At 40.1% G+C, this 144179-nt stretch overlaps 3 protein-coding genes across 6 annotated transcripts in view; 1 reads left to right on the top strand and 2 right to left on the bottom strand.

Annotated features, from left to right (window-relative positions):
• LOC309387761 (solute carrier family 22 member 2-like) overlaps window positions 1-10189 on the top strand; it is a gene marked incomplete at its 5' end in the record, with an annotated part of 21813 nt that extends 11624 nt beyond the window's left edge. For both annotated transcript variants that reach the window (XM_081944529.1, XM_081944528.1), the window contains 7 exons: window positions 1252-1366; window positions 2767-2873; window positions 3996-4210; window positions 6004-6112; window positions 7039-7151; window positions 8255-8354; window positions 9726-10189. In XM_081944529.1, the coding sequence (XP_081800655.1) occupies window positions 1252-1366; window positions 2767-2873; window positions 3996-4210; window positions 6004-6112; window positions 7039-7151; window positions 8255-8354; window positions 9726-9783 (817 nt within the window). In that variant the 3' untranslated portion in view covers window positions 9784-10189. The remainder of the gene's footprint in view (window positions 1-1251; window positions 1367-2766; window positions 2874-3995; window positions 4211-6003; window positions 6113-7038; window positions 7152-8254; window positions 8355-9725) is intronic.
• Window positions 10190-14776: 4587 nt separating this feature from the next.
• LOC309387763 (solute carrier family 22 member 2-like) lies at window positions 14777-45832 on the bottom strand. Of its 3 annotated transcripts, none has more exons than XM_081944532.1 (11): window positions 45617-45805; window positions 41110-41832; window positions 38394-38497; window positions 30983-31137; window positions 27809-27977; window positions 26435-26549; window positions 24645-24757; window positions 23614-23828; window positions 21605-21713; window positions 19838-19950; window positions 14777-15710 (listed from the first exon to the last, which is right to left on the bottom strand). In XM_081944532.1, exons 2-11 carry the CDS (start codon window positions 41521-41523, stop codon window positions 15586-15588), a joined length of 1632 nt encoding a protein of 543 aa, XP_081800658.1. In that variant the 5' UTR covers window positions 41524-41832; window positions 45617-45805; the 3' UTR covers window positions 14777-15585. The 3 variants fall into 3 exon arrangements, with proteins under 3 accessions (XP_081800658.1, XP_081800657.1, XP_081800659.1); XM_081944531.1 differs by having other exon boundaries at window positions 41110-41813; XM_081944533.1 differs by lacking the exons at window positions 14777-15710; window positions 19838-19950; window positions 21605-21713 and adding an exon at window positions 22783-22899 and having other exon boundaries at window positions 41110-41813; window positions 45617-45832.
• A 6562-nt stretch (window positions 45833-52394) lies between these two features.
• Window positions 52395-141302, bottom strand: IGF2R (insulin like growth factor 2 receptor). The gene is made up of 48 exons (XM_081941815.1): window positions 140984-141302; window positions 131993-132123; window positions 120053-120174; window positions 119273-119371; window positions 116597-116729; window positions 115386-115506; window positions 113961-114066; window positions 111350-111512; window positions 110150-110318; window positions 109754-109857; window positions 108926-109090; window positions 106959-107099; window positions 103949-104095; window positions 100518-100649; window positions 100158-100299; window positions 98999-99176; window positions 97827-97942; window positions 97187-97352; window positions 96786-96965; window positions 95147-95248; window positions 93931-94032; window positions 93220-93385; window positions 91774-91941; window positions 90940-91083; window positions 89212-89390; window positions 87105-87192; window positions 85273-85491; window positions 84389-84522; window positions 82646-82743; window positions 81564-81700; window positions 80145-80335; window positions 79438-79564; window positions 77213-77338; window positions 74158-74429; window positions 72352-72558; window positions 71320-71469; window positions 69298-69459; window positions 68323-68530; window positions 67520-67666; window positions 65922-66156; window positions 65160-65296; window positions 63290-63407; window positions 61807-61953; window positions 59511-59695; window positions 56952-57138; window positions 55591-55743; window positions 54697-54766; window positions 52395-54170 (listed from the first exon to the last, which is right to left on the bottom strand). Exons 1-48 carry the CDS (start codon window positions 141127-141129, stop codon window positions 53754-53756), a joined length of 7437 nt encoding a protein of 2478 aa, XP_081797941.1. The 5' UTR covers window positions 141130-141302; the 3' UTR covers window positions 52395-53753.
• Between the last annotated feature and the right edge of the window lie 2877 nt (window positions 141303-144179).

Below are 144179 nucleotides of genomic sequence, written 5' to 3'. Positions count from 1 at the left end.
TGGCTTTGAAATGGAAATGAGCAATGCCCCTAGAGTCAGGAACAACTAGCACATATGTGCGAGGGGAAACTTTACCTTTATCTTTATGTGATTGCTGGGCCATTTTTGTTATACTGATGTGTGCCACCTATTGTAGTGTCTTCTCATGCAACTATTAAACAACACCCAGATGAGCAGCAAATGATACTGCGTGAACATTACAAGAATCAAATAATATGTCAATCACATGGTAAGCAACAACACACAATTGCATAGCTCACCTAATCACATACAATCCTGGTAGGACAGACCACTATACATTTCCCAGCTAACCAATAAACGCCATTTCTCCAAAATGAGATATGTCAGGCTCCATGAACTGAGAATGACATGTAGTGATTCTTCTAAGCAGATAACTTTATTGTTCCGCACCTATAGACAGAATCTTACCAAACTAAATCAAACTACTCCATATATGAAGGATATACTTTGGGAACTATTGGGGAGGGGCTGTCTTCACCCTCTTTCTCTCACACAAACTAACTGAACTAAGTTGATGTTTACTCCTCTGAAATGCATTTCCACCAGGCTACATTCTATGAAAGATATGACCTTGGTGGGTGAAACCCAGACAACTCCTGGCATTCCAACCCTGAATAATATATAGGTAATCCTTGACTTATGACCATAATTGGGTCCAGAACTTCCATTGTTAAGTGAGACAGTTGTTGCATGAGTCATGGCTACTTTTACCATCATTTTGGGTTATGGGTTGTAAGCAAATCACCATAGTTGTTAAGTGCTACACCTGGTTGTCAAATAAATCCAACTTCATCTATTGGCTTTGTTTGTTGGAAGCCAGCTGGGAAGGACACAAATGGTGATCATGTGACCTGAGGACACTGCAGCCATTGTAAATGCGTGTCAGAAGGGTCCAAATTCTGATCACATGACCATGGGGACTCCCTGATATTTGTTAGTCACTTTTTTCATCACTTTGAACAGAGTTTAAACAGATAGTTATAACTTGAGGATTACTTGTGTATTCTCTATCATCACAAGATTCATCATGTTACAAAAAGGGAACTTGGACCAGATAGTTCAAAACGGAACTTGTGCAAAAGGGAACTTGGATCAGATACTGCCCACTTGCTACAAAGAAGCTGAATCATGTTTCCAAAGTAATGTTTCGGTCAACTCAAGACCAGTTCTATGTCATCCAGATTTTGTGTTACCATCAATGTTACACAGCTACTGTACACTGCTTTACAGGTGTCTTCCAGAATCCCCAAGATGGTTGATATCCCAGCAGGAAAATGACAAAGCCCTGAAAATTATTAAACGTATTGCCAAGGGGAACCAAAAGAAGCTGCCACCATCCATGGAGGTAATCAGACCTATATCTGGAATACTTTATTGTCATTGTACGTATATACACAGTATACCCATACAACGAAATTCACATAACACCCAGAGACTAGGCCCAGTTCACATGACAATCCCCACCCACACCCACCAAAATTTCCCCGCCCCTAAACCACCCAAGCATCTACAAAAACAGACCAAGTAATGCTGTTCAACAGGTCACTGATGATGGCCCTTTGTTGAGTGCAATTATAGCTCTGGGATTAAAAACTATTCAGAAGATGTGTGGTCTGAGTTTTAATTGTTCTGCATCTTCTGCCAGAAGGCAACAGTCCAAAAAGATTGTAAGCAGGATGGGAAGAGTCTCTGAGAATGTTATGCAACTTCCTCAAACAGCGAGATGCGAAGATGCCATCCAGGGCTGGTAGCTGGAGCCTGATGATATTCTGGGCAATTTTAATGATTCTCTGTAGAGTTTTTCATCTGCTGCAGAGCTGCTCCCATACCATGCAAGAATGCCGTATGTCAGGACACTCTCAATGGTGCTGCGACAGAAGTAGGTGCTGAGATAGATTTATTTTCCTGAGCATTCACAGGAAGTACAGCCTCTTCTGTGCCTTCTTCACAAGCATCTCCTTGCAAAGCTATCCCAGGAGTGGCATGCTGTGCAGATAATATTCCAAAATATGGATTTAGCATCTCACTTGGTAAGCCAAGATTCTGGACTGATCTTGTAATTTTCAAAGCACTCTTTGCCGACATGTTGCCTCAGTTCACCCTACTGTGTCTTGTGAGTAGATATTGCTGCATATTATTTAGAGCTTCTTGAATTGAGAATGCAATATACATATAATAGCAAATAAATAAGAAGCTCTATATTTTAGTAACTCCAAAGCAAAAGTTATCCCAACAGAATTGCTTCCATGTGGGCATCACCAGGAACAGCATGGAAAGAGCAAAATAATAACAACAACAAGAACCCTGGTTAAGTAAGACATTTGCACAAGGAAATGACTGTAGAAGGAGGCTGGTGAAAGATTATTTTCTTCCCTAGGTTTATAAGAAGTCTCTGATTTCTCCTACTCAGTTCAGTACAAATCTATTCGTGAGATCCAACGGCTTTTGGGAAATGCATTTTTGGACAAATTGGGCTGTTGTAGTTTGAAGGTGAGAAAGTCACCGCATTTATTGGAACATTGACTTTACTCTAATGGCTGTCAGTCAGGAAGTGAACATGGAGAACAGACACACATTTGAGTTACAAAATAGGACACATTTCCTTTCTTTATAGCTGACTACTGTGTTTCCATGTATTTCTTTTAACTTTAAAAAATCAAAAAGCTAAGTCCTCCCACCAGAATCTGATACCATTGTTTCAACTACCTCCAACATTGAAAAGTTGTGTTTTTGTTTTGATCCTAGAAACTTCAGCCTGAGGATGAAATAAGCGACAAGCCTAACCCTTCCTTTACAGACCTGGTGAGAACACCACAGATAAGGAAACATACATTAATCTTAATGTACACTTGGTAAGAAAAGTTCATTTTTAAAAAAAGGTCCAAAGACATCTCCATGTAACTGACTAGCTCAGGGGGAGGTTGCAGAAATAGTAAGAATGGCAATAGGAGACTGGAAGAGATAGCATTGAAATCAAGAATAGATTCAATCAGAAATGTCAGTGGTTTTCTTTTTTCATTAAACTTTAATTAGACAACTTGTTTAATTTAATTAACTGCTACTTGTTTACCTTTTGACTGTGGAATGGAAAAGGTTAGCCTTTATTACTTGAACAGAATGTCTCGACTCAATCTTTCTTCATGAAAGCAATCCATTTTCTCTCACATCTACAATTTTAGAGAGAAAATAGAGAGGAGCTCTTTAGTTACTTGATTGGATTTGCACCCTGGGGTAAGCCATTGTTTGGTTAGCTGCAAGTTCAGTGATTCATCTCAGTTAGCAAATTTAACATTCTAGGCCAGGGATGTCTAACTTTAGCAACTTTAAGACTTGTGAACTTCAACTCCCAGAATTTCCCAGCCAGCCAGCCACTCTCAATTCTGGGAGTTGAACTCCAAAAGTCTTAAAGTTGCCAAGGTTGGATAGCCCTGTTTTAGGTCACAAAATGTGTTTTACAAATCACAGTGCTTAGGCTCACCCAACAATATGCTAAGACAAAATGAAACAAATCACATTATGGCTAAAGAGGTGTAAAGCAAACCTGCTTTTATAGTGCAATGTGTCCTAGCATTAATATCGATAGCGCAGGTACACTTTGTTGTTGTTAGTTTCGAAGTCGTGCCCAACCCATCGCAACCCCATGGACAACGTTCCTCCAGATATTCCTGTCCTCTACCATCCTCTGGAATCCATTTAAGCTCACGCTCACTGCTTTGGTGACTCCATCTAGCCACCTCATTCTCTGTCGTCCCCTTCTTCTTTTGCCCTCAATCTTTCAGGTACACTTTATATGCATTAATTCTCAAGCACTTTGGCATTAAACTATACTCAGGTTTAATTTCAAACTATATTCCAGTTTTAGAAAATGTTGTGAGGCAATACAGTACAGGACTTTCTGGGTGAATAACTCTTTGCAAAAAAAAACCCAACCCAACAAGAACTCTGGCTTCATCTAATTCTACTTTTTTGCCTAGGTTTACCAGCGCTGTAGTGTATCAAGGCCTCATCATGCATTTGGGAATTGGCGGAGGCGACATTTACCTGGACTTTTTCTATTCTGCTCTTGTGGAATTCCCAGCTGCCATCATACTCATAGTCACAGTTGACCGCATAGGCCGCCGTTCTCCCTGGGCTGTGGCCAATTTTATGACAGGAATCGCCTGTCTCATTACTGCCTTAGTTCCTGAAGGTGAATGTTGTAGTGATACATTGTCTGTGCCCCTTTTCTCTCTAATCTACGAGTCAACAACAGTGACCTTCCAGTTGGGTTGAGTACTCACACACATGAGTCCCAGGCAGCATGACTAGTAGTGAGAAATGAAAGGAGAAGCAGTCCAAAGACAACTAAATGGTATTCTTTGCAACTTTTTTTCTACCAAAATATAATGTATAGAGCTTGTACCATTCTCCTTCCTCTCATGGATATTTCAAAGCTGAAGAGCCAGCGCTGTCCGAAGACGTCTCTATGATCATATGGCTGGCATGACTAAATGCCAAAGGCGCACGGAATGCTGTTACCTTCCCACCAAAGTGGTTCCTATTTTTCTACTTGCATTTTTACATGCTTTCGAACTGCTAGGTTGGCAGAAACTGGGACAAGTAACGGGAGCTCATGCCATTACGCGGCACTAAGGATTCGAACCGCTGAACTGCTGACCTTTCAGTTTCACAAGCTCAGCGTCTTAACCCCAGAGCCACTGAGCCCACATGTTACACGCAGGCAAAATTGTCCCCCCTCCCTACATGTGCTTTGCACAATGGCCATTGGGTAACCTTGACTCATGAAGCATGGACATATGTATAAATGCCGTGCATGCTCTGGATTCTTTAATTTATTTCGTGAATTTATAGGCTGCCACATTTCATCTGGGTAGCTCAGAGTTAAAACAGAATAAAAACAGTGGGGTGAAAAACCAACCAGAGTACAAATGCATCAAAAAGAAAAGCGACATAAAAATAGGAGCTGAGAAGAATTGCAAACATTCAAACAAGTCATTAAATAAGCTCCCCCATGCTATCAGACCCCCAGGCTTTCTGATAAAAGCCAGGTATTTAGTGTTCTGTGAAAGACTCATCTAATTTCATCATAGATCTTGATATTCTCAAGGGCAGGTTGGCAGAAAAGATCTTCCTTCTGGGTCCTGAGAGACAGCAGCCCTCTCTCACACAGACAGAAAGGTCTGGTCATCTGCCAGATCTCATAGACAAGTAGACACCACTGAGTACACAAAATACTATATGGTTTTTTAAAAATCTATTTGTATAATATATAAACATTCATTATCTAAGCATTTATTTAAAGAAATACAAAGAGAACAGCAGCTGCTTGGGTCATCTAGATTCTAGAACACACCAAATCCAGAATAGAAGGCAACTTATTTCTATGCAATTTGGAGGTTTTGTGCCTATATATTATCCCTTAATATAACAGGGATGCAGTGGCTCAGTGGCTAAGACGCTGAACTTGTCAATCAGAAAGATCAGCAGTTCCGCAGTTCAAATCCCTAGCGCTGTGTAATGGCATGAGCTCCCGTTACCTGTCCTGTAACTGCCAACCTAGCAGTTCGAAAGCATGTAAAAATGCAAGTAGAAAAAATAGGAACCACCTTTGGTGGGAAGGTAACAGCGTTCCATGCGCCTTCGGCATTTAGTCATGCTGGCCACCTGACCACAGATATGTTTTCGGAAAGCGCTGGCTCTTTGGCTTTGAAACGAAGATGAGCACAGCCCCCTAGAGCCAGGAACGACTATGTGTGAGGGGAACCTTTACCTTTACCTATTATCCCTTAATCCCTTATTCCCTGATGCATATCATGTTATTTGAGTTGTTATCACTTGTCGAACAAACTAGATTTCCTAATTAGGTATGAACTCCTCTATCACTTTTGCATCCCCCACTTATAAAAAAAGCATAAAACCAAAAACACCTTAAGAAGTGAAAAGACAACATTCAGTTGAAAATCTCATTCAATATTTTTTCAGATCTCTATTGGCTAAAAGTGACTGCAGCTTGCTTTGGCAGGCTGGGTATTACAATGTGCTATGAAATGGTTTGTTTAGTGAACGCAGAGCTCTACCCAACCTTCCTCAGGTGAGTGAATCCTCTTCCGTTATCCTGGGTTGGGATGACCTTTGTTGGACCTTTCTGGGTTGGATTGGACTGAACTAAGGAGGAATTTCCTGACAGACAGAGCAATTAATCAGTGGAATGACTGACAGTACCTCCAGAAGTTGTGGGTGATCCTTCATTGGAGGTTTTCAAGAAGAGACTGAATAGTCATTTGTCTAGAATGGTATAGGCCCATGATGGCGAACCTATGGCACACATGCCAGAAGTGGCACACACAGCCATCTCTGTGGGCATGCCGACCTCTGCCTGTTGCTCTTCCGGGTTCCAGCACGCATATGCACATCGACAAGCTGGTCTTTGCATGCGCGGGAGTGCTAGAAACTGGGAGACCAGGTGACTGGTGCATTCCAGAAACTAGAAACTCAACTTCCCGGTGTGCACATGCATCCTGGGGAAATGTTCTTCCGGTTTCTGGCACTCCAATGCGTGCATGCCAGGAAGTTGCTCTTCTGGTATCCGGCACTCCCCCACCCATGTGCATGCACACTCCCGTTTTGGCACTTCGGGCCAAAAAGGTTCGCCAACACTGGTGTTGGTGAACCTTGAGCAGGAGGTTGAACTAGAAGATACCCAAGATCCCTTCCAACTCTGTTATTCTGTTATTCTTCTCAAGAAGCTTTTGATATTCAAAGCCAACTTGTGATGCATGCACATTTCCATCCGGTCCTACCAAACTCATGTAAGTTTTTCTCAATTCTTTTGGTCTCAAAAGCTAAGGGGAATGGTGCTACCAAAGAAAGCTTAATTGGTTCTCCAGGCAAAATGAAAGAACTGGGTTTAGAAATATGGTTGATTTAAAAAAAATCATCACACTGTTTAGGGATCCTTTAAACATGCTACTGATAAAGCTAAGGGTTTTTTCTTGTGATTGTTTTTCTTTTTTAAAGGAATCTGGGGGTTCTTGTCTGCTCTTCCATGAGTGATATTGGAGGGATCATAACTCCGTTCATTGTCTATAGACTGGCAAATATTTGGCACGAACTTCCGCTTATTGTCTTTGGTAAGAATGACCTTTTGTTCTTTTGAGTGATTGAGAATAAGGGCACCATTGGTGCTTCTGTCATAGCAAGTTTCAGATTTTTTCCTATATCTCAGAAGTATCCTGGCAAAACAGCACAGCCTTGGGGGATTTCTGGTGAAGCTCTTTTTAAAAATCTCTAGATCTCAGTGTCAAGGCAATGGAATTATACCTTGTCCTATTAAGCAACTCAGTTTAATCAATGATTTACTGCATGACATTAGAGATATCTAGGGAGGAAGAATTACATGGACAGGAATTATAAGAAAAGGCAAGGAGGGGGGTTAGGAATGACCTAATACCCAGGGATGGGTTGCTGCTGGCATTACTGCCGGTTTGATGAGCATGCAATTTTGCGCACATGTGCACAGTTGCTCATAAATAGGTCTGCAAATACACAGAACATTTAAAAATGGAAAAAAACATGTTGTGCTGACCAGGGAACAGGTTCGGAGGCGTGGCAGGCTTGGGTCGCTGCCGGTTCCGTCAACCCAGGCTGGCAGACCACTACCAGTTCCACTGAACCGGTCTGAACCGGTAGGAACCCACTTCTGCTATCACCTCCTAGCTCTGAATTCTGGCATAATGACCAGCCACAACAGTGAAAAGACCAATTTTAAAACTAATTCCTCCCTTGCCCTTGTGAATCAGCCAATATGGCAAAGGAGTAGGGCAGCACTTGGTTATTCTTAAAAAAAAAACCACGATGTTATTGTTTAAGACACTCCATCAGTGGCCATACTAAATGCTCCCCATAGGTTTATTTTAAAAAGAGAAGAAGGCTGCCAAGATCTTTCTAATTGCAAAAAAGCCCGGATTATGGATACCTGTCTATCGAAGTTCCTGCTTTCTTTGTACTTGTCTGGAAATTCTTTCCTTCATATAATTTTGTGGTGATATTTAAAGGATACATTTGATCCATATTCTGATTGTTACTTTAAGGCTTGGGGGGAAGAGAGAAAAAATGAATGCATTTCAGGAGTGCATTTTTTACAAAGAAATGACTGAAAGGGCATGGTTGGTATGCCAGCTCCATGACAGGAGTCATTCATGGTTCCCTTTTTTCTTCTTCTCTGTTCCTGAAGCTGTCATTGGACTTGTGGGTGGTGGCCTGGTGTTGCTCTTACCTGAAACCAAAGGGAAAACTTTACCTGAGACTATTGATGATGCTGAGAATCTGCACAGGTATGGGCATGTGATATTTCTTAAAGAGGAATGTTTTCTGTTCAGAATCAGAGAACAAGGTTGCATGGTGATGCAGGCTGAATGTGCCTTTCACTCACCTTCCCTAACATCCCAAAAAACAGAGTTTGAGGAGATAAACTTTATGAAGACTCAACCATTGGTTTGGTTTTTATGATAAAACTGGCCAGCTTCCTAGGATAAAACATTCTGGTCATTTTAAAACCTGGATCATGCTCTCCCTAAAGTGGGCCAGAATGCAAAGAGCTTCACTTAATCAGGGAAATCTGTCGACCATTTCCCACAATTATCTATGAACAGCCCCAACTCTCCTCAAAATTTAAAACAGAATTTCCCAAGAGCTTCATGCTTCGCCTTTTTCTACCTCTGAAAAACTTTCAGCCTTATATAGGAAAAAATGCACTTAAGGGCTCTCATCCAGGTCCTTGAACTAGCTTCATGCTGCCTGACTGTCCTAGCAGATAATACCAGATGTCCGTAACATTGTTTTCATTAGCATCCTAAGGCACTCATACCAAACTGAAGCAGCATGGGGAAGTCTCGGGAAGTTTTCTTGGGGCAGATGTCCTATTGGGGTCCCAATCTGAGGCTCACATCTGGCCTCTTTGACAGGCTTACAGGCAAGTTACAGCTTACAGCAGCAAATCCATATTTCCTGTAGTGTTCTATGATCTGGCTGACACTGGGACAGCTTGGTAAATTTAAAATAGTCCTTCTTTTTTCAGTTATTAGTGTGACAGCCTGAAAAAAATCAGGGTCATGCAATTCATACAGGGTCTAAAGCAGGGGTAGGCTTAAAAAAATTCAGCAATGGGTTCTCTGCCCAGTTGCTGGATGGGCATGGCATAGTCAGCCTCCTGCACCATGGGGGGGGGGGCATTTTCACCTTCCCCAGGCTTTCCTCGAGTCTCTGGGAGGGTGAAAACTGACTCCCCTGGCCTCCAGAGGCCTTTTGGGAGGCCTGTTTTCCCCTCTCCCTGAGCCTCCATGCGGGCCTGCACTTACCTCATATTCAAAATGGGCTGTGTGGAGACTCCTGGGTGGGGTGAGGAGGGGTACGAGGGGCAGGGCGAGGTGGTTGGGGCCAGCCAGAGGTGAGATTTGGAGGTTCTCTGAACTGGCCATAACATTCTCCCAAACCCAGACCAACCCGTAGCAGCCCACCCCTGGTCTAAAGTATTTCTTCCAAATAATTTTCAGTAATGCAGAGCCGCTATTCTTTTTCTTTCAAGAATAAATTGGCCAAATAGGTCATTATAATATACTTAACAATCTGGATGAAATGTCTGTGTTTATCAGTTTGATTTACTGTATGTTATCTGTTCCCATTCATCTCTTGGTTCCTTTCCATAGACCAGGGAGGCCCAAAGAAAAAATGATTTATCTTCATGTGCAAAGCTCAGATGTGTAAATTTACTGAAGAACAACTGTGTTCCCCGCAAGTTTCCATGGATGCATGAGGAGAGAAAAGCAAAACCATGGATACAAACATACCATAACTCTTCATGGGGGCTCTGAAGTCTTTAAAAATTCGATATCAACTGTTTTTTGTATGCAGCTATGACTGTGTTACATTCCAGAGAATTCTGTGGTCCTGGCAAACATTTTAAAGTCTTCCCCAGGGTGGTGCCCTTTAGTTATGTAATCTGTCTTGAATTTCTCAGATTAGAGAAAACGGGCTAGAGACAGTGTCTAGTAGTAGGCCAAAATGTAACACGGTGTTACACACACTCCACTGATAAGCCATAAATAAAATTAAGGAGCCATTCGTGGAGATACCCCTCATTCAAATGAAGATACTTTTGTGTAATGTAACATAAAATATGACAAAGAAACTGACATTGCCCTGAAAGCTTGATTTCAATCTGTTCCTATTTTTTTCCCTTAAGTTTTGTTCTGTTTCATTTATTAGCTGATGTTTTCTGTTTCTCGCACACAACTGTATATGCATTTTCATGAACATTTCTTCAAATACACAATGCTGTTAACAGTGTTCCTAATATACAGATCGCTGTGAAAACTTTTCAGAAGGAACCAACATTCTGGGCCAGGGATCTCTCTTGGCTTAGGGGAGATGAATTAGAGGACACTAGCCAAATAGTAATGCATAGTCTCAAAACATCCACCAGAGTTTCATTTTATGCTGCTTACATATAGATAGTCTTTGTGTAGCAACCAAAATTGGGACTGGCGACTCAATCATTGAGCAAAACAATCACTAAGTAAAACTGCAGCAGTCCTTATGATCTTACTTCAAATTTCTTTTGCTTTACAAGATCATAAATGCAAGGATCAACCATAAAGTTGCTTTTTCATCACCATCAAATAGTTGTTCAACAAGGCAGTTGCTAAACAAGAAGTACTATCAGTTAATCATTTGATCCTCTGTCCATTAAACATTATCATTTGATAACAGTTTTTGGAAGCTTCCAGAGAAGGACAGCACTCAAGATTTCAGGAGCAATCTGGGGCTTAGGATCATTAACCTAAATCCATCCTTTGAGTAGATGGCAACCCAGAGACCTTTCTGACTATGGCTGGCATAACCAATTGTTTATAACCATTTTTGTGGGAGTGGCAACAAGGAAAAATGAGACTCTAGAAAAAGTGCAGAGAAGAGCAACCAAGATGATTAGGGGACTAGAAGCTAAACCATATGAAGAACTGGGTATGTCTAGTTTAATGAATAGAAGGACTAGGGGTGACATGATAGCAGTGTTCCAATATCTCAGGGGCTGCCATAAAAAATAGGGAGTTATACTATTCTCCAAAGCACCTGAGGATAGGAAAAGAAGCAATAGGTGGAAACTAATCAAGGAGAGAAGCAACTAAGAAGAAATTTCTTGACAGTAAGAACAATTAATCAATAGAACAACTTGCCTCCAGAAGTTTTGAATACTCCAACACTGGAAGTTTTTAAGAAGACATTGGATGATCATTTATCTGAAATGATATAGGGCAGTGATGGAGAACCTTTTTTGGCTCCTGTGCCAAAAGCGCGGGGGAGCGCAAGATGGTTGTGTGTGGGATGCCATATCCCTAATGCTATGCGCATGACACCCCCCTCTGAGCATGCATGCATGTGTGACCAGAAACCCCCTCCGCTTTTGGCATGGTTTTTTTGCCCTCCCCAGCTCCAGAGGCTTTCTAGGAGCCTGGGGAGGGCTAAAATAGCCCCCATCCCCCTGACGCCCTCCGGAAACCCCAAGAGCTTCCCTGAAGGCTCCAGAGGGCAAATTTTCAATTTCAATTTTATTTGATTTATAGACCGCCCCCTCTCCCCGAAGGGACTCGGGGCGGTGTACAGGCACCACATTAAAAACCATATACAAAGAATAAATACATTTAAAATCAAATTAAACCTTAAAGCTGTACAGGATGGTAAAAATTAAAAATCAACTTAAAACCAACCCTTAAAAATTTAAAAGTGCAGAATTGTTAGGCCAGGCCAGCTAAACTAAACAGGTGGGTTTTAAGCTTCTTACGGAAGGAGCGGAGATCGGTAGTTGTTCTGATGTCAGGGGGGAGGTCATTCCAGAGGGTCGGACCCATCACAGAGAAGGCCCTACTCCTGGGCGTCACCCGCTGGCACTGCCTTGTGGACGGCACCCGGAGGAGTCCCTCTCTGTGAGAGCGGATCGGCCAAAGGGATGTATGGGGCAGGATACGATCCCGCAAGTACCTAAGTCCTGTGCCATGGAGCGCTTTAAAGATGATAATCAAAACCTTGAAACACACCCGAAAAGCCACAGGTAGCCAGTGCAGCCCGCGCAGGAGAGGTGTTACGTGGGAGTACCTAGAGACTCCCACAATTGCCCGCGCGGCCGCATTCTGAACCAGCTGCAGTCTTCGGGCGCATCTCAAGGGGAGCCCCATGTAGAGAGCATTACAGTAGTCCAGCCGGGACGTCACAAGCGCATGGGTGACTGTGCGGAGGGCGTTCCGGTCCAATAGGGGATGCAATTGGCGCACCAGGCGAACCTGGTGAAACGCCCCCCTTGCCACGGCCATCACATGGTCATCCTACGGGGAACTCGGAAGTTCGGGAATGGTGACTTCCGGTTTGTCCATAGGGGTGGTTTTTCGTCCTCCCGAGGCTTCAAGGAAGCCTTTGGAGGGTGAAAAATGGCCTCAAAAGAAGGCTGAAGTCAGCTGGCCAGCACATGAATGCACACTGGCCAACTGACAGGGCAGCATCTCGCATGCTCTAAAAAATGGTTCTGCGTGCCATCTGTGGCACTCGTGCCATAGCTTTGCCATCACGGGTATAGAGTTTCCTGCCTAAGCAGATTAGATTAGAAGACCTCCAAAGTCCCTCCCAACTCTGTTATAGTGTTAAATTAGAGAAATAACATAAGACCTATCACCCCTCAGGTAAATAAATTGACCTTGACCAATTTGCCTCACTCTCCAACCAACTCTGATTCTTAAATTCTCTTCCCCAAGTGCCAAACACCTGTGCTTTAAAAAATTGCATTGATTCATTCTTTTCTTCCTAACGTTGGCTGCAAACAACCTGACAAAATTGAAAATTTTGAAGATTATGCAAAAAAAATCACATAAAACCTTTTCCTAGAGCCCAATTTCATATCTCTAGGTATGCTGATATCACTGCCTACCTGCACCTGTATGTGCAGTCTTCCATTCTTTTTATCTCCCACTTTTGGAGATGATTTAGGGGTTTTTCTCTCTCAATAAAACTGGACACTAGAAGTGTTACATAAATGAGATGCTGGGTGAGATGCACCAATTGCTTTCTCCTACTGTGAAGAAGATCTATAAACATATGCATGTTTATGTTGTGCAGAGAGCAGGTTATAGTGAACAGGGATTCTCTTACCTCTTTCCCAAGTACCCCTGAAACTAGCATTTTGCTCATGGTCTCCTATTGGAAGTAGGCAATTACAGGGACGGAGGATGAATGTTTTCTTTTTAAAAAGGCAGAAATCTCTTGGTTACCTCATATTAAAACTGAAGACCAGCATTTGAAACCCAGAAAATTTGCTGGATCACCAGAAAGGAAATGAATGATTCTGTGAAAGGGGAGAAGTGAATATGCATTGTATTGAAGGGGTAAATAAAGATTATTAAAACCCTGGGCTTATGAAGTAAAACCGGTTCCTGTTTTAACATAATTGCGAATCCTGAATCCAAGGAGTTGATTCCTCAAACTCACAGCAGAGATCCTACTAACAGTAATGCAGGTCCCATAATCAAGCTGCTGGTGAATCTTCTATCCATAAGGACAGTGGTGGGATTCAAATAATGTCATAACTGGTTCTCTGCCCTAATGATTTCTTCCAACAGCCAGTTCACCAAATTGCTCAGAAAGTTAACAACTGGTTCTCCCGAACTGGTGCAAACTGGCTGAATCCCACCACTGTGTAAGGAGATTCTAAGGGGAGATGTCCCACCTCCTGCCTAGGCTATCCAATAAGGAAAAAAAAATATCCAACCTCTTGAATAGACAAGAACAACTTTACTATTAGCAATAGAAAAGCAATAAGCATACAGATATACAGACAGTATCAAATAGGCACAGGACTAATTTATATAAAAATAAGGTACTGAGCTCAATGGGGTGATTTTTCATATGCCCCACAAAGGAGATTGTTCAGAGCCAACAGTTCCTACTCCATAGAGTACATATACTAAGCAATTGCCATCAATATGCAGCACATCAAAGGCACAGAGCATATTTAAACAATCTAACTCTCCCTCCTACCTCGTAAAATGCCCAAAGAGTTATGTCTGCAAAAATCTCATGCAGCAGTCCTCCCCCTATCTTCTGGGCTGTTTAATTCCCCCCTCCCCCCATTAATCAGTGGAACAGCTTGCCTTCAGAAGTTGTGAGTGCTCCATCACTGGGAGTTTTTAAAAAGAGATTTGTCCGGACGGTATAGGGACTCCTGGTTGAGCAGGGAGTTGGACTAGAAGACCTCCATGGTCCCTTCCAACTCTGTTTTTCTTAAATTTCTTCCTGCCTGGCCCATCTGAATCCTATCTGCTCTTTCTCTTGGTCCTCCAAGCTTCTATCCTCCCACAACTGATTGATTTGCTGTGCAGTTTCCCCCACCAGTGAAATAGTCAGCTGTCTCTGTCTATCTGCATTACCCAAGTGGATACTGTACTTGTGAATCTTTGCACCTTTGACATCTCTCTACCCTTGTTGGTTGCATGAGCGGAAACCTGCTAGACAAAAAACTACAGGGAGAGAAGTCTTGCTTCCTCTCTCCTTTAACTCTTATCTACTTGTGGATGGTTTTTTTTTTCTCACCTTGAGAAAAACGTAAGATATGGCTCATATTCCCTTTAGCTGTTTATGTTACCTTTTTCCTTAACTAATATTCTGTTTCTTTCTTTTTCTATCCTTGATTCACCCATTTTTGTGAATTAAGGATAAATTTCTATGTGCATCCAAGCTTTTGTTTTTCCCCTAATCCTTCTGAATTTTGTTTCTATCTCTCCATTCTTTGGGACAACCCCTCATTTCCTTCTAAACATCTCCCGTGTTGACTTCCTGATTCAAAGCTATCCAATGAGAAGCCTTTTACTGTTTCTCTTAATCTCTGTTTATTTCAGCATCTCCAAGGATGATAATTCCTCTACATCTGATTCCTTCCAGTTCTAGGCCTGCATAAACAGAACCAAAACACCCATATTAATTTCCTTACTTGTCCTGGCAAACTCTTGCCACTTTACACCAATTTTAACCCCTCTGCCTATTTTTCAATTGTGCTATATTATCCAATACTACCATTTATTTATGTATTGGTCTCGTTTACCTGCAAAAATATATTTACCTTGGTTCTGGGCACTACCAAGAATCCCCAAAAGATTTACAACATACAGATATGCATAGAAAACTAAATGAAGTAGCAAAAGTTAAAATAAAAAGAAGGAATAGTGTTTTAACAAATCTAGAGCCTCCAGTCATAACACAATGTTTAAATATCAGGTAAATGGTATTATTTTCACTGCCCTCTGCTTATTTTTACTGTTTACATACTGCGTTTGCTATATTGACAAACGTCCGTCAGTTTAACACAGCCACACCTGGAAGAAATTAACACTTTTGTGTGTGTATAAAATACCTGTCCAAATGAAAGACTGTACAATGTAATATTTTTATTAGGATAGTGATTAGATCTGGACTATTTATGGACCATAGCTGAGCACACACATTTCAAAAATAATTAAACTTGAATTTGCTTCAAGACTGATTCTTTAATGCAGGTTTGCGGAAGTTTTCTATGTCATCGATGGTCTCTGGCAAGGTGCTTCCTTTGGTCTCAGGCAAAAGCAGCACTGTTCCAACAGCTATTAACCCTATGACAGCTGCAAATAAAACATAACAAAAAAACATCAGAAACCAAATTATGACATATTGTCAAGATGGACACACAATCATTTTATTTTGGATGTTTTATTTCGGCTGCATCAAAATTATCTGTACAGGTAGTCCTCAACTTACAACAGTTCATTTAGTAACTGTTCAAAGTTGCCACGTGTCAGACTTTTCTTTAGATGCACAATAATACATGAAGTAATATATACAATACCAAGAGCGGTTCTTCCAACGTGGTAGAGACAAAAGATTGGTTTCAATTCTCAGAGCTTAGCACAGCTAAGCCACGCCCAGGCTCCTTACTGTCTCAGCTCCCATTGGCTGACCTTGTTACCATGTCTCTGCCAGTCATATCTTCTCTGACACAATGGCACTGAAAAAGTGACTTGTGACCATTTTTCACAGTTACAACCATTGCAGCAAGCCCAAGGTCATGTGATTTACATCTGAATGCTTGACAACTGACTCACATGTATGATAGTTGCAGTATCCTGGAGTCATGTGATCCCCTTTTGCGAACTCCTAACAAGCAAAGTCAATGGGGAAGCCAGATTCACTTAACAACTATGTTACCAATTTAATAACTGCAGTGATTCACTTAACAAACAAGAAAAGTCGTAAAATGGGACAAAACGCACTTAACACATTTCTCACTTAGCAACATACATAAATTCTGGGCTCAATTGTGGTCTTACGTTGAGGATTACCTGTCTTAAAAATTGGGATGCTTAACTTTTATCATGCCATGGGTCCCTTTGAAAGTCTAGTCACTTAGATTGAACGTCTGGTATTTCTTTTTTCACATACAGTTCTAATTTTGTGTTGAATGATCCTAAGAATTATTTCACTAGCATGTGAAATTAAGGATATCGTATGATTGTATGCACACACTATTAAGTCTTTTTTGGTAGTGGAATGTAGATTGACCTCTTCCAGGCTATTGGCCAATATGTTGCTCTCCAGATTTCCTGCATAGATTGGTTAGAACTTTTACTGATTTCATCTTCTGTTACTTGCCATATTTCATATATCACTTCCTAGAGCTTTCTGAATTGGTAGTGACCAGAATGCTGATCCCTAAGTTCATCTTCTAGAACTAGATATTTTTGTAAATAGGGAACATCTTTTAAGGGATCTTGGATATTGATATGTATACTGTACAGTGCTTCATATACTCCTTCCCTTTGTTTGATTGCATTTGAATTGCTTATATTACAATATGTCAGGAGTGTCAAACATAAGGCCAGTGGGGTGCTTAAATCTGGCCCGCGGGGCCGGCCTGGTGCATCTGGCAGCCAAAATGGGGCACAGGAGGCCCATGCACAGTCCCCCGATGCCCCGTTTTCAACCTAGACAGCCTCCTGTAGCACTCTGCTGGCCAAAATGGGGCATGTTTTGGCTGGCAAAGTGCTGCAGGAGACCATCCAGGCCGAAAACAGGGCATGCGGGGAGGGGGGAGAGACAGTGAACGCTTACTGCAATACCCTGCCAGCCAAAACACACTCTATTTTGGCCAGCAGAGTGCTGCATGAGGCTGTCCAAGTCAAAAATGGGGTGCGTGGGGTCCGCACATGCCTGCCCTCCATTCCTCATTTTGGCCAGCAGAGTGCTGCAGGAGGCATCTGTCCCATCTCCCACCACCTCCCCAGTCAGCCCATCAAGGAGAACTACAATGCTGATCTGGCCCTTGAAGAAATCCAGTTTGACATCCCGGCAATATGTCCTTTGGAGTAATTCATTCAATTCAAGGTCGGAACTATCTTTTTTCATGTCTGTTTCCATCCTTCTTCCATTCCATCCTGACTTGGTAATGATCAGAATACTGATCTAATATCACATTCTGGTACTTGAGGTTCTTGTAAGTAAGTAATATCTTCTAAGTTACCATGGATATTGGCATCTGTACCTGGGATGTTAATTAACAGCTCTCTGATGTAAGTTTATTAAGTTCCTTTCTGAGTCCCAAATATGTTTTTTTTTCCCAAGAGGCAACGGGACTTTCTGGTTTTTCTTTGAAGATATTTCACTTTTCATCCAAGAAGCTTCTTCGGTTTGGAAAACATCTTCAAAGAAAAACCAGAAAGTCCAACTGCCTCTTGAAAAAAAGTACACTTGGGACAACCATGACCAGGATCAGGGTGAAATTCAGCAGGTTCTGACACAGGTTCTGAAGTACCGTATTTATTCGAGTATAACGTGCACACGTGTATAACGCGCACCCCCTAATTTTCGATTAAAAATCGGTATAAAAGTTTGTTTCACACCAAGCATTGTAATAGTAATGACTATTGCCGCCGGCGGGGCGGGAAGGGGGCAGAGGCGCGCCAGCTTTTGCTCTAGTCAAGACAAAATAAGACCAAACTCGCGGGAGGCATTGTAATGAGTAGGCGATTGCTGTATAGAGAAGAGGAAGAGCAGGCTAAGTGTTCGGCGGCAGCAGCAGCGGCAATAGTTGCAACTCAGCTGCCTGCCACCTTTCCCCTCCTTTGTCTCCCAGCCAGGGCGGCCCGCCGCCGAGTTGCGACTATTGCCGCCACTGCTGCCGCCGAACGCTGGCAACAGGCGCACACACGTGCGGGGCTCGGCTGAAAGATGCATCCCGGAGCCGCCTCCGCCATCCGCCGGAGCGCCGCCTCATCTCTCCCAGGCGCCGCCTTTGACAACGCCTCGATGGCTGTCCACCAGGTGGACGAAGCTCCCCCCACTTCTTTTGGTGCCTTTTCGGGCTTTTCCTTTCCGCCTCCTTGCAAGGCTCTCCTCGGCATCAGGGCTGCCTTTTTCATCGCGACGAGCCCCGCTGCTTTCTGGGGGGTGAGGGGAGCTGTTGCCTTCCTTACTCCGAGGAAGCCTGCAGAGCCTCGCAAGGATCTCTTTCGGCTTCGCTTCTATGCTGGACCTTCTGTAGGTAGAACAAGCGATGATTCCTTGGTTTAAATGGTGGCAGCAGCGGCAGCAATAGTCGCAACTCGGCGGCGGGCCGCCCCGGCTGGGAGACAAAGGAGGGGAAAGGCGGCAGGCAGCTGAGTTGCGACTATTGAGCACGGCGCAGCGCTGCCTGAGGCCGGGATCGAGGCTGCAGTCCGGAAATTTACAATTTACAACTCGCCACTGCCACCCCACCCCAGCTCTCGTTTATAACGCGCACCCATACTTTGATTTCTTTTTTTGGTACAAAATTTTGCGCGTTATACTCAAATAAATACGGTACTGATAGGGGATATTTTAAGTAGTTCAGAGAACCTGAAAATACCACCTCTGGCTGGCCCCAGAGTGGGGTGGAATGGGGATTTCTCAATATCCTTCCCCTGCCATGCCCACCAAGCCATTGGTAGTAAAAAAAATTGAATTTCACCACTGACCAGGATGACTGAGAATCTCATTAGATTTTCCTTTCTGAGATTTCTCTCTTACTTGGCTTTGGTTTCTCTTCTTTTCTTGGCAATTATCATATCTTTTTTATTGAGTTTATTTTCTTCTCTTTCCTCATTTTTGGCAGTCTCTTAATGACTTCTTTAAGTTCATTCCACAATTCTTTTGGTTTTCTACTAATGAATTCAGGAGTTCAAAATGACTCCTGATGTTCTCCTTGAAAATGGTTGGTATATGTTCAAGATCATATCATGGAAACTGACTGCTTTTCTTCTTCTTTAGCTTAACTTGAAATTTACACAGGAGCAGTTTGTGATCTGTTCCACAGTCAGCACCTGGCCAAATCTTGATACCATAAATGAACTCATCCATTTCCTTTTAGTTAATCTGATTTATATATACTTCATCTGGTAGTGTCCACGAAGAAGACCTTCTGATTATTTGAAGACCGTGTTAGCTGTTTCTTTGGAGTGACAGAAATTGATAAAATGGTCTTCTGCTTCATTTTGGTTTCCTAAACCATGTAATCAAAATATATTTTCCTCTTTTGTGTTTCCAACTTTGGCATTCCAATCTGAAGTCACAAACAGTGCATCTTGTCTGCCAATTTGGCCAATTTGTTGTATGATACAGATCTACATAAATCTAAGTCCACTTAAGTTCAGTTGGACTGAATCCCTGGATGAATACAAAAGTGCATGATTGAGCATTAATGAACTGTAGCTGCCACAGATAGAATATCACTTACAGAAGACTACAAGAGGTAGTTCATGCCAGATCTCTGCCAATCTGTAGACTATAAATGGGGATATGATTCCACCAAAATCGCACATGGAAGAACATACCATCAAGCCAAGGTTTCTGAAAGAAAGACGGACAGACAGAAAGATCAGATTCAATGCTATACATACAGACATACAGACATATTAATAAAATAAATGAATAAATGAGAATTTGCCTCATTAGAAAGCCAAGAACCAAACCTTAATATCATTTTCATTCCCTAGAATACCTCTGACCTCCAGATAAGCCTAAGAGTTTGGTGGGTGGTTGCAACCCTGTCATTTGTCTGAAAAGACACTGAGCCCTTCAGATTCCTCTTTGTAAAGGGATCAGAAGAGGGTATCGATGGATTAAAGAGAAATGACTACAAGTTGAACAAATGCAGATTCTTCCCCACTGAATGTATATGTCCTGCAGTGGTGGGTTCCGGATCCCGATGCAACCAGTATGGTGCAATGGAGCCCGGCGTCCACCACATGAACACGTGCAGCGCACACATGCATACTTACCGTCTGCGATGCTCCGCAATGCCCCAGCTGCTCAGAGGAGCATCGCGCAGGCGCTGTACACTCCGTGCTCATGCGTGGAAGCACAGAAGAGCTCAAATACAGGTAAGGATGGTGGGCTGGTGGGCCCTCCGGAGCACCATACTGGAACGGTACCCGGTGCTTCCGGCAGGCACCGGTACATTCGTACCGGGGCGTACCGGTCGTAACCCACCACTGATATCCTGCAAAAGGACTGGGGGAGATCTGATTTTAAGATCACCCGATTCTCTGAATAATGAGAAGTCGACCGCAGAGGTAGGTTCATGAGGCATTATTTTTAAAAATTACAACTTTACCAATATTTTCCTTTTTTCCTTCTTTAGAGAAAAGTAAAGAGGTTCACATTTAAAGGAACTGAAAGTGGGGAAAAGGAAAACTAACACATTTGATTATTGCACGTCTTAGTTGCTTAACTCTTAAAGGCCTGAAGTTCAATTCCTGTTTATAGTCCTGAAATAAGGCCTTTCACAGCTCCATGACAAGCTATTTCTATGTGATCCCTTCCATGCTGGAAACAGCTGTCACTGATTGAGTCTATCTAGTGCATAAAAGTTAAAAACCCTTTTTGATTTATTTTTTACAAGAAATTAATGTTGTTCCTGACAGAATGGAAAGAAATATTACTAAAAATGAGCTATCAGAGAAAGCAAAAGGGAGAGACCACTCTAACTTGAGGTTTATGCTGATTTGTTTTTTTAATAGAAACATCCAGGACAACTACAGACCTCATGTCCTAGGCTTATTTACAAATATGGATACAAAGCAAGGAGGAACAGATTCATGAAGAAGACAGTCAGCTGATGTGCTTCAGCTTCTCCAAGCCATCCCATCGACTGACTGTTATACTCCCTTCTACGGCATTCCAGTTCAAAACTGCCACTATTTCTAGCTGCCACCTTGTTTATTTCCCTCTTGGTGAGACCAAGGTTCCTCCCTTAGATGTGCTGAAGGCCACCATCTCATCCCCTGTATTGAGCAAAGATTCCCTCAGTTGGCTTTTAAGCATGGAAAAAGATGCCATTGGCCTTGTCCTGCCTCATCTCCAAAGTTTCTCCACTTTGGCTTGCCATGCTAATTCTATTTCTGATGTTAATTCAGAGGGATAGTGCCTCAAAATTGGTGATAGTTGAGTAATCAAAGATACAGAGTTTCTACATTAAGACATTCTTTGAAGCAGCACCTACCTAAGAAATGTTGGGTACAATTCAGCATTGACAAAGCAGACCATTTCAAAAGCCATAGTAATTCCTAACCTGCCAAAGGAACCTGCAATAATCTTTAACCAATGCATATCTGAAAAGAAAGCATATGTACACAGTTTACCCAAAAGAATTTATTGCACAAAGATGATTAATACCGGTGATATAATAGGTAGTCCTCATTTTGCAACCACAACAGGAATTGGGACAACTGGGAAGTGGTCGCTCAGTGAAAAATCACACCACCACAATTGTGCTCAAAATTGTTTTACTTCAGCTTTCCTTTGTTTTACTGCATCAGAAGGATACAGCTCTAAATAGCCAGATGAAGCTAAATGGTGGGGTAGGTTCCTGGAACTCAATTCACAAGGAAGCTGGATAAATCTTATAATCCTTTTACCCAATTCTCCCACCCTTTGAAATGCTCACCTGGCACTGGAACAATTAGCAAGAAGAGAATTAATGTTTGTATTTACATTCATTGGACAGGAAGGATTACAAGAGAGTATGCAAGCAAGCAATGGGATATATAAAGGAATGGGACCTACAGTTGAAAGCAGAGAGCTTAGGAGGCAAACAAAAGACTTTAGCATGCAAGTGATTAGAGGCTTATCAGTTTCAGGCAGCAGTGCAAGCCATAGAAGAATTCTAATCAATTAAGGTCACAGGTGAGCTTGTTAATTTGCCTGAGCATTTTGGGGAGATTCACTCCACTGTAGAAAAAAGCAGCTCAGGAAGAGATAGCTTGTTTAGGCAATCTCTCTACTCTGGAGGTGAGGTGGAGAAAAACATATGACATATATGTGGGCATTGGTAGCAAAGTTCCTTTTTTCAGCACCATAATAAATGCAGATGGTCACTGTCCAAGGCAGTCACTAAGTAAGGACTACCTGTGCAATTTCCCAGAGAACTAGTGGTAAAGATAAGTCCCCCTAAGCAGGGATGTCAAACTCGATTTCATTGAGGGCTGCATCAGGGTTGTGTTTGACCTCCAGGTGGGCTAGGAGGGGGTGTGATCGGAGAAGGAATGGTGGAGGTGGCCAAGGTGGGGGTGGCCAGCTTGACGTCACTTGTGTTGGGGGCACCTTTGGTGGCCAAGTGCTAAGGCAGGACTTCCCTTAGACCCTCCCTTACTCTCATTATAATCTCCTTCCTTCCTTCCTTCCTTCCTCCTTCCTTCTTTCCTTCTCTTCTTTTTACTTCCTTGTTCATTCTCCTTTCTTTTTCCTTCCACTAGTTTAGTGCAATTAGTGAGAAAGGGATGTTCTCAACTTTTGGTTCTGTAAACAAGGGAAACAAAAGTCTGTTATCTGTTCATAACTAGAAGTGTCTTGAGTTTTGGAGAGATGATGCCCCTTAGAATCCTCCACTGTTGGGAGAATTACAGCAAATTGGATGGAAGGGGATTTAGGCAGGAATTAGAAAAGATACCCTTAGGACATATTAATAACACATAAGCAATAAATATAGTAGTGAAAGAATAAATGGCTTGTTTCTAATCATGTCCTTTATACATGTCACTATCCATCTCTGCATTCAACTACTTAGAAAATCCATTTAAATATGCCATTGTTAATTATTTAATGATATATGTAATATGCCTGTTTAAAATAAATTTCAAAAATCTATTTGATATTCTTTTGCACTGAAGGTAAGTGTGAAATCCACCAGATAGCTTCATTCTGACCACTATATTAGCTTTGGTGAAGTGGTTCAGTCCATTTATATCAGAGTTCAGAAAACTTGAATCCCTCAAACATCTTTATTCATCATCGTGATGACTAAGATCACCATCATTTTTATCCATATTGTGCATAGCTTGTTTTTTCTCTTTATCAAGTGACCCTCAAACGTCTTGGGTTTGCTCCTCTTGATGCCCCTGCAGAAAGGCTGCCTGTGGCCATCATTTTGCTAAAGTAAATTCTTGCAGCATTTTCCTCAGGCTGCCTTTGGTCAGGGCAATTATAAAAGATGGACAGATATTATGTACTTACCATCTGGACTGAAAGCTGTAACAAGGCAAGCAATTCCGGCCACCAGATTAGAAACTGCCCAGGGATAACGACGGCCCACCCGCTCTATGGTAATGATGAGGATGAAAGCAGCTGGAAATTCAATAAGGGTGGCATAGAAAAAATCCAGGTAAACATTTCCACCAGCAACTCCTATGTGCATAATAAGTCCTTGGTACATTATGGCACTTGTGAACCTAGGAAAAGAGGAGGAACAACCGTTAATTGGGGCTAGATTTATTGCCTAGCAATAGCACTTAGATTTATATACTGCTTCACAGTGCTTTATAAAAGTCTCTCTAAGCAGTTTATAGAACCACAAGCCTTGAAAAAAATCAGTGCTCCAGATTTGACATGTCAATCCCACATTATATTACCAATATAAGCAAGCTGGTTTATGATCAAGTTTTGTTAGTACGGTAGAAGCTTTTTTGTCTTCTGCGATGTTTACTGTTAAGAAGAGTTTGGTTCTACAAACTGTAATGTTTTCAGGGCGATACAATTCCAATGTATTCAGAACACTCAGTATGGAAAAAAAAGAACTGTCTGGAGCAAGGTTTAATGTTATAGAATGATGATGATGATGATGATGATGATGATGATGATGATGATGATGATGATATCTATTCAATCATGTTCAACACTTGGGCGATTCTATGAGCCAGTCAGTGTCTTCACATCTTCCAATCTTGCACTACTTCTTTTAGTTTTTGTATGTTGTAATTGGTGTCAGTTTTGATGGTATCCAGACACTGTGTTCTTTTGTGGCTTTGGTTTTTTATTTACCACTAATAATGTTCTAAGAATATGGACCCAATTTTTTAATGAGCAGAGGACTCTGAGCTTCAAGCAAAATATGAACTCTAACCAAGGGTTTACCTAACTCTCAGTTATACAAAAAATTGTAAATGTAACATATTAGGGTTATGTTGTGTACCAATAGAGCCAACATAGGTGGCATAGCTAAAGTAAACAAGGATTCAAAGAAATGCATGAAATAAATGGCCTCTTACCAGTTATACATCAAAATTAATGTGTATTTCCTCATCTGTGGTGTCCTCACAAGGTCCAGCAGTGAAGGGCTAAGCTTTGTGTCTTCTACCTGTTCTTCTTCAAGATTAATATTCTATAAGGTAACAATTGCAAAATAAATAAAAAGACAAGGAAGATAAATACATACATATCCATCACATTGTTTTTGTTCAGGATAAACGTTATGCTGAAAACAGAAATTGAGTAAGAAATGTAAGGCATGAGATAAGAAAAAGTTAACCTAAAAGAAAAAAGTTAAAGCTAATTAACATCAAGCCCAACATCTTCTCTCTTTGAGGATTACATTCATTCCAGTTAATCCTGCAAAATTGCAGGTGACCAGGCAATCAAAGTCCTTTTCTAGCATGTATCTAATGCATCACATGTAAAAGGGATAGAGCTTTCACACCCACCATTTTGACGTTAATCACAGCCTCTGCAGATGCACCTGACTCTTCATTTATATATTCATTTTGCAAATGTAACCCTCTTTCATTCTTTTTCTATGACCAACTCTACATTCATTCAAACTTTTCACTCACTTTCCTTCTCGATCTACATTCATTCATACTTTTACATCCTTGACCCTATAGCTTTTTCTCTTGCTGTACATATCTTTTAAATATCTCATCATGAGATTTTGTTTTCACATTGATAAAAAGTCTTATGGTCTGTTGTAAGACTATCAATAGATGCAAACACAAAGCCGCCTCCCTTTTACTCCAAAAACATGAGAAAATGACCCAGAACATTGCTGCTTATATTGCCTGAGTATAATTTTCCTATTTGAAAATAGAGTACAGGCTGGAATTCATGTGTTGTAACCTCACTTTGCATCTAATTAATATCATCAATCAGAACTTTGAGACCTTTGTTCTTTAGATTAATCATTTCCATTTTGGATAATTACAAGAGCTGTCTGATGCCAACTCCTACTATAGTCAACTTAGTTTTATCTTTTTTGCTGACATACTTTTATATCTGTTCCATCAGATGACCATCTCCCTTTTCTGATGTCTGATGTTGTTCTTTACCTTTGCTTTTAATTTCATATGCTGCTCAGAGAAGTCAAGAAGTTGGAGGGCTTTAGAAATGGAAATAAGTACATAAATACTAAACTCCCACTTCTCTATAATATAGTGGAGAGAAACAAGCTCTTGAATGCAACTTTTTAGCATTGTTCAAAATTCATTCCTGAGAACCAAAAACATGACATTCTACCAGTATTTGCATGTCTTAAAATATTTCCATGCATTTTCCGCCTTTAGTTAATATTTTTAACAAGAAAAGTAAATTCATCTACTTGTTCTAGTTTTTTTTGTCAAGTGTGTACATTTCATTCATCTTTATACTAGTGTTTCTCAAAGTGCGGTTCAAGGATCCTTCTCAGCAGTCCACAAAATCAATATTACTTGCCAGACTATGTTGAAAAACAATTGACTGTTTATGTACCATCAAGTCACTTTCAATTCCCAGCAATCACAGATTTTTTTCCCATGATGATCTATCCCTAATTTGTTCTTTCAGGTTTCCTAATGAAAAATAATACAATATTAAAATCCCATCAAGCCCCATCATTCATGGTAGATGCATCTTTCTGGCAGTGTAAATGTGTATCCATCTGTCTGGTCAAATCCACCACTGAAAGATTCAAATCCATCTAATGAAGCAGAGGAAGAAGAAGATCAGAAAAAGATCAATAGACTGCGACAACATCCTATGACAATAGCCTACCAATAATAAGTAGGCACCTGTAGTGTTTAAGACTTACCTCAAAAAAGGCTGGTACAACTTTTCCATTTTTTTTAGCAATTTCATCCACGAGTTTCATAGCTCGGGCATTCTGTCCTTGAGTGATCAGCCACCTGGGTGACTCAGGGATGCACCTACAAAAGAACTGGAATCATTGATCTGGTCCAGAAATGCTCATGGCAAAAAACAAGCTCATAGGATGGGACCAGACATCTACCTTCTTCTACATGCATTAATTAACATAGGCTTGTTGCACTTTAAAGATATAACCAATTTATGGTGGTGTAAACTGTCATGTGATATGAACATCATTATTCCATAAAAGGAATACATCCTTAGCTATGCTTATCGGGGCAGGTTAGACAGCAGTAACATAGTTCAGAAGGAAATGGAGATGTAGGAGAAGCAAGCAGTGAAAATTACCTATTGTACCTGGTTATTCACAAATCAATTGTTGGATGCCACACAAACATTATTTTATTCTTGTAGGATGATAAGGGGTGGATGGGTTTCTGTTTATTTCTTGAGAAATAGATGACTATGACTACATGTTCTTGGCTTCCTTCACTCCTTTACTCAAAGGTGGCTTGTTTGAGGTCACAGGCAGCACAACCTTTGAAGCTGGAGTGGCCTCTTATTGGTCACACACCCTTTTGCAGCCTTTGTTGGCTTCTGGCAATAAAAATAAAGCTTTGCAGGGGAGGCTGCTGATACTAGATAATCATTCTTTAAGGCCATGGTTCTCAACCTGTGGTCTGTGGACCCCTGGGGGCCACGATGTCATCATAGGGGGTCTGCAAAGGCTTGAAGAAATATTATGATTTAAATATTGAGTTAAGTCTTGGGGGGGTCATGTTCCATGGTCATGTTCCATGGCCACAAAAAGTATTTAAAGGGTGTCTATAGTGAAGAAAAGGTTGAGAACCACTGCTTTAAGGCAATCTCAGCATACATGCCTCTCAAAAAGGAGAATGTTTTTATTACAATAAACTCATCTCGAAGTCTATCCTTCACCACTCTAGTTCTTAGGATATCTGGTGGCAACCATGATTTTGGCTAGACTGGTTTAGTAATTTGTGGGAAACAGCCACTAAATAGAAATAATTCACTTATGTGCAGAAGAGAGGAAGATGAGTTACTGGGAACCAAGCTGACTCATTTATTAGAAATAAGCAAGTAATTATGGGCCTCGTGGTGTTGTTAAATTACAACTTCCACAATCCTTCACAATTGCCATGGAGGATATGGCTGCTTGATGTTGGAATCTAATATCACCAGGAGATTCTCCATCCCTATCCTAATTCCACTAGACCCAATCTTCCCTTGTTCCATAATAGAATCTATTCCTTGGATATTATAGGCAAATGACTGACTCTGAGCAAGACGTTCTTACCAGTAGTAGAGTAAGAGGAGGAACATTGGAAGAGTAACAGCAAGTTGAAGCCACCTCCAGTTGGGAATTGCATAAGCCAAAGCATTGAGGATGAGGAGGCCAAAACCATATGCCATTTGATAGAGAATGGCCACAGTCCTCCTGTAGCTTGGGCCAACAATTTCTGTGACTGGAAAATAAAATGAGGACTTTCCATATTAATTCTTAATTGACAAATAGCTTATTTGTAGGCTTTGATTAGAAAGAATGCTTGTAAGCAAAAGAAACGGTGGAAAGCACATTTGTTTCAAACAATAAAAAACTAATAAGGGAGATCATTTTTGAAACTGGGTGAAAATGATGGAAATGATACATAGTCTACCAATATCTATGATCTCTTTGGTCTCTCAGTTGCTTTTAGTAATATTAACCATGACATCCTCCTGGAACTCTGGGTCCAACTTAGGAGGTATAGTGCTTTAATGACTCTGCTTTTTATTTGCCTGTTTATTTAAATAATTATTTAATTTGTTCCCGCCCATCTTGCCATGATTTGTAAGGGATGTCTTAAAAATTAGTGCTGTAGGTTCTGTCTTATCCCTTGGTTTTGATTCATGAGGTGCCTCCGGATTCAATTTAATGCAACATTTGGATTAAATTGGTGGACAAAATCATCCAGAGATCTGGGCAGAAAAATTCAGAAGCAGCCTAAAAAACATGTTAAACTTACAAACGAACCAACTCTGTTCACTGCGTTAAATCCACATTGTTGCAACAAGAGGTATTTGTACCCTCTTTTAGCCTTTGTTCATCTGTGGCTAATTGCAATATAAATATAACCCACCAACATCTTCCTTGTTCCATGTCCTCATGCAGCTGCCATCATTTGATCCCTGGTTGTACCAAAGGTAGCTTTAACTCATATTTGGCTATTTTGGTTTTGAACGGCTGTTTTCTCCCTTTATTTCTCCAAAAACAGTTTTAATGTGAATATATTCTGGCATGCTTTACCAACTATTCTGTATCTTATGAGATCAGATTGACTCCCGGGAGCTAGGACCCAATCTCTTATTGGCCACTTCAGGCTGGTATGAGCACACACCCTCACTTATGATTTCTGGGAACTGTTATCTAGGGACATTCTTGTTTGGACACTAGAAAACTTTCAAGTTTGTTTTAATGAGTTGTCCATCTATGCCTGCCAAGTCTCCAAGAAAAAACTAGTCTAGTCATCCCACCTCCTCATGATTGATGTATGTTTTTCGCCCAGGTGATAATGTTTGGCAGGAGAGGAAAAGAGGGAAACAAGCCTGGGGAAATCCACCATTCCTTATTCCTAATGTGTCCTGTAGACATTCAATAGGAACAACACTGATTTTTGGCATTGGGACTGTGGCAGGAACAGAAGCTTCCATGCTGTTAGATCACCATGGATAAATTTAATTTAATCTGGTCATGAGAAGGAAGCCTATATTAATATATATTGTAGTAAAAGTATCACAAATTAATAAGGCTGCAAAAGGTTGGCAGTTTAAGACCTACGTACTACAGGGTGGTACTCCCGTTTTTGCCCCAGCTCCCGCCAACTTAGCCAACTAGCAGTTCAAAAGCATGCAAATACTTCTCGAATAGATAAATATTTCCTACTTTGATGGGAAGATAACAGAGTTCCATGTTCCTTGGCATATCGTCATGACCACGGAAGTCTTTGGAAAATGCTGGCTTCCCCAACTAAGAAACGGAGATGAGCACTGCTGCCCCTAGAATCAGACATGATTGGGCAGGGGAAATCTTTATCTTTTTTTTAATCTAATGTAAAATGATTTCTTAAAGCTTCAGAGACCATCTTTTTCCTGGAATTATTAAATGTATTCAAAATTTTAGTTTTGAGTTCCAAGAATAGGTTTGATTTATTAGAGTTAGACTTGACTCTTTATTAGAGTTAGACTTGACACTAATTTAGGAAACAGTGCTGTTAGATCACCATGGATAAATTTAATTTAATCTGGTCATGAGAAGGAAGCCTATATTAATATATATTGTAGTAAAAGTATCACAAATTAATAAGGCTGCAAAAGGTTGGCAGTTTAAGACCTACGTACTACAGGGTGGTACTCCCGTTTTTGCCCCAGCTCCCGCCAACTTAGCCAACTAGCAGTTCAAAAGCATGCAAATACTTCTCGAATAGATAAATATTTCCTACTTTGATGGGAAGATAACAGAGTTCCATGTTCCTTGGCATATCGTCATGACCACGGAAGTCTTTGGAAAATGCTGGCTTCCCCAACTAAGAAACGGAGATGAGCACTGCTGCCCCTAGAATCAGACATGATTGGGCAGGGGAAATCTTTATCTTTTTTTTAATCTAATGTAAAATGATTTCTTAAAGCTTCAGAGACCATCTTTTTCCTGGAATTATTAAATGTATTCAAAATTTTAGTTTTGAGTTCCAAGAATAGGTTTGATTTATTAGAGTTAGACTTGACTCTTTATTAGAGTTAGACTTGACACTAATTTAGGAAACAGTGCTGTTAGATCACCATGGATAAATTTAATTTAATCTGGTCATGAGAAGGAAGCCTATATTAATATATATTGTAGTAAAAGTATCACAAATTAATAAGGCTGCAAAAGGTTGGCAGTTTAAGACCTACGTACTACAGGGTGGTACTCCCGTTTTTGCCCCAGCTCCCGCCAACTTAGCCAACTAGCAGTTCAAAAGCATGCAAATACTTCTCGAATAGATAAATATTTCCTACTTTGATGGGAAGATAACAGAGTTCCATGTTCCTTGGCATATCGTCATGACCACGGAAGTCTTTGGAAAATGCTGGCTTCCCCAACTAAGAAACGGAGATGAGCACTGCTGCCCCTAGAATCAGACATGATTGGGCAGGGGAAATCTTTATCTTTTTTTTAATCTAATGTAAAATGATTTCTTAAAGCTTCAGAGACCATCTTTTTCCTGGAATTATTAAATGTATTCAAAATTTTAGTTTTGAGTTCCAAGAATAGGTTTGATTTATTAGAGTTAGACTTGACTCTTTATTAGAGTTAGACTTGACACTAATTTAGGAAACAGTGTTAAAGATTAACACTTTTTTAAAAATGTTTAAAAGAGTTAAATGGGTTCCACTAATATTTAAATTCTGTCTTCTCGCAGAATTCCAGTCTATAGGAAAGTGTCATACTTACGCAAACTGTAACCGGCCACCCAGCTGCCCTTGCTGAACAGGCCTTGGATGAAACGAAATATCACAGACCATAAGTAGTTTGGTGAGAAGGCAACAAGTACTCCAGAGATTGCAGTTACCAGGACAGAAATTAAAAGGCTTACTTTCCGTCCAAATCTGCATTAAGAAAAGCAATAGATACACATGCTCAGAAAGATGCAAGGAAAATCATATGCTGAAGCTCTACTTAAGCTGCCCTAGGGGTACAGGTTGTCCTCTACTGATGACCACAATTGAATTCCAAATTTATGTTGTTGAGTGAGAAATTTGTTAAGCGAGTTTTGAGCCACGTTATGACTTTGTTAAGTGAATCACTAGAGTTGTTAGTATCACAGTTGTTAAGTGAATTTGGCTTTCCCTTTGACTTTGCTTGCCGTAAGGTTTGAAAAGGTGATCAGATGACCCCGGGACGCTCCAACTGTCATAAACATGAGCCAATTGGAAAGCATCCAAATGTAAATCATGTGACCATGGGGCTACTGCAATGGTTGTAAGTGTGAAAAATGGTCACACGTCACTTTTTTCAGTGCTGTTGTAACTCTGAATGGTCACTAATCAAACGTAAGTCAAGGGCTACCTGTTCCGCCCTGAGTAGGAGATGGACTCAGTAAGTACCTTCCAACTGTCTCATTCTATCAAATTTGTTTAGCTCTTTCTAGGCTCAGCATTTCTGCCTCAGTTCACAGAACATTTGTTCTGCTCATATAAAATATTCTGCCCAAATAAATTAGGCTTCTGATGATTTAAAATTAATACATCCTGCTAAGATTATGACTGTCCTTCTACAACACACTGAATACCACACTTCCTAGGCCCATGCTAGATTAATGTAGTGTCCTAAACTAAAGTTTTGAGTTACTTTAAGGATTTTCTTGAACACCATGAATAAAAATAGATTATGGGGTATCCATCCCTGCCTCGGCTGAATAAACCACTAGCAGAGCAGCCTTGTCTAAACGAATAAATGTTTTCGTTCCACAATAGTAAGCAGCCTGCATCGTGGTGTCTGATTAACAGTACTGAATCTGAACACAAGGAGGCAATATTCACAACAATATAAAGCATTGTAGGTCCAATTTTCTATTATTCTTCTCTGATGAGACTTTGTACCTGCACTCTAATTTTATTTTATTTATTCACCAGTTTTAAGAATAGTACAACTTTACAAAGCCTGTAAGAGAAGGCAAAAAATATTTCAATAATCCTGATACCTATCAGTCAAAGGGACATAGTGTATATACATATGTGAATGTGCATGAATGTATGTTTGTTCCTCAAGTACATGTTCTTTTTTTAAAAGCTGTTAAGCAATGGTTTTAAAATACGGATTAATAAATGAGGCCCCAGCAGTATTTGGCACAAGGAGAGAAAAGTTTTGACTTAACCCTAAATCAAAATATATGTCGAAACAATTTCCATAGGTTTAATAAAGCAATAACCTAGACTTTTAAGTGTGGGAACAGAAGTAATTTACCCTTAAATCATTACCCACAAATGATTAAAATCCAGGAGATAATTAGGAACTGTTTCAGATTTGTGAGTAAAATGGGAAAAAATTGTCACCTTAATTACAATTCACAATTCCCACCTTATTTGGGGAGAGAGAAACAAACAATTGTAAAAAGTTAGCACCCACCCCACTAGAAAACTGAAATATTTTAGGAAATATTAAATAGGTAGAATATTTCATTTTCCCTGAAAGAGAAAGAGAAATCTTAAGGGAGACAGAAACTCAGAGCTTCAGCTCCCTGCTCTCAGCAAATATTTGGTGCCCATTGAGAAGGATTGGGCCAGCCTATCTACAAAACAAAATACCTTCAGCTCCAGAGTGATGGGATTAAGACATGACTCTCCAGGACATAATAGGATTATCTAGCAGCAGGGGACATCACCTGGGGACATTGCATCACCCTCCAGACTTCAACCACTTGACTTAGACAAACATGACCTCCACATGGCCCCATGGGAGTCTGACTAGAGCCAATAGAATACATTTCTTGCACAGGAACAGGACGCTCAAGGGCAAGGCTCAAGAGAGGATATAAATAACCCTCACTCTCCACTCCATGTAGTCAGCTGCACCAGGACCATGTGCTCGGTGGTTCTGTTTACCATTAAACCATCTTTTCCATCAGCCTTCATGTTTCCAGTTCTTTTTCCCTGCTTGGAACTGAACCAGATGGATATTTCTTCTAACAATATCATGACATTGAAATTCTACCATGTTGTTGCTAGATTGGTATTCATAAAGGCGATGGGCCATCTATTCCTGATTTTACAAGATGTTTGCCACAGACAGGAATACAGGGAGAGAACGAACTATGTTAAGCACTTTCTATTATGGTTTTTTTTTGTCACTACAAATCAGTGACGTGCAGTCAGGTGAGGCAAGTGAGGCACAGACTTGCCGCTCTCATCATGAAAAGAAAATGTAAAAGGAAAAAGCTGAGCTAGTTGCTGCCCCGTGGATGACTCTGCTTAACTGTTAAAAAAAGCCTCTAAAAAGCGCCCTCTACTATGAGGCAGGAGAACTGCATGCCTCATCTAGTCTGTCTTTAGGCGTTTTATGATCACTCGAGCAGAGTTAAGCAAGGGTGAAAAGCCTTAAAATTCCTGATGTAGGTGAGGCACGCAGTTCTCCTGCCTCATAGTAGAGGGCACTTTTTTAGAGGCTTTTTTTAAACAGTTAAGCAGAGTCACCCACGGAAGCCAAGCAAAGAGCCATGCTGTAGCACACACACTTTCCCCCAGCCTCTTTTTTTTGGAAGGCTCGGATCAGCTCCCCTCCGGCTTCTCTGCCTCTCTTCTCACCCCAGCCTGCCAGCAGGAGGTGAGTGGGTGGGCTTTATTGCATTCCAGGCATTTCCCACCCAGACAGCAGGCTGCATTTGCAATGGTGGAGGTGTTTGGAGAAGGCAGCAGGGGAATGGGGGGGTTGGCAGAGGAGCTGCTTTCAAGCCACTGGAAAAGATATCCAATCCAACTTTTGTGTATGTGTGTGTGTGTGTGTGTGTGTGTGTGTGTGTGTTTGTTTGAGAGTGAGCGAGAGAGGGAAGGGGGTAGGAGAGCTAGTCCAATCTACCTTGTGTGTGTGTGTGTGTGTGTGTGTGTGTGTGTGTTTGAGAGAGGGGGAGGAAGGGAGAGAGGGAGGAAGGAGGGGACGGGAGAAGAAAAAGAAAATGAAAAAAGGAAACTTATTTTGCAAAGAAAAACAAATGGTGTCGTTTTAAATTGGAACTGAGCATGCTTGGCTGTGGAATTCTGGGAGTTGAAGTCCACAACTCTAAAAATATTTGAAACCCACCACTGTGTCAGTGCCTCACCAGCCATAAACCTCACTGCTACAAATACAAATAATTCTTTCTGTTTCCAAAAAAACAACTGGACTTTATTGCTTTGTTCTTTGGAAATTGAAAATCCAGAAAAATCCAACATTGGAAATCCAAAAAGCTTCTTCAGTTCTGACTGACTTCTTTACAGTCATCTAGTTGTTAGTTCGTTGAGAGTCATTGAGGCTATTTGTGGGTTTTTCTGTGTCCTCAGGGTCACCTGAATCAGAGTGTAAATGGGTATGGGACCTTCTTGGGACTGCTGAAAAGACTCCATTGTAAACAGAAGATAGGTAGGGTTGTTTCCCTCACCTTCTTGGATAAGAAGTGAAACATTTTCAAAGAAAATTAGGTCCATTTGTCTTTTGGGGAAAAAAGCACCTTTGGGACAACCATGACTTGGATGATTGAGAATCTCCATAGATATTTTATTATTGCTTCTTACTCTTCTGCACTTTGCAAATAAATGCTTATCCTGAAAGCATGCTAGCATGAATGCATATATATTTATTTTTAAAAGTTGGATGAAAATTTGAGTATTAGGGTAAGAGTTTGAAGACGAGAGGGATTCTATAAAGTTTAAAAAAATGAAAACTAGGAGGATGGTGCAGCTTTGGCAGGAAATGTGAGAGAAGGAACTGGGAACGTTTTTAGCTTCTTAGGGCTAGGAATAGCGGAATCCCTGTTGCTTTCAGCTAAACTAACAAATCCCATTGAGAATCATACACTGGAAAACAACATCATATTCAAGAACAAAGCACCATGGAAAGAAAAATAAATAAAGCTTTATTTTATTTATCCTCTCTTCTCCTCATCCAGAGGAAAGTGTTTTTTTTTTAAACCACTGGTCTTTTTAACAAGCTTTAAACAAATTTTAAGAAACTTAACAAGGAAAAGGTCAAACAACAATGGTACTTGCAGATCAGTGGTGGGTTTCAAAATTTTTTAGAACCTCTTCTGTAGGTGTGGCCTGCTTTGTGGGAGTGGCTTGCTGGCCATGTGACTGGGTGGGAGTTGCTTGCTGGCCATGTGACTGGGTGGGCGTGGCCAACTTGTAAAATGTGGTGAAACTCACTTAACAACGCTCTTGCTTAGCAACCAAAATGTTGGCTCAGAAACTCTGGCATTTAAAGCACGCAAGTCTTAAAGCTGTCAAGTTATAAGACCCTTGCACCCCTAACCCTTTAGAAAAAGGATGCTCAAACTTGACAGCTTTTAGACTTGTGGACTTCAACTCCCAGAATTCCTCCTCTCGCTCTTCATATTGATGATGTGCGGACGGGCGGGGGGGGGGGAGCTGGAACCGGTTCTAAACGGCACTGTAGATTTGTGGAACCTCTTCTATAGAAGAGGTTAGAACTGGCAGGAACCCACCCCTGCTACAGGTACATAAAGCAAATAAAATAGTACAAGGTCATTGCAAGCCAAGATCTGAGTGCCAGATTTGTACATAAAGCAAATAAAATAGTACAAGGTCATTGCAAGCCAAGATCTGAGTGCCAGATTTTAATCTTTTATTCTTCCCATCAAAACCTCCCAAATATTGGAATTTTTTTTACAGATAATTCTTTGTAAGGTTATTTTCCTAAGTTGTGACAATTCAGTCCAATTCAGAATAGTTAGAAAATATGTAGGACATGAACTCTATATGCAGATGTATTCCAAACTTCATAAAGGTCTGTTCCTCTATATTACACTTCACCTGTAGTTGTATGTTAGTCCATTATTCTGTTCTTTTACAATACTTCTGAAATAGATACCATGTTTCCCCCAAAATAAGAGAGGCTCTTATTTTCTTTTGACCCCCGAAATAAGCGCTTGGTCTTATTTTCAGGGAGATGTTCTTATTTTTGAGGTGCAGGAGGCGGTGAGCTTGGTCACTTCATGGCTGCTGCTATGTTGTAATATTTTCAGGGAGGGATTATTTTTGGGGGAGGGCTTATTTAGCACATGCTGTCAAAAGCTCGATTGGGCTTATTATCCAGGGAGGTTTTATTTTCAGGGAAAAGGGGTATTATAGGTAGTCTTGAATTTACTATCACAATTGGGATTGGAACTTTTGCTACAAAGTGAGGTGGCTGTTAAGTAACTTAAGTGAGTTGTGCCCAACCTTTTTTTGCCATTGTCATTAAGTGAATCACTGCAGTTATTAAGTGAATCATGGCTTTTAAGTGAATTCATCAAAAATAGGAACCACCTTTGGTGGGAAGATAACAGTGTTCCATGTGCGCCTTTGGCATTTAGTCATGCTGGCCACATGACCACAGAGACGTCTTCGGACAGTGCTAGCTCTTGGCTTTGAAATGGAGATGAGCACCACCCCCTAGAGTCGGGAACGACTAGCACATATGTGTGAGGGGAACCTTTATCTTTACCTTTTTAAGCTTTGCTTAAACTCACTTAGATTATCAAATGTTCAATTCTTCAATTCAGTTAGAAATGTAAAGTATCCAGAAATGCCCATATACACTACCTATATGGGGAGTCTAAGTGTATGTATAATTTTATACAAATACCAACCAGAGATGAAGTTTCAAATTGAATGGCCAGGGTCTAGTTTTCTGACATCCTGATGTTTGCAGGCAGCTGTGGATGGGTATCTTCAAAATGAGCACAGCACCAGAAAACTAGACATGACTATTCAGCCCAAACCTCATCATTGGTTGATTGACACCAGCTGTAAAAACCAACATTATACAAGTTTGTATATGCATATGCAGATCTATTCTCATAAATTGCAAAAAGCTAGCACAAGTTGAACAGTGATGGGATTCAAAAAATTTTTACTACGGTTCTGTGGGTTTGGCTTGGTGGGCATGACATGGCTTGGTGGGCATGGCAGGGGAAGGATACTGTAAAATCTCCCTTTCCAATCCATTCCAGGAAAAGGTTACTGCAAAATCCCCATTTCCTCCCGATCAGCTGAGACTCGGGAGGCAGAGAATAGATAGGGGCGGGGCCAATCAGAGGTGGTATTTACCAGTTCTCCAAATTACTCACAATTTCTGCTATCGGTTCTCCAGAACTGGTCAGAACCTGTTGAATACCACGTCTGAGGTAGAACCTATTTCCCTTGTCAAATATAATTACTTTAGTCTTTGGTATGTTACTTTTCAGAACCGTCTGCTTTGTTTCATATTCAGGTCCCGACTGACAACAAAACAATATGTCTGAATCCATATCCTCTACCAATCCATCACCATCACAAATATTCCTTATGCTTTTATTCATAAAGACATTAAATAGAGAAGGATACTTATCTAACCTCCTGTGCATTTTATGTATTGTCACACATATTTTATTTAAATCATACACCGCATGTAGTTGCATTCATCAATCAAACTTCAATTCCATACTCTCACAAACATTCCATACTGGTAGGTCTCAGCTGACAAGAGTTCATTTAGTGACCGTTCAAAGTTACAGCAGTACTGAAAAAAGTGACTTATGGCCATTTTTCTTACAATCACTGTGGCATCCCTGTAGTCACATGATCAAAATCCATATATTTGGCAACTGAATCATATTTTTATGATGGTGGAGGTGCCTTGGGTTTATACGATCATCTTCTGTGACTTTCTGACAAGCAAAGTCAATTTTTAGGAGTAACATTTTTCAAACCAGCAGAAATAGGGGCAGGAATAAGTACACAAACACACCATCAGCTAACCACATCCATATTTCAATATTTCTTTGATGTATGATTTTTTTGCAGCCTTCCCAGCTTTCAGCATTTTCACAGCTTTTATAATTACCCATAAAGTTTTTTTTCTTAGTCAAAAATATTCTCAGCATTTGTTTCAACTTGATTCTTTGACGTAATCACTATTATTCTGGAACCAATCTCTAAAATATTCATTTCAGTATTGTCTCAATTCAGTTGCATCCCAAATCAATTGTTCCCTTATTTTTAAAAACTTCCACTTTAGTGGAGGCAGTTTAGTTTTCTTCACCCACTTTCAGAACAGATTTTTTTTTCATTTCACCAATCCTTACTTTCTGTTATTCGTATTTAGTTTTAACAAAATTGAATGATGAACCCACCTGTCCGCTAGGTAACCAGCAAATATAGATCCAACCAGAAACCCACCATTCACAGCTGACTGAAACACATCTAGTTTCCAGGAATCTCCACAAACCAAGTTAAACTGAGGAGACAAAGAATCAGAAGTAAAATTAGTTCTAATCATGAAGACAGTTAAGTTCAGAGATAAATCTACAAGTAAAGGGAAAGCAGATAAAATCAAAATAAACCAGATTCATCCCCACAACCCTCCCTGCCAACTGCTTTGCTCCAAATTTAGGAGAACAACTTCAAATTGTTGTTTTTGGTTGTATTCCACTAAATTATTGTTGAATAGGTCAGACCTTTAGTTTTCTGTTGGGATTCAAGCAATTAGGGAAGACAAAGGAATATACTCTTTGGCAAAATGTATGTATAGATGTATGTATGCATGCATGCATTAATTAATTTTTTCCCCCTTATCTCACTTGTGTTCTGCCAGAAATATATGACTTCTCCTCAAGAGCTGTGGTGACACAGTGGTTATAATGCCATACTGCAGGTTAACTCTATACACAGCCAGGGTTTCATCCTGACTATTTCAATATTGACTCTGCCTTTCATCCTTCCTAGGTCGATAAAATGAGGACCCAGATTGTTGGGGGCAACAGGCTGACTCTGTAAACTGCTTAGGGAATGCTGTAAAGCACTATGAAGCGGTATATAAGTCCAATTGCTTTTGCTATTGTTATAGCTACTGGGAAATTTCACTCTGCAAACGAAACAAAAAATGTTCATGTAAGCCTTGGGAAGGCCTCACATGGCTAGCAGCTACCTTGTGAAAGGCTGGACCAGGCATGCCTTGCCAACTGGGTGAAGAACATGGCAAAGGTCAGTTGGGGGCAGCAGGGATGGCAGAACGAGGGCAGTCAAAAGGGCAAAGATGGGGGGAGGTAGACATTTGAGAGGAATTGAAGCAGAAGTGAGAGCATCAGGGCAGGAGGAGCAAATCACCTAATGACAGCATGGTTCTGTTCTAACAACTGCGATGGAGACTACCAGAAATGCTGTCAGTACCTGATGTTTCGCTTAATACCTGCTTTGTTTAGTGACAGAAATTGGGACTGTCAGGGAAGAGGTTTCAGAAATGATATCTAAGAGCAGGGGTGAAATCCAGCAGGTTCTGATAGGTTCTGGAGAACCAGTAGCGCAGATTTTGAGTAGTTTGAACAACCGGCAAATGCCACCTCTGGCTGACCCAAAGTGGGGTGGGAATGGAGATTTTGCAATATCCTTCCCCCAAGAGTAGGGAGGGAATGGGAATTTTGCAGTATCCTTCCCCTGGAACCGGGTGAGAATGGAGATTTTGCAGTATCCTTCCCCTGGCATGCCCACCAAGCCATATCCACCAAGCCACACCCACAGAACCAGTAGTAAAAAAATTGAATTTCACCACTGCTAGGAGCCCTGATCAACGGTGGGTTGCTGACTGATTGTTCTGCAGAAAGGTTAGGCAAGACAAACAGTGCAGAACTAAACTGTAGCAATTGAAGGCCCTCCACTCTTATCTCCAGACGAGCAAGTCACGGTCCAGGAAATAACTAAGTTCAGAAAACATGGCAAAGGGATTTAAAAATGAGGAAATAACAATTCAGCATTTTTAAAAATAACAAGTTTGTTTCTTTATAACTATAGAGGATATAGATACCTTCCACAATATTAATGCTGGATTATATAACATGCATACACGTAGTCAACACATTATGGCTGTCTTTAATCGAGTTATTTATCCTGTGGATCCTTTAATGTCATAAACAGTAAATGCTTTCTCATCTTTGATTACCCTCCCTTATGGAATATGAGTTTTCAAGCAAGTATCAGAATAGACCAGAAATGTGTTATAACGGTATCTGTGAAGACATTGAAGATGGAAACAGACATGGAAAAAACATCTCTAAGCTAATTCCAACCTTGAATTCAGTGAATGACTGCAGTGAAGAGATTACAAATAATTTAAAAGCAATCAAACAAAAATTGAAAGAGTATGTTGAGGAGTACAGTAGAGACATCAACATCCAGAATGCCTGGAAAGATATTCCCTAGTTACAAAAACCTCTAGGACTAGAAGATAAAGTTAGGTCAGCATTCTGGTCATTATCAATTTGGAAGGCTATAGGAAGAGATGGAATACCCACTGAAATATAGCAAGCAAAAGAAGAAAAGTTCTAATCAAGCTATGCCAGCAAATTTGGAGAAAATTGTGGTCAACAGACTAAAAGAAATCAATATACAGCCCAATGCAAAACAACTCCGAATATACAAACTGTCATATAAAATTCTTAATTTCACATGCTAGCAAATAATGTTTGGCTTCACCCAACACAACCTAGAGCATCTTAAGGCCATATACTCCCTCTCAGCCTTAAGAAGCAAGCAGTAACAAAGCATTTCCAAATCTTGTCAACAAAACTGTAGGTATTAGTCCAGTCAATTGCTGGAAGTAAACATTGAGTACAGCACATGTGCATGCACAAAAATGGAGAGAGATAAATCAGTTTAGATTTGCACTTTATAATGTTTACAAAGTCTAACCACTGAGCATGCATATTCTAGAATTCTCTGTAGTAGCCATGGGAGAAATGCATTTACCTTCTTGCTGAATAAATCCAAGTGGAAAAACATGACGCATGGCATATATTTAAAAAAAACAAAATCTTATATTATATTTGAATATTTGAAACAACTGCAAGACCTTACCTCGGTCACAATGGACAAGACTGAAGCATCATAAAGCCAGCCATCTTGACAAGTGGTCACAAGGAGGCTCCTGTTCTCCAGACTGGTGAAGTCTTCCAGGGGATTTGTACAGCTCAGCCCACTTTCATTCCAGTTGACGTTGTATCTCATGCATTGAGGGGTGAAAGAATCCTCGTTGGATGTCCCTTTGGGAACGGTATGATTCAGTTCATCTTCAAGAGTCCAGCCACACCGGTTGCTTAATTCAACAACTCCTGGAGTCCGACAACGGTGCTCTGGTGTAAACCCTAGGAAAACAACTCCTACATAGACGGGGGCAAAGACAACTGAGAGAAAGCAAATGAAAAAAAAGACCCTTTTCTGGAAGAAGTCAAATTCCCCAATGTGTTCTAAAAGATCATCAAAGTCAGGCATTTTGGGTGAAGGCTGAGTCAATTGCAATCCAGTATTTAATTGTACTGAGAAGAGAAGTGCTTATACAACAAGGCATTTAGCCCGAAGATAAAGAGTTAATTTATGAATGATTAAGCCACCCATTGCAATTTTTATAGATGTTTCACCAGAGGGAAGATCATCTCAGTAAGCTTCAAGTATCTTTAGTGGCTTGTTTGACTTATTTAGCAAGCAACCAGGTTTGGTAATAAGCTTCTATGAAGTATTCCAGAAATCATGATTTCTCTGGCTTCTTGTGGGTGAAAAATCAACTGGAACCAAGTGAACAATCTGAATTTATTAATCAAGGCAAATATCAGTGTGAACACCAATAGTGCAATCAACAAACCTCTGGTGGAGAGTAAAGTCTCTTTCTCCTGCTTCCCAGAATATTTATCCAGTGTTGGACGCTCTTGTATAATCACGTACTCTGCATTCCATAGTACATTTCTTCAAATGCTGTCCCTAATTTACCCTGTAATGAATATTCTAGGAAAAATCCATCATGCAATAGACTGGCAATCTGGAGAGAGGTACTATGACTCTTACAATTTGACTTTCACAGAGCTATCAGCTACTTGTTAATACTCTAGATTAGTACAATTTTACAGTAATACTACTTTTTTATTATTTTTTAAAAGTCCAAACAACATATACACAAATCACATACATATTATATAATATGGACACTATGTGGGTGTGTATTTGTGTATACATAGGTAAAGGTTCCCCTCCCACATATGTGCTTGTCATTTCTGACTCTAGGGGGTGGTGCTCATCTCCGTTTCAAAGCCGAAGAGCCAGCGCTGTCCAAAGACGTCTCCATGGTCATGTGGCCGGCATGACTCAGGGACGTGCGGTCAGGGGAGGCAGGGGAGGCAGAGCCTCACCTCTCATCATGAAATAATATATAAAATAATAATATCCACGAGGGAGTTTCATATATATAAGAGGAAGAGGAGGGAGGAGGAGGAGCGCGCACGGGGCGGTGCCAGCTGGGCAACCGGCAGAGGCAGGAGGGTTCTCAGAAGCGCCAATAAACTTCCTGCCTCCGCTGTACTTTGCGCGCTCCTCGCGACTGCAATCGACGTGCAGAAGTGGCAGGGGCTTGATGACGTTGCCACAGCTGCTATGCGCGGACGGACGGAGGTAGCAGAGTGGCGCCAAGGCAGTCCGGCGGACGAGTGACCGAGGATCAGGCTGCCTGATCCTCCATCGCTCGCTTGCTCGCTCTTTCGTACGCCCGGACCCCTCGGCGCCACTCTGGTTACCTCCGTCCGGCTGCGCCCAGCAGCGACGTTGGCGACATCATCAATACGAAGTGGCTTGGAGGCGAAGTGCTTTTCAGTGCTTTTCTGTGCATCTGGCATTTAGGTAGATAGCTGGATGTCCTAAACGCTAGACGCACAGAAAAGCACTAAAAGCAGCTGCTGTTGGGGATCGCGGAGTGCGAGCTGGCGGAGCGCGCTCAGGAAGGCGGGAAATGGGATCACGTGTGCTGATCCATTCCCCGCCTTCCTGAGCGTGCTCCGCCGGCTCGCGCTCCGCGATCCCCAACAGCAGCTGCTTTTCAGTGCTTTTCTGTGCGTCTAGCGTTTAGGTAGATAGCTGGATATCCTAAACGCCAGACGCACAGAAAAGCACTGAAAGCAGCTGCTGTTGGGGATCGCGAAGCGCGAGCCGGCGGAGCGCGCTCAGGAAGGCGGGGAATGGGATCACGTGTGCTGGAGACTGAGGCAGCCTCAGCCTCCAGCACACGTGGTCCCATTCCCCGCCTTCCTGATGACGTCACCAGCCTCACCAGGCATAAACCTCACCGCACGTCATTGGCATGACTATACACCAAAGGTGCATGAAACACTGTTACCTTCCTACCAAAGGTGGTTCCTATTTTTCTACATGCATTTTTACGTGCTTTCGAACTGTTAGGTTGGCAGAAGCTGGGACAAGTAACGGGAGCTTTCTCTGTTATGCGGAACTAGGGGCTCGAACCGTCAAACTGCTGACCTTTCTGATCAACAAGCTCAGCGTCTCAGCCACTGAGCCACCATGTCCCTTCTGTGTATACATACACATACACATATTTCTTAATAAGGAAGTATGTTATCCAAATTGATCCAGGGATCTTCTAACTTCTGAAATACCTAAGTCAACAAAGACATAATGGATCTCCATTGCTTAATTTCCAACTTTTTTATTTAGCACCTGCTAACAAATCTAAGTAATACAATTTGAATTTCTACAATCAGAATCTTGCTACCACAGCAGTATTAATACTTTTTCCTAAAACGTATCTTCATTTTTCATTAACTATTGCATAATTGAGCACTCCTCTAAAAAAACCTCTCCTATTTCATTATATTCAATATTTCGTATTACATATATTTCAAAACAATGTTTTCCCACTAATAGCAGTTTAATATAATTTTACTAATTAGACAGAAATGTTTACGTTATTTTAAAAATGAATATATAGCTTAATGGTTTTTCCTTAACCGATTTTCATTTATGCCCATTTGTAGCCATGAATAATCGATACTGCAACTTTTTCACCCCAAATGCTGTTTTTCATGTAGACAATATCCAGATTGGCATATTTTGACATTAATTCCACAAAACGCACCATTTATTTGTTATTGCATTTGCATCCTGTCCTAACTGCCAAGATCCTCAGACATTTACAACCAAAATCCAGTGAAGTAAACAGTAAGTAAAGCAAAAGTAAAATCATCATCATCATCATCATGAATTGTACAGTGCCTTCATTAGATGGCATTTGCCCAAACTATATCAGCTCATTCAGACTGTTTAGGGGAATTGAACTGGTAGCTAAGAGCCCTGGGAAAGCAGATGGCTCCCATTTATGCCTTTTAAAACTTTCTCCCAAATTCTGAAAAACAGTCCCAATTTATGCTTTAGAGATTCACTGGCAAAATTGCTATATTTTGGTACTGTAATGTGGGGGAAGTTAAAAAAAAAGATTGGGACATGTTTTAGGTGCAGAAATGGGAATGATTGCTTTGTGAGGCTTCCTGACCTCATTTTATTTATTTATTTTTGAAAACAAAATAAGCTATTTTGCCATAATTTTCACATCTCAGGGTATTGAGGGGGCTGCACATAGGTTGTATACCCCTCATTCAATGTGTTAATTTTCACTTTATTCCCAGTAATGTCTTATTTTTAAAAATCTATTGTTTATCACTTGTTTTTTTTTATCATGAATGGTTGATAAACTCTTAATAGAATGTCACTGGAAGAGACATCCCTTAATCCTGTCTCCCCATAGCTGCCTTGCCTTTAAGACAAAGTTGCTCAGTTCTTTTAAACAATCGTCATAGGATTTTGTTTCCAAGTTCTTCACCCTTTCATCATTCTTCTTGCTTTTTCACTTTATGAAGTAAGAAAAAACAGAACCTCTAATTCTTTTTTTTCCTCCAATTAAAGCTGACAAGTGTATTTTTTCAGCTTTTGGTCTCAAAATCAAACCTCCAAGTAAAAATGCAGCACTTACTGACCAGATATCATTTCCTATCCATGTTGAAATATAGTTCTATTAGATTAAATTGCATTAAATTGCAATATTATACATATAAACCTCAAATTGATCACATGTAACATGTTTACTGGAACTGTTGTGTAAAATGTATAAATCAGAGATGGGTTGCTCTCGATTCAGCCCGGACCGGTAGTAAAAATAATAGAAACCCACTAGTAGTATAAATGTATAATATAGTGTATGCAAATATACACATCTGTGAGAAGCTGTTTTATGTATATAATTTTGTTGTATTTATTCTTTTTCTTTTTTTATTCCTTTCTCTTTATTATTTAGTTGCAATTTAGTTGTAAAAAATAATTTAACTTGCAAGTTAAATTTTATCTAAAACTTTATATTCTTACATTCAAAATTACTTACATGTAGAAAGAGAACTTTTAATAAAACAGACTTGGTTACTTAAATCTACCTTGAATCTATAAGAAAATCGACAATCTTTTGCTTCTTTTAGAGGAAAAACAAGGTTAAGCAGAAGAGACAGAGAGAAAGATTTGTGACCTCCTGTTAGATACTTACCTGTTTGAGCAGTTTCTGATGTTCGGTGGTATCAATTCCTTTCTTAAAGTGTAGATGATTTTCCCCCCCCCCCCTTCACTTACTTTACACAGATATTTTTCAACAAAGCAAAAACAATAATTTGAATTGCTTCCATTAGAAAGCGGACGGCCATAGATTTAAACCTACAGAAGTATTTACTTCTCAACCAAGTTCTACTGTTTGACTGATTCAGGGAGAGTTGCAAGGTTAAGGTACGAAGACAGCTGTAATCCAGCCTGTTTGTTCATGTGTGTGGGGTATGAGTGCTTATTTTCAAGAGAAGAGGGGTCTATTTTTAGTGGTGTGGAAGGCTCAGCAAGCAGCAGAGATTCCTACTGGTTAAGATTGAGGGACAATATATTTTTGCCAATTTCACAGTCTCTGCAGCAGATCCTCCCATGCTGGGTCAGAGAGTCTGTCATAAGCCTGGAGTACATTGGTAAGAGACCCAGAGATAATTAAAAAGGTAAATTGGGAAAATCATCTTCCTCCCAATCTGCAGGTAGGAAAATTTCATGATTATCATTGTTGTTGCTATCTTTTGGACACACTCAGTTCTGTCAATGTCCTTCCTAAAATTCAACTCCTTGGAATTGGATGCCATGTTTTAGACATTGCCTGACCAACCCAAAATAGAAAGCAGCTATATATCTCTTGATTTTGATCCTGTGTTTATGATGTTGTAGCTTAGAATTGCATCTTTCAAAAGAAAACCCTGAATATTATATTTAACTTTCAAGTTATTAAAATACCCAGAACCATTATTCATGTACTGCTGCCCATTATGGTTTTCTCCATTTCTGCCATCTGATTTTTCTTTCACACATGCATTTGTCCCTCTTCAAATACAGCTTGTTTTTTGCCCATTGTATGAGTTTGTCAAGGTCCTGCTGAATCTTGATATTATTCTGTGTTGTTGGCCATGCTACTTGGGTGTCATCTGCAAATTTGATAATTGTGTTTTCTAACCCTCGGCCAAATTATTTATGACTATGATAAGAGCCTAGGATAGAACTGAACTGGTGTTCAATTCAATTCTTACTTCTGAAGTTGAGTCATTGATGTACTAGATGATTGTTAAAGTAGTTTTATACCCAACTAATAGCAGTTTAGAGTCATTTTGGTGCAAAGGTTAAGGGACCATGCTAGAAATCAGGAGCCCATGATTTCTGGTCCTGCCGTGGACACAACGCCAGCTGGATGACTTTGGGTGAGTTACTCTCAGCCCTAGGAAGGAGACTATGGCAAGCCACTTCTGAAATTGTGTCAACAAAACTGCAGGAACTGGACCAGGCAGTTGCCAAAAATAAACACTAACTTGAAGACATACACACGAACACAATGGTAGCATTACCCAGTCCACGTTTTACTCTTATCCATAAGGGTTGCATGGGAAAATGGCAAATGCACTTTTGCCACCGCATTCTGTTGGTCAGCAAAACTGGACAATCTGTTGGAAAAGAGGTCAAGTTATTTTGCGTGGATTATCAGTAGTTGGATTATCAGGTTCACCGCAGAAATTCATTAAAGGCCCTTGACACTATTGCAAGTACTTTCTATTCTAAAAACTGTGTTTTAAAATATATAACTACTAAAGTGTAATAAGGGTACAACATAAATATAAACTGAAGATCAGTAAATAGCAGATTGGCTCATATAGCCATCAGATTCACAAGCAATTAGGTATTGTCTTTCATTTATCATTGTTCCTTATGTCATCTAGTCATACCCACAATTTTAGATTACTACCTTGTAGTGTACACTTCTGAGGGCTGTCTATTAGCTCTGTTTTCAATACTTTGGCCTATTGCTTGCAAATATTTAAAGCTATACATTATTTGCTAATTTTACATTTGGGTGAATGTATGACCTTTGTGATGTTACTGCCTCTAATCTTTCTTCAATTTTTCCCTTTTTTTCAGTAAAAATAAAAAAGAAGGAAGAAACAACAGTAAGATATGAAAAGGTTGTATGTGGACATTGACATCATCCAGATCTCTCACAAAATTATGTAAGGAATCATTATTGCATTTAAGAAATCCTCCATACTAATAATTTATAGCATCACCAATCATCCTTATGATGATATAACTCATAATAGACTTATAGAATGTAACAATTATATGGTACCTTAGTGATCTAAACAAATGTAGGAATTCACTACTGTATAACCACAATGACAACAAAGTTACCTCATAAATATGGGTACAGGATGTTCTACAGTAGCAAATCTTTTAACGTAGCCTTTCGACCTCAAAAGTCTCCAATGTACTAATAACACTGACCTTCCATTTCCTAGTTGATGACAGCCTCCCGTTTCTATTTTCCGCATCAAATCAAATATCAGAATAGAATTGGAAGGGACCTTGGAGATCTTCTAGTCCAGCTCCCTGCTCAAGCAGGAGATCCTATACCATTTCAGGCAAGTGACTGTCCAGTCTCTTCTTAAAAACCTCCAGTGATGAAGCATCCACAAGGTCAATCATTGGATGAACACACAGGAATTAATCAAGAAGGGTTTTTCAAATGGGAATTCTTTCAAGGGTTTTTGCAAAGGAACATGGAAAAGAAATGGGGAAATATCTATCTCATGACATAGGTCCCAAGATAATCCCTGTTGAAAATTGATACTTACCATTTTTCCCCAAAAATAAGATAGGGTCTTATTTTCTTCTGACTCCCGAAATAAGCACTTGGCCTTATTTTTGGGTAGGTCTTATTATTTTTGAGATGCAGGAGGCAGCGAGTGTGGTCACCTCATGGCTGCTGCTGTGTTGCAATATTTTCAGAGAGGGCTTATTTTTAGGGGGGCTTATTTTAGTGCATGAGCTCAAAAACCCGATTGGGCTTATTATCTGGGAGGGTCTTATCTTCAAGGAAACAGGATCCCTTCTATAAGGCCAGGCTACCAGCTTTTTCAGGTACCACTTTTTAAGTGGAAATTTATTCACTGATTTAGGATAGATCATGTGCTCTCCTAATTTCTTAAGTGGTGGGGAAGCTGGAGAGCCAATGCTGACTATTCTAGGTTTTCTTTGGCAGGGAGAACTTCTTGTGTTATGTTTTGCAATTGCAAGTTGCTATTGTTGTTTTATTTGAGATCAGTCTGTAAGAGGGAGGAGAGAGGAAGAAGCTCCCATTGCATAAGCTAAACACTACTCAGCTCCTAGCAAATTTAGTCCTATAGATTTCTTTTACTGTCCTCATAAGACTAGTAGAGACTTTGCCTCCATCACTGAGAACTATTCTCCTCTGACTAGAGTATTGTTGTGATAATGAATTTTACGAGCCAGGGTAGTATAATGAAGAAGGCTTTTTAATACAGGAAATCTTTTCATTTGCAATGAAATCCCTGCACAAACACTGTGCGAGGTACTTTATATGTAGACAACCAGTCAGTTTGAAAATATGCATTACACAACATAGGCCCAAGGGTGAGGCTCTTCTTTATGATTGCCAGAAAAAAAAATGCTGACATAGATTAGACAAGAGACTTAAAACAAATAGCATAAGCTTTAAAAAAGACTTAAAACAAATAGCATAAGCTTTAAAAAAGGCTTAAAACAAATAGCATAAACTTTAAAATAGACATACCTGGTTTTTAAGTTTTTTTAAAAAAAGAAGAGACTCCACCATCCCCCCCCCCAAAAAAAAACCTCCAAACCCCACCCCCCAAATATTTTGCTCAAAAGCACAAAGAAAAATATACATGCCTGATATAGTTCCCTCAATTTCTTGGTCATTGCTCCATCTCTTGAGCTTTCACCCATTTCCAAGATCAAGAAGAGGCACAGCCCATAAGGCATTGCCCAGCTCTGCTAAGGGAGGAGGATGCATTAGAACTGAGATACTGCAAAGTATCACATTTCTCAGGCTTTCTCTGAAGGAGAAAAGCTGATCAAAGAGGTAGCTTGGCCTAGTAAAAATGGCTTCAGCTTGCTGAAAAGAACTAGCTTGATGCAAAGCAACAGGTTATACAGTTTGATAAAGCAGAAGGGGAACACCTAAGTAAGAGTTGTGAGAACACTTATGGGCATTTTGTCTGCTATGATTAGATAGGACAAAGATGGCTCTGGGTGCCAAAGGAAAGGCGCTGTTGCAATGGGATATCATTATCTGACCAAGCTCTAAAAGTGGCTTCTCCTTCTTTGCCCAATGAGCAGAACGATGTGTTTTCCTTCTGTGCAGTTACAATAAATTTGGCTCGAAGCAATGAGTGGGGCCTCCACTCATTAAAAAGAGTAAGGGGCTTGTTCTTCCTCTTCATCTGCTAATGAGAAATGAGAACTGGAAGGTATATTGCCAGAGTGCTGTGGTTAAAAATTAAACCATTGTTTTTGCAAGGACACTGGGAAAGGGCAAGGGCAATCTCTCTTGTACGTAATCTACTGACATTTGCTACAGAGCTGCTTGGTTTTTCAAGCACCTCTTTTAAAGTAGAAATGTACTCACGGGTTTAAGAAAGATTGTTCGCTCTCCTAATTTTGTAAGTGGTGGTGAAGCTGGAGAGCCAATGCTGACAATTCTAGGTTTTCTTTGGCTGGAAGAATTGCTTGTATTATGTTTTCCATTTGCAAGTTGTTGTTCTATATGAGATCATATGGTGTCTGTGAAGTGGGGGGTGGAAGAAAGAAACTCACATTGGGTGAGCTGACTATTGCTCAGCTCCCAGCAGATTTGCCCCTATAGACCTCTTATTGTTCTCAGAAGGCCATTAAAAACTCCACCTCCCTCACTGAGAACTAGTGTCCTCTATTTGCCTTTTGTTGCAACAGTGATTTTTCCAAGCAAGGGTCAGCACTTATGTACTGTAATCACTTCAGACAAGCAAGCACTCAATGCAGCTATACTTAAATGTCCATAGAGGAGTATAGCAATAGTGTGGAAAAAGGAATGCAAGATCAGTTCCATAAACCTCAGCTTAACCCTGAGAGGGAGGATAGAGAGAGAAATCCAAGATTTCCCCGTCTAGATTCTCTTTGGTGTAATGGAGTGCGGGGTGGGGGGGATGAGAGTCTCCAAAAATAAAATATAATTCCACAAGTCCTTGCAGTGTTTTCTGGCCTGGTCTGCCTTGAAGTCGCACCATATTCCTAATTCCAAACCTGGTACCTTAGTGTAAATGATTGTTGTTTGAAATCAGCAGTCTTGATAGTATCACTGAGTATAGACATGGGCTGTGGTTATTAAATGCTACTTTTGTACTTAGTGTTGTTTTGTGAGGTTGGTTAGAAAAGATGTGGATTCACTTCAAAAATGAAGGCTTGGAACATGCAGAATATAGTATCCATTTGCAATTCCTTAAAAAGCAGCTAATTTTCCTCTCTCTGTGGGAACAATCCCACAAAAAAGATATACAGGTAATCCTTAACTTACGACCAGAATTGAGCCCAAAATTAATGTTGATAAGTGAGATATTTGTCTTATTTTATCACCTTTCTTGCCACAGTTAAGTGAATCACTGCAGTTGGTAAGTTAGTAACGCATTTGTTAAGTGAAACTAGCTTGCCCATTGACTTTGCATCTCAGGTCGCAAAAAGGTGACCTTGGGACACAGCAACCATCATAAATAGGAACCAGTTATCAAACTTCTGGATTTTGATCACGTGACCATGGGGATGCTGCAAAGGTCATAACTGTGACCTTTTCAGTATCGTTGTAATTTCGAATGGTCACTAAACGAAATGTTGTAAATCAAGGACTACCTGTGCGCTACATGCATACCCGCAACTCTCCCAAAGAAATTTCTGAAATTCAATATCTAATACTGCATGGTCCTACTGGTCAATCTGTAGTTCAGTGGATTTGGCAAACCAAGCAAGCTTGTGTGATTAAGTTTACAATTCGGTACGTAGGTTGTACGAACACAGTTAGGAGGAGTAAACCTAAGATAATGTGGTGCAACTATAACTTAGTCTAGAAAAAATAGGTACAATACACATTAAAATGGGGATCAATTGGTCTTTCTTGAGGCTTCCACCTACTCAAGCACTGCGCTTAAGGGTGGGGAGAGCTTAAGTGATGGCGTAGTGGTTAGAATGCAGTACTGCAGGTTATTTATGCTGACTGCCGGCTGTCTGCAATTTGGCAGCTCAAATCTCACTAGGCTCAAGGTTGACTCAGCCTTCCATCCTTCCCAGGTGGGTAAAATGAGGACCCAGATTGTTGGGAGCAATAAGCGGACTCTGTAAACCAGAGAGGGCTGTAAAGCACTGGGAAGCGGTGTATAAGTCTAAGTGCTATTGCTATTGCTATTCAATGCATGCCAGAAGCATGCCTTTTTTAACAATCCATTTCTGTATTAGACCTATGGCGACTCTAAACAGTACTTACAGTTAAAGGCAACTTTGCAGTTTTAAATGTAATAGTATGGTGAACATTGCACGACAGTATGCAGACCTGCAAGTTTCCAATTCTGTACTAGTTTCAGTAGCCCCTAATAATTGTAGTTCTGCCTTTGCAAGACTATTTTTTAAGATCTACCTTAGCGCCCTTCGTATAACTGGAAAAGTCAGCATTTTATTTACTAAAATTTTATGCTGACCACCTCCCAACAAATCTGCCATATCGGTATTTGAAATGAACCTTTTCATACCATCCCCCTTTCACCCATTTTAACATCATCATGGTTCATCACTATTTTGTAAGTTATTTGCATTCTGCAGTAAGGACTCTGCAAAGATTTGGCCCTTGCTTGGTTGAAAACTCAACATAATAGACATGCAGAGGCATGGGGGAAAAAAACGTACTACATAGATTCGTAGAGAAACATAATTTAATTTTTATTTATTTAAATTATTTAAACACTTTGTTACATCAAATCCAAGTACCAAGTGGAAGCCAATCTTAAGTATTCCAACGCGAACAGGACAAGATAGAAAGAAGGAAGGAAGGAAGAGCCTCTGGCCAGCCGAAATACTGGTGCAGTTCTTAGAAACACACGTGCTGGCTATGAGCCTCTTAAAAAGCACTAAGATGCTAAATACTGCAAGAACTTGTTCCATCTTTCCCTTAAGGTTAATTGTTGCAGCATATAACAATGATGGAGGAGTTCGGTGACAATATCCAAAGAGTTTTACCTTTCAAAGGAAATGCACCTAGTACCAAAACCTTTTGTCTGTCCCTGTTCTGCAAGCCTGTGTCTTTAAAGCAGCCATAAAAATGTGTAGGGCAATGAAGCGGATACTCTAGTTTGATCTGGAATTAGTTGGCAATTTCCCAAGAAGGAAAAAAAATATCATTTAAGCTTCTGAAGAGAAACAGCATTCGGAAAAAGGTACATATGTTTTTTCATCACAACAACAGTTGCAGAGGAAAAGCTACAAGCATTCGTATATCCAACCTGAAGGGGTCTTTGGGAAAGGGCATACTCCTATTAATTTTTTGCCCAGATAATGTTGAAGGATAGCAACAGTCTTGTAAACACTGATGAACGACGTTATATGACTGATACCCAAAAACAGACTTAACATGCAAAGGAGAGTCACTGCTCAAGGCTAAAGCTATAGGATTTATACCTTCCAGCTAAAATATTTTTCAAATCAAATCAAAATTATTTTAATTGAATAAGATTACAGAAATCAAATATACAGGCAAATTCAAGATACAGACCAGCTCCAAGATGTACACCAAAGAAACCCAACCTAATGAGATGGGTGAATCTACAGAAGAAAATACCCTGCCTGCAGGAAGAACACATTGCCTATCTTTCTTCCCCCCACCCCCACCCCCAGTGAACCTGAGTAGTGAGAGCAATAAATATAAAGAGTGTTAAAATGCAAGTCTCACAATGAAGCGGAAAGGGCTTCATTTAGATTTGAGCCCATCATTGCAAAATATGACAGAGTTTCTAAAACCTTCCCAAGGGATATGTGTGAGTGTTCTAGCTCAGGAGAATGACCTTTATTTCATTCATTGAATGCTAGAAACCCAGCCGTCACCAATCATTGTAAACAGCCAGGACTGACCCTTCCTCCCACTTCCCTTGAAATAATCCCTTGCTAAAGGCATCTGCAACTCAAGTCTTCATTTTTGGTTGGAAGTGTTTTGTTGTCCCACCTTAATATATTTAATATACATATACACATATGGAATTTTCATTAGGCACAAGTGCAGGTTAAACGTTCAACAAGTCCTCGTCGCTGTCATCATGGTATGATGCAATGTTCATGGAGTTCTGCATTTCTTCTTGATCAAAAGCGGGGCTGGTTTTGCTGTTCTTCCTTCCGTTAGGCAGAGCAGTTTTCCCACTGCCTGAAGGCTTATGAGCTTTGTTATGGTAAGGCCTTCTAGTGCTGCTCAAGCCTCTTGAATCCACATCTCTTGCTGAATGAATCTTCACGTCTGGTATTGTCAATACTTCATCCTCACTGTCCATGTCATCTACCGGAAGGGACATGAGGGTATCTGACATGACTGCCTTTCGTGCTACGTGGCCATTTATGTGAGTTTCGTTTCCTAAACTGTGATTTGGTGTAGCTACTTCTTCCATGAGCCATTCTGTTTCATTCTCATTTACCTCTTCAGTATTTATCTGTTAAGTCCAAGGACAGACAGTAAAAACATGATCATTTAGTTTACTGAAAAGCAAAGTATGTCTGATTTTGGAGAACTAAAATTTTACAGGTTCAATTCTTTTACTAGCAAGAATCAGGAATAAACAATGGAAAAATCTTTGCCTCTACACCTTTTCTTGCAAACATCTGGCTGCTCCTCCCTTTGGCCCTTATTCCTTTGAATTGATACACAACCATGGTTTCAATACTTCCCCCCAAGTTTTCAAACATGAAGCTCCGGAGGAATGGAAATATTTTTATACAGTTCTTCCAAATACTGAACAATAGCTGAAAATCCCAACTGAAAGCTATCAACAAATAATGCTTAGTGAATGTAGGGCAGATTATTATTATTTTCTTAGTTTGTAAAATTCATCCAGTTATTTATTCTTCATGCTTATGTATAATTAAGTAGCACTGATTTTAAACAGGATATAGCTCTGCATATAGTTATGACTACAATACAGAGCTATAAGCAGAATATTTGATGCACTTATATAATACCTTAGTATATTTATAAGAAACATTTGATGATCTCCGACAGCAGTTGACTATCTTCTGCTTCATAGATTCTCTACGAAATAAAAAAATTAATGTTACACACTTTATATTCTGAGGTAATGTATCTACAGGTTTGGGTGTCTTCTCAATAAAACAAGTCATTATCAAGTTGCAAATGAAAATGGGATGGGGGATGCCATGTTTGACAAAATAAAAAAGAAAGAAAGCCCACATGTCAAGAAATAGCACTGTGGGCTTTGAAGAGGACCCTGATGGCAGACTAGAGGCAGGAAGCAGTTTGGTTACAGTGGATGACAAAAGAAGGAATGAGATGCTACTAGTAGCAAAGTTTTGACATCAACACCAATTTCTAAAGATGCCTGTAGACATTAGCTCTTTCAAAAACATTTGTGCTTGATTTTAAAAACGAGGCGTGGTCTGATATCAGAATATTGACCAGTACTATTTGTTGTGTGCTACTACTAAAGCCGTGCTGTCATGGTGGTTAGAATGCAGTGTTGCAGACTAATTCTGCTCACTGCCAGCAGTTCGGCAGTTTGAATCTCACCGGCTCAAGGTCGACTCAGCCTTCCATCCTTCCAGGTTTTGTAAAATGAGGGCCCAGATTATTGGGGGCAATATACTGATTCTGTAAACCGCTTAGACAGGGCTGTAAAGCACTGTGAAGTGATATTTAATTCTAACTGCTATTGCTATTGCAACTATCCTATAAGAATAGTAATGTTTAATGAAGAAACAGTTCTAGCAGAGTTTTATGGGTGTTGGATGTGTTGTTTTCAATGATACTCCAAGCTTCCTGGTTTTAAAACATTTCCAAAGCATTATATTGGGGAGTTATTGCAAAAGCAAAAATCTGAGCATTCTCTTTTGTCCTACCTTCTTTCTTTTTTGTAAAGTAACAGGATCACAAGGCATGCTGTGAGAATCACAAGGAGTAAACTCAATAGTGCGCCAACAGCTTGGCTTCTTCCTGAAAGGCCTTTAGAAAAATCTTCCACATACTTTCCATCATTTGTTGTTTCAGAGCTACTGCAAATGATAACAGAAATGGGAATTTGAATTCAAAAGGTATCATCTATTCTGCAAAAGCAGCCCTCCACATATTACTTGTTCTCTCTATTCTGTTGCAGCTCTTCCTGCCCACTAGAATGGGTCTCTTTGACCCTTGGAAAGATTTGGTGCAGAGAAGAAGAGACAAGTTAGCCTCACTCTGAGTACATATTTCTATTGTATTTCCCTGGACACGGTTCATAAATGACCCTTGCAAACTTTTAATTAAATTCAATAATATCCAAAAACTTTGCTAAATTCTGAAACAAGAGGTGAAGGTTGTATTTCGAAATCATTAAGAACCACGTTCAAATACATTCCTGGAAATAGAATAAGCTATAATTATAAGTGCTTAAAAATAATTATTTTAATCCTCCCGTTTCAGAGCAGATTAATCAACTTCCAACCAAACAAGCAAAATTTCCCAGCACTGGTTTTCCCCCCAATATAGCTACAGTCCATTATCTATTCAATTCTCCAAGTCCAAAAGGGTGCTATGGTTATTGTCATATACATAACTCTTGAGTGAGTACTATTTGAATTCATGTTAGGTATGTTATATTTCACTTTATTCTTCATGATGGTCACATTTGGGTCAAACACCTGGAAAAGGCAACATCCATTACATCAATCCTTCAGGTTTAATAACGAAAAATAGAATTGATCTACTCAGCAATGGGTTTAGGATGAAAAAGCTGAAATTCAATTCAGGTAATACTGCGGTTTGGGGAAGGGGATTCAATCTCTTTTCATGGGATTGCATTTCTCTCAACATATTTGTAATGTAATCTCTGATCTAGACTAAATTTGTCCAGAAGAAGCTGTTCGCTTGAAGGTAAAATTTGGACAAATTTAATCTAATAAAGATGATTGATGGTCTGCTCAGATCCCACTAATACTTTTGTACTTTTTTACACTTTAAAACTCCTAAAACTAAAACTGTGATAGCTATATCATACACAGACATAATTTGAGAAGAGGAAATAAATTTCCTGGTTTAGCACGTTAGTTTTAAGAATCTAGTTTGAGACAGTATGCGCTGTATAGAACTTTCGCGATCTATTTATTTACTTAATTTTAGAGACTGCCAGACTCCAGAAAGACTTTGGGTAGCTTACAATTAAAAAACAGGAAAACAAACATGGAAATAAGAATTAACAAGAATTATTCTCATGAAATTTACTTACACTAACTGGCAAACTGCCGAGGTGTACCAGGTGAATAAGTACTGGCAGTCCATTGATTCATGAAGAAATTTTGGGATGCCTTCTCCAGCATCTTTATCACAGTGGAAGACAATAGTTGAGGAGGCAGATTTTTTGGAATCTCTGCCACATGTGGAGTCAGAGAAGAACACAAGATCCAAAACATCATCTACAAAGGAAGGAAGAAAAAGAAAAATTCACAATCAATTGTTGGTTGGGGATATTTTGTGGACATCTCAGAAGAGACATTCCCTAGTTTCTTGGGCTGTTAAGGTGACAGGGAAGAAAAGTACTTTCAGTCTTGCAGGTTTCCACACGATACAACAGCTGGTCTACTTCCCCACTGTTGTCTTCTTAGTGTGTTGTAAATCCTTCCTCTCCAATCTCTTTCTCTGCCAGAGACGGGAGTAAAAAATGGGGCCAAGCAAGCTGAGGAGCAATTGCCTGTTTTAAAAAATCACTTTTCCCCCCACAGAGCAGAGCAACTGGTGTGGGGGGAGGGGAGGAAAGCCAATCAATTTCTGTGGACAATCTCTCCTGTGCCTAGTATTTTTCAACAACTCCTCCCTTGTATTTCTATGTACATTCCCCATTGTGTGCCTTATTCCCTTCTTCTCCAAGTTCTCTGCTCTGCAAGCAGGAGGGGAGAAAGGTGAAGTGCAGAACAAGGCACACTAAAACTGTAAAGGCAATCGCATGACTGCGATTGTGAAGGTTGTAAATGTAGGCATTGTGAAGGTTGTAAATCAGGGGTGTCCAAACTTGGGAACTTTAAGACTTGTGGACTTCAACTCCCAGAATTCCCCAGCCAGCATGTTGAAGTCCACAAGTCTTAAAGTTCCCAAGTTTGGACACCCCTGTTGTAAATGAAGGCATTGGTCCTAAAGTTACCTTTTTCAGTGCCATCCTAACTGCCCTCTTAGCAGCTACTAAAAAAGGACTGCTTGTTCTTATTTATACAGAAAAAATGCTAAATTCTCGTTTGGTAAATAATGTTCTTACTTTAGTTTCCTTCTTGCCTCTCATGGAGGTGAGCTGGCAAGTTTACACATTAAGTTTCTATTCATGTAATGTCTGGAAGGAAAAGAGGTGAGCTTTCCCACGTTTGTTCTCTAGGTACCCAGTTTAGAAAAACGAAACATGGGATCTATATGTGTAAAAAAAGCAATCTTTTTTCAACCATTCTCCTTTCAGAAAGCAAAAGAATTATAATGTGTATCCAACAAATTACCCTTCACCCTGCTCTTCTGTTATTGAGTATTGCCGTTTCAGTTGTTCTTTAACTTGGAAAGGTAAAAGAGGTATGACAGAGGAGCAGGGGAAAATGTTCTACAAGGACCCACTTTATCTTCACTCCCTGGGACAGGAAAAGGTGGGAATCAAAATGCCAAATGTGCTTTTTCAAGAGTCAACTGGTTTTCTGGTTTCTCTTTGAAGACATTTCGCTTCTCATCCAAACTATCTTGAGAAACGAAATGTCTTCAAAGAAAAACTAGAAAGTCCAGTTGCCTCTTGAAAAAGCATTTTTGGGAAAAAGCATCCCCATGTCCAAACAATAGGACTTTTCACAAATTCTCAATGCCTCTCAATCTGCTGAAGCAGCCAAGAAAGGGCATATGCTAACATCTAGAGGGGATAAATTAATATCCTTGAGAGTTGGGAATGACCGAGAGTTATTAATAGCATTATTCAGTTCTGCTCACAGGAATGAAAATCAAGAAGGTAAATTTGGAGACATTAGGAAATAAAAAGGGAGAGAATAAAAAAAGAAAATACATTGTGAGGCATCAGTATAATTATAACAAATAAGTAGATGATGTGGATATGCAAAATTCTTTATTTATATACTATCTTTTATCAAATTTATATGGCTGCCCCTCACCCAAATGTTACTGGGTAGATTTATGCCCAAAGAATTCTAGCCATAAAACACAGCTACTGCTGGCTAGTTCTTTCCTCAATTACGTGAAATGAAATAGGATTATTTTTTTCCTACATATTGCAATATGTCCTCATGAATAGAATTGTTGGGAGGAGAAGGTGAGAATGGGGGGAAAAAACCTTCTCCCAAAATCAGAATTTAGGAGAGCCATAAAAACTTGGCTTTTTAAGAAAGCCCTAAAGGATCAGAGCACCAGCCTTGGATATGTTTGGATGACTAGGTAGAGCCCCCCCTTTTTTTTTACTTGAAGAAGGAAATACACTGGGAAGATTGAGGATGGGAATGCGGGTGAGATATCTGATTATGGGACCTGGTTACTTTCTGGGGATGATACCTCAGCAAACTTGGGGTCAGGTGGTAATGGTGGTGAAGAGACACAACATAGCAGACTTGCCCTACTTGCTCGGTAAAATCACTTTGGAATCACTCTGGATTACAACAGAAGATTAAGAAGAAATTAGGAATAAGCAAAAACATTCTAGATTTTATTTTTAGTGAACGCTGGAATAGTTCAACAAAACTTCCAGTGCAATTTGTTTAGTTTGGGTTTCTATTTTGCACATAGCCCAGGTCATCATCCCTAGCAAGTCATTACTTGCCTTGAATATAATAGTGAGCATTTTTTGATGATCCAACTCTACGAGTACGTGTATCTGATATTTTAACTTGACAGATGTTAGCTCCCATGCAGTTCGGATTCTTTGAGTCAGTGATAGAAGAAAGCTGAATCTCATAAATGTATCTGTCACCATTTGTTCTGAAATCTCCTGATGCATTGTATAATCTGAAACAAAAATTAAAATTAAAATACATAACTCACGCACATATACAGAGTAATGATACAGAAATAACCAGAGCTAAGACAAATCTTCTGATGAGCAAAATCAATGGGGAAGGCAGATTAACCTAACAAGGGTATTAGCTTAACAATTTCAGTAGTTCATTTAACAACTATGGCATGAAAGCTTGTAAAATGGGGCAAAACACACTTAACAACTGTCTTGTATAGCAATGGAAATTTTGGGCTCAATTGTGTTCGTAAATCGAGGATTACCTGTACCCATCTTCACTATTATTTATGAAAACCATAGGTATAATGTGCGAGAATATACGGTTGGGCTGGAGAAAATATTTTGCTCAAATGTCCATTTTAGAACTAGTTTTTACTTTTAATAATAGGCATAGGGATAAATTTAAATAATAAGGGTAAATTTGAAGTTATATATTTATCATAGCTTTATAATATATCTTCAATAAGTACTTTCCTAAAGATTGAAAAATCTACCATATATCTCTTGCATCAATCTACCACATATACACAAATTTGATACTGTGCCTGCTGGAGGAGAATTTACTTCTGTTCTATGGATTTACTCCCTAGTCTATGGATTTAGATTGCACCAAGAGAATTTTTTAAAAAATCCAACAGATTAAGATGAATCTGTCTCTGTGAGGAAACGGAGTTTGTTTTTCAATATACAATAATACAATAGGAGAGTTGGAAGGGACCTTGGAGGTCTTCTAGTCCAATCCCCTGCCTAGGCAGGAAACCCTATACCGTTTCAGACAAATGTCTATCCAACATCTTCTTAAAGACTTCCAGTGTTGGGGCATTCACAACTTCTGGAGGCAAGCTGTTCCATTGATTAATTGTTCTAACTGTCAGGAAGTTTCTCCTTAGTTTTAAGTTGCTTCTCTCCTTGATTAGTTTCCACCCATTGCTTCTTGTTCTACCCTCAGGTGCCTTGGAGAATAGTTTGACTCCCTCTTCTTTGTGGCAACCCCTGAGATATTGGAACACTGCTATCATGTCTCCCTAGTCCTTTTCATTAAACTAGACATACCCAGTTCCTGCAACCGTTCTTCATATGTTTTAGTCTCCAGTCCCCTAATCATCTTTGTTGCTCTTCTCTGCACTCTTTCTAGAGTCTCCACATCTTTTTTACATCGTGGCGACCAGAATTGAACGCAGTATTCCAAGTGTGGCCTTACCAAGGCATTATAAAGTGGTATAAATATGCACACACAGAAGTGGGATTCGGCTGGTTTGGGCAAATCAGTAACTCCGACTATCAGCTGGGAGTGAACCGGTTCACTCAGACTTTCAGCTCAGCTTGCCAGCTGTTTTGCACTGGGGCTGCAGAAGAAGGGAAGTTTTCAAATGGGCAATGCGTGTGCGCGAGCGAATCAAGAAAGCACATGCAGAGCACACGCTCAGTGAACCGGTTGTTACACCAGCTGAATCCCATACTATGCCCACGTAACTATGTAACATTATAATTACCTATTTAATGTACATAAATAAGCCATACATGCAAAATTAGTTAATTCCTTAAGAAATGTATTAATCCATACTCCATATACCAAACTCTAGTTCTTAAATGACCCTTCTTACACAGTTGTTAGTACATCCACCCAGATTTAAAAGTTATTGCATCGCTTAAAAGAAAAAATCCAGACTAATGGTTATGACCTGAAACTTCATATTTCTAGAAGTGTTATATAGACATTTTGCTCGGTTCAGTTCATCTACCAGTTTTTCACTAAACTAATTGGCAACTAAAAAGCAGATCATTAAGAGTCTTCTCCTGGTGTCTTGTAAGTATTTTAGTTTAGTTAGTTTAGTTTAGTTTATTAGACTTCTAGACCGCCCCCTCTCCCCGAAGGGACTCGGGGCCGTGTACAGGTACCAAATTAAAACCATACAATCAATAATAAATATAATTAAAATCGGATTAAATAGACCCCTGTACAAGTTTATAAAAATTAAAAACTTAACCTTAAAACCAAACCGTGAAATTTAAAAATACAAACTGAGGTGGGAGAGCTGGAATTAGGCCAGGCCGGCTAGATGAAACAGGTGGGTTTTGAGCTTCTGGCGGAAAAATAACTTACTTGTAATAAATATTACCCAAACTGAAATTCTTTCCTGTCTCTGGGTTTATAACGGTGCCATTCTCTATCTTTACTTCTTGAGGTTTCACAGCACAAGCAGCCCGAGTTTCCCAGGTAATATAATAGGCACAATTTTCTTCATCAATCCTAAGAGGAAGTATTTGGGAAATTAACACTTAACAGTAGAGGCAGAAATGGCATGACAGTAAAGACTTTAAGAGAAATAAAAGTTGCTATTTATCTTTACTATTGTGTGGATGTGATCATTGGATTTACACTTTTCACTGAATTTAAGTCAAGCACACATTTTCCCAAGTTCCATTATGGTCATTCTAGTTCATAATTTAATGTTCTTTGTGAACCTAGCCAATTGGGTTTATTCAATAAAGTTTAAACAAAAAAGCCTCCCTTTTCTGCTGTGTAAACCAGAATGCAATTATGTAAAGAGTTTTAGTTTTAAAGAATTACGTCAACACTTCTCTATAAGCCATAAGAGGCAAAGGTTTATAAATTACCCATTTGGAACAGATGGCTTTATTTAGTAATCCAATGTAAACCCTTAGAGAATTTGACCTTAAAATAGGCATGCTGTCAAGAAAAAGGGGGAAAACCCTATCTCTTTTATTTCTTCCACACTGCCTCTGAGCAGAATGGTTTAGAGCAGTGGGTATCAACCTTCCTAATGCCGCGACCCTTTAATACAGTTCCTCATGTTGTGGTGACCCCCAACCATAAAATTATTTTGTTTTCTTTTTTTCGAAGATATGTGTTTTCTGATGGTCTTAGGCGACCCCCTGTGAAAGGGTCGTTCGACCCCCAAAGGGGTCCCGACCCACAGGTTGAGAACCACTGGTTTAGAGTTTAAAACACAATTATACTTTGCATAAAGATATGTATGTGTGTTTATGCACATGTACATACAGTATGTTACATCAATCAGCTCAAGATCTGCAGCTGGTTTTCAGAAGATACAGACATTCATGCTCAAAAAATGGAAGAAGCAGAACCAAAACTAGACTGGTACATAGATTTTATTTTTATTGGTATTGTTAGCATAACAATTATTTTATTTCTACTATTTAATTTGGTGATTAGTGTAGATCACTCTTCCACACAACATATTGGTCTTTCCCAACATTCACTCATTCATTCATTTTATTGACTTTATTTGTATGGCCATATTGTGGCTGATTAGGAGTTACTGAAATATACAGAACACACTAGATCAGGGCTGTCAAACCCACGGCCTGCGAGCCAGATGCATCACGCGCTGGGCACGCCCATGCCTGGTTTAGCGAAGGGGGAAAAGTCATGAGACGTCACATAATGATGCCATGATGATGCGAGTTTAACACCCCTGCGCTAGATCAAAGAAAGCTTCCCTAAAGCCTAAATGATGCCATGTGCACAATAGATCCCTTGATAAAAGCTGAGGTGGCCTTTGTTATGACATAAAAAACAAATCATCCATGTACCTCCTTACCTGTTGAATCTTGGCAACCCAACAGTTTTTCCACATTTCAACTCTATGACTGTTGTTGCCTTTTTGTTCCTCTGTGGACATTCATGACCATTGGAGTAGCTGACAAGAACTTTGTCACCTGAAACAAAGCACCAGGTTTTATTCAAAACAAAATGAGATTCTGAATCTAAACAATGCTGTGAAACCCCTCCCCCCCAATGAATTTAACTACCGTATTTTTCAGAGTATAAGACGCACCAAGGTTTTGAAGAGACTTTTTTTTTTTAAAAAAAAGTAGGTAGGTAGATAGAGGGAGAGAGAAGGAGAGAGAGAGAAATACAGTAGGTAGGTAGGGAGAAAGAGAGAGAAAGTAGTAGGGGGAGAGAGAGAGAGAGAGAAATACAGTAGTAGGTAGGTAGGGAGAGAGAGTGAGTGAGTAGGTAGGTAGGTGGAGGGAGGGAGGGAGGGAGGGAGGGAGGGAGAAATATAGTAGGTAGGTAAGGAGAGAGAGAGAGAGAGTAGGTAGGTAGGTAGATGTTTCCAGGTGTATTTATCCATGGAAGGAGAAGGAAATCGCTGACAACCTGCAGCACCTAAGACTTGTTTCTGCTGGCACAGCACTTGATCAATGTAATTCTCATCAACCACTCTAACTAAAGAGCTTTCCGAAAGGGGGGAAAAAAGTTTTTGCACTCTGCAAACCTCCCAAAAACGGCCCGTTTTTCATGAAAACTGGTCCTGTTTTTTTTCAAATAAAAGGCATGAATAGCCTTATGGAGGCTTATAGAGTGCTGCGGGGGGGGGGGATGCTGTATTTGATGTATAAGACGCACCCAGATTTTCAGCCTTTTTGAGGAAAAAAAGGTGCCTCTTATACTCTGAAAAATACGGTAGGTGCTATTTGTGAGGGTTTTAAAAAAAATTAAAGTTATTTCTTTATTACTTGGCGTTAGTAATATTTCCCTCATCAAAAATGATTGGTTATATCCGCAAAGGCTAATATTTTATCGCTGTGACATACATGTCCATATTTTGATTTCATAGATTGATATCAATACTTTTGCAAAATTAAAAATATTTTGTTCCAACAACTGTTTGAATTTTAAAGAATAGCTGACCCAAATAAGCAACAAATACCAGGAGGTTTCTTTCTATTTCCACATCTACAGACTCTTTCTAGAAGAACATCACATTATTTAAGGGGGACTACATGGATGTAATGGATATTAGTTATTTGCATTAGGGTTTTTTCATGCATCTGTATGCAAATGAGCTCATGTAACCCTAATGAAATTAGAAAACAAAATTAAAACTAAGGACAACTCAAGAGTGGAACCCACTGTTGCAGATCAACTCATAGCTTGCAGCTGCCACCAACAGGCTTCCTGGCCCATTTTAAGTGCTGGTTATCACCATAAGACTATTCCAGGAGTGATCAGGTCACATTAGGGACCTCCTTACCCACTCATGATCTGCAAACATCTACAGACTTTCTGCTTAAGTTCCATTCCCTGCAAAGGATATGGACACAGGCTAGAAAACAGACTTTCTCTATGATTCTTTCCACTTGGTGAAACAAAAGTACACTCCAGCATCTTCATTCTGGCATCCTGGATGACACTAAAAACCTTAGCATTTTTAATGGAACATTTAGCTCCTAGCAAATGAACATTGGGACACTTTAATTTGCAAAGCTAACAATTCTGCTTTTAGTTATGTCTTAAGTATTTGTTAATAATGTAGGACCAACTTAATCGTTTTATCATGATTTTATCAGAGATCTGTTTGCATAGGAGTACAAAATTGTACAAGGCAAGTAATAAATAAATGTTAGCAAATTAAAGCTATTTTCACTTTCCATAAAATAGCAGGGGACACCAAAGAGATATACCTGTAACATTAAGTTTTTGTGTATGAACTAATCCCAGAACCTGGACAGCACCATTCTGATTTCGTCGGCAAACACTTGCCCTGTCAGGACAGCCTGAGGGTCCTTCATGAACTCTCTGACAAAGGTTCATGTAATAACTAAATCCAAGAAGGAAAAGACAATCATTTCAGCAGATGCTGTTAAATAATAATTATTTAAAGGATCGATATTCTACCTTTCACACAGTTTTTTTAAAAAACACAATCAATATAGGACCTCAATAAGGACCATCTTACTTTTTTTTAAATTTCCAAGAACATGAAATGGAACATTATCTATCTATGACAATCAATTTATGTAAGGTAACTCAACTGGAAGACTTTTCCAAAATGTTCTTCCATAAACTTCAAATATCTTTTTAGAATTTTTTACCATCTGGCAATTGCTTAACTGACAGTCAATCTAAACACAGTATTCCAATGATTCTAGGTTATTCAACAGAGCAAAGCTGATGATCAAATATTTCTAGTTAAGATGTATCCCCTTTTAATTAGTAACCACCCTGCATTTCTCTTTGATGTATATTTCCCTTCAATCAGTCCCTTGACTGAAAAAAAAAACAGGACTACAAAACTTGATTTAAGTACTGCCTAGTCTTAAGTCACTTTCCTGAGACTTAGGCAACCTTGCCTGATTTACAAGATGCACACTTGGAAGAATGATTAGCTATACTAGCAATGAATAACAAACTTGATTTCCATTAGAGTTCCAAAGCACACTCACGAGCTGCCCTTGTCTGCGAAGACCCATGAGCCTGTGAGCGAGGAAAGTATTCTCAAATCGTAAGTTTTGTGCTTCTGAATAAACTTGCATTCCATTTTCCTTGGAGGACATAGAAGCTGTGTCCTCCATTCAAATGTGACAGAGCAGCCAAGGGTCACACTCAACAGCTGAGGACTTCCGCTGTTAGCATTTTCATCACACTTAAAAATAATAGTAGATTCACGCTGCCCTGCTTCTGCAAGATATGAACAAAAGCTTATAAACAAGACTGTAAATCCATGGATTAAATTCTGTAGGAAAGTTGTTAACAATAAATAAATTTATGTATCTTTGCCTTGTAATGTTCATATGGTCCAGGTTGGGTACAATGGTTCAGTAGTGTTAAATTTGGGCAACCTTGTATAAGTCTAGGCATATCTGCTATCTGAGTGAGTGATCAGAGATTATACTCTAATTCAAAATAATAAGGTCATCTATTACAATATCAAAAGGGACACAGTGAATTTGGGAACGAGGTAGTTTTCAGAATGCAAAGCAATCTTATATATTTCCTACAAAATTCTCATTTTAAAATGTATTTAAAATAAGCTGAGTCTTATTGATTTGAACGGTATTAATATTCAAGTATACTCGGAATACCCAATCTTAACATTGTCACATTTTCTTCTTCTTCTTAGGGGGTTAAATTAACCTACATGGGGTTTCCATTTTTCATGACCTTAGCCAGGAAACCCAATCATAGTACAAGTAGTCCTTGACTTAGACCGGTCACTTAACAACTGTTACAAAGTTCCGAAAGACTCCAAGAAAGGTACTTATGACTCTGATGATTCAAAGGAACAGGCAGCCAAAAAACTGAATTGGTCATGTGATGGCCCACTTAACAACAAGCATGAATAAGACCATAATTCTGGGCTGAATTGCAGTCGTAAATCAAGGACTACCTGTAATTCATCAATAGACCGAGTTAATGGCCAGTTTTATCTGAATGAAGCTCCCAAATGTGGATAAACACATGCTATCCAAATACAAACATTGTGGTATTTATTGTCTGTATTTAGAGCACAAGACTGATTTTAGTGCTGTTACATAACAACTTTTAAAGTGCAGCAATACAAATTACAGGTGGTCCTTGACTTACAACCATTTGTTTAGTGACCATTTCAAGTTACAACAGCAATGAAAAAAGTGAGTTATGACCATTTTTCACACTCACAACCATTGCAGTATCCCTGTGGCTACATCAAAATTTGGACACTTGGCAACGGTTGCCGTATCCTGGGGTCGTGTGATCACCTTTCGCAACCTTCTGACAAAGCCAATGGGGAAATCAGATCCACTTTACAACCATGTTAATAATTTAACAACTGCAGTATTTTACTTAACAACCATGGCAAGAAAGGTCATAAAATGGGGCAAAACCCACTCAATAACTGTATCATTTAGCAACAGAAATTTTGAACTCAATTGTGGTCGTAAGTCGAGAACTATCTGTATCATGATTGGATTCTCTTTTCAGCAGCTGTTGTTTTATCTCAAGCCACCAAATATTCCATCACTATACAGTACAGCTGTGCATCTTAACCCTCCTTACTTACCATTTACACAGAATCCCCATTTTTGGTCTCTCCCTAAGTTATCAGTTGTGGCACACCATGGACGGGCTTGTCCCTCCGCTATGCACCTGTCATAACTTTTACCATTATACTGGAAAGGGAAGACACAAAGCTCACCCTTTTCAGTCACTAGAAGTAAAAAAAGACAATAAAGTATTTAATGGTCAATACCTATGAAATATAAAGAGTAAAATATAAATATTTCTTAACCACAAACGTAGCAGAGACGTGGGTTGTCATTGGCAGCCAGAATTAAGAAATTTAAATAAAAATTTATGTAACTACAGTTATTGGCCATCATTTTTCTACATAAAGTTTATTTTACAACAAATTGATATGGTCTCAAAGATCATCATTCTCGGCCACTTTCACCTGGAATGCTTCTGCCTGCCAGCTCTCCTTTCAAAATAACATTGTACAAAGAGGAACAAGATGCAAGCCCAAAAGTAGCATCTTATAAGATAAATGTTCAAGATGCATGCATCCATCAATTCCCCCTTTTCATGTCTTATAATTAAATAGTGCAGAATGGTACATAGGTTAATGTATATGATCACTGGACAAAGTTCAATGTCAAAATCACTCAGTGAAAATTCTATGGGTGAATTCAGCCCGAGTAGCCTTAAACGTTACTGTACCTTCCTTAAATTCTCAAAGGGATTATTCTTAAGATAAATAAATCAAGGAAATAAGGTTAGTTTATCTTAAACTTAAAAGCTGATGAATTAAGATACTAAGCAAGCAATGGTGTAATTTTCAAAGTAAATTCCTTGCAAATCTCGTACCTGGGGGACATTTATCACCACCCTTATACTGCAAGAAAACAGCTTCATCTTGATGCCGGTAGTCCAATTTTATTTCTTTTTTGTTGCCAAATGAGATGGCGCTATTGCCAGAGATAAGACAAACTGCAGCGTCTTTGCATTTTCCTTGAGGTATATCTGCTGCTTCTGAACATACCCCAAGATGGTAGCTCCTGCGTCCAGAAGGAACCTGTTTTGAGAGCCAAAATTGTACCATTAAAGAACTGCAAATGGAATCAGAGAAAATGCTAAATATTTTTAAAGGCTCAATATGGCCATACTAAGGGCTTCTCCAGATTATGCAAGATAATGTATGAAGGGTCTCAGAATGAATCTTCCAGTTCAGAGGGGTGCTTTGCTCATTTTTTGAAATACCCCGGTGAATATGATGCTCATAAAATTTTCAAAAGTTGTTTCCAGAATTTCATCTCACACTTATAGGGGGAAACAGTTCTAGGAATGCCTGTGATGGTATTTATTCATCTACTGATGATCAATGCATCTATATTATTTGCATGATTTTTAGGCCCATGTCTTACAGAAAAAGAAATCTTTGTATGATGAGCACATTTTATTATAATCTGTACATCCTATTTTCCTAGAGAAACTCAAATTTGTGTCCACGGGGTTTGACATATTTTGGCCTGAACAATAATGACTAACCCAAATGCTGTTTTTGGATTCCACTCCCAACACCTTAACTACTACTCTCAACTGCTTGTGTTTTGTAGAGAAAATATGAGAAATGCAGCTCAGTCCCCTGAGAGATATTTTCATTGACAATATAATTTGATATACATAAAATCTACCACTGTGCTGCAACCTGATTCCCCTCTTACTTTAGCCCAGAATATGTGATTTGTGATGGAGCTAAAAGCATATATTTTACAGCTAAGCTCTGATTCATGTCAGAACAGGGTCAACGATTACCCTTCCTAGCCACAGCAATACAATCACCTTATAGGGCTTTCCTGCAAGGCTTGACAGGTTGAAAGCATAGTGTAATTGTTCATCCGTGACAGAGCAGCCCAAAACATTCTCTTCATCAGGGCATACCACTGGGGTGCTCCATTCAAATATATATTCACAGCCGGACTTTTCTATCATTCTGGGCTTCCCCTGTTGCCAAAACAACAAAGAAGAGAATAAAATGGTTAAGCTTTGAGAATCAGATGTCTCAGTAAGAAAGCTAAATGACTGAAAATTAAACACACGCTGAAGTTAAATAAACCCATCTGCTTTTATTTATATTATTTCGGTTTTGCTTGCTGTGACTGAGGTTGATGACACTGGAAATAATCAAGCTTCAAAAATGTCTACAACAACAAAAGAATAAGATCATGTCCCAACTTCTGTTGCTTTATGCTGATTTTCTGGAGAGAACTGCAGATCACATGCTTATATACAAATCTAAAACAATTTCAAAAAATTAATCTGCCTGTACCAGAGAAGAGTTTGATATCAGGTTATGAACACAACTTGAATATTCCCTCTGAGCCCTCAAAATTCATTTTTTCTCCACTTCTCCTTATTTAGTTAAAAAATTGAATAAACAAGTGTTTGATAACGGGCAAAAGCAGAAAATTAAATACATTTCCCCTCATCATCATGGACTCTGTTGGCAAAGTATCTATTTTACTAATCAGAAAGTTGAACTTTTGTGATGGGTAAAATTATTCAATTTGTAGTTAAGGAACATTCTATATCTATTAGCAGATTTAATATCACTATAATATCATGCCTCAACTAAGCATTCTGCAAGGACATATCAACATAAAGGTAAAGATAAAGATTCCTCTCGCACATATGTGCTAGTCCTTCCTGACTCTAGGGGGTGGTGCTCATCTCTGTTTCCGAAGAAACAGAGAAGCCGAAGAGCCAGCGCTGTCCGAAGACGTTCTCCGTGGTTATGTGGCCTAAACGCCGAAGGTGCACCGAACGCTGTTATCTTCCCACCAAAGTGGCCCTTATTTTTCTACTTGCATTTTTGCATGCTTTCAAACTGCTAGGTTGGTAGAAGCTGGGACAAGTAACGGAAGCTCACTCCGTGACGCGGTGCTAGAGATTCAAACCGGCAAACTACCGACCTTTCTGATCGACAAGCTCAGCATCCAAATCAAAGATGCATCTCCAAATCAATACAATGTATCTCCAAATCAAAAATGAGGTCAGCCAATTTTGAAATGTATCGATCCAATGGGGAAATAGTGTTTTCAATCTTCTCCCAACACAAGCAATGCCATCCATTCGATTAGTTAATGGATGCAGGAGGTTAGGGATCTGTCCAACACCCATTGTTTGGTTTTGTCTGGTGGCGTTACCTATGGGTGGGTAGTGGTTTTTCTCAGAGAAGTCTTGTAGCATGGGGGAATTTGAGAGGGAAGGATATGTACTAAGCTCTCCAAGTAGATACAAGTGATTTGTTGATTGATTAGAGGCTTCCAATGAAGCAAAAGAGACTCTCCCCTCCATCTGTACCCATCTTAATCATCCATTATCTATGTGCCTAATGTACCCCAACTGGCACCATAGGTGATGCACAAGAAAGTTATGGGCTTCCTGGTAAAACAAGAAAGCACCCCCCCCCCTTCCATCTACTCCACAGATCACTTTTGATAAACCTACTTTTCTAAACATCTGCCAAAACTCTCCATTTTCAAGGATCCCAATCTCACTCCACCAGGAAAGCAATTGAAGAATGTCTTCTCTGCCACTAGAAAGCCCACCAATTACAGCACATTAACTTTCCTGGCAGCAGGAAATCATTAATGAATCTCATTAGTGAAGCAAAGTAGGAATTGGCTATGCAAACAGAGCGTAGCTCTTTTGTCCTCATTCTTTCTGCCAACTCATAAAATGGACAAGGTTAAATAGCTGTTTGGTTGTATACTATGGCTGGAAGGGTTTTTTTTTTAACCTTTTCTTAATTTGTAAATACTTCTAAGTTTTTGTAAAGAAGCAAAATGAAACTATGATTACCAGATTTGTTCCTCTGTTGCAATGAAACACAATAAGTGAAGAATAGTTGAGATTTTTATCTTCTGGACAAGGAGTGGTACTGTTGAAGGCAATATTAACTTCATTTGTTGCACTGTTGAGCTGAGGAGGTGCTGTGATTCGACCAATATCCTAATTAAATATAATATAAATATGATTGACCACAAAATGAAACTGAAGCTTCAGCATCAACTGGGAAATAAATTACTTATATTTATATACAAATTGTAATCACGTATGTTACAGTAAGGAAGAGAATGAAGGAATGAGAAGGAATCCATCCATTTTTATAATGAATGTATTTCTCATATGAGAGATATTATTTCAACTACATTTTGTTCTGATCTACTCAAAATATTTATATTAGTACTGCTAAAAACATAGGCAAAATCAATATGACCCACTATCTTAAATTGCTATCCATTTAGTACAAAATGTCCCAAGAATCAGAAGCTATATATTTCAAGTAGTCTGGCCTGGTTTGAATTGTTCTGCTTTCAAAATTGTATTGGTTTTAAATATGTCAGCTACTTAAAGCAGTTAAAATGTTTCTTTCTATTTGTAAAGAAGACTGAATGAAGTTGGACTACTTTAATGGATAATAAGCATAATATTTACTTGCCCCAAGATTGTAGATCTTCTCAATTTTTAAAGAGATTTGCCATGATATGTGAACACATATTGTTCAAAATTCAAAAACCCTTTGAAAATAATTGAAAAGTTTCCTGAAATTTGGGGCATGACTTTTTAGCAGTGGATGTGTCCCGAAATGAAGCAGGAACAGATGATATTTTTCTCTTCTCTTTTCAATTTTTTATACTGTGTCAAATACTGAAATTGTTTTTCCAAATAATTGTTTGGAGAATGTAATGTCACCAAAGAACTGGGCTCTTAAGTAATACATTATTCTATTAAACCAGCTTATTGGGTATATTAGAATACCATAAGATATTCATTCTAATATCCTGTTGTGAAAAAGACAACAACTTGCTACATGCTGATAATATTACTTACTACAGGAGAGCCACTAAGTGGGATCATACAGACAGCTACTCCAGGGGGACAACTGACATCCTTGATGGAATTTAATGGTTGGCAAATATTTATATAGAAATCTGGATTCTGGTCAGAAAAGTCATCAAATATCTCATAAGCACTTGTCCAATGGATTAAAGGGGAAAGGTCAATTACTCTGCTGCCATTGGTAACCGAGCAGTCTACCTGTGGGCAGGGGAGAGAAGATTCACAAATCAGTAGAAACAACCATTGTCAACTGTGTAATAGATACATATTGGAAAAAAGAACAAACATTTCATTTATAAAAATTGGAGGGAAAGAATTTATTACAACAGGAAGTTAAAAAAAGAAAGAAAGAGTTGTCTTGTTTTATTACTGTTATTATCAGGGAACTGTAAAGGAGAAAACACCACTAATACTGACAGGGCAGGCGACTATATATAAACAGAGAGCAAACCCTGTTGTTTTCCAACACTGAAGATGTTGCCTAGCCAAGTAAGGAAATATCTGCACAAAAACTACAGAGAGCCAACCTGAAAACGTAACTGCTAAGGTTAGAAATAATTTCTTTGCAATCTTTCCTTAAACTTTTTAAAATTTCTTATACTTTTAGCTTTTCCCTTGACTTTTTCTTTTATTATTGTATTAGATTTTGTCTTTTTTACAAACTTTTAATAAAATTATTAAGAGAGAGAAAAAAATCCGGAATGTTTTGATTGTTAACATTTACAGATAAATCTGCATTGCGTGAATAAGGGGAAAATGGATGTATGTTACCACTTACTTTCAGCAGGGCATAACAAATATAATCCACTGCATAATGTTTTATAGCACTCTCTGAGCAGTTTACAATGCCAGCATATCATTTTACCGATCTTGGAAGGATGGAGGGCTGAGTCAGCCTTAAGCAGGTCATGACTAAATTTCTGGCTGTGGACAGGGTTAGCCTGCAATACTGCATTCTAATCACTGGGCAATCATGACATAACTCCCTAGTTTCCTACCATTCTCTTATTTATGTTCCAGCATGGCATATAAAACCTGTTCATCTGCCCCTCATCTCCTTCCTCCCTCTCCCTTCATCTGTTGCTGAATCCCAGCATATCTCATACCTCTAGACTCCCCATTCTTCCCAACACCTTTCCTTCCTCCCTTCAGCCACAATTGTCCTTTATTTTTTCCCAACTTACTTCCATCTGCCCAGGATAAAGTAGCCTGATTGTGGAACCAAACAATACCCTTATGTGAGTATTTTGGTTTGGACATGAAGTACACCAAACCAACTGTGTTATGCCTGGAATGTTCTGCATATACTAATTACAACAGAGACTAAATGCAGACATGATGCTATTCAGGAACTTAGTTTTGAGACTTTGGCTCTCTTCTTCAGCCTGACATCTCGTAAATGGATTTGTTCTATCTCATCCTCCTCCAATTCCCGTGGCTAAGATGAATTTTAATTGTCTTTCAAAATTGCAATGGCTTGCTTCAGTTTTGGTAATCATTAGTTGTATTATGTCTGCATTGTGAGTTGAATGCCTTTTTGACAGAGTGATTTCAAGCGATCTAATTAATATACACTATACTGCCTCTATTATGCTTAATAAGAATAGCTTATTCAACTTCAACAACTACCCTGCAAAATAGCACAAATGAGTGTAATAAATCTGTAAATGTATTGTGTTGCAACTGCACACCCCCCCCCGAAAAAAAACCCTAGAGGATTTAAAGTTTTTTAAAATCTTAAATAACACCAGGTCATTTTTGATAAAATTAAATTGATAAAACAGTCAATTTGCTTACCACTCTTTCTTCTTCGCAGGCTAAAGCAGTATGCCAAGAGAAAAAATAAGTGCATGTTTTCTCATCAAAAGAAATGAGAACTGGCTGACTGCCAGGCCCAGCATCCAACCTGCACACAAAGGTGATATAGCTCATGTACTTCAAAGCAGGATCTGCAGGACAGGACTCGCCTTCTTTGTAGACAAGTTTCAAAACTCCATCTTCATAGGTCAATGCTTTGCTTAGTTGTCCAGCATTAATTGATGGCTGATGGCCACCCGTGATGCAAACTCCTATTAACAGAATTAATAGAGCAATGATGCATTTTTTTCCCTTGTTTTTTGACAGAAGAAATAAGTTTGACACAATTAGTACCGTGTTTCCCTGAAAATAAGAAAATAAGCTTATTATAGGAGGAAGGCTTATTATTTTCTGGGGCAGGCGAGAAGTGAGGCATGCCTTTTACTTTTCCAGCTCCGTCGCATTCCTCGCCATTGTGTCCAGGGAAACCGCTGGTAAAAAAAAAAACACCTCCTCGTGAGTTCTATCAAACCTCTTGAAGTTGCGAGAAGGGTTTCTTTTCTTTTCTTTTTTTACCAGGGGCTTCCCTGAACACAATGGCGAGGACGCAGCAGACCTGGAAAGGTAAGAGGCGTGCCTCGCGGCCCAACACTGCCCACCCCACCTCAATGGTAAAGGCAGCCTCCCTGGTTCCTTCCCCGCCACCCCTTTAGTGAGGGGTGGCAGGTGAGGGGGGGGGAGAAGCGAGGCGTGCCTCTTACCTGTTCAGCCCCGCTGCGTTCCTCGCCCTTTTGTCCAGTGAAGCCCCTTGTAAAAAAAACCTCGCAAGTTGAACTCATGAGTTTTTTTTTACAAGGACGAAAGGGCAAGGAACACAGCAGAGCTGTCAATCTCCGGTAGCACTAGGACACGCGTCTAGCTTCTCCCCCACACTGCTACCCCTCACTAAAGGGACGTCGGGGAAGGGAAGGAGCCAGGCAGCGATTATCATTGGCCCTTGGTGGAAGGTGTTCTTTTTGTGTGGCAGGGAATGGTGTGCGAGGTGGGTTGCTGGCCTGCCACCTCCCACCCCACCCCCAATGTAATGGCTGCCTGGCTTCTTCCCTTCCTCGATGTCCCTTTAGCGAGACATAGGGGGAGAAGCGAGACTTGCGTCCTAGCATGGAATGGGACTGTTCTCCTCCTGTCCTTCGCCCGCCTATTCCACCCCCAGGGTTTCCCCCCCAGTCATCCACCTCTATCACTTCGCCTCCGCTGTTAGGGACCTGGCTGTTCGTCCTGGGTAATGGGACTCCTTCTCTTCCGTCCCCAGCCCTTCCTCACGGGCCTTTGGGAGATACTCTTCACCACGGCCTTTTGGGCTCAAGAGACAGTTAGCTGCCAGTCAATCGGAGGAAGAGAAGGGAGAAAGAGAGAAGCACAGAGGGAGAAAGTGTTTTGTGTCAGGTTTCCAGTTGCCTTAGGTCCGAGCTAGAAATATAATAAATCCTTTCCCCTCGCTAAAGGGGTGGCAGGGAAGGGAACCAGGCAGGCTGCCTTTACCATTGGGGTGGGGTGGGCGGTGTTTTTTTGCACGAGAGGGAACAGGTGGGAGGGGGTGGTCGCATTGCTGGTCTGCCGCTTTTTGCGGCGGGCTCTTTGCACGGGAGGGAATGGGGCACGAAGCACTTTGCTTGGCCTGCTGCTCTTTTTCTGGTGGGCTCTCTTTTTGCCCCGCAAGCTGTACCGGTAGGTGGTACAGTGGGGTAATGTCGGGGACCGGTTGGGCATGTGCTTAAATAGTTGGGGGCGGGTTTATTTTCGGGGGAGGGCTTATTATGGCGCATGTCTGAAAAGCCCCATTGGGCTTATTAGCAGGGCATGTCTTATTTTTGGGGAAACACGGTAGGGGAAATGCTACTTTATTAATACATCAAGAAAAATATGTGCGTTTACTATTTTGGTTAAAAAGATTATCTATTCTTCAGTGCTGGGATCAAGTTCCTTAATGATTCACTGAATAGTCCTAATATAGTTTTGTTCTTTCAAACTTATTTCTTCAATATAAAGTGGGCAATTAAGGATGAAGGTTCCTTAACATCAGATAGATGGGATAGTGTCTTCACCATATCCACTCCATAGCATGATATGCAATGAACATGCACCCTTTTCCTCCACATATCTTGTATCTCATCCTGTTAATAATATAGCAAGTGGCTGTTTAAATATGGCATAATGGACTTCAGTGCATGCTTGTAAAATATAGCATGCATATGCACTCCAATAAGCATTTTACTGCTATCCCAGGTAAATTTTGGAAACTAAGAAATCTGAGCCGTGTAGCAGGTTTTACAGTTACCTATTTTTTAAGTTACAGGTAGATCACAATTAGAGCAAGTTTGAATATGCAAAATTTGATTTACCATAATTTATAAACAGATATCAAGCCTTCTTTAATTTAAGTCAGCATTCAATTAGTTCAAGGCTGCATATATGCAGTTGAGGCTTGTGCATGCACAGCCGCAGTTGCGGTTTTAGAAGCTAATGGTCTTTTGTGCAAAATGGAGAAAAGGAAAGTTCAGGTTGAAGAACTGCAGTAGAATACAGAAGATATCATATATACCTTGGATGTGGGTTTATCCTTTTTTACTGTTATACAGTATTCCATTAATAAACATATAAACATTACATTGAGTTTTAAAACTGCCTGTTTCCATTGAGCTGGAACCAATTACCCTACTTCCCATAGAAAAATCTCTTTGAATAGTGTGAATTCAAATAATGTGACCATTTTGCGGCATTCATTAATGCACTAATCGAGCCCTGCTTGCAGAGATTGTATGAATAGCTGATAAACTGGATATACTGGGAAGGAAGGAAAAGCTTATCCCAGGAGAAGAGCACACATCGTTATCCAGATACTGTCCTACATTGTTACTGAAATGTACTTTTTACATTACTACTGCTACGTCACACATCAATGGTAACAGGTTTAAGAAAAGAAAGTATCACAATAATCTCTTTCCATCCTATGAATGTGGGTTCAATATCAGCATCTCAGCAAGTCAAAACTTACCAATGTCTCCACCGCATGAAGTTTTGGGTTCATCACATACACTCAACTGGAGCATTCTCTGGTTCACAAAATCAAAGAGAGTGTAGCCAGACTGTCTCTTTAAAGGATTAAGGTCAAAGAAATGACCTGAAAGAACACAGAGGAGGGGGAAAGAAAGAAATATTACTATGAAAAACATGCTTTTATTAAAACAATCAAGATACTGAATAAGCTGGCTCCAGTAGGAGGACATCAAAAATTCAAAACCAGTATAAAAGTCATTCATTCAGGACCTTTGACATTATTTATAAAAATAATAAAGATGGTATATAAGTATAAACCCACAGAATTTTAACATGAGCCATAAACATAAGTGCATATGGTATAATGGTTTTCATCTCAATATAAATATAAGGTCCATAGAATGAGACCCAAAACCTTCTTGTTACTGTGGTCAAACAATAGATAAAAATTTCATATAATAAGAGTTATGGATTTTATTCTGTACCAGTGGATATAGAAGGTCATGATGACAGTTAGGACTCAAATTTCCATCACAAAGTGATCCAGTTTTAAAGCGTGATGTCCCATGACTGCATCACTTAGTGACAGCAATTCCAGCAGTCCCCACTACTGTGGTTAAACAAGGACCAGTAGAAAGAGGCAGAAAACAAGGCAAGCAGGTCAAGACCTATGATGGGCCAGGTGATATGTATGCAAGTGGGTGGACATCATGGATGGGCACTAAGAAGTGTGAGCAAGCATTATGGAGCATTAAGTGGGCAGATGTCAGGGGAAAATGAAAAGAGTGAGAACAATTTGCTATAGTGACTTGCAACCTCCTGCCAGCTTCCCTATTCTCTTTGCTTGTGGGAAAATTAATAATGGTGGTCATATAGCCCAGGGGTATCAAACTTGCATCACCACGGAGGCATCACATGACGTATCAGGACTTTTTCCCCGTTCACTAAACCGGGCATGGGCATCGCCAGAGCGACGCATCCGGCTATGGGCCACAAGTTTGACAGCCCTTACATAGCCACAGGATGCTGCAAATGTTGCAATTGTGAATGACTGTATTACCCTTTTTGTCTATGCAAGCTTCCTTTGAAATTATGTGGTGTGGATTTTTCCTGCAATCAGATACAATAGCAAATATTTCCAAGGTTTAAAAAAAAAAGTGAGAAAGAGAGATATAACAATGGATATTAAATGTGTAACTGCTGGAATTCCAATCCCTTTGCTTCACTGAGACAGCAGTAGCTGTAATGCAGTGCAAGTAGCTTCAAGGAAGTACTTTAATTTATAAAGCACACATCTGAAGATTTTGCACAACTATAATCAATTCATTTCTTGAAGAAAAAAATGAGTACCATTATCATAAAAAGAATTCTTATTATAACACATACATTATATATAATATAACAATTTTTATGTTTTATAACTTAAAAATAATAACAAGGCTGTAATCCACTTCATTAAAAGAGAATATTGATTCATATGTGTATTGTTGTCATAAGTCAGTCATACACTAGTTCTAATTATTCTCAACTAAAAACTACAGAACAAAATATATAGAGAAAGGAAAGCCGCATTTATCAAATACAGAGAGAAAGTGGAGCTAAGAAATACCAAGAGTGTATGGGTATGGAGACCAGACCGCAACTTCCTTGCTGGTAAAAATGAGGAATATGGAGATGATGCTAACAGAATTACAGGATGGAAAAAAAGCATAATTTTTCTAGATGGGAAGGTAACTGAGTCTAGTTCTGTGAAAAAGCACTTGCTTCCTTTTGGATTTCTTAACCTTTTGTCTATCTTTGTTAATAAGCGTTGTCAGAGCTTTCTATGGGTCTCAATGAACCTCTCCCAAATTTATTAATGCAACTGACATGCAATATACCAAAGAGAAAACAAATCACCTCATTAGATTCAGTCACTAGTTGTTCTATCTTTGGCTGTAACAACTGCAACCAAACACTTTTGGTACTTAGTGATCAGGATTTTGTGTTACTATATGGGAATTACGGCCCATTCCCTCAGGGCAAACTCCTTCAGTTCAGTTAACATTTGAAAAAACATTGAGGATTTTCTACCATGAACTGCTTTTACCCAAATAACCCAATTATCCTTATTCTCTCAGTTCCATACCCTGAGACATTTCTATAGCATTAGATGTCAACTCTAGTCCTATTTTCTACTTATTTGTTACATTTAGTCAACTCGGATTTAGAGAAAAATATTACCTGTACGAGGGTTAGACACAGTGCAATTATTGTGCATATTGCTTTTCAGAGGACATGCAGCAGCTGTATACCACATAAAATTATATTCACAATCCATATGGGCTGTTACCAATTCTGGATTGGAATTCTGGCAGATAAAAAAAGGAGAATATGAGTACATGCAAAGCTGATACATAATGGTTTTCTCAGTATTCAAGATACAACTATTTCACTTTGAAAAATAATGAAAACATGCCAAGCTGGGATCTTTTTTTCAGCGATCACATAAAAAGTGTGACTAATATTGATTAAATGGGTAATGCCAATGAATTTACATTTTAAAACAGGTATGGAGATGATCTCCACATACTTTGAAGCATTATATCAGTATAACCAACAGCCAGGAATTCTGGAAGCACTGGTCTAAATTTCTGGAAGATACCAGTTTTCCTATTACTACTTATAAGAGTTTTATGAAGCAGAAAACTTCACTTTTTTTTTCTTACAGTCAATACTAGTTATCGGCTATCTTGCTACCATACCCAAATAGTTGTAGATAAATAACTGCTTCCTTCTAAGAACTGAAAAGATGAATTTTATTCCCTATAGAGGCAAATTCATGAAAATGAGAGGCAAATAAGAATTAGGATTCTAATTCTACGACCATTGTTTTCATAGAAGCCTATGAAGTGTTTTTATCAAGCCCTCACTAAATGAAACATACTTACATCTTTCTTTTCATCACATTTGAAATGGATGGTTGCAGATTTTTTCCGGATTTGGTCTTCACACTTGTCACCATTTATATATTTAAGAACAAAAATACCATTTTCCCATCTCAGCCCCTCAGCCACTTCACCTAAGCTTATATACTTAGAACCATTCATTAGGCAGGCTGCAGCATCTGGGGGACAAAAATCTAAATATGGAACAAACATAAAAATAAAAAACCAGTAAGAAAACAAAAATAATTTAGCATGGATAAATATACACACAGAAAAGGGTACATTAATAACATTTTTTTAAAAAAAAATCTGGATCTGGCAAATAATAAAGGTTACTTCAAGATGAGATAATGCTTTTTATAGATAAGATATTAAATAGGTGAAATCACTGCTCAGGGACTGTTCACAGTAATAGAGAAGCCTTCAAAATCTAGTTATGACCTGGCTCCATTGCAGCGTCCTGGTGGTTATTTGCCCTTAAAAGGAACTGTAGGGACACTGCAACTTTCCCCAATTTAAATCGCTAAGTGGTGCAGTCCAGTGGTGGGTTCCTTCCAGTTCAGATGAAAGGATAGTAGCTTGGCGGCATGGGTTGCTGGAACCGACAGCGACCCAGGCCTGCCACGCCCCCAAACTGGTTCTCCTGGCGGCAGCATAGACGCCACCATATTGTTTTTTGCTTCTGCGCATGCGCAGAGCAATTTTCTTTGTACTGCGCATGCAAGCACATGGAACCCACCACTGGTGCAATCATAAAATGCAATATCACATAACTACGTCAAATAGCAACAGCAATCCTGCTACGCCATTTCCACCCCCTCCCATTGCCATCATTAGCCAAGCACCCACCTTATCCAAGCCATTCTAGGCTTGGTCCCTCCCAGCCCTCAATTTTTCCAAGGTAAAGGAATGACTTCCTTCAACTACTGTATACCTATTTCTCCCACCTTTGACCTTCTGGCTTCCCTGCACTCTGCCTTGTGGTGCAGCAAAGAGCTCCAGAGCCACTCAACTCAGGGGCTTCTTGGGACGTCATGGGTCTGGGAGCATCAGCTGCCCCAGCAACCTAGCACAAAGATGTAGCCATAGGAGAAAGCTGCAGCCATCCCATACCAGTCTCAGCTGCCCCAGTAAATCCTAGCTTGACCCTATAGCATGGCACCAAGCTTACAATCTGCTGGCCATTGTTTCATTGTCCAGATTTATAAAATTGATAACATTTTATTCATTTTACACAGATGAGAATTTACCAGAAGATAGATGGCAAATCAGGCATAAAAGGCTAGATTTAACATGAGCAAAATAACTCACCACAAAGATACTGAATTATTTTGTTCAGAATCTGGTGGCACATTCAAACTTTTCCCCAAAACCTCCTATAAAACATCTGAGTAAATAACATAGACTTCCCTCAATTCTTACCAGCCCCCAGATGAGGTACTAATGATCTACAAACATTGATATAGTATTTTTGTGAAGAGCTAGTCTTTGAAATAGCCTCCCAGTTTTTCTTTTGTTGGATCAGAGGAGAGAGATCATAGGAATTGCCATCATTATCTCTACAAAACAAGAAAAAACATTTAATGATAAATGAACAGAGTAAATATATTCAAGATGTAGACAACTTATATTACAAAAATCCAAGTCAAACGTTCAAAACAATCCTATTTACATAAATTTTGAATGTATGCACAATTCTTTTGAATTTCTAACTACATAAAATAATTCTAATGCACTACTGACATCCAATATTTTCTATTATTCAAATTGCACACTGAAGCACTAGGGCTAAAATTGACTGTGATCCCAAGCCCAAGTTTTGTCCCCAATTTCTTGGCAAGCATAGCTGCCTGCAGAAGAAAATTGGGAAATTTGGAAAATTGAGCTGTGGTGGCGCAGCGGCTAGAATGTAGTACTGCAGGCTACTTATGCTGACTGCTGGCTGCCTGTAATTTGGCAGCTCGAATCTCACCAAGCTGAAGGTTGACTCAGCCTTCCATCCTTCCGAGGTGGGTAAAATGAGGACCCAGATTGTTGGGGGCAATAGGCTGACTCTGTAAACTGCTTAGAGAGGACTGTAAAAGCACTGTAAAGTGGTATATAAGTCTAAGTGCTATTAGTATTGCTATTAATCTTAGCCTACAACCCTGATAGGCATATTGGAATATTGCAAGAAAAGACTTAAACGTATACTAGCATTTGGTCTCTATTTTTTAATATTATTGACAACTTTATTAGCTCGAGGCTAATGAATTAATTAGGGCATCTTTTGGAAACCTGACAATTATTACTCTAATTAATTCCTCTTTTGTTTGAGTTAGATCACATAATTTTACCTCGACAGCACTCAAATGCTGCTCATGGACAAGTAAGGCTACAGCTACAGAAGAGAAAAACTCATGTTCTCAGAATGTCACAGCAAATATTATATCTGGTATGGATTAAGCAATAGTAGATCAATAAAACAGAAAATGCTAAAAACATTCTGGGGAAAGACAACTTACTTAAAGGAGCATTCAACAGATTTGGCAGGTGGGCAGGCAAAAGGAGTGTGCCATTCAAACATATAGGTGCAATCCTCGGTTTCCTTCAGAAATACTGGCTATGGAAACAGATTAAAAACAAATTCTGTTGCATGTTCTAGACCGCATCAGAGCTAAAAATATTAAATCATGGATGGGCATTTGGAAATGAATCCTCAAGCTCTTTTGCACAAATGAGTAATTCCAAAACTGAAGTCTATTGGAGTGGAAAAAAGGAGTCAAGGTCAGAAACGTGGGCTGGACTCTTTCCACTCTAAACATAGAAAGTCTTAGCAATCTATCCATCAAACTGACCAATCCTTTGACAGAGCCTCTGTTCTGACCCAGCTCCCCAAACAGGACAAACCCTCTGAAGTGAACTCAAAGATTCCTTTATTAGGAATCGTCAGCAGCCCCGGCAAAAAGTTTCTCTCTCAATGCAGGCTAACAGGTCCGTCCAGCCGGAAGATGAACAGTTCTCTGCCACATCTATTCATCTCGGTCCCTTGCCTTTAATTCCCAGAGCTAGGGTGGGGCTTCATTAGCAGCGGGGGCTCTTCCTTCCCAAGGATTGGCCCATGGATTTCCACTACTCTCCTCTTCTCTGCTTTTTGCGCATCAGGCACTGGACCCAGCGGTTCCTACTCTTGCTCATCAGCCACCTCCAGTCCTGGGGGCTGTTGACTCTCCATCTGGGGGCTGAAGGACAACCCAGGCTCTGCCTCTGTCTCTCTCTCTGTCAGCTCCATTCCCTCTTCCCCCTCAGAACTCTCAGGTTGCCTTGATACTGTCCCTGATTCCCACGCCGCCGCCGCCGCCTCCTGATTTGGCTGCTGGAGGAACCGGCAGCCGACGGGCCACAACAGCCTTTTCCTATAAAACAGGCATGTCTAACGTTTCAGCTTACCTAGGTCATATTGAGTGAAGAGGAATTAAATTGGGTCACATATATATTTTGAGCCCACGCTTGAAGATGGCAGGTGAGATCCTGCCGAAACGTTGCAAAGACAATCTCAACCTTACACGGGAAAAGACCCGAATACAACAAATATATATATAAAAACAAACACATATAAGGTTAAAAGTTTATGATCTTGTCGGGTTGCATTGCTAACTGTCCAGGGTCACATTTGGCCCAAGGGCTTCAGGTTGGAGATGCCTGCTTTAAGCTATTGCAGTTTCAACATTTTTTAAAATTCCCATGCCATTTATTAGGCTAGCTTCAATAAAAGAATCAGAACATATATAAATAAGTGACAGTGACTGCAGCACAAAATTAATGAAAATGAAACGACAATGACATGGCAAGAACGTATATATCTTATGTCCTTCAAGCAGGGTAATTCTTTAAGACAAGCACTGCATAGGACAAAGCAATGGTCAGGGTTAGGGTTAGGCCTGGACAAAAGCTACATATTAAATTTGAATTAATTAAATGGTGAAATTACACATATTTAATTTTTTCCCTTCTGGCACAATGCAAAAAGGGGATTGCCCTTGTTCATTAGCAGCTTCATTTGTATTTGAGGACTCAATATATACCTTTGCCTTAATAAACATGTTATCTAACAGGCAGCTCTCGGGATTATGCAACTCTAATCTCTCACTGCATTTAATTTTTGAATGGTTGATCTATACCGAGCTTCTTTCTCTTTTCAAGTTTAGACAACTGCCAAGGCACATTTAATTACTCTGGAACAGACTAAAATCCCCAAGTCTCCTTACCTGCAAATTAGGATTAGGATCACAGTAGAAAAATATTGCTGTTGATCTGTTATACACCTTGTGACATGAGTCTCCACCAGTGTAGTTTATCTTAAGTAATCCATTTTCGTATGTCAGTTTTTCAGTCTGCAAACCTAGTTACAGAAATGTATATGACAAAATATTAAGAGAAACCTATTGAAAATTTAAAGTTTCTAAGCATACAGTATGTGTGTGGAGAGAGAATGAGCTATCCTTAGCTGGAAGAAGATTCTTAGAGTTGTATCAAACAAACTAACATAGTTATGTTTCTGGGAGAAGAGAATGGAAGTTCAACAATCCAGTTTTAATCACTATCATACATTACCCTACCAAAACTTCCAATGCTAATCTTTACATTAAGTTGAGGAATCACACAAACTAATTCCTGCATATCATTTGTTCAAGATAAGCCAAAAACATATCCATTCATTACATAGACAATATATATATATACATAAAGCGTTCTCTAGGACCTTTATCTTTCTTCTCTTCCAAAATCTCCCTCTACCAGTTTCCCACTACTCTGTAACCTGGAGGCACACAGTCTTTGCATGTTTATAAAAATGTATTAGAAATTAAGAATTCCACGGTGCTTTCAGGTGAATTTAAAATTCTGTGAAGGTACAGGGGGAAAGGACATTAACAATCAACAGCAAAGAGTTTCATCTTATTTGGCCTATCGTAATCACACGGAATCATTAGCATACCCAGAGGACTGCTGGCTGTGGAAGCAGAACTAAACAGCCACTATGAATAAATCTCACATTAGCTAGAGTAATGTCAAATGTGGGGATTCAAGAAAAGTTCCATGAAGACATTTGCTTGGATAACAAGTCTAGGCAACAATCTGAGAATGACCTTACCTGCTATTTTTTTAACACGTGGATCTTGTTTTTTAATTTGACACGACGACACAATATGTTCACTGTTGCTTGATTGTTTGCAAAGCCCTGTTGCTAATCCATCACAAATTCTAAAGTAGTAGTCATATTCTTCGGTGCTGACTTTAATGTCATTCCCACGAAGTGGTGACAAGTTATATACATAACTATATCTTGGATCTTTCACTTGACAGTTCTCACCTTAAAAAAACCCAAAGCCACAAGGGAAAAATTATGATCTAATGCTGTAGAATGACATACAGTTATTTATTTAAGACAACCACTTAACTGTCTTTCAGCAAATTATTCCTTTAAACAGAAATTCCAATGTACTAATTTTTGTAAAGCAAATTGACTATCATTAAAACTACTTTCACAGTAATAGATTATCCAAAGCAAGTATCAAAAGCAGAATCTGTTCTGTGTCAAGCCACAAAGAAATATGTAGCCCTGGGGGCACAGTGGTTTGAATGCAGTATTGCAGGCTGCCTCTGCCCACAGCCTGGAGTTCGATCCTGATGGGTTTAAGGTTGACTCAGCCCTCCATTCATCCAAGATTAGTAGAATGAGGACACAGATTGTTGGGGGCAATATACTGACTATTGTAAACCACTTAGAGAGATAGATTTAAGTGCTATTCCTATATAGCTGAACCATTCTAGATATGATGCAGGTCGTCTGAATTAAAGTTGGAACAGCTTGATTGTTCCATGTTTTTGACCACAAAAAAATTGAAACAGCCAGGTCTTATAAGGCAAGTAGTGCAAGGCTGGTGCATCCAGCCCCACTTTCTCCATTTCACATTTGCATGCCTGTGCACCATCAACTTCCTTTCCACCACTTTCCCTTAATGACTACTCTTGTTTTTCTCTTCATCTCCTCACTCTCAAACTATATGGGCAAAGCATATCACTAAAAAGCAAACTAAAGAACACATAAGATGTAACAAACGACTCCCCACTTCTAAAGAGAATTAAAAATTAAATATTTTACATATAAAATATGTCCCTTTTTCATATTAAATATTTTACATATGAAATATGTCCCTTTTTCATGTATGTATGTATGTATGTATGTATGTATGTATGTATGTATGTATGTATGTATGGTGTCACAAACCCTGGTATGCCCAAATATGGGAGGGAGCATACTGCTTCCCTTTTCTGTCTATCGGCCCACCCTAGGGGCAATCCAGGCAGAAAGCCTTAATTTATTTATCAGCACAAATGCAACATATATACATACATACATACATACATACATACATACATACATACATACATATATATATTTACAGTATATAATAAAAATATGAAAATGTTACATCTCTAGCAGTAAAGACAATGGTTTAGTTACAAAATACTTCTGTCCCAAAAACACCTGCATCAACTGTTTTCTGAATATATTACATGCATCACACACATATACAAAAAGAGAGGCCATCTCTTCTGGTCCAAAACACATCTCTGGCCTATAAAAATACTGAAGGGCTCCAATTCCAAAAAGTAAAAGGTAGAATTAGGTCAATAACAATTTTTTATTTAATTTGCATTAAATTAAAAAATAGTTAATATTAGCAGCTGTAACTTGATAACAATTTTGGAGATGGGATGCATATGCATAATCAGATTGCTCCTATATAAAATATTTGGAAGTTAAGACTTCTGACATATACACAAATTAGAAAAGAACTGAAGGGGCATTTAAGTTCAAGATAATACCTGCCGTTCAACTGGCATATTAAATATAAACTTATTCACAAGTTTTAGATATACAGGTTGAAGAACAAAACTCTTTTAAGTGTTCATACTTACCTACTGCTCTGTGCACAGGGCAAGCTGCTAGTGTTCTCCAGAGAAACACAAACTCACAGTCCTTTTCATATTGAAACACAGGTGATCCCTAAACATAAAGATGAATGGGTTGACAGGTTTCATGCATTCATGAATGAACATTCTGATTCTCTTATATGCTACTAAATCACAATTTTCTGATTCATTGGCAATTATTCTATTCAAATTTCATTTGTCAACCCCCCCCCCCAAAAAAAACCTGGGAACATGAGAATTTTTGACCTATCACTTCACAACCCAACAGGAGGACTAATCAGCATTGTTACACAACAGACATAATCTATATTGTGGGACGACGTCTTTAGCTGTATCCCCACATTTTAAATATATTCGCAGCAGAATCACAGTAATGATTGTGGGGGAGATAACATGATTCTCAATTTGCAGACATTTCATCACATACTGGCTGTTTTTATAACCTATGGAAGCAGCCTTTGTTCTCGTAATACACTGGCTTCTTTAAAGAAGTGATAGAGTGTATTTATTTATCAAATTGGAAGATTGCCCGTCTCACTCACACAGTAATTCTGGGTGATATACAATTAAAACATAAAAACCATATAAATATTTTGGTCCCATAGGGGGCAATTAAAACAGGAATAAAATAAAAGTTAAAAAGAGGGGGGAAGTCCTTCAAGGTGCTAACCCCGTGATGGCGAACTTATGACACACCAGCTTATTTTTGGCCTTCCAGAGGGCCGGGGGAGGCTGTTTTCGCCCTTCCCAGGCTTCAAAAAAGCCTCCAGAGCCTGGGGAAGGCAAAAAACAGGCCCAACAGGCCAACCGGAAGCTTATTCCCAAACTTCCGGTTGGCCCATTGTGTCCGTTTTTCACCCTCCCCAGGCTTCAGGAAAGCTTCCGGAGCCTGGGGAGGGTAAAAGCTCCCCCGACGGGTGTGTGTGTGTGTGTGTATGTGTTGGGAGGGAGGGAGGGCTAAGACTCTGAACTATTAGGGAAGTTCATCAAAAGCCTTTTAAGCGTAAATAAATAAACAAACTTCCTATCAACCTATATTGCCATATCTTCCGAGGCTCTCTCTCAAATGGAAAAAAGGAAATGAATGTTCAAATTGAGCAATATGTACTGCTCAATATAAAATTGTCATTTTTAAATAATGAGAAAAGACAGAGCCTTTCATTTTATTTTACTTTAAATTTATTGTCCTATTTTAGCAATTGTGATTTCAAATAGGAAGCATCCACCGATTAGTTCTTCTAAATTTATTTTTGCACTTTTACAAACAGAAGAAAGCTTGTGAAGCTATTCCACCCAAATCAACTACATAAAATGAGACACAAGTACAATATGTTATTAATTTTGGAGTCCCTGATTCTCTTCAGGTGTAGGGGGGGGGGGGAGGGTGTTAAAGACTGCTCTAAGGGAGTCTTGACAGTATCCAAAGGAGCCATCTGGGAAAGGGATAATGTACACTGTACACTCAGGTTTCTTCCAACCAAAGCCTTTGAGATTAAAAAAAATGAAAAGTCTGGAAAAATGCACCTATGCACAATTATTTGATATATATATTTTAAAGGAACAGAATTCCTAAGCTTCATGACACACTAGGATCAAGAATGCTGCAGCAATACAAACAAGTTGAAAAAGGATATGAATGACAGATGGAATCCCAGCCTGCAAGATTTCAAAAAGAAGCCATGTTATGGCATCTAGAGATTGAAATACTAGACGTTGCATGTGCAGCAGAGGTGGGTTCCTACCAGTTCGGACCGGTTCGGGCGGTAGTAGCTTGGCGGCCTGGGTCACTGGAACCTGCAGCAACCCAGGCCTGCCATGTCCCCGAACCGGTTCTCCCGGTGGCGCCACAGGCTTGTTTTTGGCTTCTGCGCATGCACATTTTTATCGCACTGCGCATGCATGTGCATGCCGCTCCCCTGAGCGAACCGGCAGTAGTCTCTGATATACGGTACACAGTGTTTTTCAAACCTGGCCAGTTAAAGATGTATAGACTTCAACTTAGTAGGCTGGCTTTGGAATTCTCAAATACCACACACCTCAAAGTTGCCAAGTTTTTTTTTTGGGGGGGGGGAACTGCTACACGTGAACTTACCATAGCTTGATCACACTGGAAAATTATCCGGGTTGAATATTGTTGTTTATCTTTGCATATGTCTCCACTTAAATACAAAATAGTAAGAGATCCATCGGTGGCAGCCTGAGGACTTATTTGGATGACACCAAGATTCTGGCTTTTATCAGCATATTTCACACAAGCTCCTAGTATGCCAGCTGTAGCCAAAAGACACATTTCAAAATAGATGTTTATGTTTTCCAAAAAGGGTTGCATTCATTCTTTTTAAGAGGGGCTCAAAGGTAATTTAACATTATTTTCTCCTTTTCTTAAGCTAATCATATCTGGAATGATGATGTGCTAATTAAATATAAACTCAATATGAGTTTGCTGATATAGAAGGATTTGTAAAAAAACAAAATAAAATTGCTTTAAAACTATTATTTCTATCTTTACATTACCCAAACATCGAACTGATAATTGCTATTCTCCCCTACTATAATATACATTCTAACATTACAATTTAGTCTGACAAAGATAGAAGAATAAAAGGCAGCTTAAAAGGCTTTTAGAAAAAATTCAATTTTTTAAATCACTCGGAGGTCCTTAAACAAAAACTATTGACAGGTTTACATAAGAGATGTGGCAAAACTGTTTGCATAGCTTTGATTTATATGATCAGCAAATGAAGTCACCACAATGCTGGGAAAAGTGAAAGAAAAAAGAAAAACAGATCGACCAGCAGCACAGTGAATGGATTCAGTTAAAGCAGGGGTGTCAAGCTCACGGTGTCATGGCAGCATCACATGATGTATTGGGACTTTTTCCCCTTCGCTAAACCGGGCATGGATATGGCCAGTGCATGACACATCTGGCACATGGGCCAAGAGTTTGACAGCCCTGAGTTTAAGTGATGATGAGTGTACCATTGGAAGACATGAAAGACCAGGTTAGGGATAGATCATCATGGAGAAAATTTATCTATGTAAAATAGGGTAGGGTAGGGTAGGGTGGGGTAGGGTAGGGTGGGGTAGGGTGGGGTGGGGTAGGGTAGGGTAGAGTAGAGTAGAGTAGAGTAGAGTAGAGTAGAGTAGAGTAGAGTAGAGTAGAGTAGAGTAGAGTAGAGTAGAGTAGAGTAGAGTAGAATAGAATAGAATAGAATAGAATAGAATAGAATAGAATAGAATAGAATAGAATAGAATAGAATAGAATTCTTTATTGGCCAAGTGTGATTGGACACACAAGGAATTTGTCTGGTGTACATGCTCTCAGTGTACGTAAGAACAAAAAAAAACATTCATCAAGAATAAAAAGATACAACACTTAGTTATAGTCAAGGTTACTAATAAGCTATCAAATCGTATTACGAAGCAAATAAAAACAATATAAATTGAAAGATACAAGCAACATGGTTATAGTAATAAGTTGGAAGAGATAGATACTAGTAAGGAAGAGAAGAATAGTAATACAGTCTTAGTAAATTATTTGACAGTGTTGTAGGAATTAGTTATTAAGCAGAGTGATGACATTCCAGTCACTTAAGAATCAACGTGACTTGATAGTACATAATCAATCAATTCAATTCAATAAAGAGTAACAAAATTACAACTGGGGGGGAAGCTTGCAGCTCATGAGTAACAGGATGCAGATTCCCGATTAATCTATTTCCTGAACCTATCACTGTAGTCTGTTCAACTATGTCTGCTCATTTGGATTCTAAGCACTGGGAGCTCAAACCTACATCATTAGTTAACCTAAAATGCTTACCTGGACATCCAGGTATATAGGGAAGTGGCCTGCAAACATTGAGAAAGAAAGTTCTTTTTTTGGCATCTGCTGTCGTATCCAGGGCAATCCAGGGTTCATGATCTCTGCTCAAGTCACTCAAATCGTATTCATTGCCATCAGAATCTGAAAACACAAGCAGGAACTGGAAATGCTTGATTAAATCAAATCCTCCTTATCCAAGTCAGACCCCAATTTCCAAGAGGTTAGTCATCCAAGCCTTACATTTGAACAGCAAAGTAATAAAATATTATTCATAATATGCATTGTGAAATCAGAAGATTCTACAAATAAATGTTGGGTGCCTCTCTATACATAACTTCCCAGTATCTTTATATCAAATATTCAAACACATCTCAAGAAAATTTTACCTAAAAATACCTTTGCAGTATTAAGTCAACAAAAACCTCTTAAATGTTACTTCTTTCTTTTTAAACATAATTTACAAGAAAAACCACTAAAGTACCTTAAGCAAAAGAGACTATTTGTAGTATAATAAAAAATAATTACTAAACAGAACAAGAATAAAATGACTTAGCAGCTCAAAAAAAATCAAAATTATACTGCTAATACGTTTAAAAGCAATTCATCCCTTCTGTGGATGAGTGATGAAGTCACTCTACATGTGAGTTCAGAATTTCTTAAATTCTAATCTTTTAGACCAGGTTCCACTTGAAGGATCTTTGGATTCTAGAAAATAACACAGATCCCCATAACTCTGAAATTCCATTATCTACTATTTGAATGTAGGAGGGAAAACATATATAAAAGCATTAGTGCCTGACATGGAAAATTTACCTTTTCTAGTTTACTTACCAGTGACTTGGCAATCAACTGGAACAGGTGGGCAGGCTAACGCCGTGTAGAAGTTAAAATAAGTATTATGAATATTTCGTGCGGAGTTCATTTCTTCATGTACAAATTTGAGTTCTCCAGGATAGGACCGATTGCAAGTAAAAGTTATGATGAAACTGTCATTGGGCCCTGAAGAATGAAAATAAAATGTCAAGACACAGTATTCTCCAATTCTTTTCAGGTAGTGGTAAACTACAGTACTTGGAGCTGGGAATTCCATTGTCAAGTCTGAGTTGCTGTCGTGATGGCGCAGTGGTTAGAATACAGTACTGCAAGCTACTTCTGCTGACTGCTGGCTGCAGTTCAGCAATTCAATTCTCACCAGCTCAACGTTGGCTCAGCCTTCCATCCTTCCGAAGTGGGTAAAATGAGGACCCAGATTATTGGGGGCAATATGCTGACTCTGTAAACTGCTTAGAGAGGGCTGCAAAAACACTACGAAGCAGTATATAAATCTAAGTGCTATTGTTAGCAAATCCCACTTAGGCATAACATCGCATGATTGTCATTTGCAGCCCCCTGCTGATTTTCCTATTAGTTTTGCTTGTCAGAAAAGAGTAATAAAGGCAGCAATAAATGTGAGGGACACTAGAAGGTTGTAATTGTGAGCCAGTTGCCAAACATTCACCTTGCTATCACATGACTTTGAGGACACTACAATAGCCACAATAACAAGGGTTAGCCATAAGTGTCATTGTTCAGCACCATCATAACTCCAGTCGCTGAACAAGTGATTGCTGAACAAGGACTACTGTATATCTTTTTCCTTTAAATCAGCACACATTGGAACATCAGACAGCAAGAGAAGGGGGAAAAAACAACCCACAAGAATAGTACAGCTAAATGAAAGGAGAAATATGGTGGTTTTCAGGGATGGCAAGGGAAAGACTTTCACCCAAAGTTCAGCATGTACTTTAAAAAAATAAAATCTAGTTTCCATGACTGAGTCAGGATTCATTCACTAATATAGGTTAAAGGAAGAGCAAATATTGAAGTATGCTGGAGATAAATTATACCCTGTAAGCAAAGAACATTTTCTACAATCTCTATTACTGGGCTTTCTTATATATCTTGAATTCCACATCTCCAGATTTTTAAGCTTCAAACTCTTTTTTTTTTTACAGGGATATGGAGAAGCATTAAACCTTTATGTGTGAATTCAGAAGCTGGGCAAGCATATACAATTTCTAAGGCAATAGCCAACAAGCTGTACACTGTACATTGACTATTTACTTTCCTTTGAATTAACAATAGGTGTTTCTCTAGATATGAGCTCTAGGAATCACAGATTGCAGAATAAAGTCTATGGGGATGAGCACTGTATAATGACTAAATATTATCTTTCAAAAACATGTAATGACTAAATTGGAAAGCAAACATTTACAAAGTAAGCCACACTCCTTTTACCAGTGTAAGTGAGTGACAAATATCCTTCTGTAGAAAATTGAAGAGTTTTGTTCAATTTCACCAAGCGAATGTGTTCCAGATCTTCTGTTTCACATCCACCAATTGAATCATCAACTTCGATACCATGAATAGGCCCACATTCCTTGGCTGGTCTACAGATACTTATCTAAAAGATTGAACACAATCAATGTTAGTTTTCTACTATTGATGGACATGATTATCAAGACTACACTTAGTAATTGCAGCCTCCCATTTTATTCATGTTATCTTTACAAGGTTTTCAGCTTAACCAAAGTGATACAGAATATAAATGTGAGCTTTGAGTTTCACATGAAAATTTTTAATTCCACATTAACAACTTTGTAAGTTGACTTTTACCCAACTAACTAGCCCATATAACTCATCTAACTCATAACTCAGTATTTTCTGTTGTTTCATAGCAGCTCTGCAGGATTTAAATGACCTGTCCTTTACCTTTACCTACTAAATCCTGCATATAAACCATGTGTTCAGTTCTTGGGCTAGAACTTTTCCCAGTGTGTAGCTCACAGTTTATTTAAAAATTTGCTGTTTATTAACATTACTACTAAAAGGAATTCGTTTTACTAAGCACAAGATATGATTTTGAGTGTTTTCTATACTTCCTTCAAGAAAGCATGCCAATTAATTCACTTCAGAAAAGCCATAAGAATTAGAAACGAAAATTATTACCATGAAGCTCTTTTTAATTCCTTCGACAATGTATGCTTTTTCCAAAGCTAATGGTTCCATATTATATAGAAATCCAGTGTTTGGGTCTTTTACAGAGCAGCTCTGGAAGAAAAGACATAATTCATAAACTCAAAACATTTGCAGCCTTAAAAATAGTCAAGGAAGTAGTATCTACCATATGATTATGATTATCTAGAGGTACCATGTTTCCCTGAAAATAAGCCCTCCCCAGATAATAAGCCCAATTGGGCTTTTGAGCGGATGCGCTAAAATAAGCTTTCCACAAAAATATTGCAACACAATATGAGGTGACCACGCTCGCTGCCTCCTACACCTCAAAAATAATAAGACCTCTCCGAAAATAAGGCCAAGCACTTATTTCAGGGGGGGGGGGGAGAATAAGGCCCTGTCTTATTTTCGGGGAAACATAGTATGTTCAAAACTATTTATATTCAGAATATTTATTTTGTTGAAAGTCAAATCATATCAAGTAAAGTAAGATTAGAAATATTTACAAATTGCCCTCTATCTACAGCAGTGTTAGTATGGTGACTCACATACAACAGGGGTGTCCAAACTTGGGAACTTTAAGACTTGTGGACTTCAACTCCCAGAATTCCCCAGCCAGCCATGCTGGCTGGGGAATTCTGGGAGTTGAAGTCCACAAGTCTTAAAGTTCCCAAGTTTGGACACCCCTGACATACAAGGTTTAAGGGCTATGCCATTTGTGTCTCAAATCTTCATTGGAATTGTTTTTTGAAAAACAGACTTTAAAGTTTGTCCCAATAAATTTTTTAAGGGAATGATCTAGGAAAATCTGATTTTAAAAAAAGATATTGTAAGAAGTTGAATAAAAGTGAATTCTAACATTAAAAAGTATCCTACTATTTGGAGCTCTTTGTAAATTTGCTTGCTTCAAGCGCTTGCCTCTACTGTCTTAGTCATCTCTCAGAAGCCTTTCTACATATGATAATTAATAATGAGTTGCTAGGTAAAAATGTAAAACTAGAATTATTTGGTCTTTGCCAAAAAAAAAGAAAGAAGAGGCAGATGAAACAGGATTTCACCTATAGCATGCATGCAAGCTTTCTCAGACTGAATTTCAGATCAACAAGCAAAAGGTGGATATGAGGATTCCTATTTATTATATATGGATCCTTATAACCCACCTTTACATATAGTATGTAAATATAAGCCTGTTCTGCTCTGCTCTTACCTGAGATTCGCCTTGTGTAGTGGTGACTGGACAGGCAGCTTCAGTTTCCCACAGAAAAGTTGCAATACAGTCTTTCATCTCTACAAACCTTGGGCTGCTATTCTGGAAATATAATAGGTCCAAGAGTTAAGGAATATATTAAAAGAAACACACATATTTTTTTGCCAATTTTGGAAGAAAACTCTGGAAGGGTAACAGGTCAATTTTGAAATTGCTCTGGAAGAGAGATAAGTGAATCTGAAATGGGTCATTATTCCAATCTGGGCAATACTGAAAAACTAAGCAGAGTTGGACTTGGTTAGTACCCAAGGCAACTAGAAAATAGCATGCCTATAGACTAAGTGAAATATATGTCCTCTACAACACAGAACTTGCTTAGCCATCATCACTTAGTAATGCAAAAATCAAAAACAGAATAGTTCATCCTGCAGTTATATCACTTTCAATAATATAATCTGTGATAGAAAAGCTAGATTAGTCCTGGTTAATTAACTGGATGCTCTATCCCCGGGGTGTCAAACTTGCGACAACACATTGTCATTACATGACTGCTAAAAGGAATTATACTGCATGAGGTAGACCACATGTGCAATCTGGGGATCTTCTTGGACTCACAACTCTTACCAACAAGCAGGTGGCAGTCGTGGTTAGAAGGCCTTCACACAACATTGCATTGTGCATCAGTTGCTCTCATTCCTAGATCAAGGAGTTCTTGATCAAGGAGTTTACAGTCCCACATCCCTAGTCACCTTCCTGTTGGGACTATTGTAATGTACTCTACATCAGGTTGTCCTTGAAAAGTATCTGGAAACTTCACCTAGTGCAAAATGCAACAGCGCAGACAGTTACATGTGTTCCTCATAAGAACACCTGCTACACCTCTGCTTCATGAGCTTCATTGGTTGCCAGGTTTTTTTCCAGGTCCAATTCAAGCTGTTGGTTTTGACCTTTAAATCCTTACATGGCATGGGATTGGGTCATTTCAGGACTCTCTCTCCCCAAGTACATTTTTCTGTGCCACTGTGCAGTAAAAAGACATGCTATGGGCTCCGCCACTCAGCTACATTTGGAGGGCCCTGGGTGGCAGGCTTTCTAGGCTGTGGCATCCGCATGGTGGAATATCCTTCCAGAAGACAGTTTGGCACTAGGGTCTCGAGATCCCATAGAACTGGCAAACTAGTAAGATGGCTCCATTATTAATGACACCTCTTCGTCCATTTTTTAGTTGGGCTTTTATAGTTTTTAACATTTTTAATAATAACAGATGGCATTTGTGTTTTATTGTTATTTAGATGTATTGTATGCTACCCAGCATCACTTTCTTTGTGAGATGGGTAGCCGTAAAAATTATTTAAAATTAATAAATACATAGGACAAGAGGAATCAAATAATTCATCTAAAAGGCAAAATCTATAATTTCTACTCTTATATAGTGGTGGTCAAATTCCATAACACTATGAAGCTAAATTGTTTTTAAATAAACCAGGGGTGTCCAAACTTGGCAACTTTAAGACTTGTGGATTTCAACTCCCAGAATTCCCCAGCTGGGGAATTCTGGGAGTTGAAGTCCACAAGTCTTAAAGTTGCCAAGTTTGGACACCCCTGAAATAAACAAACAAACAAACAATCAGAAACTTACAAGAAGGCCCTTGGCACAAATCAGATGGATGAGGCTTGAGAAAGGTTCTGGCTTGTCATCATCTGCCCTTATGCATAGAGAGCCACCGGTGTAATTTAGAAGGATTCTACCAGGTCCTTCAAAAATGGGACTTTTCTGGGCAATCCCAAGGTTACTATTGGAAATTTTAGAAGAGCCAGCCTGAAATAAGAGGCAATGAAAAGTTTTAAAAGCAAAGCATTTATAATAAGAAAAAAATATTTAAAATAATGCAATAAGAAATGCACACTTTCTTTCTGTAAAGATTATAAAAATTATCCAGGTCTTACCCATATATTGTATAAATACTCAAGAATACAAAGAAAAGGAGAACTTTTCTTTAGTTTTGATTCTGTCTCTCTCTATACAATGGACATACTTACACTCTCACCCCTTTTGAGTGTCATTTCACAGATGGATGCTCTTCTGTCACATCCTGGGATGGGGTTCAAAGGTCGGCAGACATTTATGTAGTATTTTTTGTGAACGTTCTCTCCAGAGTTGTCCATTGCAAACCAATTTTCTTTTACATTGCCAAATAATGATAAACTAAAAATAGACCAAACATTATTAAGCTTTTAAATATACATCAGTTTTTAAAAATAAAAAACACAAAGGTTACAGTTGGCAATAATAATGTATTCAGAAATAAGACAGAAGTAATTGTATTCCTGTATTTCCCAACTGAGATAAGCATAGAAATACACTAGAAATTATCCAGTTGATTTAAAACACACTATTAAGAAAATAAGATTTAATACAACTTATCCACATCAGAAATAGTAGCAATATTGATGGATGAACAATTAAAATTATACGTGGACAGCCTTTACAAGTTGTAAGGTAACAAGCTAATTTTTCCACAACAAACTGATTCTCTGATAATTAAGAATGACAGCACTGCTGATCAATGCAAGGTAGTGCATTAAGATTAAAATATAAAGTTGTTTTTTGGCTATTGCTAGCGGAGAATTCTTCCACATATTTAGAATTTACATTCAGAACTTTGGTTTTCTTATTTACCTTGACAGATCATATTGCTTCATGGTTTGAGGATCTGTTACGACACATTCTGTGGGTATTTCTGGGCAAGCATACTGAGTATATAACTTGAAGTTGTATGTGAAATTGTCTTCTTCCTAAGTTATCATGATCACAAATACAGAAAGCAAAAAATTAAGATTTGAAATAGAACACCTCGATATTATGACAGTACCAAATGAGAAGTTTCAGCTTACAGACACAGATTTTGTCTTTATAGATTCAGGCTTTTCCGCCAGAATGTTCAGTAGAATCTATATTTATACTTGCAATTTAGAAGCAGCAGACCCCAAACAAAAATTTTCAATATGTATGTGCTTAACTACCAATTCCTTCAATGCGGTGTCAAGAACAACAATGAAGGCATCTTCTTTTAATGCCCACTAAGCTTCTCCTTTCAGATAACTGAAACTATTAATGTTTAAAAAGTTAAAGTTTAAAAATTCTATTAAACTTTTCTAACTAAAAGTAAATAAGAAAACTAATGCATAGTATAGTGCCAGATTCCAACATTATCTCTACTTCGAAAAGGTTCTCAGAGCCCCCAATAAGCCATATAGGGTTCATTGAAAAATTTAAAAAATGTAGAAGCACTTTGCCTAGAAATATATCTTGCCTACATAAAGAGGGGGTGGGGGGAAATAAGTTGGGGGAGGATGAAATGTTCTATATCGGGAGTGATTACAGAGGTTGGTAGACAGCATTCTGGTAAATTGGCAATGGGTAACTGGAGATGCCGCATGGGCCAATTTTATGAATGGGTTAGCAGACCCTGAGCAGACTACTTTAAAGCTGAAACGTATGTGTACTTCATCTCAAAGTGTAAGAATTATATGAAAATATCTAAAATTAACATCAAAGCTGATTTCTTGATCCTTTCTAGGCAATCTATAAAGATAGATCTCCAAGGCATATAAGGCTTATATGGAATTAGAATTTCCCCTCTATCTTCTTCTTGTGCCATATTCGTCATCGGACATTGGCGATCATGCTGGCAATCCTATTTTTATCAACAGCCACACAATCCCCCTCGATACCACTCAAAAAGTAAGTCTGGTGAGTTAATTACCCATTTTGTTAGCCCTTCAAAAATTGACTTAAAGATGCAGTACAAGAACAGAATTAAAGTATTTTTTTTCTCATTCAGCTCCTACCTGATACTCCAGTACACTCTTGTTTGCATTACGATCACACAGGAATGTTATATGGGTAGACCGTGTTGTATGCTGCACATTGTTGTAGGGTGTGCCATTCTGATAGTTTAGCTGAATAATTCCATTATAATAGGACAGCTGAGAACTGGCCATCCCAAGATTCCACGAACCCGGGCCACTAGAATTACACATTAATGCAATTTCATGTACGTTTGCTTTAAATGTTCCAGCATAATGTCACATTTCCAAAAATTAAGCTGCATTACAAAAGTATATATAACTGTCGCATACATGTTTCTCGACTGATAGCTTCAATCTTATGAATCAACTTTCTGTATTGTGGTTTGTCCAATGAGCTATCACTAATCCAAGATACACTCGTGTTTGGATCATGTTTTCCTATCACAGTCGACAATAATTCATATTTTATTTAGAAGGCAAATTGCTAAGGCCACATCCTAGCACAAATTTATAGCCACTTGATAAAATTAGGAGCTCGGGTGAAGTATTAATCAGGAGTTCATGCCACTGGGCAATTCATGTAGTGAAACAGCTCCTTGAGATTGATCACTTGGGATTGGAAGAGATGTCCTAGAACTTTTTTGATTCCAAGACAGTTTTAGAGGAAGCATTCGTTCAGTATTATTATTGTCATAATCCGTTCAGTAAGTATATAAATAAAACATACATGGCAGAAATATAAATCAAAACCTTAATGTAATGTAAACAACCTAACAAAACACAAAACAATATTTCAAAATGCAATTAATCTTTTTCAGCACCTCACAATCACTCGGCTAAAGGAACTAACTCGTTTTGAAGATACAACATACTTTTATTTGCATGTCATCAGTAATCCTGGATCAAATTTCCCCTAATTTGGCCATGGGGTTGGGGGAAAAGGGAACATCACTTCACCTGATGAAAAAACTGAATTCATTTGAGTTGGAAAGACCAACTTGAGATGTAGAGCACTGGTTTTACAGGACACAATAAACACAGAGCAGGTAAAGCAACAGCCCTATTCACAATGTTTGGTTTATTTCATTCTTTGAGCCCCACGCTAGATAATTTCCTAATTTACAGTAAGGGCAAAAAGTATGTAAAGGCCATCAAGTGTCCCATAAAATGGAGATTCAGGAGGCATACACATACTTACTTTTTCTTTACTTGACAAACTGCAGACTCTGATCCACAATGCTTAGTTGACAAAGAGCCACAAATACTAATGTGAAAGATATAATTACTTGTGCTTATTGAGAAAGATTCATTCATTAGTGGCGATAAGTCGAAGGAAACTCCTAAGTAGAAATTTTAAAAAGTCTTATTTAATAAAAAGTTGTGAACGTACGTAAGACAGTCATCTTAAGAGGGAAGATATGTAATAACCATTTTAAGTATGTAAAATCCTAAACTTAATCTTGGAATGAAGATGAAAAACAGTGTTGCTAGCTGACACAAAATGTTAAAAGAAGACAGGAAATCTGAATTCCCCATTTGGTTTTTTTTAGCTACATACCAGCTTGAAGATCTGAAACTTTGCAGTGGTCTCCTTTTGTTTTAGACAGGACACAGGCAGCAGCAGTATGCCATTCAAACTCAAACAAGCATCCATCATAATTAACCAAAACAGGAGCACTTTCCAGATCACCTATGAACAGAAAAATACTGATCTGAATAGTCACTCATCTTCAAGAACATAGTAACAGAATTTACCAGATTATCTGATCAGATATATGATCAATTATTTAATCAGTTTATATTTCTTCCATCAGAGAGTATTTTCCATCACCAATAAAATATAAAAATTGACAAATGCCACATTTTTTCCTCTCTGATTTTCTTTCAGGTGTAAAATTTTGATTTATGGACTAGACGTGTGTAATCTTTTTTATTCAAACCATTCTCAAACAGAAAATTGGCTATTTCAAGCATCTTAGGTGCATTCTGAGCTCAGATAACTTTTAGAATAACTAAAAATAATTGTTCCATTGCCAAAGCAGCTGTTTCACACTCAAGCCAGGGTGGTTTTAGTTCAAAATGGTTCAAATCAAAACATTTTTGCATAAACTCCCTTTTGACCTCTTTTCCACATATGTAGCTTTGGATAATTTTCCTCAATAAATACACGAACAAGTATAATGTTGTTGTTTTTTTAGATATTTGTGTTTTCTAACTGGTTTTAGTACTTGTATGGAAAACAAATCACATTTTAGTTCATATGTATACAGAAATATTGAAGATTCAAAAGTATTTACTTTTAAGTACCACTATGTATGCTATGACCAAGCTTTGTTTTAGTAGGCCTGAATGCTGTAATAATGAATCCTCACTATTCTGTACACAAAAATAATTTTAAAATTTAAATACTTCAGAGAGATACATTAAAGACTCAAAAATCAAAGTATGTATGTATGTATATGTATATGTATATGTATATGTATATGTATATGTATATGTATATGTATATGTATATGTATATGTATATGTATATGTATATGTATATGTATGTATGTATGCCATTTTTTTTTTGCCTCCCCAGCCTCCGGAGGGTTTTCTGAAGCCTGGGCGAAAAAATGTCCCAATGGGCCAACTGGACGTTTGGGAACTTCCGGTTGGACTGTTGGGGCTGTTTTTCGCCCTCCCAGCCTCTGGAGGCTTTCCTGAATCCTGGGAAGGGTGAAAACGGCCTTCCATGGCCCTCTGGAAGGGCGAAAAATCAGCTGGTCAGTGTGCATATGCGTGCTGGAGCTGATGGTTGGCTTGCCACCAAATATGGCTCTGTGTGCCAACTGTGGCGCGTGTGCCATAAGTTCACCATCACAGGGTTAGGACAAAGTTAATCCGCAAAACAATCTCATCAAATAGGTTAGGTTTAGGTTAAGTTTATTGGACATATGCTGCCCTTCTCCCAAAGGACTCACGGCGGCGTACAACATAAAAACACATATTACAAAAGTTAAAAGAAAGATTAAATAGAATATCCCCAAAACCCAATAGACATTTACAATGAGATTTAGAAATTAAATTAAAATTAACAATTTAAATTAATAATTTATTTTATTCAGGCCAGATTGGCTCGCTGGAAAAGCCAACTTTTTAGGGCGCGCCGGAAGAACCAGAGGTCGGGAATTATGCGAAGCTCCGGGGGCAGCTCATTCCAAAGGGAAGGCGCTCCCAAAGAGAAGGCTCTCCCCCTGGGGATTGCCAGCCGACACTGCCTGGCTGACGGCACCCTGAGGAGGCCAATTCTGTGGGATTGTACTGGACGGTGGGAGGCTACCGGTGGTAGTAATTGGTCTCACAAGTACCCTGGGCCTAAGCCATGGAGTGCTTTAAAGATCATAATTAACACCTTGAATCACGCCCGGAAAACAACCGGCAACCAGTGCAGGCCGCCTAAAAGGGGTGTAACATGGGAGCACCTAGGTACCCCCATGACAACCCACGTGGCTGCATTCTGGACCAGCTGAAGCCTCCGGGTGCTTCAGGGCAGCCCCATGTAGAGAGCGTTACAGTAGTCCAGGCGAGAAAGGACAAGAGCGTGAGTAACTGTGCACAGGACATCCCGATCCAGGAAGGGACACAATTGGCGTACCAGGCGAACCTGGTAAAAGGTCCCCCTGGTCACGGCCATCAGGTGTTCTTCTAATCTAAACTAAGCCGTGTATCCAGGAGGACTCCCAGATTGCGAGCCCTCTCTGAGGGGGCTAAAACTTTTCCCCCTATCACCAAAGATGGTACAAGATGCACAAATCGGGATGACGGGAACCACAGCCACTCAGCCTTGGAGGGATTGAGCTTGAGCCTGTTCATCCCCATCCAGATCCGTACATCGTTTGGGTGGTTTGGAGTAGAGATGAAAAGTTGGGTATCATCAGCGTATTGATGATACTATACCCCCAAACCACGGATGATCTTGCCCAGTGGTTTCATGTATATGTTGAACAGGAGGGGTGAGAGAACCGACCCCTGGGGCACCCCACAAGTGAGGCCCCTCGGGGTCGATCTCTGCCCTCCAGTCAACACGAACTGCGATCGATCCAACAGGTAGGAGGAGAACCACCGCAAAACGGTGCCCCCCCCACTCCCAACCCCCCAGGTCATCGCAGTAGGATACCATGGTCAATGGTACCAAAAGCCGCCGAGAGGCCTAATAGGACCAGGACAGAGGAACAGCCCCTGTCCCGGGCCCGCCAGAGATAATCAATCTATGCGACCAATGCCATATCCGTACTGTACCTGGACCTGAATCCCAACTGAAACGGATCCAGATAGGCAGCTTCATCCAGGTACTGGGGAAGCTGACATGCTACCACACCCTCGACAACCTTCACTACAAAGCGAAGGTTGGAGACCAGACAATAGTTGGCTAAAGAAGCTGGGTCCAGGGAAAGCTTCTTAAGGAGGGGCCTCTCCACCGCCTCCTTCAAGGCGGTGAGAAAGAACCCCTCTCTCAATGAAGCATTGGTAATCGCCTGGAGCCAGCCTCGTGTCACCTCCTGGCTTTTGAAGCCGAAACTAACCAAGAGGGACACGGGTCCCGCACACAAATGGCAGCACTCCATAATCCTGTCCATGCCCTCGAAATAGCAATCTGTTTAAGAACATATTAGTAATTCTATAAGGTAAAAATAAAAATCTCCAATAAATCAGTCCACGTTTTGAGGTCTTCAACCACACTAGGAACTACCACATCACTTCCATTTGAAACAAACAAGCCTTTCCAAGATATCAAATTTTCTTGCATGTGTAAATATAAAGGGCTAAATATAAAAGGCTCTAAGGCTGCAGAAGTAGCTTGAGAATGGTTTAATTAATGATCAAATTGAAAGAATAAAAAAGATGTCCTGGCAGACTTTAAGGTCTCACTGCCATTGCATTCAAAATTTTACTATTCTCTATAAAAGTCAGATATTTAAGTTTTAATAATGAAATCACATCACTCACCTGGTTTACATATAAGAATTATATTTGTTTCAATTTTTTTATTGGGTGCACATTCGTCTCCATCTGAATAGTGAAGCTCAATATTTTCTCCAACCTTTTTGGGAGGAGACATGAAAGTCCCAAGATTTCTTGTATTATTGTTTTTATCTAAAAAGCAATACAGTATGAAAACTATGAATCCTTGCTTTCACGGAAAAGGCTTTCATCCTTAAACTGGAGGGTTAGTGCAAACTAAATGAAGGATTGTATACAAAATAAAATCTTCAATATAGGTGTCAGATGGAAAATATTATTTTATCCTGAATATGAAGGGGTTCAAGAATTGTTTTAAAATGCTGTTATAATAAACCACTAAAGATTGTTCTATTTATGCTGTGGATTCACCAAATGACCAAGGGCATTATAAGGTGCATATATCCATTTAAATTTAATTTTAATTTTAATTTAATTTAATGCTTCTAGACCGCCCCCTCTCCCGAAAGGGACTCGGGGCGGTGTACAGTTCATACAAAATATAACAAGATACAATAAAATTAAATATGTACAGTTGACAGTTGACATGGAGGAGGTTAAAATGCCGTTAAAAGAACTGTACAAAGCAGATATAAAATAAATTCAAACCCCTAAAAACAAATACAGTAAATTAAAAAACCCCTAAAATAACCAGATATAGTACGTTTGCCAGGAGGGACAGTTGAATTATGCCAGGCCTGCTAATCGGAACAGGTGAGTCTTCAGTTTTTGCCGGAAGGAGCGGAGGTCAGAAGTGGTTCTAATGTCGGGGGGGAGGTCATTCCAGAGGGTTGGGCCCATCACAGAGAAGGCCCTACCCCTCGGTGTCGCCCGCCGGCATTGTCCAGTGGATGGCACCAGGAGAAGTCCCTCCCTGTGTGAGCGTATTGGCCGCAGGGATGTATGTGGGAGGATGCGATCCCGCAAGTAACTAGGTCCCGTGCCATGGAGCGCTTTAAAGATGGTAATCAGCACCTTGAAACGCACCCGGAAAACCACAGGCAGCCAATGCAGCTCGCGCAGGAGAGGTGTTACGTGGGAGTACCTCGTACTCCCCATCACAGCCCGCGCGGCTGCATTCTGAACTAACTGCAGTCTCCGGGCGCGTCCCAAGGGCAGCCCCATGTAGAGAGCGTTGCAGTAATCCAGGCGGGACGTCACCAGCGCATGAGTGACCGTGCGTAGGGCATCCCGGTCCAGTAGGGGGCGCAATTGGCGCACCAGGCGAACCTGGTGGAACGCCCCCCTTGCCACGGCCGCCACATGGTCATCCATTGACAGCCGGGCATCAAGGAGGACGCCCAAATTGCGCGCCCGTTCCACAGGAGGCAATTGCTCGCCCCCTATGGCCAGCGATGGAATCAGCTGGCTGAACCGAGGTGCCGGTAGCCACAGCCACTCAGTCTTGGAGGGGTTGAGTTTAAGTCTGTTGTCCCCCATCCAGACCCCGACGGCCTCCAAACACCGGGACATCACTTCGACAGCCTCGTTGGGGTGGTTTGGAGTTGAAATATACAGCTGAGTATCATCAGCGTAGAGGTGATACTCAACCCCAAAACCACGGATGATCTCACCCAGCGGCTTCACATATGTGTTGAACAGGAGAGGCGAGAGGACTGACCCCTGTGGCACCCCACAAGTGAGTGGCCTCGGGGTCGACCTCTGTCCCCCTGTCAACACACATTGCCTCCGGTCGGAGAGGTAGGAGCCGAACCACCGCAAAACGGTACCTCCGACTCCCATCCCCTCCAACCGGCGCAATAGGATACCATGGTCGATGGTATCAAAAGCCGCCGAGAGGTCTAATAGGACCAGGATAGAGGAACAACCTCTATCTCTGGCCCTCCAGAGATCATCAACCAACGCGACCAAGGCTGTCTCTGTGCTGTGCCCAGGTCGGAAGCCGGACTGGCGTGAGTCTAGATACTCGGATTCGTCAAGGTGTCGTGGAAACTGCTGGGCCACCACATTCTCAACAACCTTCGCTAGAAACGGAAGGTTGGAGACTGGACGATAGTTAGCTAGCTCCATTGGGTCGAGTGAGGGCCTCTTAAGTAAGGGCCTCACCACCGCCTCTTTCAAGGCGGTTGGTAAGGATCCCTCACCCAATGAGGCATTCACCAGGCCCAGAAGCCAGCCTCGTGTCACCTCCCAAATCAAAAGCTAAATCATAACTAAAAATACCAAGATTTTTAGCTTGCATCTGACATATATATTTCTATGCAACATAAAACTCAGGAGTGGAACCAGAAAATATGACTCCTCTTCTGTTGCTGCCCCAAACCTAGGGAACAGCTATCTTCCATAAATTACCCCTTTCTATTGACATTTAGAACATAAATTAAAAGTATTCTCTTCTGCCTGGCCTTTGAACTTAGTATCTCGTATGTACTAGTCTTGCTTCATTTATTTATTTCATTCTATTGCAATTATATATTTGATGGTTTCATTTGTATAATTGTATGCTTACCAGAGCTTTGTGCATAAAAATAATGTAAAATAAGTACAATTATTGAAAATACAAGTGATCAAAACAAACAACGAAGGAAGAGTGAAAATGATAATTATTAAGGTTCATAGCATAGCCTCCTACAACATATGCTCTTTAGGGAATTTTATATATAAAGTATAGCAAGAACAGATGCCTTATTTCCCAAACCTATAACTTCTAAATCTTCTCTCCTTGTTTTGTCAATTCTTAGGATGTGGATAGCTACCATTTTTATAATCAGTCTTAGAACTTAAGGATTTATCAAACCTTCTAGAATGTTAAGCAAGTTTCCTAAATGTAAGGTAAATTGTAATTTTAATGCAGATACCATCTTAAAATTTAAGACATGAAAATTGAAAGAAACATACAAAACAGAGGAAGTGGGAGTGCAAATTCTAGAGCAGACACTTTGTCCTGCAGATTTAAAATAAATTATTATTGTTATTCTATGAAAAGAAAAGCAACAGCTCTTTTTAAAAAAGAGGCTGGGTTTACACCCCTACTCACCAACAGAGCAAACGGATGCATCTTTGGCACAGTACATGGCTTCTCCTTTCTGGAGGACCTTGTGACAGACATTTATAAAGAAACGCTTCCTTTTTGCTTCTACAGGGTTGATATCTACAGCTTCCCAATTCTCCTCTGATTCTAGAATTAAGATGACATATTTTAGATTAAAATATTTAGATGCCACCTATCCATCATGTTATTTCCCTTTGGAGTAAGCAGTTATAAACATTGCAGAAAGCGAGTAAGCAATTGTAAAACAAAGAAATAAAAAGTAAGATATAAGAAAATATAATGTATCTAATTTACCACAATTAACTAATTTACAACTCATGGTAACTCTCAGTACTTTTCTTTCCTAGTTTCTACTATAGCTATACACTGCCTGCTTGCTTTCTAATGCCACATTATGTAACATTCCACACTTAATTCCCTACCCAAAATGACAATTAAGTTCAGTTATTGTAAGACTTTTTCTTAAACTCAAGAACAAGGTTCAAAAAAGGAATGCAAAAGAGAGATGTACAAATGTGCTCAGGTGAAAATACTAATAAACCAGAGCCTGTAGCTATCGTCTATGGACTATTTAAAAGCCACCACAAAACTGTCATTTGGTGTATAATATAAAACCGTACAACAATTTAATGATAACCATGCCAGATATCATAAAGGGGGTAAAGTTGTTCTTCCAGGTCAAATTGGGAGCACTCTTAATTTGCAGTGGTTGTAGGGCCGTGATGGCGAACCTATGGCACACGTGCCACAAGTGGCACGCGGAGCCATTTGTCAGGGCACGCTAGGCGCTGCTGTCAGCTGGCCAGTGCGCATGCGCGCGCTGGCCAGCTGAGTTCACCTTTTTAAAAGCTATTTTTCGCCTTCCCCAGGCTCCAGAGGCTTTATAGGAGCCTGGGGAGGGCGAAAAGAGCCTCCCCCCCCCCGAGGCTTCAGGGACCGTCCGGAGGGTTCCCTGAAGCCTTCGGAGCGCTTAAAACCACCCTCCGAGCAACCCTCCGGGTTGCTCGGAGGGTGGTTTTAAGCGCTCCGAAGGCGTCAGGGAAGCCTCCGGATGGTGGTTTTAAGCGCTCCGAAGGCGTCAGGGAAGCCTCCGGACGGTCCCTGAAGCCTTCGGAACGCTTAAAACGACCCTCCGAGCAACCCGGAAGTCACTTCCGGGTTGCTCGGAGGGTGGTTTTAAGCGTTCTGAAGGCTTCAGGGAAGCCTCCGGACGTTCCCTGAAGCCTCCGGAGGGCCTCTGGGGGGGGGGAAGCTCTTTTCGCCCTCCCCAGGCTCCTATAAAGCCTCTGGAGCCTGGGATGGGCAAAAAAAGCATGTAAAAATGGGGGGGGCGTTGTGCGCGCATGCGCACTGGGGGATCGCGCGTTGCATTATGGGTGCGGTACGCCCGCACACGACCCCCCCGCGCTCCCCCCACTTGTGGCATGCGAGCCAAAAAAGGTTCGCCATCGCTGTTGTAGGGTTAACACAAAAACCAAGCCCAGTACTTGTGATCTGCAGGATTACATAAATTTCCAAGCAACATGCCCTGGAACACTGGAAGAGGATAACTGCCTCATGTCCAATGGATCTGATTGGTCAACATCTGACACAGAGGCTGGATTGAATATGCCTTAAGTTTTTCATAAAATGTTAAGCTAGCACTGTAGACACCATGGTGACATGAATGTGTTGGGAGTATCGCCTCCTGCACTGCACCTCTACAACCACAAAAACTCACCAAGTTCATTGAGTAATGTGCATTATGTTCAAAAGTAAAACAAAGAGCCTTTCTACTAATATCTCTAAACATAAATCTTTTTATCTTGGAAAACCATCAATATTCTACTATTTACCCAGTATATTTGGCAACAATATGTTAGGTTTAGGACAGCATTTCAGACAACCAGTTATATATCAACTAGAGCTTTTAAAACAAATAAGCAGACAATAGATTTTTATAAGTTTAATACCAGAATGACGAATCAGTCGTGTCAAGTCATACTTTTTCTTCTTATCTGAAACCATGCAAGGCAAACCTTCTTCTTCTCCAATACAAGCATATTTGGTTTGCCAGGTGAAAAAATATGAACAGTCTGTTTCTCCATTAAATTCTGGATGTCCTTTGCCGTTATTATCTTTAATAAATTCACAAAAATAAGGAAACATTCAGATTATAAAATGTTAACATATAACATGAAATATATAAAAAGATACCAGATTAAAATACTGATACTATCCATTAAATATTCACATTTAGGCTTATGACACATAATCAAACATAAGAATAACAGAATCCAGTCCAAAATTAACAATTAAAAACTTGAAGTCAAGTATAATTTAACTGGGCATCCATTTCCATAGCAGAATTGGCATGAGCCAATCCATCACATGTTGAAATAAAAAGGTTTTAACCCTGCAATTAATATTCACACACCACACTTACCTATAATTTGTTTAGTGCAGGGGTGTCCAAACTTGGGAACTTTAAGACTTGTGGACTTCAACTCCCAGAATTCCCCATCCCACCAACTATGCTGGCTGGGGAATTCTGGGAGTTGAAGTCCACAAGTCTTAAAGTTCCCAAGTTTGGACACCCCTGGTTTAGTGCATTCATTTACCGAATAAGCCACAACTTATTTTATTGAACGTGTCTGTTTGAATGACATGGGTGGTAATGAAATGAAATATCTAGTTTTCTATATAACATTTTTCTATATAATCTATATAAGTATCAGCAGTTTCTCCAACAGAACAATACTGCACCAATTAATCCATTAACACCCAGAATGGTACATTACCTGCAGTTTGGTTGCATTCAAAATTTATGACTGTCATTCTCTGAAAACCCGAGCTACAACTATCTCCTCCTGGATACGTCAGAATAAGGTCTCCATCAGCATACCTGATTTAAAAAACAACAACAATATAATTCTACTTTATTAGTTTTATTGGATGCTGCAGCAGCCAGAATTTCAAGAACCAGTTGTAAGCATCACAGTGCCAGCAAAACTATGGACAATTGCTGAATGAGTAGTAATAACTTGAGGACTACCTGCACAATGTTTTATGTTGTGAAAAATCTTTTTTCAGAAACAAAAACTATTTTTCTCTAATATCAAACAAAATATTTTTGGGCAATATTACATGTTTTATTTCCAAAAGAAACATATTTACATTTCTGGACTAGTACTAACCTGAGAGTTTGATTGGTAAATCTTCCTGCCACTTTCGGCTGACTTCTTTCAGATTTAACTTGGCATGAAGACACATCCTTGTCCATACAAAAACCACCAGCTACTTTCCCACATACATTCAGATAATAGTTATACTCTTTGTCTTTTGACACATAGGGTGACACATCACCTAAAGAAAATATGATTGAAATCCACTGCTGAAATACTAAAATGATCATACAAATGGAAATATATATTTATGACACCAAAATGATCATTATATGATCGTTGTATTGCATTGTTGCAATCCGCCTGTGTTCCACAAGTGATGCTCTTCTTAGCCATTTTCTAAACTTATCCTATGATTCAGGTGTAGGATTTTGCAAGACAGATTTTAATTTCATGAAAACTACATTCTAGATATTTATAATTTTTTCCATTTAATCCTCACATTCAAAATAAGAGTCTCGTAACAAATTTTCTAGTTTTTTCCCTCCGTACCCCAGTTCTGGAGGGATTAAATTGAATACACACTGCATCTAGCATTATGAAATCCCATGCATATATAAAGCTGATAAATCAGTGGAAATGTCTGTAAACCGGGTCACTAATTTTTCTCTTTATGATGTTTTTGTTTTTTGTTTTGTTTTGTTTTTATTTCTGTTTTCATTCTGCCATTTTTATTTTTGTTTTAGTATCTTTAAGCTTATGTGATCTTTATCCTCATCTGACATAACCAAAAAGGAAATCACAATTCTGTGATTTCTAGAGCAGATCTATAATGCTACTTCCACTGCGTGTGGTCAGATTTGTTCATTACTCTGATTTCTAAACTGCTAGCTCATTAAATTTTAGAGCACTTATTGCAATGACTTGATTAATCAGCAATCTGCAATTTCAATCTGTTGATTTACTTGTTGCTTTTGTTTTAATGCTTTAATAAATACTGTATTTTTGGCAAAAAGCAAGTTAACTGTTCCCATGCATAAAAATACATTTAAAACAGATAAATCTTCAAAATAGTACAATCCTATCTATGGTTATACCATTTATATATCCATCCATTGGGTTAATTTTCAAGACGAAAACACTGCTTATGTTAACACTTTGTACCATACACCTATACCAGAATTTGAAATTTGTCTTTTTTTGCTACAGCTTCTGGTTTTACTTGTATAAAATATCAGGTTGCACACACTCTAAGGGAAATAGGATAGTTACCTGGAGATTGCATAAGAGGTGTCAGATCCACATAAATACCATGTTGTTCACTGCTCAGAGTACAATTATGACTCTCCAGGTAGTCCCTGGCACAGGCAGACTCAGTAACCCATTCAATCTCATAGCGGCAATTGCTTCGAGCAGTGAGCGTAGGATTTGTATCCTATATTAAAAAAAATAAGCTAGTCAGATCAGAGAACATTGATTTATCTACCACCAAACATAAGCTCACAAGTCCAGTACAAGTCTCCAGAATTAGGGAATAGTAACACAACCTCTCATTTTAATACCGCCCTACATAAATGTTGCTAAAACATGTTATTTAACATTTACCAAAATTCAGTCACAGAAATGCCATTTCAGTGTCTGGATCCTACTAAGGCAGGGGTGTCCAAACTTGGGAACTTTTAAGACTTGTGGACTTCAACTCCCAGAATTCCCCAGCCAGCATGGCTGGCTGGGGAATTCTGGGAGTTGAAGTCCACAAGTCTTAAAGTTCCCAAGTTTGGACACCCCTGTACTAAGGTGATAGAACAACTGGCTGTACAGTTTTATTTTGTTTCCTCCACTCCATTTTAGCCTACCTGCTTGGTAAAAGCTTTTTCTGTTTTATCAATTTAAAAAAATTAAAAGTAATGTCATACAGCTATCTTTGTTCCCCACTTCAAATAATCATGCATACTTAATAATAGCTGCTAGCTGCTAGATCTGGGCATAGTTTTCCGATACAAAATCAAATTTGGATTCTGAATTTTTCCAGCAGAACATATATGAACTATTTATTATAAAATACAATAATTTAGTTTCAAATGGCTGCTTGCTTGCTATATACTGCTTTGTCCTTCTAGCTCTCAGATTTTGGATTTTCAATAGCCTAAACTGGGGAGGGGAGGGGCAAGGGTGGAAGATGACAAACTATTTCATGTTTGTGAGTATGCCCTCTTATGAACCATTTTTATTGTTTCTAGCAACTTGGAGGACCCTACCACCAAAACCTACTAGCAAAACCTCAATTTTCAGCAGTAAAATGTAATGTTTTCCCAACCAGTAAATATCACCCTAAAATAAATGATTAAAGTTTTGGTATGATTTATATCCTTTATTTCTGTTTTTAACTAAAGCGTACATCCACTCAAATTTTTTTAAAAAAGGCTAAACATTTAAGCCTATCACTTCTGTGACTTTACCACCAGGCCTTTAGCAGTCTTTAGAAACTGAACATAAATGAAAAAACAGAACAAAACAAAACTGAAATACAACACATGCTCAAAAACAGCTGCCTTTGGATTTTAAAAATTATCCAACATGAACGAATATCATAAAAACTCCCTAATCCTATAAGCATCCATGTCCAGTAAAATCCCCAACCACAGGAAAATCATGGCAGTGACTGTAAATAAATTGTTTGCAGTTTAGTTAATTATGAATTACAACAAAGATCTTAATGCTTCAATGAAAGGGTCAACACGGGTGATTTTGCATGTCCAGAAATTGTCATCATTTAATTCATTATGACAGTATCTTTGCTGTCAGGAAGAAGAAAGACTTGTAGAATATTCTGCTCCAAAAATAATTTTAACAACCTTCATACTGAACTCTGTTTGGGCAATGCGGAAAGGTATGAGGAAGAATGAACATGATATTTACCTTTCAAGCAATATGTTATCTTTTTTTTAAATAAAAGTTTTATTGGTTTTTATACATATATGGGGAAAAGGTAAGGGGATATACAAAACATTTTGGCAGCTCCCACACTAATGATAGTAATCCATCCAAAACTCACAATTTTTACAATCTTATAAACAAAATATAAAAGACAAGCAGAAAGCCAGTTCTTATTCTATATTGTCAACCATGTGTTCATTCGTTTCCCTTTGTCACTTTCTAGAGTGTCCCAATTGCTATTATTTCAAATACTTTTATTTTTGTGATCTGAGCCTTTTCGATATTGCTCCTTCCTCCCTATCCCCAGAGGAAGCCTCAGCCCCCCCTCCTTCTTGTCTTGCACCTTATTGTCCCTCCCACTACCTTCGCTTTGTTCATCTTCTGGGAGAGGAAAATATTTTTTTATAAAGGCTTCCTCCTCTTGCACTGTATTAATTCTAATTCTGTTTCCCTGCCAGAAAATCAACATTCCCTCTGGCAACAACCATCTAAACCAAATTCCTTTATTGTATAGTTTCTTTGATAAGGAGGAGTACTTCCTCCTTCTCTCTCCTATCTTTTTTGGAATCTGCTTAAGGATGGTGATTTCTTCATCTTTATATTTCAATGGTCTCTCCCTTTGGGTCCCAAGCACCTCATCCCTTGTGGTCCTCCTGAGAAATTTAACATGTACCTCCCTTGGAACATTATGGCTTCTAGCATATGCTAAATTTATCCTATAGACTAAGTCCATGTCCCACCACAGTTGTTTTTTATCTCTCTTAATATAATCTGCTAAAATTGTACTCATAATATCCTTAAGGTCTTCAAAGCAATATGTTATCTTGACTTGGCCCTGTAAAATTAAAATATGCTGATACATTTATTTTGAGTTAATGCTATGATCCATTGCTCTTCCCAGTCAAGTAACAGTGCACAACATCCACTATAGGAAATTGTTGATTACCTCTCTTTGCCTTCCCTCTGGACATACGAAAGTAATTGTAACTGCTGGGTCATGGCTACCACAAAAGTCTGGTTTCCTTGTTACATTGCTGTATCTCAGCTGAAACCTAAAAAATAAAGAAACATAAACATAAAAAATAAACTACCGGGAGATTCATACAAAGCAAAGTTCCCAATGTAAAAACCCTCCAAAGTATAGTTGAAGTGTAACAGTTAAAACACAAGAGGGCTAGGAAATATAAGAAACTGGAATTCAAACTTATCTGCAAGATATCAAACTGGGGGAGTGAACAATTATACAAGCAGAATCTAGAACAATGGTGTCGTACTAATTTCAAATTGTTGTTTAATTTACAAGATGACTCAAATCATTTTATATTGTTTTCCCATACTACACTAATTCTATCAGTACTCTTGCATAATCAGTTAGCCCAGTCCAAGGCAATATATAGTCACAAAAAAATAAAATAGCAAGTAAGATATTCTAGAGAGATGCTGGGCACTACAGAAGAAATGTTTGTCGAAATTAGCACAAGTAAATAAATAAAGGGATAGTGGTGGGAAGAACAGTTACAAATTCAGGGAATTCAACAGAATAATAATATACAATTAGGAACAAAATTAAGAATGCAGTACCTATGAAAGCAATGCTGGTGGTTTTCTAGGGATTCTAGGCCCTCCTCTAATAAAAAGTTCTTTTTTGTGCTCCAAAAACATACAAAAGTAGGCTAATTTTAAAACTGTTGTAAATTACTGTATTTTTGGAGTATAAGACGCACCAAGTTTTTGAAGAGGAAATTTTTTTTAAAAAGTTTTTGCACTTTGCAGATCTCCCAAACCCTCTGCATGCCTCATTTTTTGTGAAAAATGAGGCATGCAGAGGGTTTGGGAGGTCTGCAAAGTGCTCCTGGGGGCTGAGAGGGGGAAAACAGAGCAAAAAAATCCGGCCCGCTTTTTGCGAAAATGGGCCCATTTTTTTGTCCCCAAAATGGCACGCATAGGCTTTGGGAGGCTTGTAGAGTGCTCCTGCGGGCTGGGGGGGCAAAAAAAAGTGCCCATTTTTTGCTCATTTTTGCCCTCCCTAGCCCCCAGGAACACTTTGCAGGTTTTCCAACCCTCTGCACGTCGATTTTTGTGAAGGGGCGGGGTTTCAGGCCAAAAATACTGTATTCAGTGTATAAGACGCACCCAGATTTTCACACTATTTGGGGGGGGGGAGGTGCCTCTTATGCTCCGAAAAATATGCTAAACAAAGGACATGTAATTCAACTCTCAATACAAATTCCTAGTAATATCAGAAACATGTAAGAATTAAACTTTGCATTAAAATTTGAACTTTATAGCTAACTTCTTCCAACCTTATTCACCATAAGCAGCACTGACATGCTGATGACTTTCAAAGATCACACAAAGACTTCAGCCATACCTGTCTTTATCAAGCCGTTTTAGTAATTCTTTAGTATGGCCCAGATCAAATGCATGACCATCCTTCACCAAGCAAGCTGCACTGTGCTCTGGACAACTGCTAGTTTCACCTGAGGACTTTCCTGTTAAAGAAATGATTAGTAACAACCTATGTATTACTGATGTATAAGTATGTTCCTCAGTTAAAAGTTTCCAAAAGTTTGCTTAAATCAAATCAAAGATACGCTCTTTGGCCACATCATCCAAAACAATAAAAAATAGAAAGGACAAGCTATTTAGCCAAGTTATAAATCAGAATTGTGGCAATCAAAAATTTATTTTATATACAATAGAGACTAACATAGCAAAGCGGGCAAGAGCAGATGTATATGACTGAAGAGATATCAGTCTTACAGAGATACATTGATCAGAAGTTCCAGAAATAAGACAAATATATTTATCAAGTTATTTGTATTAAGATGATGCAAGATTACACTCATTTTTAGTGCCTCAAAATGGTTTTCACAGCTTTAAGGATAACTTCATGCACCAAAGTTATATATTAGTCATAGAAATGGCATTTTCAAAGGAAGCTATAAACCAACTGTATACCTATTAATATATGTTCTAAAATATTTTATATAAGCAAAAATATAATTTTCCTCCCAAAATTGTATTATATTTAAACTATTGCCCAAGAACTGCTTTCCATAAGGCAGTCTAATAATCCTACAAATAACAGTTTGAGAAAATCTTGAGCTCACATTGCTTTTCCACATATTTAAGGAATATCTCACTATTATTGATAACTAAAATGGAACAAGGTAGCAGCACCAATGAGATATATTGAACTATAGATTATTCAATAACCAAAATATCCAAGATAAATAGGCATAAATATTATCTAATATCTAGACAAAAATTATGGGGAAAATGTCAGAAAAGTGGGAAAAACCATAGATACAGGAGGAAATTTAGAGTATATATTTTACAAATTGGAAGGTCTCATAAATATTAATGATAAATAAGTATCTGAATGTTGAATAAAATAGAGGTATTAAATGAAATGGAGAACTGGGAAACACTGAGGAATCAGTGTCGCTCAAATAAAAGCATTAATATTTTATGTCTTTAATCCTAAAGGGAAGCATGGTAAAATTTTAGATATAGAAAATGTCTTGCCTTATGGAAATTAGAGAAAACTACCCATTACTTTTTAGTTGGGTTTCATACCTATGTTTCTACAGATGTTGATGTATAACTGTGAATCGTCCTCTGAGTCTTCTATCAAGTATCCACCAGACGTCTTAATCAATGGATTTAAATCATGTTTCTTCAGGTTTTCATCAAATATGTAGCAAGGTACCTAGAAATTTAAAACGTAAGTACTGTATCTTGCAAGTAAGTTCATACACAATATAGGGTCATTATTGGCATTCTATCTGTGATTCTATGTTTCAAACAGAAGTACTTTAATCTGGTTCTATTTTTTAACATGCAGAACCAATAAAAATATTATGCTTCCCTCTTGTGGCACTGATGAGAGTGTGCACTCATTCAAACCTACTATTATACTATTTTTTCTTTGTATTTTATACTTCGATAAATTAATAAAAAGTTAAATCTCAAAAAAGCTACAATTTATTACTCACATGTTGAGCAAATCAAAACCAGAGTATTTAGTAAGTTTATACTGAACAGCCTAATCAAACCTCTAGCATTCTGGAAGGACCATCAGAATCCATAATTTTCTGTAACTATTGTTTGATAAATGGTCAAGTGTTAAAAAGCAGGTGCTATATTCATATCTGAGCTGTTGTTATTTTACTCCTACCATGTAATTGATTGCCTGTTTGCCCGGCAGTTTTCTAGGACAGGGGTCCCCAACACCTAGGCTGCAGCCCACTACTGGGCCTTGAGCCTTTCAAAACCAGGCCACAAAAGTGGCAGGAGAGTGTGTGCATGTGCGTCCCCACTTCCACAAGCAGTGGGCAAGTGCATGTGCTCCATTTGCCCGAGGGGCCGACACATATGCCCACCGCTCTCAAGTGTACGTGCTTACTTGCCCAACACTGATGTAAAACCATCCCTCCCCCCCCCCAGTTTGCAAAGACAGAGAGTGGGGGGAACTCTGTTCTAGAAGACTAAGCAAACAAAAGCAAGGATGAAATGGGGACATAAGTATATGAAAGAATGTACACAATTCAATACAAAGCCTACTGAGACAAAACCATATTCAAAAAATAAAAATGAGTTCTCAGAGTATACAAAATATCAATTTCTTTCACATACTGAAGAATATTTAACAAACAATACAAATATTAGCAGCACAAGAAGAGAATAACAAATTATCTTCACCTCTGTTTTGATTTCATTGGGATTTCACAAAAATGAAGTCTAACTTAGTTGCTTGAATTTAGCTCTACTGAATCATACTCTAATACCCAAAAGCAAAACTGCACCTAGAGCAGCGGTTCTCAAATAGTGGGGCGCGCCCCCCTGGGGGGGCACGAGGCTCCGTAAAGGGGGGCGCGAAGGCTCCCTTTCCATCTGGGTGCAACGGCGGCGAAGGCGTGGGCGAGGCATAATATATCCCGCCTGGAAGTGGCAGCACTTCGGACTGTGGATTTTCATTGGAGCCGCGGGCTGGAGCTGTGCAAGAAGCCTGCTTGGGCGGGGATGGGAGGGAGGGAAGCATGGGACCGCCCGTCTTCGCCACCGCGTAGCTCGCCTCCCCGCCAGCAGCTCCACCGCCAGCATTCCGTCTGGAAGCGAAAGCGCAACAGCCGCTGTTGGGGAAGGGACAAAGGGGCGGCGGTCGCCCGATCTTGCCACCGCCACCCCTTCGCCCCTGGTAACGGCGACTGTTGTGCTGCTGCTTCCAGCTGGGATGCTGGAGGAGCTGCTGGCAGGGAGGGAGGGAAGAAGGGAAGGAGGGAGGTAAGGATAGACAAGCAAGAGGGAAAGAGGAAAGAAAGCAGGAGGGCAGAAGGGAGGTGGAAGGAAGGAAAGAAAAGCAGACACGCCGGAGGGAAAGAGGAAAGAAGGCAAGCAGGCAGGAAGGAGGGAAGAATGGAACTGGAAGGGAGGCAGGGAAGGAGGGAGGGAGAAAGGAAGGATAGGAGGATAGGGAAAGAGGAAAGAAGGCAGGCAGGCAGAAGGGAGGGAGGTGCAAGGAAGGAAGGAAGCATAGATAAGCAGGAGGGAAAGAAGGCAGGCAGGCAGGGGGAAAGAGGAAGGAGGGAACTGGAAGGGAGGCAGGAAGGAAGGGAAGGAGGAAGGGAGGGTGGAAGGAAGGATAGACAAGTAAGAGGGAAAGAGGAAAGAAAGCATGTGACTACGGTGGGAGACGAGGAAAGACCGGTGTGTTATGTTATTCAGAGGTGTACTTATAACAATTTTATAGACAAATGATACTATTTACAGTCGCGCGGGGGGGGGGCGCGAAATGTTTTCTTCTTCCTAGGGGGGGCATGACAGAAAATAATTGAGAAGCACTGACCTAGAGTAACTAACCAATGCCTCACCTCAATGAAACTCATACCACGTTACTTAATCTCTAGTGCAGAAGGGAGGCCTTAAACTTAATGCCTGGTGTTGAATATCACATCTTTATAGCTAGATCCAAAAACTGATAGATTGTTCAAACTGAAAACAGATAATGCTTTACTATTATTTTAAAAATTTCATGACATTACCACAAATCTAACAATAAATGGTATTTAATATCACTTGTTGTAAACAATATGAGAGGATAATTTTTGGAGCCCTGAATTGATAAGAAAATAATAAACTGAGGATACATTGCTTAGTTAACCTATTAGGCCCAGTGAATGTAATGGACTGACTTCTCAATCAACATGCATATGATGATTTTTTTAGTTTATGTTCAAACAGAACTTGTGTTACCTCGTCAGTTGATGTGAATAAGTCCTTCTTGCATGCAAGGAATGTTCTCCATTCAAAATAATGAACACACTCAAATGAAGTCACAAATTCTGGGGAACCCTGGTTTAAAAAAAGCGATGCACCATACTGATCAATTTGTATTTGTAATTACAATTAAAACCTATATAATAATAATGTTTAAAATAAATTTTACTGGTTGGTAGAGTTTACATTTCCAAGCAAGAAACTACTTTTACCCAGATAAACTGATCAACTGATTAACATTTCAGAACCTAGACAGTATAAAATCAAATGCCAAGACCTAACATCTTATCTTTAATAGCACTATACTGTTTTGTAAGCCACCCAGAGTCCCTTTATCAGGCAGATGGGTGGCATGCAAATTTAATAAATAAATGATTTTAAGACGTTCAGGAAAATAAACTTGAATGAAAACAGATATATAATGAAATGCCTAAAATAAAGTATGCTTATTTTACCTGATACCAAGCACATAGGTTGACTGGCAGATTTTTTAATCAATTTTTAAGAAGCACTAGTTTTATGTAATCTGAACAATTTGATATTTCTCTTTGGTAATGTTGGTACATTAATTCAATACCTTTTTTAAATAGAATCATTTGGGAAAACAGATAAGCAATGTGTACTGCATAAACATGCAAATACTTTCTAGGACAAACATAATTCTTCTGTCAGGACTGGGACATCTTATCAACATTTAATAATTAAAAATAATTATTGCCCATTTAGAAATAAAATTGTCAGCAGTAACATACTAACCAAAGTCTTCCCACAATAGAAATTGATGCTACTTTGCCAGGTATGTTGACTTCCCTTAGAACAAATTTCTTTAGTGCTGAATTCCAAGAGTAAATTAGACCTTCTTATCTGTGAGGATTCCCCTAAAATAAAAAGAGCATATACTGTACATTAATCTCAAAAGGTGATTTTCAATAATATGAACTATTAGCTATTAAGAAAAGATGCAAAATTGTAGTAGAAATGCAACATTTGCCATGAATCTGGATAATGGACATCAATCAAACAAATGATGAGGGGTACAAAACCTTACACAGTTAAATATACAGATGTTCTAAGCAGTGTGGCAAAGCAATGTGACTAACAGCTTATCACAGTCCAAAGAAACATCTGAAACCCACATAGACACAGGCCAAGGACACTTGCCAAGAAAGTGTCAAAGAATTACAGTACAATCTTATGCAGGTCCACTTGAAGTCATTGTGATTGAGTTTCAATTTAGCTTATCCTTAGGTTAAATTCACCTACGGTAGACTATCCCCCTCTTTAAATTCAGAAATAAAGAAGTGTGATATTACTATCCATCTCAAATATTGAAGTACCATATTTTTCGAAGTATAAGATGCACTGGAGTATAAAAGGCACCAAGATTTTGAAGAGGCAAATTTAAAAAAAAAGGTTTTGCACTCAAAAATTCAGTGTATAAGACGCATCCAGATTTTCACCTTCTTTTTTGAGGGAAAGAAGACAGAAAGAGCATAGAGCCTTTTGAACGTTGGTTTTGGAAAAGATTCTTGTGAATGGCATAAGCAGCCAAGGAAACCAACAAATGTATGATTAAACAAATCAATCCACTCAAGGCACAAATGGTCTGGCTCAAATTATCCTACTTTGGATGTATTAATTATGTGAAGACTTAGTTCTCTAGAAAAGGCTCTAATGCTGGGAAAGGTGGAAAGAAAAAGAAGACGAGAAAGCCAGTAGCAAGATTAATGGACTATTATGAAGGGTGCACTGTTGGAAGACCTAAAGACCAGATTAGGGACAGAGTGTCATGGATGGTACATAATTTATTTAAGGAAAATCATCTGAGCATTCAAGAACTGTAATTTTAAATCCCCATCCTACCAACCCATAAACCCATGATGGTAAACCTGTAGCACGCAGCACCTCTTTGGGGGCACGCAAGCTGTTGCCCCAGCTCAGCTTTGCCGTGCATACATGTGCGCCTCCCACTGTCCAGCTGGTGTTTGGATCTCTGTCACGCATGCGCAGGGGGCAGGGCACGGGGGCAGGGTGCATACAGGGGTTTCGCGTGTGCATGGGCGGGGGTGGGACGTATGCAGGGGGTAGTGTGTGCATACATGGGGGGACTCATGCGTGGGGCCTGCACGCGCATTGCATTTTGGGGGTTCAGATGCGTGCTTTAGGCACTCGGTCCGGAAAAGGTTAGCCATCACTGCCATAAACCTACATATATATTAATATACTATCCCAAAAGGATACTAGTATTTCTCCCTCCAAAAATCATCATTCTGAAAGACTCAGAATGAAGGCCTTTGCTAGTATTTTTCCTTCCAGTGTTCTAAGCCTTTCCAGAGAAATCCCTCGGCACCCTGAAGGAGCAAACCTCAAATCTGGCAAAGATGCTACTGACTGCCACTGGTTTGGGGATCATTCCCCTTAGGGGGTCAGGGAGATGCCCTAGGCCTCCCAGACATGATTGAAGTTCCAGGCCCTCTGCTTAACAACCCATGCAGTCATTTAACAACCAAGCTGGAAGCCAGGATTGCTGTTATTGAGCAAAAAAGTCATGTGGTATCTTGCCCAATGACCAAAATTCTGGGCCCCATTGTGCTTATAAGTGGAGATCTGTAGTTCAATGCAGCTTAAGTACATGTATGTTTAATTAAGAAATTAAATCTATATGCCACCCACCCCACATATGTATGTATGTCAAGACATACATTTATTCAACCATCTATTTTTATTATTTCAGTGAAATGCAAAATGTGAAAACCTGAAATTCAGGTCTTTACTGTTTCGATAAGGATAGAAATTATGACAAAAGTTCCCCTGGACAGTGGAAGAGCAACAATATCCTTCAATTGTTGCATATCCAAGGAAAAGGGAAAGGAGAAAGATGGTTTTCCTTAAATAAGGGATGGAGCAAATAAGGAAATAGAGGGGGCTGGTTTAAGGTCGTATTCTGACAAAGTTACAAGTAAATAGCTTTAGATCAATGTATTTATTTATTTTATTTATTATTCGTATTTATAGACCGCCCCCTCTCCCGAAAGGGACTCGGGGCGGTGTACAGTCACTAAAATGCATTATAAAATATATACATAAAACAGTTAAATAATTAAATACGTAGGTGGAGGAGGTTGCAAGACTGTATATAGAATAATAAATATAGTACATTAAAAGCTTATTAAGACCCCAAACCCAATTAAAATGAATAAATCCCCGGGAGGTAAAACTAAGAAAGTGCCAGGCCAGCTGATTGAAATAGGTGAGTCTTTAACTTTTGCCGGAAGGAACGGAGGTCGGTGGTAGTTCGAATGTCTGGGGGGAGGTCATTCCAGAGGGTTGGGCCCATCACAGAGAAGGATCTACTCCTAGGTGTCGCCCGCTGGCATTGCCTAGCAGACGGCACCAGGAGGAGCCCCTCCCTGTGTGAGCGGATAGGTCGCAGGGACGTGTGTGGTAGGATGCGATCCTGCAGATACCTAGGTCCTATGCCATGGAGCGCTTTAAAGATGGTAATCAATACCTTGAAACGCACCCGAAAGGCCACAGGTAGCCAGTGCAGCTCGCGCAGGAGAGGTGTTACGTGGGAGTAACGAGTACTTCCCATAATAACCCGCGCGGCTGCGTTCTGAACTAGCTGCAGTCTCCGGATGCGTCCCAAGGGAAGCCCCATGTAGAGAGCATTGCAGTAGTCCAGGCGAGACGTCACCAGCGCATGAGTGACCGTGCGCAGGGCACTCCGGTCCAGTAGGGGGCGCAATTGGCGCACCAGGCGAACCTGGTGGAACGCCCCCCTTGCCACGGCTGCCACATGGTCCTCCATTGACAGCCGGGCATCGAGGAGGACGCCCAAATTGCGCGCCCGCTCCACAGGGGACAGCTGTTCGCCCCCTATGGCCAGCGATGGGGTCAGCTGGCTGAACCGAGGCGCCGGTACCCACAGCCACTCAGTCTTGGAGGGGTTGAGTTTGAGTCTGTTGTCCCCCATCCATGTAGTCTGTTACAATAAAAAAATATCTGCCAATTATTTCTTCGGTTCAAAATTATAACACCTCCAGATAACTGCACCTATGCAGGTAGGAAAAAGAGGCACAAGAACATGATATCGTTTGTGCTATAAATATGATGGTATTTTATATTTAGCTATTGCTAGAATAATTCTTAGTTGCATCCTTTGTTCTTGCAGTAAACATACTTATCAACAAATTGTCTCTATAAGGTTTTTACTTCTAATTTCAGATGAGAAACCTAACGCAATGTGAGATTACATCAACATCAAGTACTATTTGTCTGACAAGATCCCCAAAAGCTTTGCAGAAAATCATGAGGAAATTATTCCCTTAATTCAGTAATTTTTAAGTCATTGAGAGAGGCAAAACACGTTTAACAAAATAGACATTTCTCCAATATTATTTCAGCAGCTGTCTCTTTGACAGACAAGCACCAACGTTTACACATCTTTTGGCATACTTAGAGAGGTAGCCAGCATTATATACAGAAAAATTTGCCAATATAGGAATAAATGCCAAATCTCAGAATAGAGTAAATGTGCACAATTACTGTGATTACAGCCTTGACAAGAAATCCCTCATGCTTATCAGATAAACTTTTGGAATGCTTTAGAATAAATTCCATCCAACATGGGCTGTGATGGATAGAGGGCTTGTACTACGTCTCAGTAGTAAAGCAACTCATTCCTTTTCTGCGCCTATTATCTATCACAATGTTGGCAAACCTTTTTGCCACTGAGTGCACAAACCAGAACATGTGTGCATGTGCGCATGCCAGAGCACCGGAAACCCAAAGACCAGCTGGCCGGTGGGCACATGCCTGTTTTTTGGCCATTTTCAGGCTGTTTTGGGGGGCATTTTCCAAAAACGGCTGAAAACAGCCCGAAAAAGGCCAGGAAATGGCCCCAAAAATAGCCTATTTTGGGGGCGTTTTCAGCCGTTGTCCGGTGCTCTGGCGCCCACAAAAACCAGCATGCGAGCCATAAAAGAAGAAGAGCAGCTGGCAATGGCGCACGTGCCCACAGAAAGGGCTCTGCGTGCCACCTATGGCACAAGTGCCATAGGATCACCATCACGGATCTATCAGCTCTACAGACTAGACTGAAAGGATACATTCGGCAAAATAAAAGTTTCCACAATTAATGATGCTGCTCACATTGCTTCTGCTATAAGCTGCTCACAGGTATTAACATGCCAATTCCTGCTTGCTTTCTACTTTCTAGTTTCAGCAGTTATTTCAAATTGAAAGATGAGCTTGCAGTGGTGATGATAGTATGGACCCAGGTTTTCCAGGGGTTTTTTCCTTCACATTCTAAATACAATGGCTTCAATGGAGCCAGCATTCAGCAGCTGCAGCACAGCTTCTCTGACACTCCCAGGATGCAGATAATGGTATGAAATGTTGGGGGGACCAGCTGTCCATGTCACAAACATGACTCTGGGCTGATAAGAACCGTACCACTAGTAAAATAAAAACTGAAGACAAGAACAAACAATGTGTTGCAGCAACCAAGGAAACCAGCAACCAACCTACCTACGCTCAAGTAAATTCCCAATCCCATGTTGGGAAAACAGCCAGGTCTTAACAGTTTTCTGAAAAGCCAACACAGTTCAGGGTCAACTAAATTTCAGGTGGTATGGTATGATACTGCAGAAGACAACAAGAAAAGGCAGAGTTCCTGGGTCCCATAAGATAGTAGTCTCTAATATATATGGGATCCGGAGCATACTCCTCTTATTAGATTTGACAGGACATTTACAGAAATTTTAGATAGTCTAGGTATGGTATTAATATAAGGGAAATAATTTCATTTTAAAAATTAAATTTCAATATGGATATTTAAAAAATTAGCAAAACCGCATCTCATAGACCAGAGCATTTCCGTACAAAGTGATATCCTATTTAGTAACTTAATTATCTGTTAATCAGGAAAGCTTGTAATGGCAATTATGTAATGAGTTTATAAACTCCCATACAGAATGGCAATTATGTAATGAGGAATGGAAACCTGTGGGCAGCTAGGGCAGATCTGTCTTTAACTAGTTTGGGACAAAAGTGTCCCACTTTAACATACTATTTCATTATCCCAACATAGGGAAAGGTTCAGACTATCACAAGTAGAGTAGCATTTCATGCAGACCAAAAGTATCAAGCTGAACAGCTCTACCGCTACTTCTTAAAAACCCAATTCAGTTGATATACTGTTGAACTAGTTTTTAGGAATAACCCATCCATTTAGTAGGCTGATCCTGGAATATCTTCATGCAGGAACTAAGATTATACTCTGTAACCTAAGTCAGAAAATGTGCTAGTCATTTCTATCCAGCTTCAAATTCAAAGCTCTTTTCAGAATGTCATCCACCTCATACAAAAAACAAACAAACCTACGGGATTCAGATGCAGTCACCTGTTGTACTTTTACTTGACTGAATTAAAGAAAAAAATTTAAAACCCTGTCTTATTTTGGGGGAAACACGGTATTTATACATAATTTTATTATAAAGCATTCCTTCTTGCCCTGTTGGCTTTCTTTCACACAAACATAGAGTTTTGAGTTATTTCTTATTTATAGTGCAGCGATGGTGAACCTTTTTTGGCTCGCGCACCACAAGTGGGGGGAGCGCAAGGGGGTCGTGTGCGGGCATGCCGCACCAATGCAACACGCGACCCCCCAGTGTGCATGCGCACACAACGCGCAACACCCCCCCCCCCATTTTTACGTGCTTTTTTCGCCCTCCCCAGGCTCCAGAGGCTTTATAGGAGCCTGGGGAGGGCGAAAATAGCCTCCCCCGCCCCTCCGGAAGTGACTTCCAGTTTGCTCGGAGGGTCGTTTTAAGCGCTCCGAAGGCTTCAGGGAAACCTCCGGACAGTCCCTGAAGCCTCCAGGGGGGGAGGCTCTTTTCGCCCTCCCCAGGCTCCTGTAAAGCCTCTGGAGCCTGGGGAAGGTGAAAAATAGCTTTTAAAAAGGTGAACTCAGCTGGCCAGCGCACGCATGCGTGCTGGCCAGCTGACAGGGCAGCGCCTCGTGTTTCCTGACAAATGGCTCAGCGTGCCACTTGTGGCACGCGTGCCATAGGTTCGCCATCCCTGCTCTAGTGGTTAATGCATCAGGCTAGAAACCAGGAGACTATGAATTCTACTTCTGCCTTGGGTCAATTATTCTCTCTCAGTGCTAGAAAGGAGGCAATGGCAAATCACCTAAAAAAAACTTACCAAGGAAACTACAAGGATTAATTCAAGTGATTGCCAGGAATCAACACTGACTCAGGAGCACAAAAGAAAAATCATGTCTTTACTTAACACCAACATAATCCTTTTAAAGAATGGATGGTAGAAATCCACTTAATGAGATTATGGTAGTGATTAAGATTTATTAAACTGTTATGTGGTCTAGGTCATACTATATCACTTTCTCCTGCTGATTCTGAGGAGTAAAGGAAAGTAACTTACCCAAATCCCTGGGTTAACCAGATCGTGGGGATTGAGATATTAGCAGAAAATCTTGCTAATCGAGATAAGATTCTCTAACAGAACAAGTAATCAAGAACATAGCCTAATCACACAAAGCCTTGGACAGACTATTTACATATCCTACCTGCTCCTGTTTGAGTCCAATTAAATATACTGTAAAGAAATTGTTTCTTCTGGCAAACACAAAAATTGACCTCTGAAATCTATTACAGCTTTTTTAACCTGAAACTCTCTAGATACATTTGGCATGACTATATATGTGGACTATACCTGAAGTTATGGAGAAGTATCAAATCAAATCAAATCAAATTTTATTTGATTAGCCGCAACCCTCTCCCGAAGGACTCGGGGCGGCGTACAATCAAAAGGATAAAATACACATAGGACACACATACATACGAAAAAACAAGGACAATTACATTTGTGCATGGAGGAGAGTAGACTTGTAAGTGAAAGACAATAAACACAGCTAAAAACACAGTTAAAACACAGTTTAAAATCCCCTAAATAAAATTGCTAAATTAAAAAACCCCTCAGGAGCGTAACGAAGTTATGGTTGGGCCAGGCCAGATATTTGAAAAAGGTGGGTCTTGAGCTTAACACGGAAGGAGCGGAGGTCTGTAGTGGTCCTAATATCCGGGGGGAGGTCATTCCACAGGGCTGGGCCCGCCACAGAGAAGGCTCTGCTCCTAGGCGCCGCCCCATGGCATTGTCTAGTGGACGGCACCTGGAGAAGTCCCTCTCTGTGCGAGCGAATAGGTCGTAGGGATGTATGGGGCAGAATACGGTCCCGCAGGTAACTAGGTCCTGAGCCATGGAGCGCTTTAAAGATCGTAATCAAAACCTTGAAACGCACTCGATAGACCACAGGAAGCCAGTGCAGCTCGCGCAGGTGTGGTGTCACATGGGAGTACCTGGTGCTCCCCATAATCACCCGCGCGGCCGCATTCTGGACCAACTGTAGTCTCCGAGTGCATTTCAAGGGAAGCCCCATGTAGAGAGCGTTACAGTAGTCCAGGCGAGACGTCACCAGCGCATGGGTGACTGTGCGTAGAGCGTCCCGGTCCAATAGGGGGCGCAATTGGCGCACCAGGCGAACCTGATGGAACGCCCCCCTGGCCACGGCTGTCACATGTTCATCCATGGACAGCTTGGCATCCAGGAGGACGCCCAAATTGCGCGCCCGCTCCACGGGGGCGAGTTGAATGCCCCCAATGGCCAGAGATGGAATTATCTGGTTGAACCGGGGAGCCGGAACCCACAGCCACTCCGTCTTGGAAGGGTTGAGCCTGAGTCGGTTGTCATCCATCCAGACCCGTACGGCTTCCACACACCGGGACATCACTTCGACGGCCTCGTTGGGGTGGTTCGGGGTGGAAATGTACAGCTGAGTATCATCAGCGTACAGGTGGTATCCCACCCCAAAACCACGGATGATCTCACCCAGCGGCTTCATGTATGTGTTGAACAGGAGTGGCGAGAGGACCGACCCCTGTGGCACCCCACAGATGAGGGGGCTTAGGGTCGACCTCTGCTCTCCTGCCAACACACGTTGCGTCCTGCCGGAGAGGTAGGAGCCGAACCACCGCAAGACGGTGCCCCGGATCCCCAACCCCTCCAGTCGGTGCAACAGGATACCATGGTCGATGGTATCAAAAGCCGCCGAGAGGTCTAATAGGACCAGGATAGAGGAACAGCCCCTATCTCTGGCCCTCCAGAGATCATCTACCAACGCGACCAAGGCCGTCTCAGTGCTGTGCCCAGGGCGAAAGCCGGACTGGCGCGGGTCTAGATAATCATTCTCCTCCAGATGTCGTGGAAACTGGGAAGCCACCACACTCTCCACAACCTTCGCCAAAAAGGGAAGGTTGGAGACAGGACGATAATTGACCAGCTCCATAGGGTCCAGGGAAGGCTTCTTGAGCAAGGGTCTCACCACCGCCTCTTTCAAGGCGGCCGGGAGAGACCCCTCACCCAACGAAGCGTTCACTAGGTCCAGGAGCCAGTCGCATGTAACCTCCCAGGATGCCAGTACAAGCCAGGAGGGACACGGGTCCAACAAACATGTGGTAGGTCGCAGTCGCCCACGCAATCTGTCCAAATCCTCGATGACAACCAAGTCAAACTCCTCCCAAAAAGGTTTCTCAAGACTCGCCACTAGCGTCTCGACTGGGCCACTGAAGGGGACCCAATCCTTCCGGATTTGAGCGACTTTATCCTGCAGGTATTTCCCAAACTCCTCTGCCCTGCCCTGTAAAGGGGCCTCCCGTGGCCTCTGAAACAGAAGAGAGCGGGACACCCGAAACAGGGCGGCAGGGCGGTTCTCTGCGGATGCAATGAGAGCGGCACAATATTGACGTTTGGCCGTTCTCAATGCCACTAGGTACGTCCTTAAATGGGCTCGTACCTGTGCTCGGTCAAGTTCGGTTCGGGAGGATCTCCAACGACTCTCTAGGCATCTCTTGCGGCGCTTCATCACCCTTAGCTCCTCGGTAAACCAAGGGGCCAGGGTGGATCGTTGCCGCCGGAGAGGCCGCAAAGGCGCCACCCGGTTCAAGGCCCCGGTAGTCGCATTATTCCACGCGGCCACCAGGTCCTCTACCCGAGGGCGGGTCAGGGCTGCAGGAGGTGGCCCAAGCTCCGTCTGGAACCTGTCTGGTTCCATCAAGCGCCTGGGGCGGAACCATCTAGTGTTCTCCGGTTCCGCCTCCCCGCAGCGAGGAGTAGCACCAGGGAAGTCAAGACGGAGGAGTAGAGCCTACTACCGTGTTTTCCCAAAAATAAGACAGGGTCTTATTTTCTTTTGACCCACAAAATATAGCTTGGGCCTTATTATCAGGGGAGGACTTGCTTTGGGGTTGCCAGGCAGCTGCTCTCTTGCGAGCGGGCTCCCAAAGAGCCGGGCACAGCCTCAGGGGCAAAGGGCTGTGTTGCGCTGTCACAGCAGCGCAACACAGCAGCCGTGAAGCGACCACGCTCATGAGCAGTCACCCGACAAACCCCCTTTTCAGCCGGGCACAGTGCCATTCAGACTTAGGGGTATCGCCAAGCCACGTGAGCACCTGTTCGCCTCTGCCCGGCTCCCGCAACTTGGCGCTTTCAAAATGCCAGTGAATGGCACTCTGCATGGCTGGAGAGGGGGGGTTGCACGAGCGGCTGTTCCACTCCTGCTCGCGCGCCTCCCAGCCTCACAATGCCCTGGCCCAGCTCTCCCTGCAAAGGCAGGGCACCTCCACTGCCGCCACCACCATCCCAGCATGTTTTTTCCGGCGGCTTCCAAACCAAAGTCTTCCAACAGTGGCCGCTCTGGGCATACGCTCTATGGTTGTACGCTCTGTGAGTACACTCTGCCGGCAGCCGGCCCACAACCATAGAGCATATGCCCAGAGCGGCCACTGCTGAAAAACTCGGTTTGGAAACTGCTGCGACAGCGCAACACAGCCGTTCGCCCCTGAGGCTGTGCCCGGCTCTTTGGGAGCCTGCTTGCAAGAGAGCAGCTGCCCGGCAATCCCCCTCTCAGCTGGGCACAGCGCAGCTCACCAACCTAGCGGTATCCCGAAGGCACCAAGCAACACGATTACCTTTCTCCCCCCCTAGTTCCCGCGGCTTGGCACCTTCGGGATACTGCTAGGATGGTGAGCAGCGCTCTGCCTGGCCAGGTGGGGGGTGTCCAGGGGACTTATTTGCGGAGGAGGACTTATATTTTTGCCCACCAGAAAAATGCGGCATGGCCTTATTATCAGGACATGTCATATTTTGGGGGAAACACGGTAAGATAGCTCAAGTTGCATTTTAATCATCTGTCAGTACACTTCACATACTTCCAAGTTGATGGGATAAAAGCCATAGAATGGTAGCTTGTAAGGTAATTTCTAAACTATAAATCATAACTTGCACATAACAAAGCACAACAGTTTAGGGTAAAAATCGGATTTTGATTGTACCGATGATGTATGGGCCAACCCAGTGCTGTTATCATTAAGAGAGAATGTTGTGTGTGGCACAAGTACTACAAAGACAGGCAACACAGGTTATACTTTCCCTAACTTATTAAAAATATTATTTGGAAATCCAAATTTACCCGTCATGATGGGCTGCACATATCAATTATTTATGAAATAATGCTTTACCTCCCATATAGCACAACTGACAATCACAAAATATTGTAGCCCTCCCCCCCCCTCCCATGGTCATTTGATTGAGATCAGGGTATTTGGCAATCAATTTGCACTTACAACTAGGGGTGAAATGCTACCGGTTCGGGCCAGTTCATTTTTACATTGTGTGTGTCAGTCAGTTGTGCAGCTTTTGTGTTATTTCTGTGTAAAGTGTGATAGTTGGTTTTTGAGCTCTCTGTGATCTGTGAGGTTCCTGCTTGTTGCAGGGGCCATTTTGTGTGAAGTCCAGCCGCTTTTACATTGTGAGTCAGTTGTGCAGCCACGCCCACCGGTCACATGACTGCTAAGCCATGACCAAGCCACACCCACAGAATCAGTAGGGAAAAGTGTTGAATTTCACCACTGCTTACAACCAGTTCCCCCCTGCCACATGTTCACATGATCATCATTTGCAATCTTCTCTGCCAGAGTCCCCAGAATGGGAAAGCCAGCAAGGAAGTTTGAAAGTTGTTGCCACCTGCCAAAAGGACTCCATCTCATCTCTGCAGGCTGGTTGGAAGAGTGGCTTGCTGATGGATTTCAGCTCCATGTGGAGTTCAAACCCTCTGCAAGCCTGGAAGGTTTCAGTTCTACGAGGAACTCAAATCCTCCAGCAAGCAGCCTTTTCACTCTCAAAAAAAAAGCCTGCTAGTAGGCAGGCAGCTGCTTTGTTCTGTCTACATAACAACCTGGGATATACCATAACTTAACAACCACAAAAGGGAGTGCCAGAATTATGGTAGTTGAATGAAGTGGTCATTTTGGCACTTTACTTAACAACCGTTTCACTTAACACCGAAATTCCTATCCCAGTTGTGGTTCATAAGGACCTGTAGTCCTTTCCTTTTCTCGTGTCATGACTTTCATTTCTTTATTACGTCTAACTACTTTAGGGCATTTCATGTCATGCCACTTAACCCAAAAGAAAATGTGAAGGATATTTAATATGTATACATTTTAAATTGATTTAAAACAAGACTTCTGCATTTTTATTTAAAAAAAAAAAACAAGCTGAACAGATGGCATTTGACATTTTTAATCCACAGAGGAGAAAAGCCTTTAGACTTACCTACTGAGAAATATATGTTTTTTTTTAGGTCATGGGCACAAATGGCACTGGATCCCGCACAATCTCCTACACCACCACAGGGATTTATTTTATAATGCACTTTATCAAGATCAACAGCTTCCCATGTATAACTGGAAAAAAAAGGAGGGAAAGTATTATTGTTATGTTTCAACAAACTCCACAAATAACTGTTTTAACCCAAACTCCTGTGCTCAAATATATCTTCATCCATCCATTTTTTCATCTGTACTGATCTGCTCCTTGTTAATACCATGCTAATTCTGTTAAGTGTTTTAATTAACATAAAGTCTATGTACATTTTAAAAGTATTAATGAAATAATATAATTTTATTATTCATAATCATCCTAATGACAAAAACAAAAAGGAGGAGTCTGGAAAATTATGTTATGAAACTAAATCCTCCAAAGCCATTGAACTTCACAGCTTGAAGCTTAAACATTCTGAGCTGTCATATATACAAGGCAAAATATTTTATTTTGATTTTATAGTCATACAAAACTAATTTCATAGAGTTGACGACAATTTTCTATTCTTTTACTAGAAGACATTTAAGATTCTTAAATTTGCATTTGACTAAGGAATCACAGTTAATTCTTCCAAACTGTGAGAGATAGGATTGGAAGAAGTTACAGCATTTGAACTAGATAATCTACATAACAAACATTTAAACTGCATAAATTGCCAAGGTAGTAAATAAAACATTTTAGTTTTATGAAATTTTAAAATATAAACAATTTTAAAGAACTGAGAATGCCTTCCAAGAATTAAATACTCAATAAAGGAAATACAACTTGGTAAAAGTGATCATTTTTTAAAAAACACACATTTCACATTTCGAGCCAATGAAAACAAAGGTAAGAATTCATTTTCCTTTCTCAATGATTAGTCATCTATTACTGAAAAAAGCATCTTAATTATGAAGTGCAAATCAGACAAATTTAGAATTTAAAGCAGAGGAACACAGTAAAGTGATTTCATTTGGCTGAATACACATCATGCATTAATTATGATTGTTTAATAATGGTTTAAAAACTAGAGTAACTGAGTTCACATATAGCAAGAAAGCCACACAGATACGAAATGCATTTTGATTCACCCCTAGGTACAAACCATTCCATTGCAACACATCATTTTCCATCTACAACAAGGGTAGAATCGGGAAAGGAGATCTAAATCTTCACCTAATTTCTAATTAATCAACAAAGATTTTTAAGTTCCAAGTGCTTGACAAAAAAAAGAGCTATCCCTTTATTACCTTCATAGAAACAGCTACCAAACTCAAGGGGAAAAAAGAAGCAAATTATTTGCATGAAAGCATCAGTGAAAACTAATTTTAGCGCTGGTCATATGCTGTTTTTCTTCAATTCTTTGTTTACTTTTCAGAACATAAATTTTATGCTTGGTGAATATTAGTAATTGCAATGAAAAAGCTACATAGGTCCTGCAAACCTAAAAGTTGAACATCCTAATTTAGCATTTTAGAAAAAAAATGCACCATCTGAATACACTAGATATTAAACATGCAAAGATCATAAAACACAAGTTTCATTTTAAAGACATTTGTCTATGATTCCTTGAATAGACTTTTCACTAATTTTTATATTTTAAAAAACTTTTATTACTAACCTAAGTCACAATTATGCCTGACTCCTAAATATATATAGAAGTATCAGATGATAGTGAACTTAGGAGAAAAGTGTCAACAAACCTAGGTATAATCATTAACTAAGAAACTATTACAGGCCTTTATTTTAAAATGCTAGTTAAAGGTTTTCAAGAATTTTTCACTGCATATATTTTTTGAAATGCCTATATTCTTCTCAAAATATATTTCTTTAATATTGATTTAACTGTCATGCGGTTAGGCATGAACTTTCCATAATATCTGTAAATGATTCAGCTATAGGCCTGGACAGCTAACTAGATGAATCACAACCATAAAACCACAAAAAGTGATTCAAACATTTGAGCTAACTGCTGTGTACTATACTGTATCTAAAGCTTTTCTGAGCTTTGTTCCCAGTCATGTGACTGTCAGTCAACCAGGATGTCTTAAAGTACACAAAGGCAGGCAGGAGCAATTGTTTAATATCACAAAATATGGTCTTTCTGTCCTCACTGAGATTACCCTTTAACTCAAATTATCCTATTTTTATAGCATGACCATTTTTATAGCCTATCCATAAAAGTTAAGGACATGGTCAGACAAATGGGGCTTTTTTACAGGTAGTCAACTTTTGACCAAGATTGGGACTAGAATCTTGGTTGTTGAGCGAAGCAGTCTTTAAATAAGATTCCTACATGACCGCTTTGTTTAATGACTGCAATCTCAGCTTTTTCCATCCTTAAGTAGATGGAATAAAAGAACTGCCTGCCAAAGGAGATTGGGGAGGAACATGGGCCAGTCCTGTAGTCTGGGGAAGGCTGGGATGAGGGCTCTGGGTCGGAGGCAGAGAGAGGGCCAGGGACGTATGTCAGTTATCAGTTGCCTTTGGAGTCAAGCATCAGTGAGGCAGACGAACAGCTGGAGCCTATTCCCAGTGTGCACATGCAGAGTTGCCAAACAAAGGGAACAGCTAAAGAACAGGGATCGACTTGGGAGTAAGGCCACAGGTGGATGATGAATGGCCCCTCCCAAAGGAAATAAAAGAGGAACACAGGGGGGTGGAGTTTGCAGGAGACAATTAGTTCACTTAATTGGCTTGTGACTTTCCAAGACTCCTTGCCAAGTTTTGCAGACATTGGCCTTTCAGCTCTCCAAGCCAGATAAGGTCTGTGACTGTAAATCCTCCCTTGAAAGATGATTCACATCATTGAATGTGAATGAGCAGAATTCACAGTAAAAAGGGGCTTTTGTGGGGACAAGGAGTTTGCTTCATGCTCTTGGAAAGCCTACATCAGAACAGGCAGTTATCCCCTGTGAGCAGAAGGTGCAGTAAGGTGCAGGAATAGAGCTTTGATCTTCAGAATTCATTTATCCAGCCCAAAACAAGGAGTTCCCCTCTCCTCCATACATGAAAGGGAACTCCTGCACTGGGCTGGACAAACGAAGCTCAGATCTTTGCAATCCGTGCATCATTTCTTCAGCCCAACACAAGGCATTCCCATTCCCTCCCGTTCCCTCCCGTTCCCTCCCGCGCTTTGTTTCTGCAGCCTGACCAAGTCAATGGGGAGGTTGGCATGGGAAATTGAAAGCTGCCAACACCTACCAAAGGATCCCCCCCCCCCCTTTACACATATTCCATATATTCCCCAGGCATTAAAGGGAGGTGGTGGCATCTTTCAGCTTCCCATGCCAACCTCCCCATTTGTCGGGCTGCAAAAACAAAGTGCAAGGAGGGAACTGGAACGCCTTTTCTGGGCTGACTTTCTTGGAAAGCCAGTAGAGAAGTTTGCGAATGGTGATCAAATAATTGTGAGGTGTTTGGCAACTGGTCTTAAGCATGAACAGGTTGCCAAGCAGCCAGATCATTATCACATGAGTGGGAGGAGTGTGCAGAGGAGTGGCAAGATGCTTTACAATGACTGAAAGTGCTTTACACACAATAGAGCCTTCCTTTCCAAGTTGTTGTAAGGTCAAACAGTAATTAAATGACTGATCAGGTAAATCAAGGACTACCTGTAGGTAAGTATTACTGTTTACTTATTTATTTGCAGGGCTTCTATGGCACTTTAACAAAAATATTAAACATATTTAACTGTATTGGAAAAGATATTCAATTACCCCATTTTGATCATTGTGTTACATAAAAAACATATTTGTTAAATTGTCAGGTATTCTATGAATGAGAAGAAGTGACAATAAGTAAACTCTTGTATCTTCCAAGGGTAGATTTTAATCTCTGGTCTCATACTGCTTGCCTGTAACTGTTATCCTGAGCTCGGAATGTCTTTTCAGGGTATGCATAGCCTCCCTGTCCACTCTGTAGTTCTAATCTCAGGCGAATGCTTTCCTTTGAGTTTGCCATGCAATGTTTACAAAGGTACTAAAACACTTTTAAAAGTTCTCAAAACTATAAACATTTTTTAACTTCCCTTCCCGCTCAGAACAAAGATAGGTTTGTCAAATTTATGAAAGGAACATAAAGTATTCACTTTGGCAAATGAACCTGGATGATTATGATACAATGATCAAATTCATGTATAAGCCATTATGTACCATATTTTCTGGCATATAAGATGACTTTTTAACCCCAAAAAATTATTTCAAAAATCGAATATCATTTTATATGCCGGGTATACCAAAAAACCAAAACCAAAGAAAAAGCAATGCCACCAAGCAAAAAGCCATGCCGCCACCAGCGCAGATGCTGGCCTTTCAATCGATAACCTCGGCACTCCTTGCCTTGGCATGTGGATGGATGAGTGCTGGGATGGCTTAGTAAGGTCTGGCTGGTGGTCTGGAGGAGGAAGGCGCTGAGCTCAAACTACGAAAGCCTGGCAGAGCGGAGGCCTTCAGCCGGCTCATGGGCACCTGAAAGTAGGGGGTCATTTTATATGCCCAGTCGCCTTATACGGCGGAATATACAGTAGTTGGTCTGAATCAGGCTTAGCATAGTGCATGAAATCAGAAGCTGAGATTTTGAAATCATACTTTAATAGCATATTTTCACCAACCCAAAACAAGTTATATCACTACTGTAATGAACTCAACAGATGAAATCTTACTTTTTTTAAAGTGGTATATTTATTTCTTGCCAAATCCAATCAATTGTTTGATGATGGAAGGTTGCAGAAATTCATTTTGCTATTTTGGGGGATAATAGTACCAGGAAGATTGATCCCCCCCCCCCCCCGATTAATGTTATATAAATACAGAACATAAAATTACCAATTTTAAAGTCATAATTACCATCTTGAAAAATCATTACATGTATTAATTAAGTAATTATTATTCAGTTATTACACAGCTTTCCAAGGTAGCTTCCAATCTATTATTGAGGCATCAAAAGTATTATGGGACATTCAAGCACAATTGAAGAGATAGTCAGGTGACAATATATAAGTAGTTGATTTGAAAGTGGGACAACTTTGTTGCAGATTTGTTTATTCAGTCAATTAAGGCATGCTTAATTGAACTAAGATTTAAACTTGACATTTGTCAAATTTTTGTCACACTGGCTGAGTTTCATTTCATTGTAAATTTCATTTCAAAAAATTAAATTTGACAATCAAATATATGTTGAAATTTACATGCCGTAATTACAATGATGGGAAAAATTGGTTATTAGTGTAAATATAATGGCCTTTTAATTACAGGCAATTATGTGACTCATCTTCTCACTGGTGGAGCCGCTTGTGGCACAGCGCCACAAGGCTTGTTGTACAGTGGAGCCGCTCGCGTCAAAACGCTGCAAGGCTCATTGTGCTGATGGAGCCACTTGTGTCAGAATGACACAAGGCTGGTGGAGCAGCTCACAGCTGGACGATGCATGGTGTATTGTGCCATTGCATGCATGAGCAGCAGCACCAGCGAGAAATGCCTCGCGGCATTCTGCCGCAAGCGGCTCCACTGGCGTGATGACCCTCGTTATGCTGGTGGAGCCACTCACAGCAGAATGATACTAAGCAGGATTAATTGAGCTCTTACTCTCCCTGTTCTTAATGCAATTCTATATACTATAAGAAACAAGTTATCCTATACATACGTATTCATACATATACTCCAACAGCTACTACATCTGAAACCATCTTTTCTGTGCTTGAAAATTAACCACATTCAAGCCTCCAAGTAATACCAGTACTTTAGTTTAGCCTAGAAAGTTAGAAAAATATCCCAGAAAAAGGCAAACCTCTGTAGTGCTGCTAAGAATATTAATGGATACTTCCATGAAAACTTCACTAAGACTTGAACTCAACTTGAAGATGTTTGTTTTCCCTTTCCATCTCTATAAAGAAATTACATATAATGTATTTGGAATATAAATCCCACAGAACTCTGGGATATGTAGATCATTAATTTTTTCTTTTTACAACTCTATTATTCCTTAATTCAGGGTAGAGTTGGGCAACTGAATGCAGCTGAGTATTCACTGGCTGGATGCCCTTCCTGACACCTAAATGGAGTTTGCAGTAGATATTTTCTCTTTGCACCCCGAGAGAGAAACATCTGCCGTTACCTAGGAATGAACTCTCAACCTTCTGAATGGGAGGTGAGCATCTTTACCACTATGTTACCACAGATCTTAATTTGATTAATAAGTACAACTGTGCAACAAATAGTGATAAAATGAGAAAAAATTGCCAGGAAATTCTAACTTAAGAGTAGGTCAGAAAATAGGCTTCTGTTTTTATGAACAAATTAAGACATTGGGCAATTGCTCTGTGCAATATAAACACTGCCGATGTCCAATAACGACAAACCAATAAAACTAGGTTTTTCCCCCCAATGAAAGACTTATAAATCATGACAAAATAATACACAGCTAACAGGATATCATTTTGCATGAACTTAATTTGCATTAGATTAATGTAACCTTAATTAAAAAATAAAATTGTAGAGAGACTTTGGTAAAAGAGAATTGGATAGGATTTTTGCTGTTTTTAATTCTGCTTACCATGTTTCCCCGAAAATACGACATGTCCGGATAATAAGGCCATGCCACATTTTTCTGGTGGGCAAAAATATAAGCCCTCCCCCGCAAATAAGCCCCCTGGACAACCCTCCATATCCAGCCAGGCAGAGCGCCACTCACCAACCTAGCGGTATCCCGAAGGTGCCAAGCTCCGGGAACTGGGGGAGAGGCAAAGGTGATCGCGTTGCTTGGCGCCTTCGGGATACTGCTAGGTTGATGAGCAGCACTGTGCCCAGTTGAAGGGGGGGGGGTTGCCAGGCGGCTGTTCTCTTGCGAGTGGGCTCCCAAAGAGCCGGGCACAGCCTCATGAGCGAATGGCTGTGTTGCGCTGTTGCAGCAGCACAACACAACAGCCATGAAGCGACCACGCTTATGAGCAGCCACCCGGCAAACCCCCTTTCTAGCCGGGCACAGCGCTATTCACTGACCTAGGGGTATTGCCAAGCTGCATGAGTGCCAGTTTGCTGCTGCCCGGCTCCCGCGGCTTGGCACATTAAAAATGCCAGTGAATGGCGCTTTGCATGGCTGGAGAGAGGGGCTCTCACGCCTCCCAGCCTCACGATGCTCTGGCCTAGCTCTCCCCGCAGAGCCAGAGCACCTCTGCTGCCGCCGCCGCCAGCCCAGCATGGCTTTTTCGGCAGCTTCCAAACTGAGTCTTCCGGCAGCGGCTGCTCTGGGCGTACACTCTATGGTTGTACACTCTGCCGGCAGCTGGCCGACAACCATAGAGCATACGCCCAGGGCGGCCACTGCCGGAAGACTCGGTTTGGAAGCCGCCAAAAAAGCCATGCTGGGATGGCAGTAGTGGCGGCGGCAGCAGCAGAAGTGCTCTGGCTCTGTGGGGAGAGCTGGGCCAGGGCATCATGAGGCTGGGAGGTGCGTGAGCAGGAGCAGAACACCCACTCGCGCAATTCCTGATATAGCTTTAGACTATACTACTGAGGAAGCAGAGATTTAATATTAATCTGAGCACCCAGATTGTTGGGGACAATATGCTGACTCTGTAAACCACTTAGAGGGGGCTGTAAAAGCACTGTGAGGCTGTATATAAGTCTAAGTACTATTGCTATTGTTTATTCTTCAAGCTTACATAGCATATCAAAATAGCAGACAGAGGTGACAAACAAATGCTAAGGTTATGTCTTTGCTGAATGTACTAGTATGCAGCATGTAAAGTGGCTATATTCTAAACTAACCAGAGTCTGGAATTGTGTCTTCCAGAAAAAGATTGTGGCTCAGTAGGAAAGTGCATGTAATAGATTCTTAGCATCATCAGGAAAAGTTGAGAAAATTTCCTGCCTATCACTCTGAAGAACTGTTGCTCTTTTAATGGACCATTTAAGCTATATAGTCAAAATCTGGTGTATTGTAGTACAAAGCAGCTTCAGATAACATTTCACCTTAATATTACAGATAATGGTCCCCTACTTACATATGCCTGGTTCACATATCATGCTGAATTATGTGGTTTTTAATGGTTATCACATGGTTTAGTTAGCATGTTGTAAAAACCCAGCTGACCTATGTATTAAATTGGTTAAACTAACTATAACTGAACATACAGTATTGCATACACTCAGCAAAACACACTGAACTAGGGGCCATTCATCAGCAACCCAAGAAGTCCCAGCAGAAAGTTTTTAGAGCCAGTTCATTCTCCTGTGCAAAAGGTACTTTCTTTCACCCCAATCTCTTTTCTTTTGCCTAACTTGGGAAAGGAACAGGTTTTTCTTGCTGTTTAGGTTCACAACAACCCCTATATTTAAAGGCTGTTCAACAACCACTACAAAACGTTTAGGTTCTGTTTGTCAGTACGCTTACAGAGGAAACCTGAACAAAGAAATTAATAACATTCTGCAGTAGCGTTTAATACACAAACATGGGTTAAGCTTAGGAATTTTGTGCAGGAAAAGTTTAGGAGACGGCACAATTTAAACAAATGACAGCAGCTGTTACCCCTTCAGTGAAGGTCATTAAAATCACTTCCTCCACGACTAGTATTTTAATATAGCAAATGACATAGAGCAACCTTTTCGGAGAAACCAAGTTGAACAAGATGATGATGCTGGCTATCTGAAACGCCAACTTTGTTTGGTTACTGTAAAAGGTCGCTGTTTCAATCGCAGTTCCTCTTAATTTAATCATGGGGTAAATAGGAGGAAGCGTAAAAAGGCACTTGGGAATCTAAAATGCGAAAGCACTCTTAAGGAAGTCATGCAAATGCGTATTTAAGGTTCACCATGTCCACACTGCCTGCCAAAGAGAAAACGACTGGAGAACCCGGCCACAACCCGGGATAAATTCCTTCGCAAACCATCCCTTCCCACAAAGGTCTCGCGGAGCTGCAGCTGTCCCAAAGCAAAGAGCGGAGTTCCGGGAGGGCTGGGCGCTTACTTGCATAGAATCTGGTAACTGAAGGCGTCCTGGGCCGCTAAGGTGGTGGAGGGGAATCCCTTCTGGCCCGGGAGGAGAAGCAAGAAGAGGGCAGCCAGCCAGCGGAGCCGGAAGGCAGCAGCTCCGCACGCGACGACGCGTCCCATGGCAGGCCGAGCGAAAGCTCCGCGAAGCTTACTCGGCTAACATGAGCGAGCAGAAAAGCAAGAAAGCGCACTGGCGGAAGAGTCATGTGACTCCCTCACCCTCCCTCCGCGCAGCGCCGGTCACCTGACACACCCGGAGCCTGTCACGTGCTGGTAGTCATGTGAGGCGAGGCGCGAGGGTGACGGAAGGGGCGAGAAGATGAAGGGAGATGGCGCAATCAGGGGAGCGGCGCCTCCTCGTGCTTCTCGAATGGGCCCTCGGGCTCCCTCGCCTGGGCGCGGTTTTGGTTGGCGCGGGTTAGAAGGGAAAGTCTCCTGCCCGGTTGCCTCGCCTGGGAAGGGCTTGTTGGTGCCTGCAAGACGGGTGTCTCTTGACAGGGGAAACGAGAAAGACTTAGACTTAGACCTTACTTAGAATAACTTTACTGTCTCTTTAAATGTACACTAGTCGGCATACATTAAAATGAAACTTTGATATATATCTGGCAGAAATATTTTCTCCCCAAAGAGAGTGGGTGGGTATAAAGTGGGTGTGCTTTGAGTTCTAAACACTTAGCGCTTATAAGCTGTATCTCCATTGTTGAAAGAAATGTCCTTCTGGGTTTGGCTCCAAGTGGGGAAAAAGACACTGGAGACTGCTTGGAAAAATGGTTGAATGGTGGGCAGGGACACATGGCTTGAGTCCTGAACAGAAAAGGTGATCACATGCTTCAATGTTGGTGGAGAAAAAAGACAAGGGAGGGCAGAGATGCTGAGTCCCTGTTTGTATGCCCTCTGTAGCCTTTGATCTTGATCTTGTATTCTGATTGGTTGTCAGACTCCCAGGGGGGCATGCAGAGGTAACTCTCTACTCTGCATTTTGAATCCAGGTTTGGTTGAGTTCTCAGATGCCATGTGGTGAGTTGGGTAAAGAGCCAATATTATCATGCCTTAATCCCATCCCCCTGGAGCTGAAGGCAAGAACTCTTTATTGTGTAAAGGGACTGGCTTGGCCTTCTTAATGGCCCATTGACAAAGTGGGTGGGAGCAGGAAGCTGCAGGGAGCTATTCTCTCTTTAAAACATGTTTCTTCCTTTTCACATCCAGGGAAATATAATATTCTGCCATTTCAACATTTCTTAGAATATTTCATTTTTCTGGGAGAAGGCTGGGTGATAACTTTCCACACTCCAATAATGGGAAGCGAGCTTCCTATAATCTTTTTGGCTGTCCTTCCCACTCTCTGTATGGATTTTCTACCTGAGGCACTGCTGCCGTTAAGCCAAACTGATGTGGTTTGTTAAAACGCCCTCAATTGTGCGTCTATAAAAAGTGGCCAGGACAGGAGGAGAAAGATGTGCTCGCCTCATCCGACACAGGAAATGCAGATGTTTGCACAAAAGATGCATGAAGGAGCGAGCCTCAGGCTTAAAGAGAGATTCAGCTCTCTGGGGAAGCCATTGCTCCAGAGAGCGCTGTCCTTTACCTCGGTTCTGTTGATAATTAAAAGGATGGTGCAGATTGAACATACTTGAAAATTAGGAGTGCTGCTGGATTATTGCTAGCCCCACTTTAGTAGACGGGTATTTTGTTTCTTAGGGTTGATGGGTGGTCAGATGCCTCTGGAATGTCCCAGAGGGAGATGCGAACATAATTTCCTCCCCTAATTGGTATTTGAAGAAATATTGCCTACAAACAGATGCTTCAAAATTATTGTTTGTTTAAACTATCCTTTACAAAGTAATACCATCCAAGTTAGTGGCCATCATTTATTTGAGTTAGCTGAATTGTAGCCCCAAAGGGAGATAGGCGGCAAATAAATTTAACAAATATAATAATTATGTGTTGTGTGAAGAGGTCCAACCAGCCACCTTCCCCGTGGCTTTGTTTGTGTGATTACAAATTGATTTTGTTTTTCCTACATCCAAACTAGGCATTATGCATTGAATAGAATACTTTTGCATAATACTTGTGATGTTTAAATCTATTATTTGCATAATATGCTAAGCTGTAATGTGATTTTTTTTGTGGCCTTTGAAGTGTATAAACAAGAAGGCATACAGTTTATATAAATATCCTCACAATGTGTTCAATTACGGTATACTTAATACTTGGGGTTTTTTTGTCATTTCTTATCTTTGTATCCTTGCCAGTACATTTCTTTGATTCAGTCTAGTGCAGTGTTTCTCAAACTTGGCGACTTTAAGTCCTGTGGACTTCAACTCCCAGAATTCCCCAGCCAGCTATGCTGGCTGGGGGATTCTGGGAGTTGAAGTCCACAGGACTTAAAGTCGCCAAGTTTGAGAAACACTGGTCTAGTGTATTATGATGCAAGCAATATGGTGGTGTTTCTTGATGATTACATTTTAGCAACAGCATTCTGTGCCTTATAGGAAACAATTGGGCAAGCAACATTTGTACACATCTGTTCTGTGTCCTTTTTTGCCTCTTGTCTGAATATTGTGGGGAACATGTATAGCCATACAATATTGGCTTCCAAGAAGATGAAGCCAAGATAAAATAGTAGATCTAACTGCCTGGAAGTTCAAAAAAAATTCATGAAGATGCTGATGGGTTTAGCATTTCTGGGTGGGGGATTGGGCAGGATATCAAGGTTACACACAAATTGTTAAAATGTATTTCGTTTCTTAGAAACATTTGGGTGCCCTGTAATGCCTTTTAGTGATGACCTTCTAGTTAGCTGTTTATACAAACATAAATTATGGGCATACCGGAGCCAGCCCAGAGCCCCGGATACCGTTCCGGTATGGTGCTCCGGGGGGCCCACCTGCCTGCTCGAGCTCCTTACCTGTGTTTTAAAGCTTCTGCATTCTCACGCACATGCATGGTGCATACAGCGCCTGTGCGACACTCCGCAGAGCAGCTGGAGCATTGCAGAGCATCACGGAGGCACTAAGACGCATGTGTGCACTGCACACATGTGCGCGCTCACTGCATGTGTCCATGAGAACGCCATTGGCCCCGTTCCAACCATACCAGTTGGAACAGGATTTGAAACCCACCACTGGGTGACATGACAGCAGTTTTCCAATATCCAAGAGATTTCCACA

This window comes from Natrix helvetica (genome assembly GCF_964273705.1).
Source record: "Natrix helvetica genome assembly, chromosome: 2".
In the NCBI taxonomy this organism is placed as follows: domain Eukaryota; kingdom Metazoa; phylum Chordata; class Lepidosauria; order Squamata; family Natricidae; genus Natrix; species Natrix helvetica.
Note: the sequence above shows the minus strand (reverse complement) of the source record. Positions and strands in the feature narration are given on the sequence as shown.

Coding starts and splice junctions, on each gene's coding strand:
- LOC309387763 (XM_081944532.1), bottom strand. CDS start 41,523: ATGCCTGACTTTGATGATCTTTTAGAACACATTGGGGAATTTGACTTC. Junction 27,978..30,982: donor GGTGGCCGGTTACAGTTTGC/GTAAGTATGACA, acceptor TTTATTTTCCAG/TCACAGAAATTGTTGGCCCA. Junction 23,829..24,644: donor TTAATTTTGATGTATAACTG/GTAAGAGGCCAT, acceptor CTCTTTTCCTAG/GTTCACAAGTGCCATAATGT.
- IGF2R (XM_081941815.1), bottom strand. CDS start 141,129: ATGGGACGCGTCGTCGCGTGCGGAGCTGCTGCCTTCCGGCTCCGCTGG. Junction 95,249..96,785: donor TTTGTGCCAAGGGCCTTCTT/GTAAGTTTCTGA, acceptor TTATATTTCCAG/AATAGCAGCCCAAGGTTTGT. Junction 94,033..95,146: donor CTACACAAGGCGAATCTCAG/GTAAGAGCAGAG, acceptor CTTTTCTTCCAG/AGCTGCTCTGTAAAAGACCC.